At 32.7% G+C, this 144,179-nt stretch overlaps 4 protein-coding genes and 1 long non-coding RNA gene across 24 annotated transcripts in view; 2 read left to right on the forward strand and 3 right to left on the reverse strand.

The window, feature by feature from the left end:
• The first annotated feature begins 1,808 nt into the window (after nucleotides 1–1,808).
• LOC118186780 (uncharacterized) lies at nucleotides 1,809–60,403 on the forward strand. 5 transcript variants are annotated; one of them, XM_035356926.2, is made up of 3 exons: nucleotides 1,809–2,024; nucleotides 45,454–45,578; nucleotides 60,080–60,403. In XM_035356926.2, the coding sequence occupies exons 1-3, from the start codon at nucleotides 1,938–1,940 to the stop codon at nucleotides 60,231–60,233; spliced, it is 366 nt and encodes a 121-aa protein (XP_035212817.1). In that variant the 5' UTR covers nucleotides 1,809–1,937; the 3' UTR covers nucleotides 60,234–60,403. The 5 variants fall into 5 exon arrangements, with proteins under 5 accessions (XP_035212817.1, XP_035212823.1, XP_035212836.1 ...); XM_035356932.2 differs by having other exon boundaries at nucleotides 1,826–2,024; nucleotides 45,457–45,578; XM_035356945.1 differs by lacking the exon at nucleotides 1,809–2,024 and adding an exon at nucleotides 4,461–4,487.
• LOC118186803 (uncharacterized) lies at nucleotides 48,717–56,120 on the reverse strand. The gene is made up of 2 exons (XR_015042491.1): nucleotides 55,907–56,120; nucleotides 48,717–49,017 (listed from the first exon to the last, which is right to left on the reverse strand). It is a non-coding gene; the product is annotated as an uncharacterized LOC118186803 (long non-coding RNA).
• A 10,879-nt stretch (nucleotides 60,404–71,282) lies between the features above and the next one.
• Nucleotides 71,283–89,029, reverse strand: LOC118186769 (U11/U12 small nuclear ribonucleoprotein 25 kDa protein-like). The gene is made up of 2 exons (XM_035356917.2): nucleotides 88,523–89,029; nucleotides 71,283–71,457 (listed from the first exon to the last, which is right to left on the reverse strand). Exons 1-2 carry the CDS (start codon nucleotides 88,871–88,873, stop codon nucleotides 71,293–71,295), a joined length of 516 nt encoding a protein of 171 aa, XP_035212808.1. The 5' UTR covers nucleotides 88,874–89,029; the 3' UTR covers nucleotides 71,283–71,292.
• Nucleotides 89,030–89,287: 258 nt separating this feature from the next.
• Rabex-5 (Rabaptin-5-associated exchange factor for Rab5) lies at nucleotides 89,288–110,427 on the forward strand. 5 transcript variants are annotated; one of them, XM_035356888.2, is made up of 9 exons: nucleotides 89,305–89,438; nucleotides 90,315–90,363; nucleotides 90,784–90,982; nucleotides 92,670–92,806; nucleotides 93,271–93,504; nucleotides 96,980–97,207; nucleotides 101,408–101,664; nucleotides 102,094–102,333; nucleotides 106,079–110,427. In XM_035356888.2, the coding sequence occupies exons 3-9, from the start codon at nucleotides 90,798–90,800 to the stop codon at nucleotides 106,808–106,810; spliced, it is 2,013 nt and encodes a 670-aa protein (XP_035212779.1). In that variant the 5' UTR covers nucleotides 89,305–89,438; nucleotides 90,315–90,363; nucleotides 90,784–90,797; the 3' UTR covers nucleotides 106,811–110,427. The 5 variants fall into 5 exon arrangements, with proteins under 5 accessions (XP_035212772.1, XP_035212779.1, XP_085677738.1 ...); XM_085821612.1 differs by having other exon boundaries at nucleotides 90,315–90,361; nucleotides 90,781–90,982; XM_035356881.2 differs by lacking the exon at nucleotides 90,315–90,363 and having other exon boundaries at nucleotides 89,288–89,438.
• Nucleotides 110,428–133,487: 23,060 nt separating this feature from the next.
• LOC118186693 (homeodomain-interacting protein kinase 2-like) overlaps nucleotides 133,488–144,179 on the reverse strand; it is a 270,441-nt gene continuing 259,749 nt past the window's right edge. For all 12 annotated transcript variants that reach the window (XM_085821621.1, XM_085821618.1, XM_085821619.1 and 9 more), the window contains one exon: nucleotides 133,488–141,657. In XM_085821621.1, coding sequence (XP_085677747.1) covers nucleotides 141,234–141,657 — 424 coding nt within the window. In that variant the 3' untranslated portion in view covers nucleotides 133,488–141,233. The remainder of the gene's footprint in view (nucleotides 141,658–144,179) is intronic.

Raw genomic sequence — 144,179 nt, forward strand, 5'->3', positions numbered from 1 at the left:
TGGTTTTAAGTAAGTTATTTAGTAAGTAATTCAACATATTAAAATTATTTGAAATAAATTTAGCATATTTCTATGAATAGGTTTGAATTGCGAAGTGCAACCAAGAGAAATTTCTTGCAAGTAGAGAAAAATTAAGATTTCAGATGGAAAATAAAAATAAATTTGAATTTTTCTCTTCGTGTTATTATTGTTATCGTACACTATGTTTTGATAAATACCTGTAACGAAAAAAATCGAAAGAAGAATTTAACCAAAAGAAAGAATCTCATAATTTTAGCGAGAGAGAGAAGGACAAAATTATAATTTGAGAAATAAGATTTTAAGTACAGATAAAAACATTTTAGAAAATAGAAGCGAATATTATCGAAATAAATTTTCAACTAAACCATGTTACGCAAATTAAATTTAAAATCATAATTTCAAATGTATTATAAACTTACACGGAACACACCAGACATCCGTGTCACGAATAGCATCAGGTTAGAAACGGGTGATATCCATGAATTAAGGTATAAACGGCGCTATATATATATATATATATATATATATTAAATCAAAAATTTAAGCTAAAAGTATATTCAGCCTTGAATAAAGAGCTGGCAATAAATAAACCATTTTGCAAAATCACTAAACCAGCTTAAGAAAAAGGGTCCAGTTTTGAAATTCAAAGAGTGCAAAAATACAAAATATAGTTGTGTTAAAAATGAAAGATTAGAATCAAAAAAGAAATTCCATCGCTCGAAACATCACCTTCTTAGGAGTCGATGTATCGACAGATGTATATGGATCAGCCTTTTTCTTCAACTGATTATCGCCACCAATTATTGTAGCTTACAGCGCGTAGTTGGATATTAGCTTAGAACCTTTTCTTGTACTATTATTATTTATTATTATTTTTATTATATATATACAAACGCGCGCACACACCACGCATATATATATATATTCATTCTCATTTTATTCTTAAATTTCTGCTCGTTAGCTGCTTCTAGATCGTACAATCGGCCCGCATGCAACTAGAGTTTGAAACCACTGCCTTAGGGAGCACTGATGTTTTTGAGAAGGATTTTAGTTTTGCAACTTCTTTTGTGAAGGATTTAGGATTTTCCAAGAAAAACTCGTTCTTTTTTTACATTATACGTGAGGAAGTCATAAAAAATTCTGCTCAGCCTACCAACTTTTGAGAATCAACCGCAGGCTAAAACTGTCAGCTACTGATGCAACTACAGCCAACTCCAGATTTACCGCAAAATCACGTTTAACTCAAGTGCAGTTAAAAAAACACCATAAATAAGAATAACTCGTGATAAGAGGAACAGAAAATTAGCAGTTAACAATTAACTCATTTTTCCAAGCAGTTTACTCGGGAGAATTAATTCATTTGATTACGTAAGTTAAATGCGTTCAAAACCAAACGAACACTCCATATACAAAGCCAGATTAAAATGAAGAAATTAAATTATATATGATTATGGTTAATGCTAAACAAAGTAAAATCGTTACAGTTGTACACCTGATTTATTTTAAAATTCAGCTGTACTTTTAAATGATTTAATAATGCTTATGTGTTTCGGAACGTGAACAATTAAATTACGTACGGTTGTAGATAAAAACAATTCTCAAATAATAAGACATCATCTCCTATCACAGCTGTTGCTCCCTTCGTTCAACTCATCATCCGCGAAAGTGATTTACAGATTTTTTTCTGCCAGAAAACGGAGAAACTCTTTGGCGACGGATTGGCGAGAGAAAGGGCAATCCACGCGCAGTGTTCCGCGTCTTCCCGTTACCATGACATTGTACATCGACTCTACTCATTTGAAAAAAATAAACAAAATGCTGAGTATAAAAACTGGCGGTAACTTGCCATTGGAATAAACGAACATTCAGGAGTCGAGTGAAAAAAAAAGAATTGGTAGAATTTGTAAAGAACGAAAATGGGATCCGTAGAAATAGTAATTATTTTGGCGCTTGTTGCGTGTTTTCTAGTGCCTCCAGACGTTGAATCGAAGGCCATTATGAAGGTAAATAAACATTTCGTATATCTTATCGAAATTTTTGAGTGCCGCGATCTGTGTTTGTTTGTTTTACATTTTTGTTATGATGTATAAGATGCTATCATTGATCTGAGAAAATATTAGTACGAACTGAACAGCAAATATTTGAGTCTTTTCCTTCTGGAAGTACCGAATTTACGAAACTGAAAACCCAAAACGTTTCTTAAATATTTTCCAATATTTCTGTGTTTCGATGAATTGATTCTAGTCTAAATGACTCCGCAGAGTTTTCGGATTTTCCGTTACTCTAAAATTCGTAATGATCATTTATTATTCGATACCAGTATGAATACAGTATACTTTGCTGAAAATCTTACAAGAACATGTGTCTCATTTCTGAAGTCAAATATTTGGTGAAAGATTTCTAAGAATATGATGGTTGATTATTATAGCCCAAAGATTCTGCATAATTAATTTTCATCCATTTCAAATCCATTCAAATTTTCACTTCATTTGCAATAAATTGTTAAAATATGGTACTGGATAAAATTAATTACGCTTCTAGGTTGAGTCGCCTAATTTGTTAAAATTGGTAAATACTAAAATGGGCTTCTGAAAAATTTATACAGAGATGAAATGGTTTTGCATAAACCGGAAAAATAATAGAAATTATAATGCATACTCGTGTATAAACTGGAGTGTAATAAATGCTATTGATGTCTATACCCTTATATTTCTAGATATATTTTAATAATTTGATTCAATTTAAAATTAGTTACCATTATTTTACCTATTCTATGTACGTTTTCCGGTTGTTTCGACTGTAAACAAAATTAAGAAAGTGAAAATATTTAAACTTTTCCTTGAAATTTAATCGGAAACATCAAATGGTACATTTTACTTTAATTTCTGTTGCTAGGCGGCTGTTATAAGCTTCCAAATCATAGAACATTTCTCATCTACCGAAGCAGATCTTCTCAGTATAATAAAACCTTAACATTTCAAGCAACCAAACTGTAACTGTAATTAGCCGATTGACTAAAATATTAAAAATTAATGTAAGACTAGATCTGAATTTCTTGTATCCTAACTTCAGTTGTTTAGAAATCTTCTGAATTAATATTAAGGATTCATTTTTCAAGAAAAGGGTTTATTTTATTGGGAAGGTTTTGAGATACGATCTTGTTCCCAAATAATGAAACTGAATCTTAATTAAAATTAAATATGAAATGTAATAAGAAAGTTTATAAATTCAACTCTTAGCTTTCTAATCTGTAGTTTCTTTTTATTAAAGGCGGTGGTAATTTACATAGTTTCAGTTTTGTAATTTTTCTTTAATTTCTGTTTCCGAAGCTCAGTGAAATAACTTATAATAAATAACAGAACGAATGAAAAAAAAAAAAAAAACAATGTAGAGCAAGCGAGGCGGGGACAGGAACATTTGAATACAGAAATATTACTTGTTAAAAATCTTAGAGATTCAAAACATATTTTCTTTAGTATTGGAGGAAGAGTGCTCGGAAGATAAAGAAAAATTCCTTTCGACGCAACTGTTTACATCATATTCCTAGAAATGGTATAAATAATCAATTTTCTCGAATAATTCTCTAATCCCAAGAAGAAAAAGAAGAAGGGAAAAAATCTTTTACTTAATATTAAGGGGAAAACATGCTTCAGATCTGCACTTACCAAAAAACAATTTCAAGAATATAGCTTTTAAAAACACGCCTATATTTGTTAAGAAGCTACAGATGAAATTTACTAAATGAAGTATATAATTAAAACTCCTGAATATTAAGCTTGAAGCTTCTGAAGTTTTAACTGTGTACTTTATTTACTAATTTGATAATAATTTGGTAATAAACAATGTTTGAGGAACTGCCGAAATAATTTACGTGTTTAAATAATCATTTTAAACATAAGCTAGTCTAAAGAGGTCAAAAATATTCTAATAATTGACATTGGTGAATGCTAAACATGGAATGCTGAATTCTTGTCTAGAAGATTAAAAATGTGGCACTCGGCCACAGCGAAGTGATATTGGTAATTATAACATTCGCTTTTTGAATGCTTCTATTGGATCCAACGTTAATACTATCCAGTTAACGTTAATACTATCCAGTTGCGCATAGAAGGCCTATCAGGATGGCCCTCACCTTAGGGTAAATAACCCTAGCATACGTTGCCATAATTAAATAAAGTAAACCAAATTTCATATTTATGCCCAAATTAGTCTGTAAAGAATTATCGCCTTTACCCATGAGCGCTCTGGTGATGTTATTGGTTAGGACGATAAGCTAGCGATTGGAAGATCCGTAGTTGCAATCCCGGCGAAGGCACCATAGATAGTTCGCGTTTCTTGTTCCGATAAGTCTAATAGTCTCTATAGTGGCTTCTGAACTAAAATGTGGTGGACGATAAATCTTTCAACTTGTATGAAGTCAACTTGGTCTCGTACTTCTTCCCAGTCTCGCTTATATGGTAAATGAAGTAAGAAACTATTACATGCTACTTTCTCTACTATTATTATGGTGTAAATATCGAGCAGAGATAAGATGCTAACATCCGATCTGATAGAAGATTCATTGTTTGAATCCTGGCAAGGGCACAGTTGATTATTGACGCTTCCTCTCTTCCCGAAAAAACACCAATAATCACTACAAATCCATACAGCTCAAATAAAGTCTCTCATTATAGATTTCGCTACTAAAAGACAAAACGTTATTATAGACATGTCTGGTAAATTTTGAAGTAAGAAATGCAGCGTAAAATTTGTATCAGTCATTGTGATTGGTGATTACTCAGAAATAAAGTATCAACTCAGTTTCGTAAATATTTGTATTAAGGGCGAAAAAAGGAGCTTTAAGAAAGAATATAATTAATCCAGTGCTTAATTAGTTATGTATGCGTAAGAGACTTTTGAAATATTTACGTAGTTTAAAAATCAATTGCATATATGAGTATGGAAAGGAAACTTTATGCATGAAAATCGTGTCTCTAAAGTGATAATTTAATATAAGTCGAAGAATTCTGGTAATCCATGTACCAAACAACAAACATGCCATAGCATGAATATCTCTTATTCTTACATATCATGTATTCGCCTATAACTTAATTTAAACTAAACTACGGTTCTGTATACCTAAGCTATTTACATTTAGCGATGTGGTTTCTATCAGACGTTATTACTTACTCAACTTATTACGTCTGCCAAAAACTAGGTGGTTGTCCGGAACAAGGACGTCCTTGGGACCTCTTACTGTTCGCTGACCTACATCTTCTCCGCCATGACTCGCATGTTTAAATGCTTAAATCGATGATATTTTAAAACATATTTTTTCCCTTTAGTCTTTTTGCTGAAAGACTATAAATAAAATTATACAATCAACGAATAATTTATTTCTAGATTTTGATATAAAAATAGTGCTATGTATTATTATTTCGTAGTTAGGCGTTTTTACGCTTTTGATTTGTTCAGGTATAATATCTAATGTTTATTTACAATAAGAGAAAGTAAAAACATTTCCTTCCTGATAAAATTCATTTATTACTAAATTTAAAGTTATTTTATTTAAACTGTGCAAAATGTAGGTTAATAAATATACTTCATTTCTGTTGAGCCATTTTTAACTGAAACTGAACGCTTACTCACAAATTACATAAAGTTTATTAAAGACGAAAAAAATCCAAATGATGTTAATAAAAGTTACGATCATATAATGTTAATAAATGCTAAAACATATGTAGACGAATTTAAATATAGTCTTCATATTATCCTCTCTTATTATATCCACAGAAACAAGAGAAACCTACAACATTAATCTTGTTATATCACAGATTATTAGAAAATTGGATGCAATCATGAGAAACATACAGGTCAATTTATTTGATAACAAATCATATTATTAGAGATTCCAGAAAAACTGGACTCTGATACCGAGACTTCTTAAAAGACAAATATTTTAGTGTCTAAAGAATACAAGTGCAGTAGTACATCGGTATACGTCATTTATCCGTTCCAGATCTAGATCTTTGGACCAAACCGGACGTATGCTGAGTGAACATTTCCAATAAAAAATAAAGATAAAATAAATAATCTGTTCTTATAAAAAATCTTATCTAACAATTCTGACACTTGACATTATCGAATACAAATGTAGGAGATGAAATATATATTCTGTATATAAATGAAATTTTACAAATTTATTTCTTTTCTGCCTCTTTTCTTCTGTCAGATCCTTTGTTGGACCTGGTTAATGATCCACAGGTCTGATCCTTACTAAAAATCTATTAAAAGAACTTTGCTTTTGCCTTCTTCTTAGGCTGTTTTGGAAGTAACATTGTTTGGCCATTCTAGACATTGCTGTTACATAGTTGTTTGAACTTTATTGGAATGATACTTCTCTGCAAAATTTTGACATTCATTTATTTGGGATCAAATCTGGTATTAGAGTTTGTCTTATATATATTGACTTCATATATAACAACATTGTATTTAGCATTTAATCTAATTCTAAATTTTTATCTTTATTTATTGTATCTATTTATGTATTAATATATTTATTTTTTATATTTAATTTTTATTATGCAACTATCAAATTTCTAAAGTTTTGTTGTATTTTATATATAACAACACAGTTGGTAGGTGATTCCATCAGTTGAGCATAAAAGTTGAATGTCTTAAAGGCGGCGCAGCTGCTCATCTGATGGTAAATAAATAAATAAATATAATTACTATCACGTGTAGCAATGTTTCGAAAGAAGTAAGCAAGGATAAGGCACGTAATCGTGACTCATTGAACGTGAATTCAAAATAAACAAATGTCAAACAAGCGTTTCAAGCAAATGTCAAAAATTTTCCCGTCCAAACACAACGCATAGCAAGCTGAACTTAGTAGAAGTATACCGAGGTACCTCTGTTCTTCATTTTAGAAATAAGAATGATTTTTCAGGTAACTGTACAAAAAGTGTATTCTTGAGGGAATAGTATAACAAAAATGATGTGACTTTCCTAATAAAAACCTTCGCTTTATTAAAGTACAGGAAGAAATGCTTTCACGCTAACTAGATTGAAACCTTGTTTAGTTTCCAGAAAGTCGATATTGCCCAAAAAAGAAGCATTTAGATTTCATACTTCAGACGATCGGGCTAGCAGCATGAGCATTTTCATCGCTGTGCCCTATGTGTAACGTGAATAGGAGCCTAGTTTCCTTTGAAAACACTTCATGAAGGGATCTTTGACCTTAGATCAGTATGTCATATTCAGTTAAATAAACATGCTTTGCCATATTCAAATAAATAAAGAAAACAAAACCGTATTTCCGAATTTTCACAAATAGTGAATGAGTGTAAGTGGGAACTTGTATACGAGTATTTAGTTGCCATCGCAGTCTGACTTCTGATATAAACTGGATGTCCAAGTTCCTCTTACGTTCATTCACTAATATGAGTTTTTTTAACTTCTAAAAACAAACGTTATTGTTTTCAAAATGCAAAGAAAATCACGTTTTATCAAAATAGAAACGACCATAATATTTTTAGCTTTGTCCCGCCTGTACCCGAGTGGATGAATGCTGAGATTTCGACCTAAGTTTGATCCAGGGCAAACAATTTAGCTGTCTGGTTGGCTTTCCTGCTTTTCTCCATTGTCTAGCATGAATACGAGCCAGATTCCTTTAGAAATATCTCCAGGCTCCAAGAAGGCATCCCTTCCCCCATCCTTAGTGTCCATATAAACCCAACCTAAACTGGCTGATTCATTATCAACTAATACACAAAAGTAATCAACAAACTACGCACTATAATCATCAAATTCAAATGTCCCTTTCCGTCCGCTATTAGTTTCCATTTCATATTTATCATTTTTAGAGAAAGGGTTTTGAAATTCCATTCCATGAATTTTTCTAAATTCCGTGTACAGCTCTCTGATATTGATTTCGCAAATGTGGTAAAGGCCAAAAAGTGCTGGCGACGCATCATCAGACATTGAAGATAAGTTGCTTTAAAGGACCACTAAATAGAATCTAACTGGAATGTATAACTAGTCATGTATAAAAACCTATTCATCCAAAAATTCTTTTATTTGCATGTCATATTGCTTACATTTTAAAATGCCATTACGATTAAAATGCTTCTAGCATGAGCTTTTCTTCATTTGGTTAAATATTTCCAAGCAGTCGCTCGAATACAGAACAAAACATTCCTAATTAAAAAAAATACACAAAGACTACTAAGAACTGCTTTTCAGCTTTTAATGTACCTTTTCCTAACATTTCCGTCGTTTTTCAATAGAATTTGATATCTGTCTGAGTAAACTTACTTGAAACTTATATTTCAAATATTTAGCCGCCATTCAACATAATAGTCACGTTCGATGAATTTTATTTGGTAGTTTTTATAGAAGATTTTATGTGTCTGAAATAATATTTATACACAGTGTATCAGAAAGTTTAACACGACTGTATATTTCCTCAATGGTTGATCATAGAGCCATGATTCCAATCTAAAATGTATCAATTAAGCCAGACTTTAATCCATGACCTTATCAGTAAAAATGTGAATCTTAGGTTTTATAGGCCTATGAGAGAGAGACATAAATCAACGAAAAAAATATTTTTCACAGCCTAAATTTTCAAACAACAAATTTTCTGTCTTCATATGATGAAAATTACTCTAGGTCTTCATTAAATTTTGAGCACTGTATATAAATATACGGGAGAATGGTAAGGCTGTTACGTTTTGTAAAGTAAATTTCTAATCGACATGTATTTTATATCAAATAAGCATATCCATGTAGAAATATAAATTCCCAAATTGTAATTTAAAGAGGAGATAAAATTCGTATTTTTGTAACTCGCGAAGCTAAGCTTTTATATGACTTCTGAAATCGACATTTTCACTCCGAGGAGAATGAGGTTCAAATTATATAATTCTGATAATTTTTCAGGATCTATTTTGCACACTACAGAACCGACGTCTTTTCTTAAACAACTTTAGTGTAGGATTTTAAAGCTATAATGTTCCGTCTAAAACTCGGACGAAATTAGAAATGAATGAATTTATTTTTAAGATGTCAGTTAATGTTTTAAGATGTTAATTTTGTCACGGACCAAAATTGTCGTAGACCAATTTTGTCAAAGTTGTATGACCAAAACTGTTATTTGGCTCGTTTCTTAAACTGCAATTATAGATCAAATTCCTCTATCAGTTTAAGAAAGATTAATTTGTGCAATCTTCCTGAAATTTTTATAATAATGAGTAGTAAATATGATTTACGTACCCTTACAAGTTTTTTAGATTCCTTGAAATGCACAATAACTATTTCCAGTGGAAAAGCAAATTTTGCTAGTAATTTTAAGGCTATCAGGCTTTGTATAAGATAATTGCTTATCAGTTTTAATATTTCTAATTATCTTACTAAAAATTTCTACCGACGGAATGTAACTGAAATCATAACTCTTATTACTGATGTTATTTTTTCTGGTGAATAAAATAGTACCCACATTTAATTTTAACTTCCTGCAAACTTCTAAACCTTTCGATTTGCTTCTGTTGCTGCTGTTGAAAGAGAGGCTAAATTCTACAATCAGACTAAATTGTGACTAAATCATCCTAAGTTGTGCCCTTGCCAATATTCTAACTCGAATTTTCCATTTGGTAGCTGGATGCATTTATTATTTACGCCTCAAGATTGCGAAGGAGATTATGCGATAGTTCTTACAAAATTAATACAATTTCTGAAACATGAGAAGAAAGCGATCCGTCATCCAATCACTTATCAAGTTAAACTGAGTAATAAATCACTCATTTCTAATCTAATCCCAGAAGAAAATTGACTTCATTCCAAGCAACTACCGTTATCTCAAAGATGATAATGCAAACGTATCGTTGTACGAGCAAAAATGCATTCATTTATTGAAGTCACGAAATTCCGTCACAGCGCCATAGATTCTTAAACTTTCTTTTGAAGTTGCTGTATTTGTATAGAGTTTTGTTACCCAACTGGCGCAATTTTATTTACTTACTTTTTGGTTTTATAAACTTCGATTGTTGGAATGATTTTTGATTACTAAGAAATAAGTGAACGAAATGGTTTAATGAACTTTTAAATGCTTTTTTTTAAATAATACATACAAAGTAGCAACAAGTCCAAATTGATGAAAGCTGATATAACTTTAATGAAGGGTCATATTTTCGATATAACATTCTAAAGACGTTACGCCATTTTCAGTGCTTGTTATCGTATTATAAGTAATTAACACGTCAATTAGAAACTAAAAAATCCTCTCGAAAGCACATATTTCTCATGTTTTCCTCTGTCTGAAGCCTGTTAATACTTCCTACCTTTCTAATTTTTAAATTTAAGCTTCTGTGTTCTCTTTTAAAGCAGTGTATACTCTCAAATCATACCACATACTTCCATCTTGATTAAGGCAAATAGTATTATCTCATTTTCTCTAATTATGTTAAACTATTTTTTTTTTCAGTTTACAAAGCTAGCATTGTATTCCTTCTCATTCCTTATAATTGCAGAATGCATAATTAATTGCTACTGAAAATAAAGAGATTGATTTTAATATCTTTTAAAACCCATCGAGCATTTTCATATTTCATATTTTGTAACGAATTTCTGATTAACAAACTCAAGGATTTCAAAGCGAGCAATGGCAACGTTGTACAGAAAAAACATTTTTATCTCCAGCGCGTGAGACTGTATATCGGAAATTCTAAAGGTAGGCTCAATTTAAATTTATTTTGTGATATTGCTCTTAAACTGAATTTTATGGTTTAAGTGCCTTGCAAGTGCGACTGAGCAAGAGCTTTCGCACTGCAGAGAAATGATGGCGCAAAATGGTACAGTACACTTGAAGTAAGGATGAATTTAAATTAAAGGCTTTAAAGAGCTATTGTCAATTATGTTATAAATGTGTTTCAATTAAATTTAATTTGTTAATAATTTTCTTTCATAATTTTATATCTCACGCATATATGTGAAAAGATTCCAGAAAAAACCTTGAGATTTTTAAAAAGAAGTTTAAGTTCATTACTTTTTTCGAAATATATTAAGCCATTTTTCTTGAAATTAATGGGAAACTAACGTTAAATTTTGTTGAAATTATTTTTTAGAATTTAAAACTAGTTGCTTCTGTACAATTCTTCGTCGAATAATTCAAAAATGCTGTGGCTAGAATCAAGTACTACCCTTAACTTAAAAAGTAGTTTTAATACAGCGGGCGAATTTTAAAAGATTACGGACTAAAACTAAATAGCAAATAAAAAGGTCTGAATATATCAGCTATGGAAAAGACTTCATAATATCCGAAATAATCTTGACTCAGTCTCTGTATGTAGGAATTATGCTGTGGGAAGAGCGGAAGATAAGAGCGGAAGCCGAAGATGGAAGCGGCTCCGACTGCATCAGTTACAGCATGAGACTACTTTTGTACCGTTTATACGTGGGTTGGTTGTTTCTGCTTGCAAAGGCCACAGTTTCTTTTAAATAATATCCCGCAAATATAGTCCTCATAGCATTGTTATAACTAACTACTTATCTTCGTACCTATCTTCCACTTACTAGGATATCAAGCACAGTGCAATGATGAAGACATCGAGGAAATTTATTACAGTAAATCATCCGTGTTTAGGGTCGCCTTCATAAGGATGTCTCGTTATGAAGGTGCCCGCCCGCACCCTTATATTTCAAAAAGACAGAAATCTTTGTACAGCAGGCAGGGCATAAAGTGTGTGCACCCTTATGAAGATTCGGTTTCTAACTTGGGGGTGGGGAAAAGGCTTCCCTAAGGTTGCGGATGCTTTCATGCTGGGGCACTCTTATACAAGTCCGATTTTCATTTACTTTTTTTTATTAGTTATGTAAGTAGGGGAAGAAATAGAAATGTTTTTTTACAAAGAATATGAAGATGTATGTGGTGGTCATGCATAATTTTAATGAAGGTTGTTTTTTTTTTTTTTTTTTTTTTTTTGTTTTTTTTTTTTTTGAGTGTAATTGATCCTCATAAGGGTGCGCATACCTTTACGCTGGAGTACCCTTACGATGGTTTCTAATCTTCCGAAGAGCGGGCAATGTGCAAAAGATTTCCGGCACCTTTATAATATTAATAATTAAATCGTAAAAAGCATTAAACGTACTCTGTGTCTTAAGCTCGGATGCCTTCAAAGGTTCAGCCTACCTACACTTCATAAATCCGCCGTTGAAATCATTTGATAAATTGAAGTGAACTTTCATTTTTATTGGGTTTGTGACTGATATCGCCTGTCTGAAATCAGAGCAAGCCCTCGAAATTCATCGTAGCAAGGAGTCAAGATTGCGCTTGTCACTTCCAAGAGCTTTGGGCACCCTGCAGGTGACAATGAGACTTTGCTTAGTTCCACTCCCAATTTTCGAGGAGAGCACACCTGGGGGACGGGTCCGAGGGTTTCCCCCCTCTTTACGGAACTTTTATTTTCACTTTAAGGAATTTTTGCGGACTGCCATATCTGCTGTCGTGGGTAAACATGTCTGGAAAGTGAAAGATCTATGATTCGAATCTTGGGCACGATACCATTGATTTTTCATGCGTCCTGTTCTAAAAGTCCTTGTAGTTTCTATACTGGTACTTGAACGAAAAATTTGATAAACGATATCTGCTCTATCTCGGGACAGGCATGAGAGAAAATTAATACCTGTATAGTATTAATTTTCTCTCATGTCTGTCCCGAGTAACCCTTGAGTGGCGAAAAGTGCGAAGAATTACCACATGCACGCGTATTTGCTGTCGCATGTAAATTGTTAATACGTTTAGTTAGCAAAATGAGACATCTGTGGTCCAAATCCTGGCGAGATACAGTCTTCTATTACGAAAAACCTAATATTTTCTATATGATAACTGAACGTATATTGTTAGGGTTGAAGGCAGACTCGTGTAGATTATTAATTTATACATCGGATATTTTAACTACTGATAGGAGACTTTTAGAAATTATCAGACTGTGCTTCGGATATTTATAGGCAATTATAGAACTACTGATAACACATTTTTGTAGACTACTAAATTATACAATACAAATTAATAACTGCTGTTTCAGAGCTACTGATGGCGAACTTCAGTAACTTATTATGTATACTTCGGAAACTTATAGCTACTGGCCGGACCGTTAAAATGCTATTGTAATTTTTTAAACTGTATTCTGGAACTTTATAGCTACTAATAGCAGATTTTATAGATTATTAAATCAGATTTTGTAAAAATTAGATTATTAGAATACATTTTGGCTAATGTCAAAGCTATGATTGCCAAGTTCTTAAAAATTATTAAATTATAATTATACTCTAGAGATTTATAGCTGTGTACGGCCAGCTCTGATAGATTATTTATTTCTGAAATTTGTAGCTATAATACGCAGACATTCGTAAATTATTGAAATATGCTTAGGAAATCTACAGTTAACGAAAGAGCAGCTCATGATATATTTTCTAAACTTTTGCTTCTGAAATTTTTACACATTAATGGTAGACTTGGTTCAGAAATATATAGCCAGTGGCAGAGAATCTTTTGGCAGACCGCAACATTGTTAAATCATGCTACGGAAATTTTAGCTAATAGCAAAAAAATAATAATAATAACTGATTATAAACTCTTTTATAATATTAAAAATTATACTTTAGTGTGTTTCGAGGTAGAAATAAAAATTTCCCTTAAAATGGTATACAAACCATGCTTTAAAGGGAGGCGTAGGGATCTTTTTTAATTCTGAAATTTTTTCTAACAAAGAAAAGGTCCAGACTTTTTATTTTTATACAACTACCCTTACATAAATATGGTGGATAAATTAAAATATTTTATATATGCATGTAATTCACGAAATATACTGCTTACAAAAAACATTTAAAGGTATTTTAAATTTTTTAATCGTAGACGTGCATGGAAATTATTTCCCAATATTTTTATTACTCTTGAAAAATCAAAATAAACGAAAACTTTACTTCATTACAATGCAAAGAATTTTAAAATGTTGAAATAGTATCGCCTCAAAGCTAATAAACACGTGGAATTAGTTTAGTGATTTTTGTTATTAAAATTTGGGGACTTTTAGTAATAACATGTTTGAAAACTTCTGAATTGGGCGTGAGCTCGCCTTATGTATAGCTTCCGGATTTTTTTTTTATACTTCCGAAAACTAAGTTTAAGCTATTAGTACCAATTTTCTTGATAGATCTCTCTTATCGTCTTTTGTTTGATATAAATTTAGATCTGTATCTGTCGACGCAATTTGCACTATGTCCAGGGTTCAAGGAAAGTCGAGTCCACGCTCAAGCTGTCAAAATCTTCTTAAGTCCCCTTTTCCTAGTTCCTGATTAGTTGTTTACTTTTAGCCACTACGACGCAGACATTCTACTTATGACATTGCAAAAATCTTATCAATCACACAGCTTAAGCATTTCTCAGAATATGTGCAAGATATACAAAGTTAATGAGTATTTTTCCCAAGGTTTCAATGCTTGTATTGTGGATTAGTTTTGTTGCATAGAAGGGTTATATATTTTATCTGTTAAAACCTCTTTCCAGTATTTCTTTTATTGAAATGGAGCGTCCGTTTATAAATTTTTGGCTCTACACGGGTTGCTTGCTGCATCTGAAGTAAATTTACGAATATATTTATTACTTATCATTTTTAGAAAATATAAATGTATATCTAAGCATATTTAGGCATGTTTTTTCAAAACATATTTACTGTGTCTGAAAAGAAGTAAATTCTCTGGAAATAAAAAAAGCATCATAAATCATAATAATCAATCTTCCGTTAAATTTCTGCAACAAAATTTCGACCTGCTATTGGCAGGGGCCTGAATTCATACCTTTGGAGGCATTTAGTTTTGAATTTTCTTAAAGAGCATGCTGCTTCACATTAAGTTTTTTTTAAATTATGTTAATGAATGAAAGTTAGCATTATGTGTGCTCAAAATTTCATATAGTATTTGCGTATTAATACTATTAAATATTGAGCAGCATACAAAATAATGTAATGCAGATAATACAAAATTAAAATTCACTACTTTTTGGTCTAAATTCGAAATCATTTCAGTTAAGGTTCACAAATAATTTATACCGAGAGTCATTAATTAGTTATGCTTGGTTTATGCATTATAGTATTGTGTATAATCAATCAATTGCTAAGTTTTTTTAAAATCAAACTAAACATCTGTTGATTAGGTCTATAAAAAGCACATGTGTTTCATTTTCAGTCGTGCTTCCAATTTATAGAGAAGATATTCCATTTGATTTTAACAAATTATCATATGGAATTTTGACAGAAATCCAAAAGTAAGCCAGTCTTAATTAAATCTACAGTACATTGCTAACCTCGAAACAGAAAACTCGCTTTCCTCCTGTCTTGCCTACGCTAAATAATATTTTTTTCCTCACTTGAATTCAGAATTTGTGGCCATTGTATTGTGGAGGTACGTAATAGACGGCCACCGCTAACTCCTATGAAGGGACAGACAATTTTACATCCATGCGTTCTCCGGAATTCGAACTCGGGCATTTCGGTATCGCAGTCAGGCTTCTCGAACCACTATACCGTCTGGGCAGCTCTAAAATAATCATAAACCGCGCTCTTGTGCATGCGGCAAAACGGCCATATGCAGTTACCGAAATTCTCCCAATTTGGCACGTTGAGGGAGGAAAAAAAAGGAAAGAAGAAATCCTTTTTCCCGGGCAAAATATTTAAAAAAATCAATATTGTAATTAAAAAGCATCATGCAGAGTCTCTGGGCAGAAAGAAAGAAGGCACGATAGTACGCAGTTCGTATTGTTTTAAATTTCTGATTCTAAATTAAACCCATGATTCATTGCAAAGCTGTAGGTTTAAAATTATAAGGATTTTGCGATATGATTTAGTTTAAAAAAACTATAATTCTTTTTTCACAATTTACAATTTATAGGCATGCATCAATATTATACCCTTGTTTGATGATAAATTTGTAATAACATGTACTTTATACAAATTTCAACTGCCAAATGCAAATTCAACTTATAATTCTTTTTCTTAATTTCAGAGTTTCCCATAAATCTTGCACCATAGGAACTAACTTTTGGTTTCTAGATAGATACCGAGGGATTGGGGAGTGCTTCCACGCCTTAATTAATGCCTATACTCTCATATCTAAGGGCCGGGTTTTACGATCCTAGGTTTTAGGAGGCCTCAAATCATCCCATTGATCCTCATAATTATAATTTTCCCTAACCAAGAGAAGGAAAGGAAGCATTGTAGGGTTTCTGAAAGAACACTTTGCATATGGCGACAGACTGAATGGCTTGAATCTCTCTCATAAAATCCAGACCTTGGAGTTGTTTCTCCTACATGAGTATTGAAAAATTGTGATTTTTTACACTGAAAAGGTTATTGGTCTTCAGGCCTCAAATAAAACTGTGGAATAAAATCACAACATTTTTCGAAGCAGCGTGTTTTTAGAATTCCGGATAAAATATTCAATGTTACCACATATTTTTTTATATTTTTTATCTAACCTTTTCTCAGTTCATTATATCAGTGTTCAGTTTTCGTAACAAGATGACCTACACAGCACTTTTTTATCTTTTAACTTTATTATTAAATATTACTTTCTTTACACTTGTGCCACATAAAATTCAACAGCAAAATCACAACATTTTTAAAAGTAGGATTTGTTTAGAATTTCCGATGCAGTGTTAAGTGTTGCCAGTAAACATCACTTTTTGCAAACTTACGCTGTATAAAATTCAACAGCAGAATCATAAAATATTTTTAAAAACATATCTTTAGTTAGAATTCCCGATAGAGTGCTATGTGTTGCCTTTATATATTACTTCCTTAAACTTTTAAACTTAATTTATTACTTTTTTAAAAAATGCATGGCGAAAACATTTGGTAACAGCATCCTTTAATTTGTGTTGCCATACATTTTTTTCATATTGGCTATATTATTTCTTTATAAACAATAAGTGGCATAACATTTGGTGGCAGCATCCTTTTATTTGAAAAGGGATACGGATGCGTAGGAATTGGTCTTCCAAATGTGCACCCCGTGTTTGCACCCGGTGGTTAATAGCACCTCTGGTGCTAAAGAAAAGGACAATTGGCTATGAATAAACAAAACAAAATGTTCCCTTTGTTGAAAAAATTGCATTGCCATCTGCAAGATGATAAATTTGTCTTTTATAACATAGACTATAACAATATTTACAACGAGACTTGCCATCATAAAAAAAAACATATCAGCAAAACACAAAAGAACAAAATTTACAGTAAAGAATAAATTGCGTAGTATTAACAAACTCCACAATGTAAGACATTGTATTCACTAAAATATTATTTGTGCAGTAAAAGCATTTTTAAACGTTAACCACTTTTTAATGCACCAATAAAAATTAAGGAAGTGTTTTTTCCCACCAGTATTTATATTCTTTATTTTTGACTCAACCTTTTTTAACCTCTTTCTTTATATTTTAATTCAGAACTGTACCGTTTATAGTCTGTTCATATCTGGGGGAAAAAATTCTTGCACGTATTTACGAGTGCGAGAAAATAATTTTAGTTCGATTAATTTAGTTCGATGTACCGAGTTAACTCGGTTAATTGCGTTAAGAGGTTACCTCACCATTGTTTACGTATATAATAATATTATCCGAGTAACGAATTCCATTAATCTTCATATCGCAATACGAAACTCTGACAATTGGACATAATAATTTATTTTTGTATTTTACTGAAGAATTATCTTAATACCAAAGCAACTAGACATTCTCAAAAATGATATGATATAATATATGCTTCTTCATTCAGTTTTCCTAGATTAGCCTTTTCATTAATTTCATGTAAATCGTTTTTTCAGAGTGAATTTACATCGTACGTTCGAAACAATTTACAAATTATGGAAACTTTACCATTCCTGTTATGGCCTGAATCAAATACATATCTGATTACGAGATACTGATAAACAAGATTCAAAAAGATTTATTAACACGCTATGCACTTTCTTTCCTATATCTTGTACATTCGATTCGTCCTGCCTTTTTTCTTTAAATTCTTTTTCACCCGAAACTACATAAAGCATAAATAATAAATTTGACGAAATGAGTGTTGACAGTAAAACTAAATATAGATTAATATATGCAAATCAACAAGTGATGATTTTTCAAAAACATGCATATCCTGTACGTATCCTGAAAAATCCATATCCTGAAAAATGCATATCCTGTACGTCATTACAGCCTGCTTCGTTAAGTAAATTCTTTCAAACATTTGGCTGCTCGGGCAGTTTACTAAGCAGGACAGAAAGGCCAAATTAAGAAACTTTATTTTTATGTCTGAAAATTGAAGATAAATGTTATAATATCAAACAAAAAAGGGAAAAAAACGTTGCATATTACTTTAGAATCATAATAATATCTCATGTCAGTCATAATTCATTATTCGCACTAAAATGAAAAAAAAAAAAAAACCCTATGATCCTCTAATGCCCTGTTATGGCTGACCAAAATGAAAATTCATGAAAAGTCTTTCGATTCTGGTTAATGACTTCAGTTCTAAATTTTCTTTATCATCAACGTCTCAAAAATTTGTTTGTTATTTGCTTTGCGTTCACATTTCGATCAACAGATGGCGTTAGTGTCTTCGTTTCTCATCATTCAGTTAGCAGTTTCCCTAATTGGTCGTGTTCATGTAAGTTTTTCCCGTCTGCCATTTTCATTTCCGCTATTGAAAAGAGAGGTTCTATTTAACCTTCGAAACTGCAGCCTTGCAAATTTACAGATGTTATGTCAATTTTCGTGGCATGTTATTTTACCCTATACTTAATTTCCAACGCAGAGTCTCGCAATTCCTTTTCTTTACCAATAAACCAGAAGATATAACTTTCATACTGATTGATTTTATCTCCCATATAGACATAACAGCTACAAAGGTTCATGTCTTATCTCGAACTGGAACTCGAGTCCAGTAGGGAAGAGCTTCTCCACTAATCATCAGATTGACTGGGAGATAAATTATTTGATACCATAGAAAGAAAAAAAAGGGGGGCATAATCAGTATTTGATAAGAATGCGCTTTTTACCTGAAATGAAATAGTAGATATAGTCATGTATCCTGTAAAGCAGCTATTTATTTTACTGGTTAAAGCAACTAAAGTTTTAGATACTGTCTTTATTCCAGTGGCAAACAGTTGAAAAAGTTTTTCATCTGTATTCTTAGCATAAAAACCTAGAGATAATATTTTTTTCTGTATGTATATTTCATTTTCATGAGGTTCAAAGATAAATTTTGAATTGTTAAATATATTGTTGTTGAAACCGAAGACACCGAACACAGTTATTTTTTTTTCTTTAAAAACATACTTAAATGTTAATTATATGAGATAACGAGAATATAGAGCCGTGCCTAAGCATTTTACATCTGAGGAAAGAAGTAAATGCCCGCTTCTAAAGACAATCAAATTAAATGTATCTGTATCTATATATTCAACAAAAGTATCTATACGTAATCAAACCATAACTCTTATAATACTATTTTAATGATAACTTTATGTATTCAGGAAATTAATATATGTATAATCAGGAAATTCAGGAAAATTAATACGATAATATTAGGAAATTAATACATAGACAATAAGATTTATAATTTTTAACATTGAAATGTGCCTTTTGATAAACAGCAAATAACACTGAAATATTTAATAGAAAGAATAAATTGATATAAAAAGATTGATATTAATATTCAAGGTTTGTTTTTAATTTAATTTGTTTTTGTTTTATTGAAATAAAATGGACAATAAAATTAATCTATAAAATCAATTTAAATAAAATGTACAATTTGCAGAAATATACTAGTAAATACATAAAAGCTTTGCGATAAAAAAAAACAATATATTTTGACAAATATCAAAGTAATAAATAATATACACTCTTTGTGAAGTTTCATACTGTTACTTTGCAAAAATGTGTTAGTTAATATTGTTTAATTTCCGGCATTGTTCATCTTAGTTGCATATTACTGTTAATAATGGGTTGTTATTTTTCTGTTACTACTAACATTATTAGTTCTGTAATAATAAAAACAATAGTAAAAGAAAAAAGAAAGAAAGAAAATCTAAAAGGTTTCAGATTTTTAAATTACATCCAAAGGGGCGTTTTTTAACATTTTGTCTGTTACCTTTCTTTATTAAATATCACGTTCTTCGCACTTAAACCATAAAATTCAGTTCATGAGCAATATCGCAAAATAGTTTTAAACTGAGCATATCTTTAGAATTTCCGATACAGAGTCTCACGCGTTGGAGATAAAAATGTTTTTTCTGTACAACGTTGCCATTGTTCGCTTTGAAATTATTGAGTTTGTTAATAAAAAATTCGTTAAAGTTTTACAAAATATGAAATCATTAATGAAACAAATTCCAAATTTCAAATTTGGGCTTCCACATGCCCATATTCGCAGTAGGATTACGTCATTCAAAATTCGATGGCTTTATGTACCGTTGTTTTATCACAATGCGAGAAATATACATCACTTATGCAGAATTTTCATTATTTAATTTCTTTAAGTAAATAAAAGTCTTATTTAATACAGGACTCTAACATTTGATGGCAATAGTTTGAAAAGTGAAACGATAAATATATCGACTTGAACGCCGGAAAATACGATATCTATTCTACTACTATAGTAGAATTAATGTTAAATGTGAATTATTATGTTATTACTACCACTAACAGTATTAAATAGTGATAGAAATAATATAATTATTTCAGGTTATTTTTTATTTACGTTAAATAGTAATGGAACAGTTATTAATGTTAAATAGTTAAAAAGAGTATTAATATTTTTTACTATTCTTATTTACTTTAATATCTGCCGTTGGGCATTAAGTCTGATTATTAGCCAAGGTGACAACATTGTTCCAAGAAACTACCGATATAACAAAGTAATGTCAAGCACAACAAGCATAACAAGTAATGAAAGCAATAGTTCTTCAGGGACAAACTCCTTTGGACTAATAATAATAATTTCTGTCATTAATTATGTTTTTCTGGTATGAAGATTAAAACAGAGGTCAGATAGTGCGAGCTGTACTGTATTTAATAAAAAATGTTATTAATTAAGTAGATGCTTATTAAAATTTAAGAAAAATAAAATATATATATCTAATAGTATTACACATTACTTCAAAACTTTGTGAACACTCAGATATTTTAAATGTGAGTATAACAAGAAAACAGTATTTTTCAATAGATGTTCAAATAGTTTATAAGGTATTTTCTCCCCCCCCCTTCGCATTCCTTCGTGGTGTAATTGGAAGCACACTCAATGTGTCTTCGGAAAGTCTGCAGTTCAAATCCCGTCCGAGAGGATTGAAAATTTTTCTTGTCTCCAGCATCAAAAAAACCTAATGACTCTACAAGTTAATAGATTTTTTTATTCTACGCCTACTTCCAGGATGTGTGACTGTAAACTTCGAGATATGCTGCATCTGCTGCGTGTAAATCGACAATTAGAATTTAGCTAAATAATAACTAATTTTAGATGCATCCGACATATTCTTCCTTCAAAACAGAGAAGGTACTGTAAAATATTTTTTAAATGAAGTAGTATTTCAGTTGTTTGAATTAAGACGATAGTGATTGCTTGCGAAAAGCTGATGGTGCAAGTGAAGCACCTGTTAATTCAGGTAAAGAATGAGATCAATGTGATAGAATAGTAACAGTGACAATACAAGAGAAAGAAAATAAATCAACATTCAGTCTCATATGGTGATAGCTTAGTATAATTAATAGATGGAATTAATTTTAAAAAAAATTGATGTGTACACCACATGACTTCCTTGTACGGAATATTAAATTATACGCATTTTTTTCTTGAATTTCATTTAAATTGATTGGATAAATCTACTTCGTCGACAGCGCATAAACCACAATAGAATAAATGCACTCTTTAAAATTCATTATATTTGTTTACTATAACGACACTCTGGATGCACAAAATTTATATCATTTGAAGAATAATCGTTGCAACATGTTCTATTCAAATACTATAATAAAGCTAAAACGATGTATGAAAGAAATTAAGAAAACAAAACAGAAAAGAAACAGTTTTTCACAGACGATTTAGTATTTCTCATTCAATTAATTCAGTTCTCACTTCGCGACAAGGCAATAATACATAAAAACTCAAAATATTTGCATTAAAAATTACGAAGTAAATCTTAAACACTTATTTCCTCGAAAAAATTCCAGAAAGGATTAAGCATGATTTAATTCGCAATAATAAATGAAGGCGTTATTTTTGTGTTGCGAAGCTTAGTCTCTCTAGATTGGCAACAAATCTACAATTCTGCTGTTTCAAATGTAAACAAATATATCCGCCATGTTATTTAAAACTTAACCGCACTTAAACAGCTTTTAAATTGTTAATAATTGTACAAATATTGCTTCCAGAATTACGAAAGGCATAAAAACCTTAACCGGAAGATAAAAACAACATAATTCAATCATTTTTAAAGCAAAAAGTGTACAATTTACAAACATATAAGAGTAAAGAAACTGAGATCACTGAGCCGGTTAACAGAGTGGATATATATATAAATATATTTATATACGTTTGGTGCGGCCGATTGCAACCAAAATACGAGATGCACATCTACATGTTATAGCAGTCCTATGTACAAAATTTCAACGTTCTGAGGCTACTCGTTTTTGAGTTATGCGAGATACGTACGTACGTACATAGGTTCGTACAGACGCCATGAAAAATTCTCTTCAGAATTAATTTTAAAGCAGTTTTATATATATATATATATATATATATATATATATATATTTTTGAGGAAACGAGTCTTTTATTCTGTCCTTACGTACAGATATCACGCAAAAACATCGTTAAATTGCATTCGATAGCGGTCAAAATGGATTTTTTCGTTGAAATATGTTGCCTGAAACTTTTCGCGATTACAATACTTCCTTTTTACTTCGTACAAGGAAGTAAAAACAACGATTTTACTTGCAGAACCTTATTCTTAGCACGCTTTAGTAGTACATAAAAAATTACTGTTTTCTCCTTTCATAAAATTTACGTCGAATATTATATTTTGCATTTTTCTAAATAAAAATAGTTTTATTTATTTAATAGTTTATTTGGATTGATAAATGCATGTGTAATTACTCACTTTCGTAAAATATAATAATTAATTTCGTTAGTAAATGTGGATAGAAGTCATTATTACTTTTTATACCCTGAGTACAAGTGGATTAGACTTTCAGGAGGATTTTTTCTGGATAAATATATCGACTCGAAAGCCGGAAAATACGATATCTATTCTACTACCATAGTAGAATTAATGTTAAATGCGGAATTATTATGTTATTATTATCACCATCAGTATTAAATAGTGATAGAAATAATAAAATTATTTCAGGTTATTTTTTATTTACGTTAAATAGTAATGGAACAGTTATTAATGTTAAAATAGTTAAAAAGAGTATTAATAATTTTTACTATTTATATTTACTTTAATGTCTGCCGTTGGGCATTAAGTCTGATTATTAGCCAAGGTGACAACATTGTTCCAAGAAACTACCGATATAACAAAGTGATGTCAAGCAACTACCAGTACGTATTTTTAATCTCCAGAAAAAAAAAAAAATATTTCAATGCAGAGAGAGCAATAAACAAATCTTGTCCTACAGGGGGAGTAGTCATTAAACTTCATGGTTTCCATTAGCCTTGTTTGTGAGAATTCCAATCCAAAGGCCAATGTAGCGGAAACTTTTTCGCCACGTGGGTTAAATTCCCACGTGGCTCTAACACGGGGATGTGAAATATGCAGTCATGTGTGAAAAATGCAAGGCACTTCAATCTTCGATTCTTATGACCTTACCGCAGCAGTTCCTAACCTGCAGAAGGTCATCGGAATGCATATGTAAAGAGGAAGAAGTAAATGAACGACCGTAACTTTGTTCCCTTAGTCAATTTCATATGTTTTAGTTACAATTATTCATCGGTCAGCATTCGCAGATGAGGATAAAATATACAAAATTATTCGCACAATGAAGTTTTTATGCAATTTGTTGGAATGTCGTACCAAAAGCTTTTTTTTTTTTTTTTTTGGCTAAATCAAACTCCTCATTGTAGCAGAATCATTGCCTAATTTCCCAATATAAAAAACGTTATGGGTACATTCTTAGCTCGTTCTTTTTGTTCTTGCATATTATTACTCATCTTTCATCAGACTGTACAATAGCAAGGGATGCATTAAGTCTAAACTCTGAATCCAGAGAGGTTAATGGAACATCTAGACACGTGGATGGATTTTAGTCAAGTCTTAAGAATCCTGCAACACAACAAACTGATAAAAAAATATAAAATGAACCAAAATATTCATCGATATTTAAAAAACATTGAAGTTACAAACCAAGGAAAATAACAAAACTTAATTTCTACTGCTTGCGGACAGCAGGAGCTCGATATATAAAAATCAGTTTTTAAAGATTAAGAATCTAGTTCCTGTGCTAACGCTCTCGTCTATATAAGTATCAGTGACTAACTTACCAACAACTGATCAGCAAGTATTCCAGCAAACTGAATCAGAATTTAATGCAGGATTTACGTATAAGCTACACAAGCTGTAGCTTAGGACACCCACTTTCTTAGGGCCCCCCAAATTAAAAATATAGTATAACAAATTTATAATACCCTAAATATCTCAAATAGTTCAGGGCCTTAACAATCGGCTTTGATCAGAATCACCGCGTACCGGAGCTAACTTGGCAGAACTCTCTCTCTGAACTAGATTTTTCTTCCTTATTAAGCTTACTTCCTTTTGCATTTTCTGTGAAATAGCCGAAACCAGTAGGAATGAAGGAGAGATTCACTTCTTTTGCACTTTTAGGTGGAATAGACAAAACATTAGAAGTATAGAAAAGATTAAATATAAGAAAAACATATTAATTAAAACCAATCATATACTTTCACTGGTATAAACCTTTGGCAAAACAATGTAGTTTTTGCCCATCTGCGTTTGGCTTTTAAATGAATATACCTCTCATGATAGGAATCGAGGATCTCCAACTATACCTCTGTGTGATACTGAAGTGGCTTCCGAAAAGGCTTTTAAGTGCAGCACTATGCAGAGACATTTTTTAACGAAAACCAAAACTCAAATTTTTAAGCTTTGTATTTGTTTTAGAAATTTGTCGCGAACATACTATGGAATATTCTGTGTACAACTTAAATATTTTCTGTAGACCGAGTAAGCAATAATATAAAACGAGATTTTAATCTTCAAACTTTTAAGTTACACTTGTAAGGAAAACTTCTCCCTCCTTGCCGCGTGTCTGCGTCTTGTAATTGAAAGTAAGTCCACTAGTAATTGAAAGGTCCAAAGTTCTACACCAGTGAAGGCATCTCTGGTTGATCATGTTTCTGTCTTTCAAAGAATTTCAGATAGCTCTATAAGTGGCGTCCTAACTAGAGTGGTGGACGATAATTCATCACCAATTGGATTTGATGACTGGGCCTCCTTGTGCTTGGTCGCCTTTTAAGGAAGGGGCAAGTATAAAGAAAATTTCTCCCTCCTTAAAAAACTGCCTGCCTTCATGGTACAACTGGAACACATCCGACTAGCAATCAGAAGGTCTGGGGCGCAAATCATAGCATCGCTTAATGATCATAATTTTGAATGTGAGAAACCCACATTCAAAAGAATTTCATAACTCTGCACATATTAGAAAAATACTTTCTTCGTTTTTAATGACAATAGTTATTTAATTCTGCAATAAAATGATCTTTCTCTGGATTTGTATTCTGCTTCTTTCGGGAACAGAGGAATAGTGGCTAATTAGATTTTTTGCATTCTGTAATCTTTCAATTTTTATCAAAGCATTGATGTGCAAGAAAATAATTTGAGATGGATTATGAAATTTAATTTTAATGGTAATTAAACGTCTTGAGAACTTGGCTGTCCTCAAATCCTTATTTGTCTATACATTTACACACATGGGGTTTAGAAGCGGATTGGCTGAAGCAGTCTTCTTTCTTTTCTTCGAACTTCTTAGTTTCCAAAAGAGAACAGTTAATGTAAGGGAGTTCCACAACCAAGGGAGAAGAATGCTTTCTTGGCTACAAAACCTCCAAGCTGCCTCGGAAATTCTTTTATTTTATTTTAACGTTTTTAGTTAAATTTTAAGAAGCAAAATCAAGTATTTCCAAATAATGCCAGTAATTTCCAATAATATAATGCAAGAGTACAAAAGTAATAAATTAGGATTAATGTAAACTTCGCAGGAGAAATTCTCAATTCCAGATTGCGAAATTTCGTACTCTTTTTGTCATTTTTTTATAAATATTTCAAGAATAAAGTAATACCTGTTAAATTCCACAAAAACGTCGTGTAAAATTATTTTACTACTCTGCACTAATATCAAATTCTGCAACTAAATAAACGATTGTTGGCTGATGGCTCACTTAAACTAAAGCTTAACAATTATATTTACATGATTATTTTAGTAATATTAAATATATTGTTTGGATACCAAAAACCATTTTTGCAAAATTTCAAATTTGTTATAAATTTTCAGATAATCAATAGTATCTTTTAATCGATATGTTTACTTTTCTGTTCCCATGATACTGATTTAGGCTATTTGAAAACGCTGTAGAAGTCGAGTGAGACAACAAATGGAAAATTGCGTTTGCGATGAGAGAGAATTTTTCATCGTCAATTTTCATGGCCAGTGACTAGTAGCAAATATAAATCTGTCAAGTAAAATGTTAATGAAAAAAACAGTTTATACGAATTGCTGCTATCCGTTTAGAAATTTAAAACAGAGTCATTATATCAAGGAATTCGAATCAGAGTTGCGCTAATTGGATATAAAACATTTAATTAATTCAGTTCTATATAATTATGTGAGTAGTTCCAACATGTGTTCTTGGCGTGCTTTATCTCTCCGTTCCAAGACGTTAAAAAAAAGGTTCCAACTCATGTTGCTCTTATGATTAGTGAAATTAAATTAAAACTGTGTTCTGTTGTAGAGACATTAGGATTTTTTTTACCAGCAAGAGAGATTGAAAAATGAGCAACGCCCTCGCCGGGAATCGATCCACAGACGTCTGGAATATGCTCCCAGTGTGCAGACCTCCACACCACGAAGGCATGCTAAGAAGGCGGGAGCAATACTTTACATACTCCCTTTTTTAAAGGGCAACTTGGGTTTTTGGGGACCCACTCGCCAAATTCTGGGTGTGGAGAATCATCATCCACCACCCTTTTTAGTTCAGACGCCACTGTAAAGACATTAGGGCCTGGGGGTCGGATGCCCGGAACCGGCTGGAAACCACTGTAGGCGGCGTGAACCGTGCGCGGAAGATCGTCGTAGGCAGTGGCGGAAGGCAGGAGACCCGGCGTTTGATCGATGGGCAGGGACTGTGGGAATAACTTCAGGCTTGCCTGCTTGCGTCTCCCACAGCTCAGCGTCAGCCTCCTCCTAGCACCGTATGGAAACTATACGGTGCCTTGGTCCAGGCTCTGGCTCGTATAGGCTAATGACGCTGAGCAAACCAATCCCAGGTGATCGATTGGTGGGAATTTCCGGAACCGACCATTTATGGGAGGAGACCCGGAGTTCTCCCAGACCACTGGCTGGACTTGTTTCCTGACAGCTTCGATTTCTTGGGTATATAATCAGACTTCACAGGACTAGAACCATAGGTCCATCCTATGGTAGGCGTGGGCTTGGCAGGGACCGTACTGGTGCTGTCGTGTCCGTTGCCTTCGCTATGGGGACGCTCTCATGTAGATATTAAGCGCTGTGCCGGGGGGGCGGCTCCCCGCGCAGCCCTCAGTGTGATGGATTGTGGCGATGAACATGAGAAGTCCCTGCGGGCTGTTCGGTGGGTTGGCGCCCCGCCGGCACAGTCGTCCGAGGGAGGCTGGAGGCTGTGAATCATGTTAAGGCGCTCTAGAAGCTGCTAGGTAATGTAGCCCTACTTGGTGTTAATGTAAAGACATTGGGTAATTTTGAAAACAAGAGAGATTGAAAAATGAGCACCGCCTTTGCTGGGAATTGAACCACGGACCTCTGGAATACGCGCCCAGCGTGCAGACCACTACACCACGAAAGCGCGCTAAGAAAGCAGGAGAAATACCTTATACTATTACGGATAATAAAAATTTTAAATAACAAATGATGAGCATGTATGTATTTGAATTATAGTAGATGTAATAATTAAATTGGAGGAATTTAGTTCATTGTATGAAACATTTTTTATTGTTACTCTCACCGATGATGTGAAATTTATTGTAATGCAAGTGGTTTGTTTTATTGGACTTTGGATAAACGTTTGAGCACGGTCTTTTGACAATATCTCATGGGCTGGTACTAAAAATAAACTAAGATATTATAGAAAATGCAAAGCTCTTATTATATAATTTGATGCACGGACATTGCACATTTGTTTGAATATATCTTTATATTCTTTTATAATTAGCTGTCTGACCATATATCCGAAACATTACTCTTAAACGCCATTAACTTTTAAGATATAGGGTGGTTCTCAGGAGTTGCGCCATTCAAATGATTCTATGAAGGGCTCCGCAGATCGAGAAAAACTGGGAGCCACTGAATTATGGCAAATAACTATCGATCATTAAACAATGCGATGTTAAGTTTTTAGCATCAGAAGTGCTATTAGTCCAAAACTCACTTCTCTGTCCATTTCAAATCTTGCCACCAACTTTTACCGCCATGTATTATTTTTTAAAGAAATAATATAGCAAATATTTAAAAAAATGCACCCCAACACAAATAAAAGGATATTGCCACCAAATGTTTCACTATGAATTATTGTTAAAGAAATAATATAAAAATATAAAAAGTATGACAAAATTTTATCGGGAAATCTAAGGATATTCGATATAAAATACTTTCAACTCCCATGCATCAGTTCATTGCTATTCCGCGAAACTTAAGGTTCTTTTTTTTTTAATTTAACCTGATAGTTATTAACAAACTGAGCGATTTAAAAGCAATAAATATAGTTTTATTAATAATCAGCTATACCCGCGAAATTAAACTACCTGAACTGATTTAAAACTTTTTTATAGTAACTGCTGTTTTAAGCGGTTAGCCGTATCCACGGGTATTTGAAAATCGAAACGAACAACTAAAGTGATTTGACGCGAAAGTGAGGTTCGAGAATAACAGCCCTTCTGGACTAAAACAAAAGTATGGTATCAATTAACACTGTATCAGGAATTCTAAAGATATGCTCTTTTGCGCTGTAGCTGTTGAATTTTATGTGACGTAAGTGAAAAGAAAATCGTGTTTAATAATAAAGTTAAAAAGGCAAAAGAAGTTACGTCAGCAGGAGTGAGTTCAAGAGCAGATAAACTGCGGGCTCAACGAAAGCATAATAAACCTGAACAAAAATCTGAATCCTTTCAGATTTTTCTTTCTTTTTACCTTTTTTCCTCTCTTTTTAATTTTAAATTTATTTGATTGTATCTTATGTTTGAGCGAAGAAATTTGGAAGAAATTAATAAAGCACTGATTTAAAGTTTGCTTTACTGCACATCCATAATGATAACAACAAAGCCATATGTAAAGGCGCAGTGTTTTAAAAATCTTAGTTTTCATAAAACATTTTAGAATATCTTATTTACAATTTTATTATTTTTCAAGATTTAGTATTGAGGAACATAATTTTTATTGAAATGCTCTTCTGCTAAAACAGCGAAAATTAAAACACAAAACTGAACTCTATTAAAAAATTTTCCATTACAGTAAGTGGGTCTGAATAATGCCCAAATCTATTTTTTTAATTAAACTTTTTCTCTACGTGTATACTCACAGCATACTTTGGCATATAAATAGTTAATTTGCTATGTACACTATTTAATTAATTTCTTCTATGCTAAATATTTATAAGTATATCGCTTAATGGGGGAAACTCTTAATATAAAGATCTAAAGAATTTGGAGACTTCAGTTCTATTTCTTGAAACATCAAGACTTCAACAAACATGAAAATAATACCGTGAGTTAACCCTTTCCGGCACGCTACCTTTTAAAGTCGGAGTTTTGATAAAAAAAAAAGGGGTAGGCAGACTAATTAGACCTAGAGGAATACACAAGTAAAATTTTTTTAAGATAGCACTTATCGTTTTAATTCTGTGGGTGTGCCCAAAGTGGCACACTGATTGAATAGAGGTTCGAAAAGGGTGCTGAAACGAGCATTGTTGTCAATGAACTTACCGATGAGATGCAGAGAAACAAAGAATACAGAATCTCAGTTCTCCTAGATTATCGGTGAGCCCGGTCTGGGCACACCTAGGATTCGCCGTTTGATTTTAGGCAAGATTTCAAGGTAAAAATTTAAAACTAATATAGAATAAGGAGATTAGCATAAACCCAAAAACATAACATAGAAATTTCTTTTCAAACAATTCCTTTTATACCCTAAAAAAATCTGGAAGATTTCTTTGAAAAATGAGGGTCTTAAAAACCTAAACATGGCTAAAATATATGGACTGGTTTGTGTTGAGCTAAAGAAGGTTCATAGTAACCTATAAATCCTTTTTCATTCAATTTTTCTGTGCGTACAGAAGGAAATTTTTAGGTGTGTCCAGACTGGACACACTGTGCCGCAAAGGGTTAAAGAAAACTATCTGAAGAAAAGGTAAGGAATAACATCCTTATAGTATCGATTTGTCGATACTGATATATTGTTATTGATTCATGTATCCTTCATTTCTCCTGTTTCTACGTGTCTGAAATTCGTCACTCTCCAGAATGCGAATTTGAGTACAAGAGAGTAAGAAACAATGAATAAAAAAATCAAGAGGAGTTGAAAAGTCAATATATTTTTAAGCATTTGTATTTTAAATGCATTTATACCAAATGGTAATGCAGCTAGCACAGAAGTGCATTACCAGAGAGTGAAGAAACTAATACATCAATTTTTACTTGAATCAGATGGCATTGCAGATTACAGTTTTAATCACATGATTGTGCCTGTCAAAATTCTGCGTTTGACTTGTAACTTTTAGAATTCGAATATTACGCTTAAACTGTAGCAAAACAATATTGGTCCAAAGAAGGGAAAAAAGAATCGTATTTTGTGGTAATCGTGCAGGATTGAGCATTATTTGACGCCGCTTTTCTGTTTGTGCTGTCCATACATTTTTAGCTCGTAACGATCAATACCATATTCAGCATTTATTACGGTGTATTGTTTTTACTGTTCTTATAACATGTAGAAAAAGTAATTGTAATAAAAAATATATTAAATAAAATTTTTCAAGAAATGGGAGACACGATTTCATGCATTTAATTTTAGCTGCATTAATGTGTTGAAACCTCACGGAAACATAAGTTTTCTTAGCTACTTATTTGGATCACTCTGCATATGAAAGAGTAGCTGCGAGGTTGTTCATTATACCATTAGCTCAGCTGCATATTTCAAGATTTCGCTGCCTTGCTATGAACGCCTTTGAAGATTTAAAAATTTTAAGCATGAACATATTGGCTTTGAAACACTATCTGAATTTAACGGTAAGCTACATTTAACATGAGATGAGATAAAATATGTTTCCAGAAAAGGAAAATGGAAGGATCGTTCTTTGCGAATAATTACTACGTTATTATCTTTATCAATAATTGTGGCGCATTTGTTCGCAAGTGTGAAAAACTTTCAGTAGGTTTCATTTGAGTTTGTGTACTAGTTACATTTAAATTTAAGTTACGCTCTGCTAAGCATTAATTTGCATTAAGAGCGGTAAATATAGCTCGGACTACCATAGCGGGAGTAAAGCTAGATTTTATAAATTTATTTAACTATCACAAAACACTTGTAACGCCAGATAATGATATTTACATGGATTACAGAAATAAATTTTAGTTTGACCTTAGATTATATTACAATAATTTATTTCGTTAGATAATTACTCATTAAAAGATATTTATTTGTAGCAACAACCATCTTTGAATCACAGACGTTATCAGATTTTATTTCTGTCATTGCAAAATACCGTCAAATATTTTATTTTTATCCTCTCATGTGTTTAGCAAAGCATCAAGTCTTGCAACCGTTTTAATAGTAAATCGTACTCCCAGACCTTTCAGGCCAGTCTGGTGCCCTAGGAACAGTACACCGTTTAAAGTTTTGCAGCGATCCCTTTTGATTTTATTTTGTTTCTGTTGGGTATAATATTAACATAATATTGTAAAACTGGTTAAGCTGAAGAACAGTAAGACGTGACCGTTATTTGTGTTTTGCAATTGTCGAGCTGTTGGTAGTTAAACAGGTTACCGTATTTCAAGAGAGCTCATCCAGGACACCGTATGAAAGCTTAATTTTGTATTGATAAAATTTTAAGGTTGCAGTGTCTTAAGTTTGTAAGAAAGCACAGCTTGTGTGTATACTCAAACTAGCCCATTTTCGGGGCGTTTAAAGTAACGTAAATTGAATTTTCAATTTAAAAGTATCGTAGCTGCAGACTACACAATTTAGTCTAAAAAGCTGGCTCAGAAGTTTAATGACGAGTTTTAACGTCGACTAACAAATGGTTGTAAAGACATTAGGTATTTTGGAAACAGAAAAGATGAAAATTTAACAACTCCTTCGCTGGGAATAGAACCACAGACCTCTGGAATACCGGTCCAGCATGAAAAACCACTGCACCACGAAGGCATGCTAGGAAGGTGGGAGAAATACCTTATATACTCCCCTTTTTAAAGGGCGACTGGGGTTTTTAGGGGACCCAATCGCCAAATCCTGGGTGCGGTGAATCATCATCTAACAGCTTTTCAGTTCGGGCGCCAGTGTAGAGACATTAGGCTAATTGGAAAAGCCGGAGAGATGAAAAATTAGCAAACGCCTTCGCCGGGAATCGAACCACGGATCTCTAGAATACCGGCCCATCGTTCAAAACCACTACACCACGAAGATATGCTAGGAAGTCGAGAAAAATACCTTATATGGTAAAATCGGGAATGATAACTTACAGATTTGGACGATCGGAAGTAGAAATTCAAACACCCGCGTCTTTAAGTACTCTTTAACCGCATTTGCATCTTGTTGCGGGCTAACAGAAAACAAACGTTATAGCAAAAATATAGATAAAAAACATTGGTTAATAAACGGAATATACTTTACGAGGTTTTAAAGTTAACGCAACAAAAAGAAAAGTTAGTACGAAGAATGAAAGAAAGCACTCGATAACAAAACTCTCAGAATATTCAAAGTATGTATGTTCATTGTGCGGATTTATTGATGATGCGAAGGTCTACTGATAAAATTAACTAATAGGATCTCAAAGAGTACCTCATTTTATCTTAATTATTTTCTATTAATTAATAATTTCTTCATCAACGCTTATAAATATTCACTTAACCAGACTTTTTTTTTTACCAAACCAGAACACGTTCCCATACATATTATGAATCTAGAATCGTACAGGCCACAGTGGAATTCAACATTTATGGCAGTGCAACAGCATAAAAATACAAACGACTCTAATCACAGCATCAGCCTTTAGTTATATAAAAAGTAAAAAAATTTTTAAAAATTATAAATAAATAAATAAATAAAAATTAGATTTTTCTTCTTTTTTTTTAACCTACTTGAGGGTCCGACCCATAGTTTGAATACTGGTTCAGGCCTATCCTGGACGCCTGGTGACTCTATATCAGCGTATACCATTAGGTTTCAAGGCCTCTGACAGTTTTCAGAAATGTCACTATCATTCACACATATCTAAATATTCAATATTAAAAATATATCTGGATGTGCATTAAATTTTTTAATAATGTGAGCCAATTTTTAAAGCTTGTTCATCTTACATATGTTGTCCTGACTTAATTTGTCTTGAAAATGGTTTCGTCTCTCTTTTCGATTAAGTACCACGCCACATAGTAAACACTTGATTATCTAGGGCGCGGATTAATTGGGCCTTGTATACAAAAACAAAGAAAGTTTTTTTTTATAGCGAAGCGATGGAAAAATTACGATCAGCATTTTTCAGTGCAAAACAGAGCTGTCCACAGAAAATACAGAAAGAGAAAGAAAAATGCGGGGCAAGCATCACTGATAAAGGATGATGTCATAGGACTGAAATTTACTTTTCTCCACAACAATACATAATTTAATTGTGCATAAACCATTATTATGTGTTAAAAGGAATGAATATCTTAAAAGTAGCCATGCATTAAAATTTAATTGCTCAATCTTTAAAAAAAAGTTGAGTGTACAACCATTTCTTTTATAAGGTATTTCTCCCACCTTTTTGGCATGCCTTCGTAGTGTGGTGGTCTGCACGCTAGGCCGGTATTCCAGAGATCCATGGTTCGATTCTCGGCGAAGGCTTTTGCTCCTTTTTCATTCTTGCCTGCTTCCGAAAAATTCTAATGTCTCTACAGTGGCGCCCGAACTAAAAAGGTATTGGATGATGATTCTCCTCACCCAGGATTTGGCGATTGGGTCCCCTAAAAACCCCAGTCGCCCTTTAAAAGGGAGAGTATATAAGGTATTTCTCCCGTCTTTTTCGAATGCCTTCGTGGTGTGGTGGTCTGCACGGTGGGCCGATATTCCAGAGGTCCGTGATTCGATTCCTGGTGAAGGAGGTTGTTCATTTTCCATCTCTCCGGCTTTTCCAATCAACCTAATGTCTCTACACTTTTGTTACACATAAACGTAAAGTGAGGATGAACCATAGACAGCGTCACAACAACAACAACAAAAAAAAAAAAAAAAAAAAAGAGAAAAGAAAACTTTTAATACTGATTTAATTTACTTAACCAAATGGTTTAATTTTCCAGCCCACCAAAAACCAAGCGATAAAGATGATAAGCACTGATAGTTCGACCCGAGCTCATCCCCGGCAAACGAGCTGAGAGTATAAGAATTTTCCGAGTTTTTCTCATGTGTATTGTGAGCACGATCCTGTTTCCTTTAAAACGTCCTCCACGAAAACATCCCAACAAATATGCAGGTAGCCCTTGCGTGCTCTGTCATAATCGAATTAAATCAAACCAAATGAATTTATTCTTTAAATTAAATTGCTCATAAATATTGGCAAATTTTAAATAATAGTTTTTTGTTAATTACAATAGGAATTATTTTTATTTATTTTATTTTGACTGTCTTCAGACTAACCTTGATTTTGAATTAACCGTGAACTTCGTCTTCAATATTACCTCGGTTAATTGGGAGTTGGTTGCCGTGTTTATCTAATGTAAAAATATGCCAGTAACAGCAATCAAAGTTCAAAGCCACAGTCCAGTTCAAACATATTGATTTACAGTCTCTCTATGAATTCGGAAAGGTTGATCCGGAGAGCGTCGTTACGATGCGAAAAATGATGAATGCGTGAAGGCAAATTGGAAAGAAAGCAAGGTCACTACATGTCAGAATGCACGTCCTTCACCCGTTGAGGAATTTCAGACACGTGGAACTTGATTAGTCATGGGGGATGAAAGATTAGGCTGCGTGGGAAACAAAAACCTTTCGCATTCCTCAGCTATGAATCGAGTAAAATTATCGCTTACTATTTCCCTCTTACACCCCTCTTCGCGATAACGATATGTTGGAAAACAAGCACGCGAGTTAAAAGCCACAGAAGATAATTCCCGTGAAATTTGACTGTTCTGTTATCTATCTTAAAAAATCTACTTGTTTTCTTGTTGTTCTTTTTCTCCTCTCTTTTTTTTCCATTCTTTTTTTCTCTTAGAAATTCATTATCTGAAGAAATGTTGTAATGGAGATATATCAGAAAGCCTGTGCAAAACGTATCGACACTCAGGGTTTAGTTTCTAAAATTAGGAGTGAAGCCCCTTTTTCTGAAAGTTCTCGTGAGCCGCGAACAAAAATAGTTAAATTAAATAATAGTAAGTAAATAACAGGTGATCGATAATTAAAATAAAATATAATGTAAAAAAAGAAATACTTATAATTTAATATAAATTAATAACAGTTAGACGAATTATAAATTAAATTAACGCATTTTAAAAATGTGAATATAAAACATTGACGGTAGGCTCTCTCTCTTTTAGTTTGAAGAGCGGCTAGCGTTCAATGCATGGGACAGCTAATGGAAGTGCGAGGATGTTATAGAACAAATAAAACAAACAAAAAGATTTTACACATATATTTTATTTTACATTTATTCGTTCAAAATGAGTCTTATGTACAACTGGTCGATGATATGAGGAATAAGATACATAATTAAAGATGTCTGCGGTTATATTCCAGGTAAACGTTAAATCTATAAATGAATTGCCAAGTGTACTTGGATAGTTGTTTGGCACCATAGTGAGATTAAAATTATGTTTCATTAAATCAAATGGCTTTTCGTATAAAATACAGTAAACACCACACGAACACATTGACTGCCTTTCCACTCACCACTCGGTCGCGCATGAACATCAATCTTTGACGTCACCAAAATTTCGCTGTTTTTGACGCAATACTGTGCGTATACCTTTGTCCGATTTTTAACCTCCAGACCATAATGAAGCAAATAATGAACCAAAGAAATCCTGCATTAAAATAAATGTACAGTGACTAATCAGATGGAAAAGAAATACGTCGATGCAAAAATTAGGCAATTTTTTTTTTTTCTTTTTGAATCTGAAAGGTTTCAGATTTTAAATTACGCCCAAAGTGGCGTTTTTTTTTTTTTTTTAACGTTTTGTGTGTTACTTTATTTATTAAATATCATGTTCTGTGTACTCAAACTATAAAATTCAGTTCAACAGTAATATCTCAAATTAATTTTAAAATGAGCCTATCTTTAGAATTTCCGATACAGAGTCTCGCGCCGTTGAAGTTAAAAACGGGGTTTCTTTTCGTAGTGTTGCCATGGCTCGCTTTGAAATCGTTCAGTTTTTTTTAATCAAAAATTCGCTGAAGTGTTTCAAAATCTGAAATCGACAATAAAATTTCAAATTAAAATAAATTAGCGCTTCCACATGCCCATATTCTATGGAAGATGACGTTATTCAAATTTTGATGGTACTAGGTACCGTTGTTTTATCACAATGCGAGAAACATATATACATTCATGCAGATTCTTCATTATTTAATTTCTTTAAATATAAGACAGGGCGATAATATATGGCGGCAACCATTTTAAAAGTGATACAGCCTTTTAAAGCTTTCAACGCAAAATGCCAAAATGAAATTAATAGTCCTTCAGGGCAAATTGTCCCTTTGGAATAAGATATTGATGAAATTCCTATCGATAAAGCTTTTTGATAAAAACTATCGATTTTGATAAAATTCTCTTTCGCCCTGGAAATCGACAGAGTTTTAATCAAAATCAACCCTAATCTAATGCTGCTTTATTGCAGTGGTTCTTATTCTTATTTTATTTTTTATTTATTTATTTATTTTTTGTTGTTGTTGTCCCAGCCACCCCGTTCACCAATGATAGACGATCATTTCCCTTTCTTTTCCCAAATTCGATACATACGTACATATATGTAAAATATAAAATATGAAATAAAATTATTAAATATGATTGAAATCTTTAAATTCGTGAATTTTAATTAAACGCATCCCCTCTTTAAAGGTTCGCTTTGAACTATTTTATGTCACACTGTCGCATATATGTTAAGTCATTCTTCCCAGCGCATGCTAATCGCGGCAATAAATTGTAACTTGGAACGCATTGTTTTTTTCTCGCTTGCTGTTGCCTGAGTAATTTTATGTCTTCTTCTTCATTGTCTAAAATATTAAACTACGTATTACGTATCTCGAAATTGTGGGGGTTTAGCACTCGTCGTGTTGTACCAGTTTTAAGCAAAAATATATTTGCTGAATAAAAATTTAAAAAAATGATGTTTTAACCATTTTCGCCCCGGCATCTAAGCAACAGACTTCTCAAGCCATGACTCAAGCGTGATTTGGGTTTCATCTTCCGCCCCAAAACCACATTACACACACACACACACACATATATATATATATTTAAATAATAGATAATTTTGTAATGTGCTTTATAAGTTAAGCAAAGAAAAGTATAGAAAATGCTGATACATTCCAAAACTTATTTTTTATATTCATTAATAAAACTTAAATACTTAACTGGTAAAGAAACGGCTAAACTCATGTCCCTCGAAAGGATAAAAAATTCCCTCCCCAGTTCAGAACCCTTGCTGTATTGTATAATATGAAAGGTGACTAAATTAACGAAAATAAGGCATAGCACAGGGAATGTAAAGGTACTGAATAATATTCTTCGTGGACAAATAAAATTGCTTTAATTCAATCAAAGTCTTCTTGACAATTTGCGTAGAGCTCATAAATACCGTATTTACTCGCATAATTCTCCCCTTGTTGACTTTTTCTCATAGTTTTTCCACTGTATGATTTAAAAACTTCTGGTTTATGGTAACAGAATAAAATGTATAAAAAATAGGAAAGTATTTTCTATAAATAAAAAGACTATAATTGGAATTGATAATCCTTTGAAACACATAATGATAATGGTTTCTTTTATGTGTGTTTTTAATTGTGTGATATATATGAATTAGGCAGTTTCTTAATAGTTTACACCACGTATTTTCCCTTCCGTTTTTCAGGTGGTAAAATCTTTAGGAAAAAAGAAGGAAATAATAGAGCAAATATGTTACAACTTTTTTTGAAGATTTGAAAACGAAGACTTTTTTTTTCGTTGGGTGCTCAAGTTTTTCCATGTATCCTCTTCTGACGAAAAATGATACTTTAGCACTTTTACGATTTTTTTAGCACTGCCGCGATTACCATTAGCACTTTTACTAACTAATGAAAGTAATGTTTCATGAAAGTAAAAGAATTTTACGATTAGTTATATAGCAAATATTGGAATTACGGCGTAGCTCAAAAATTGAGAAATACCAGACAATACTTGAGAGTTCACTGTTAGTGTAGCTTGTATTCTTTCAAGTGCAACTAAAAACATGGCATTCCTAAGTAGTATTTACTGTACTTTTAGTTTCTCATACTGAGCTTCAGAAATACACAATAACAAAACGTTTCAGTCTCCCTCCCACATACATTACTTTTACTAAATTAGGGTGGTATGAAATGAGTTTTAATCATTTTGATTTTGTCAGATTCAAATATTTACAAATTTTATTTATTCATCATATTTTGTTCTACAAAATACAAACATAAAATAAGCAAATTATCTGTGATATAAATAAAGTAAATTGTCTGTGATAGCAAAGTAAAACGTAGAATCATCCTCTCGGACAATTAATCACTCAAAATATTTATAAAAACCATTTTCGGAGCAAAAAAACATAAAAAATACACTGTGCTGTTTCTTTAATTCGAGCCCCGGATCTTCCATTTGCTAGGTAAATGTGATAACCAATTGCCATTTTCAATACCGCACGAGAGCGCGCTTGGTAGAATGTGATAACCACATAAAAGGTGTTTTGGGGAGGGGCACAAAAACCAAACTATCCAATCCAAAATATCATCCATAACATTTTATTCATTATAGAGACAGGATTGCTAACTGCAGGAAACTTAAAAAACTCACCTGTGCCTTAAAAGCAACAGAATTTATCTATGCACTAAAAACAACAGAATTGCTGGGATGCAAAAAGAAATGAAGACTGATATGCATGCGATCGATACCTTCTATCAACATATCCCGACACATGAGGAGAAAAATAATGACCAGACTAGCAGAAGTGCCCCTTCATTCACTAAAGCAAAAATAAATGAACATATACAGTGAAAAATCAACTAGTAAACATTTGTGAGGATTCGAATCGCGGATCTCCACATGACTAATTTCTTACGCAATGACAAACGTGCACAGAGAAATGCCGTAATTCTTTAAAAGCTGAGGCATTGTGTATTCTTGCAATGCATCCAGATCTGTTAGGGCAAGGAAATAAGAAGCGGATACGTTTGCGCTATTTGATAAATAATGTCATATGAGCCAATGAGCTAATTTTGCTCATCATGCACAATGTGTGGATGCTTCTGATGCGAGAATACCAATCGCTTACCTGGTGGTAATTCGTTGTTTGTCATCTAGTGGTAATTTGTTCACTACTTGTCTAGATTCGTGGCACATTGCCTTACGTAAAAAATTAACTCGGTTACATATTGCCGATACCAATTGCTAGGCCTTCTGATTGGTACAGAGGTTAGCGGTACTGATTGCCAGATCATTACGGACCAGGTCCGAAAGTCGGTGAAGGCATAGATGTTTTTCTCGGTGGCTCCATGTTACAATGTCCTTGTATTATGAGGCCATCTGCGCATGCGTTGTACACTCATTTTCAATTATGTGAGCATATAACATAAACTGGTAAAATTGTTGTACTCGTTATATACATTACGATGCTCCAATTGTTTAAAAGTATTCTGCACGCTGTTTTGTATCTTACAGTATTGTGTCTTGACCTGTGCACATGCAATTAATTACCCTGTAAGACATTAGTTTCTCAATAACACCTAACTGAGCTGACATCTTGGTCCTTTGTCGGGGTTTGACAGTAATTAGTAGATTCTGTTGCTGAAGAGGTTCGTCTACTCTATGTTCAGATGCTGACGAGCTGCCCTGCTTGCGAAGTAAAAGGGATGCTTTTCATCCAAACTGGGACGGAACTGGGTGAATTCATGTTGTCATCTCTAAAGTGCTCAAAACCTTGGAAAGCAACAAACGCAACTCTTCGCCAGAATAAATTCGTAAAATTATCTTAATTATGTACAGATCAGGACGATAAGTTACAACAATAGCAGCAACACCAATAATCACCAATGTTTCGGAATTATTTCTTGCTGTCTTCTCAATTGCCTTCCCCAGTTGTAGCTTAGGGGTGGCCTAACTTCATGTCATTAAGAGCCGCAGCATAAACTGCAACTGAAATTTCAGCTGACATATATGGGCATCATGCATTAAAACAATTTATTATTAATATTTGCTCTGACATATTTTTTGAGAGTCTAATACGCGCGAATTCTGGATCAACCTGCATGAGTTTATACTAAAAGGAATGAAACGATGTTTTAAGTTATTTCCATGTTTTCCGTCTTCTATATTTTTGTATTTCTGATGTCTTTCCTGTCTACTAAACTAATTAATATCTTACTACGTCTTTTAATTAAAATTTATTTACTAAATTTAATGATATTATTTTACATATTTTATTTTTGTATAATTGATTTTAATCAAAATATCTCACTGCCTTTCATTACGGCTTCATTTTGCTTCATGATATTGGATTCTGTTTTAATAAATATAAAACCGTATTTATTTCCAGGGAAAGAAATCGTGCAAAAATATTTCATAGCTCGTGATCTAAAATAGAACAGATGATGCCTGCGAGAAATTATCAGTAGCTTTTAGAAGATAAGGAAGAAAAAAAAACAATTTTAATCTGATCCTGCTAATTTCAAATCAACATCTAAATGATACTAAAATCTGCAGTCTTTGCAGTTCGAAACGTAAATCATAAAACCGAAATCCAATTTTTTACTGAAATTGTGATGTAAAATATTTGCTCACAGATACCGGATTTTGCTGAAATAAAAGCCAGCAAAAAATCAGACAAATACTTCACTTTAACTTTCAAATAAAAGTAATATTTAATGCTGCCATCTAATAATACCATGTGTTGACCACTTAAATTAACATTTTTTAAGAGCAGCTAGAAGTTTTATACAGAATTTTTATTTTTTATTGCTCCAGAATTTCTTTATACTTTTGTAGTAAGTAATCGTGTTCAGAGTTTAAAAAATATTTTGTTATAGCGCTGCAAAATGCATGTCACTAGAGAATTTATTTTATTGATTAGCCTAACGTTTTTCGTTCTCACAGAACACTAGTATTAGTATTTTTGAACAATATAAAGTTGTTTTCCATATTTAGTTTTCGTATTTAAATGTGTAAGAATAAAACAAGTAACAGAGAGTTTGTTCGCGTTCAAGATACATCAAGGTCATAACTTCTTATAGTGTATTTTTTAAAAATTATTTTTGGTATAGTTGATAGTTTAATCATTCGAATATGAAAGCATCAAAACTGTCAGAGGGTTATTGCTACACCAAAACATCAAAGTATTGATAGAATTAACGTATTGGACTAATTCCTGTATTACTTTAAACTGTTAAATGAATGTCGCCTAAACTGCGATGATAAACAACAGTGATGTGTGGTAAACAACTAGGTTTTTCATTGTTTTTGTAGCCTTGCTATCGTTTATAAAATCATTATTGTTTCCTATATTTTAAATTGCATATAATTTAATTTACAGTTCTTTTTTATGTTAATTCAACTCGATGGAACTGAGTTGAGTTGAGAGCAGAATCTGGACACCCGTGCGGCTTACTAAGACTATTCGGGTCTAGTCCAGGTTCCGCAACTATCCCGGGCAACACCTCATGGGGCCTATAAGGGCATACATTGGTCCTGTATACATGCTTACATAGTTCATAACATATGCTTATAGTTACATAGTTCATAATATATGTTTATATAGTTACATAGTTCATAGTACATGCTTATATACAAGTAGTTCATAATACATAGATCTTTCATAATACTTGCTTACATAGTTCATACATATACATGTTTACATAGTACATAGTGGCTTACATAGTTCATACTTGCTTACATAGTTCATAATATATTGAGCCTGTTACATAATACATACATAGTTCATAATAATTTTCATTGGCCATAGTACATACATGTTTCATAATATATTGAGCCTGTTACATAATACATTCATATTTCATAATAATTTTCATTGGTCATAGTACATACATGTTTCATAATATACACAGTGGGCCGTAATACATACATGTTTATAATATATACAATAAAAATAAAAAAATAAATAAAATAATTTTTTTTTAATTTAAAAAAAGGGGGGATAGAAGAGAGAGAGAGATTGACAGGGAACTACTCCACACTGGACAAATCTGTTCCCAATTCCTCCAGTTTCTGCATTATCTTGCATATTTTGATGCGAAAAGCTGGCTGTTTGATCAGATAACGCTTATGAGAAGTTGCCTGTTCCGGAAGCTGCACATGCCACTGTGCGGTTAGAGGGCATTGGGTCAAGTAATGGTCTGGTTTACCAATGCCTCCACAGACACAACTTTCGGTATTTGCAATTCCTCTCTCATAGTAATAGGAGGGGAAAGGCCCGTGCCCCGTCACAAATCTCGTTATTTGTGGGGATGACTCGAGACGATCGAGCGAAACCTTATGGTAATATTCATAGGTCTTCCTGCTTTGTTCGGTAGAGTCCCATTAACATTGCCACTGGTGCTGAGCTGCTGTGCTTGTCACTTTTTTAAGGTGAGACCACGGGAGTTTGGTAATTACGCATTGGAGCTGCTTCTTTTGCTAGCCTGTCGGCTTCCTCATTACCCTGAATGCCGGCATGTGCCTTTATCCAAGATAGGATATTCACTGTCGACGAACGCTCCTTCAGCGTGTCCTGAATCTCCGCTATGATAGGAGAAGGATGTCTGGGATTTCGTAAGGCATATATGACCGAGAGGCTGTCTGTAAGAATATTAACAGTGGATCCTACTGGGGGGCTTGTTAACTCGATAGCTTTACGAATCGCAATTGCTTCATCCTGGAAAACTGAATTATTCTGTCCCATATGAGCTTTCCATGTTATCAGCGTTTCCTTGTTCTTAGTTACTATAAGGCCACAGCCTACTTGTCCGTCAACTTTTGAACCATCCGTATAAACATAATATTGATCTTTTATGTCAGAGTCATCGTTCCATGATGTGTGGGCCGAGATTCCTTTTCCGTAGTTAGACGAATGGATGACATTTACTGGCCTTATTTTTTCATGGAGGCTGTGCTGAAAGGTGGTGTGTGCTACAACCCCTTTTCCATGGTGTGAAGGATGGGTTGTATTTATGAGACGTTTTGTTTCATACTCCTCTGGATCATAGCATAGCGGTCCAAAAGTAGTGCAGAGATGTAATTGGAGAACATCGATGGAACTGAGTTGGGAGTTGTGTTATTTTTAAGGCATTAGATGTTGATTTTCTGAAAATTTGTACTTCGATTGAATTTTTTAAACCAGTGGCCGGATTTCAGCCGACTTTGGTTTGGCCACTACTAAGGCCAGAAGTAGTGGTCACTTTATTATGGAGGCGCCTAATAGGTGGGTCACCTTTGCCTCCTATGAAGGGATGTACAGTTACAACCATGCCTTCTCCAAGATTCGAACCAGGCCCCTTTGGTATCGCAGTCCCCCCCTGAACACTATACTGTCAGGGTGGCCCCTCGATTAAAATTATGTACATTTAAATAGACCGTTTCGTAGATTTCCGGAAATATAATGAAATGGGAGATTAAAACAAGTTTGAGAAGATATGAAAATCATGATATTCTGTAACTTAGTTAATTGCTAAAACTAATTCAAAGAAGAGACAAGTTTCTTTTAAGCAAGCAGTTAAAGAAATAAAATCGCGCTTAAAGTAAAGATGAATAAGGACGTAAATATTTTATGAATCTCCTGAAAACAAAATTATGAATTTACAGGAAGGTTTCTTGCAGTTGTTTTACAATTTTATTTTTTTAAATAGCTTTAATCGCAGCTAAAAAATTTCATGCATTTTAGTTTTGCTTTATTGCTAAATAATTTGAAATAAAAATTATGTATATTTCATAATTATTTTTATTTTACTGCTGTTTCATTTTATTTGGGACGATGTAAACTGACAGATTTTTATATAGGAAAGCTTTGTTATAGAAAGCTTATATAATTGCTTCCACGAAACATTAACTTATTCGTTACTAATAAAAAGCACTAGGTGATTAATAATAAATTTGACAAAAAACTATGTCACGGGTATGCTGAAGCGCGAATTTCAATTAATTAAAGGTACGTATTTTTTATAATTCAAAATCTTTTCAGAATAATTCTCAGAATTTTGAAAGCGAATCCGTATTCTCTCATTACTATAAAAATGTGGTTAAATTTATGTTATATTTATTTCAAAATGCGTCTTATGTTGGAGAAAACAATTAAGAGAAAGATATATTTTCTTCACTAATGATTACAGTCCTATTGCTTACATTTAAATTTGGAGAAAATTTTAGAATTAAAAACTGTGTCAATAGTATAAATAATCTAGAAATTAATCGCATATTGTTTTTTAAGTGGTTCGTTTTATTTACTGATAAGCAATATAACTTTCAGAATAAAAGAAATTTGTTGGCACGGGAAGGGATAACAGGTTCCTTTTATTTTAATTTATTAAAAGTAATGTTCTTCAATCGCTTATCTTTATTATTTATAAAATTTCAGTATTATATTTTGCCGACTGCTGAATAATTTTTTTCTGATTATCTTTTAAGTGATAAGTAATCACAATAATAATCATAAGTAATCATAAGTATACATATACAAACGAATAAAATTTAAAAAAAATTCTTTTCTGTCTAGCAGAGGAGTGGTGAAAATTTCTCGCAGATGACTGAAGAACCTTATTACTGTGCTAATTCTACACCTTGCGGATGGGAAGTCTACAGGAAATTTACACGGGAGATTATATACTTCGTAAAAAGCCCGTAAGTAGACACAACATTTAATTAATAATTTGTTTCTGCAAGCCTATCAAAAATCTACTCTGGAAACCTATCAAAAGTTGAAAGAAAGGAAGCAGTTCTTTAAAGGTCTTAAAATCTCCTCTATGTACTTATAGCCATTGATTTAAAATGTGCATTTAATTAGTTTCCTTATCTGCAGTCCATGGTCTCTAAAAAATTTTAATGTAGTTTAAAACGCAGTATAAAGCCTTCCTGTATTTTTCCTTTATTCCTGTGCTACGTAAATTGAATGGAGTGTAAGTTAAAGAATTTTAAAAATTACCAATGAGAATGCTTTATACTCCTCAAATTTCCGCTTTTCCTGTAAAACGAGCATTCGTACTTTGAAGCAATGTGACCTTCATCTCTTTACTATTCAAGGGCACTTTTGATAACTTAATTTTCCAAATGACTCAGAAAATCTTAAATTCAGTTAATCACTTATGATGAATGTCAGTATTTTTCTGTTAAGGGGATGCTACTTGGCGCCAAGCATAAACATTGGCGTGAAATTTTTAACTAGGAGGCGGCAACCTTGGTAATAAATGAAGCTTCATGAAAAACAAAATGAGTTCTTTATTAAATCCAAAATAAATATAAGAAATAATAAAGCAAATTTTTAAATCTGAAAGATTTCATATTTTAATGGTCACCCAAAAGGCTTGTTTAAGGCTTCTTAAGCTCTCGCTGAGCTCGCAGTCTACCAGTCTGCTGTTACATTCACTCCTACTAACCCATTGTTTTGGTGGGGGATCTTTTTAGATTTATTATTAAGCATCATTTTCTTGGCACTTAACGCCATATGCAATTCAACAACAAAATTACAAAAATTTAAAAGCAGCATAACAGCATACGATTAGAATTCCTGATGCAGCGTTAAGTGTTGCCATACATTTTTTTTCCAATATTCTCAGGAGCGAAACAATCTGCCAGCCACATATTCTCTTCGCTGATGGTGACATAAAGGTGCAGCACGGTGTATGGAATATGTAATAGTCTACTAAAATAAAATCCTATGTAGGGATGAAAGAGCATTCATATGATTTGTTAGTCGTCATTATTGTCATAGGCTGAAGGCGTAAAAGTCATTAAATCCGTTCACAATTTCGAAACGGTGTTAAAGCCGAATCCAGTCACAGAAGGTAAAGTTGCGCATGTGTAAATATGTAGCTGACTCGGTGAAATCGTCGACCGAATGTCAGTTCGTGATTGCTTCGGTGTAATTGGTCGATCCTTATACCAAACTGGCATGAAGTTGAAAAGTTAGAACATTTAGGCAAATTCTAAACCGTTTTTGTGACGTAGAAGGTCTAGTTGCCCACCAAAGAAGCTCGGCTCATACATTTTATGATCGGAAAAACCATGATAATAACATAGGAAATAACATAGCTGTCACCTGTCCTGGTAAAGTCTGGAGAATCCCGATTTCTCATCACATTTTCTCCCGTTAAAGCTTTGAATATCCGACTTTTTAATTTGTCTGAATTTAGATTGCTTCTTCTTTTAACTGTAACTCGAGAAGAAATGTTAAGTACCATGTTACAAAGAAAAGGCTAGGAAGAAATGTTTAATAACAAAACCTTAAAAAATTCCGAGGTAACTTTGTTGTCATCTTTCAGAGCAGCATAAACTGCGCAAATTCCATTCCCCCCTCTCTAGTGAATTTCTGAGAAATTTTTCTGGTTAATTATCGTTCGATCTTAAATTTTTAATATATTATAAATTTATAGAGACTTTTATGAAAACTTAGGGAAATAGTCGTATTTAATGTTGTTTTGAATTTGCAAATGACACATTATAATTTTTTTCCCACACGTTAGTATGCACATTAATTAATTTTTAATTTCATCGTATTTAAATGCATTTTGATAAATAGAAGTTTTCTTCTACTTAGATTTTCATTCAATATAAAATTTAATACAAAAACTATGAAATCAAATGAAATTATTACCAATAGATAAAATTAGTCGAAAACTGTGACTTAATATTTAATTTGTATTAATGTATTCTGCGTCAAAATCATATTATAACTGCCCCAACCAGGGTGGTTAAGACTGCTGAATACTGAAGTTCGACCTGTTTTCTATGCCAGACGAACGAGCTCTCTGCATAGTTGTTTTCGTGATTTTCTGTATATATAACGCGCACTAGTGGCCAAGCCGTAAAGTCTCTGAACACTGGTAGTTCGATTCCAAGCGAACGGGCTGGCTGCATGGCGCTTTAGTAGTTTTCTCCGTGTGTAATATTTCTTTTTGTTTCATGAACGCATCCCTTCCCTTAGGATAGGTAGTCCAAGCGTACTTTGCCATAATTATATAAACCAACCAATCATATATATGCCACCTAATGGGATAGTGGTTAGAGACTTACTGAACTACCGTACCAAAGGGCCCGGTTTGTTGCCATGGATGGCGGCTTTGTGGCTTGAGCGCACTATATTATGGCGAGTCGATACTCCTCTCGTGTGTGAATGCTAGGAGAAGAGCTGTGGGAGTCTCTTGGATCCGTCACCCGAGCCGCTGTCTCCCAAAATAGGGACGGAACTGAACAAAGTAGCACTATAAAAATTCGTGGCTTTGTTCTGATTAGGCCAGACAGGTGAAATAAACCACAACAACAGTCCTATGTATAACGCAATAACGAGTTACTTTACCTCAGAAAGTCCTCCATGAATGTATCCTTCCCTTTAGGCAGATAGCCCTCGAGTGCTTTGTCATAATGGAATAAAACCAAACTAAACCCTTTACTTTTCTATCGCCGCTCATTCATCTGAAAAGTGGGTAGTAAAATTATTTTCTGCTCCATTTTCATTTGATCTCTGACGTGGAAACTGCTATTCTTTGTTTTCTCAAGAAGTGAAGCGTGATGTCTACAGTGTATTATTTGACAGAATTAATTCATTAAAAATAATCAATGAAATTTTCTCCTGAGAAATTATGATGGGTTTGGGTTCTTTTTCCGGATACTTAATTTTATTCGACTTTTTTTTTATTTAAATACGTTGTTGCATTTCGTAAAAAAAAAAAAAAAAAAAAGAATCGAATCTGGCATTTTTTTATAATTTCACTTATAAAAAATTGTAATTGTTAATTAATATGATAAACAAATGTTTCAAGCATGTCGCATTTTCGTAACAAAGAATTTAATTACACAAAATGGTGTGTACAATAATATATTAATTAATGAAGTCATAAAATTTTCTTTCCACTCGTAATTCAGCATTTTATTGCAAAGAAAATGGTAAGTTTTCTTAATGCCCACCAGCAGCCGAGCGGTGAAAACCGCTGGATATTGGTAGTTCGGTACGGGGTTCGAATTCCGTCAAATCAGATGGCTGCATGTGCATTTTCGGGGTTTTCCCCAGGCATAAGATGGATACTAGCAAGTTTCCCTTAAAATGTCCTCCACGGGGCATCTCTCCCTGAAACGTAAATATTGGTCAGTTTATGTGGATAATTCTCCATGAAAAATTTCTCTCTTTACGCAAAGAACACAATCAAATAACCAACTAACTAGCCGTTAAAGAGGAGATCATGTAAACCTTTCCCTAAAATGCTTTTCTCTCTCTCATTTACATTATGAATATTATCAACCGTTAAAAAAGTGACAATGAAATTTTGTTAACTTTTCATAGAAACACTTTTTTACCCTTCCTTTTCTTATAAAAATTATAAGCAATAAGAAACCTAAAATAAAAAAATTGCACAGTATATCGTATAAAAATTCAGGGAAACATAGCACAGTTTTAGAAAAAATATCTTAATAGTTCATCCAGTTCCTTTCTGTTAGCTTTTCCCAAACATATTTCATCAGATGTCGATCGAACCGCTAATGGCAGTTAAAAATGCGTTCTGCCGAATGTCAGGTAAAGAAAACTTAAATGAATATAACATAAACCATTTTTTAACTCTAGAACATCTTTGGCATTCTTTTCAAAAATTGTGTATTGTTATCTTATAGGTTACTATATATTTATCGCCTACGCAATTTGGCAAGTTGCATGGATGATATATGCATGCACGAAATACAAAAACTTTATCTACCATTGGCATGACATACCAATGGTAGATAAAGTTTCCATACCATAGGCAGTTTCCGAAATATTTCCATTTGATATGAGATAAGATCTTTATCTTTTAAATTATAACTGCTTAACGAATTGAGTGATTAAAAAATATGGCTTAGAAAAGTTTCAGCATCAAGGAGAAAATATTCATTTGATAACCTCAGTGATCTTCCTTAGAACCCAAAGAATTTGAAAGAAAGATGAGAATTATGTTTTAAGAAACTCAAAGAGTTCCTTAGAACTCTAGAATGTATTTTGGAAGATTCAGTGTGTTTGAAACACAAAATAGCCAAATGAAATCTATAACAAATTATTGCGTATGCAAAACTCCTGATATAAATAAACCAATTTATTTTTTACCTTCATAGATGAATTCAGAGAAGATAATAATAAAGGGCCAATAAGTAATTTCTGTTTCTTTGATAAATTCAGTTCAAGAAATATTTAAATTTTTAAAACTCGAGTATTTATTTTTGGATAAAAATTATGTAAATTGTAAATCGCTAGATGTTACTAGAAAAAGTTCAAACAAAATTATTCAAACCGTAATTCCGTATCTTTAAAGTCTTCAGTCATAATCAGACATGTTTAATTAATATCAAATACTTTTTCCCATCTATAGCCCACTAGCGGCCGAACGGATGAGACTTAACTTCCATGGTCATATATTCCTCTTACCACGTAGACTCATACTCCTCCATACACTGGTAGTATTACTCGGTGTTAAATCCTGATGGTGAAAGAGATGACTTCAATTTATTTTAGTTGTTTTCCGTACGTGCAATATGAATACGGGCCAGCTTCTCTCAAAAAGCCTTTTATGGACCCATCCTTTTCCCTAGGGCAGATAGTTCAAGTGTGTATTATATAATAAATCGGATCCGTTTTCCTATTTGCGGTCATAAATTCTTTCTAGTTTCATAAATAATTTAAATTGCGTTTTGAAAAGGTGAAAGAGATGACTTTAATTTATTTTAGTTGTTTTCCGTACGTGCAATATGAATACGGGCCAGCTTCTCTCAAAAAGCCTTTTATGGACCCATCCTTTTCCCTAGGGCAGATAGTTCAAGTGTGTATTATATAATAAATCGGATCCGTTTTCCTATTTGCGGTCATAAATTCTTTCTAGTTTCATAAATAATTTAAATTGCGTTTTGAAAAGGTGAAAGAGATGACTTTAATTTATTTTAGTTGTTTTCCGTACGTGCAATATGAATACGGGCCAGCTTCTCTCAAAAAGCCTTTTATGGACCCATCCTTTTCCCTAGGGCAGATAGTTCAAGTGTGTATTATATAATAAATCGGATCCGTTTTCCTATTTGCGGTCATAAATTCTTTCTAGTTTCATAAATAATTTAAATTGCGTTTTGAAAAGGTGAAAGAGATGACTTTAATTTATTTTAGTTGTTTTCCGTACGTGCAATATGAATACGGGCCAGCTTCTCTCAAAAAGCCTTTTATGGACCCATCCTTTTCCCTAGGGCAGATAGTTCAAGTGTGTATTATATAATAAATCGGATCCGTTTTCCTATTTGCGGTCATAAATTCTTTCTAGTTTCATAAATAATTTAAATTGCGTTTTGAAAAGGTGAAAGAGATGACTTCAATTTATTTTAGTTGTTTTCCGTACGTGCAGTATGAATACGGGCCAGCTTCTCTCAAAAAGCCTTTTATGGACCCATCCTTTTCCCTAGGGCAGATAGTTCAAGTGTGTATTATATAATAAATCGGATCCGTTTTCCTATTTGCGGTCATAAATTCTTTCTAGTTTCATAAATAATTTAAATTGCGTTTTGAAAAGGTGAAAGAGATGACTTCAATTTATTATAGTTGTTTTCCGTGCGTGCAATATGAATACGGGCCAGCTTCTCTCAAAAAGCCTGTTATGGACCCATCCTTTTCCCTAGGGCAGATAGTTCAAGTGTGTATTATATAATAAATCGGATCCGTTTTCCTATTTGCGGTCATAAATTCTTTTTAGTTTCATAAATAATTTAAATTGCGTTTTGAAAAGGAGTTTTTGCGAGGTTTTCTAAATCTAAAATTATAGAAATATAAATTTCTTGGTTAAAACTATTGTTTGTAGAAGTTTCTTATTCTTACCTTCCAAAACCGACAACTCCGCCGCCATACATTCACACGCAAAGAAGAGACTACGGATATTTATTTTATGTTACATTTAATTTTATTTATTTACTTCTTCCTATTATAATTATTTTAGTTTTAAATGAAAAGAAATAAAATGTATTACAAATTTCCGCGCATCAGTATGCAAGAGATTAATAAACTGTAAGCGGAAAAAAAAAAAGTGGATTTTACCTGTATCATTGCCCCATCCTAAAATTGATAAATTTCATTGGGAAAAGAAAGCACATCAAACTGCTTGAAGTAAAGAAATATCTAGACTTTTGTAAGGTTAAATTCAATTAATTATTAAACCATATTTTTTAAACATTGTGTTTTATACGAATTCTGATCTTCGCACTTAAAAGTCTATAAAGCTCTTAAGAATATAAAACTTAAACTAAAAGGTTTATAAAAAGCTATATTTTGTAGTAAAATTAAAATTTAACAGAACTACCACGACTACCTGCAGAATCTTAGAAATACAAATATTTAAATGTACACAATGCAACAGTTAACTATCAGTTGCTCTCGAAATAGCAAGATCTCTCTCTTTTTATGCAATAAATTTATTTCCTATTTAAATTCAATTCTAATTTGCATTCTGGACGACGGAAGAAATAGAGGGTATGGAAAGCATTAGCATTAAAAAAATGTATTAGCGAAAATAAATCTTAAATAATATCAGTTCCTAATGAAGAGGTATACTCTTCTTTATCTTCCTTAAAGTAAAAAAATATATACATTTGAAAGATTTCAAATTTTAACTGTCGCCCAAAAGGGTTTGTTAAGGTTTTAACCCTCTCGCTGAGCTCACAGTCTACTAGTCCGCTGTTAACTCGCTCCTACTAACCTCCTTTTCTTACCTTTTTCTAATTTTTTAAGCATCATTTTCATTACGCCATATGCAATTCAACAGCAAATGTACAAAAATTTTAAATGCTGCATAGCAGTACGCGTTTAGAATTCCCGATGCACCGTTAATTGTTGACATTTTTTTCCAGTTTTTCCCCTCACATCATCATATCATGTTCAGTGGTGGTTTTTTTTTATATTATTAATTTATTTATATTTTTTTTGTCTTTATATTATTAACGTTTTGTGTGTGTATACTTTATTAAATATCACGTTCTTGGCGCTTACGCATATAAAACTTGATTCAACAACAAAATCACAGAATATTTAAAAACTAAAATATCTAAAGCAAAGCTTTTAGAATTTCCGGCAGACAGTCACTCGCGCTGGAGATAAAAATGTTTTATTCCGTACAGTGTTGCCACAGCTCGCTTTCAAATCGTTGAGTTTATTAGTCAAAAATTCAGTAAAGTTTTATAATGTATGAAATAAATAAATAATAATAAAACAAATTCGAAATTAAAAGTTCGGGCTTCCAGATGTCCGTGTTCGGAGGACTACGTTATTCAAAATTCGATGGCTCTAGGTACCGTTGTTTCTTCACAGTGCTAGAAACACATACATTAATGCGGATTCTTCATTATTTTAATTTCTTTAAATGTAACAGAGGGCGTGGTGGCAATAGTTTTCAAAGTAATTTTAAGTATTTCAAAGGAAAATTCCGTTTCCAAACTAATATCCCGTTCGGGACTAACGTTCTTTTTGGTCTAAAAACGAAAGCGAGAAAGAAGAAAAAGAGAATCAACCTGTTTCTTTTCTGATGTGTGATTCGGCCAAACGTATAGTTGCCAAAGAAATGTTGTAAGGGTTTTAATTTTCAAGGAAAACTGTACGTCTGTCAAGAATTCAAGCTTGTATTTCAGTTCTTATTAATGGCTGAGCTATAAACTCATTCAATGTCGTTTTAATAATAGATCTATAACTTGTTCAGTAAGTAAGATGGTATAAGCAGTTTTAAACTTTAAAAGCAACAATAAAAAAGATGTGTTTAAATTTGTTTCTCCTGGTCTTTTAACTGTTGTTTGACAGCAATTTAGAATTTTAATATTGCAGTCTTGCCGTTAGGCGAATGCTAAATTGATAAGAATATAGCATGATGCAGATAATCAGAAAATATCATCACTGTACTATGTTTTATTTCCGATAAACGCCTTCAGGCGAACGCTACGTTGATTAGCATATACAATGAAGAAAGCCAGAGAGTATAGTATATAATTTTTGCGTTTTTCTCGTAAAGTTCAAATATAATTTATTTTAAACTTTAAAAAGTATAAGCCGAGGAGGTGAGGACTTGTTTATTATTAAAGGTTAAAGAAGGTTGAAAGTATTAACTGGAGTATTTTCTATCTCGGTTTTCATATCAGTTTTGAGAAGAAGCATTTTCTAAAGTCAGTAGGCGAATAATTTCATAAAAAATATGTCACTTTCAAGGGGAAAAAAGAAGTAATTAAGATTATAAATAATTTTATCCTTAAAAATTATCTTAAAAGTCTGGTTAAATTTCTACTTATTATCCTAATAAAGTTATGGGCGTAATTCACTTATCTTGTTGCTTGTGAAAGTATGGCAAAAGAACAGCTGGTGAGATATCATACGGAAGGATGCCAGACCGTTTTGTAGAAAGTTACTGACTGTTTCAATGACGTCATATATCTGAGATCATCTTTTCATAGGATCCGTGATCGGACGATAGTCTGATTCGATATGGAACCCACATAAAACATTTCGATAGAAAAACCAGCTAATTCTGTCTCATTATGTCAGCAACAATGGCACGCAGTTTTTCATGACTTTCGTCTTTCTAATCAAATGGTCGTAAAAGCTCAAGTTCCATCCAATATTTCACCTATACTCAATTTTAGTAAATAAATATGAAAACAAATTTATCATAATTCATCAGAAATCAATAACGCGAACAAACACACAAACAGGTATTCTTCTTTATATGCATATATTTTGCAAAACATACAAATTTTTAATTAACAGACTCTACGATTTGAAAGCGAGCAGTAGCAACACTTTTCGAAATAAAGCACTTTTATCTCCAACGCGCGAGACTGTTGTCACTTGGAAAAATGAGTGCGAAAATTAGCGCTTTCAGAGTTTTTAATTAGTATTTCGGCTGATTAAATTCGTACGAAGATGGGAATAGTCAAAATGGCTTCCACGAATTTTTGGAATCGGGAATAATGTATTTAATGTTTGCCAATGCTATTTTTATTTTATCGTAAAACTTAGAAATCTTTTATTAACAAACTCTAAGATTTAAAAACCAGCAGTGGCAGCAACTTTCGGAATAAAGCAGATTTTCATCTCCAGCTTAAGAGACCGTTGCCATTTGGAAAAATTAGGACGAAATTTAACGTTTCAGTGTTTTTAATAATTTATATCTTGATTTTTGCTACTTTTTTTTGGAAAAAAATGGACGTCGACCTTTTCCAGGACCCAGAAAAGAATTGTAGAAAATTTTTTGACGATAGCTGAGTTATTAGAGGACAACCAAACACACAAACTTTCTTCTTTTATATACGTATATAGATAAACATTCTGAAGAAATATTTGCAATGGCATTCGTCATAATGTAACTAATAATAAATTGATATATAGATATTAGTATTTTTATAGATGCAAAAAAATTAAACTAAGAACGAAAAATGGTCGAATTTTGGTACTTAAATTTACATGTTTAAGTCATTAGTAATGAATAAAAATTAATTTAAAAAAATATATATATCTAAATAACATTAAGTAGTGATAAATAAAATTTCGACAGTTACTAAAGGTTTTCTTAAATATTTTCTACAAAGGATGCACAGATGTATAATTTACTTAATATTACAGACTTGTGCTTTTATTGTAGAAAAGTACCATGAATACGTTGTATGAAAACACTCTGAAATTCTAACAGTTTTTAATCAACTCAAATTATTGCAATTCAAATGCGCGTAATTATGACTCTGAAAACTTCAGTTATTTCCTTAAATCTATTGATGTTATAAAACTGAGTATTATATTTTACATTAGTTAATTTAGCTGGCAACTAAAGAATCTTCAGATTTTAAAAGACAGAATTTGGACACATTCTACAAAATTTTAAATGATCAAAATAAATAAATAAATAAATGTATGCGCCTACACATTTGAACAGAATTAATGATACACGATAATTCAAATAATTCCTATTAAAAAATAGTTTGAATAGTACCTTATATTTTACATCTCATAATATACAAACCGCATTTTATCTTCTGCTACATCTCCAGGGATAATATCACAATGAATTTGACTCCCATTTCAAAAATCATCAGCTGCGTTTTCTTTCATATTCTGTATGTGTTGAAGTTACAATTTCATATTCTGTATGTCTTGAAGTTACAATTAATGCAACTGCCACTGAAAAAAAAATCACCTTCATTCTACTTCTTATTCCGCTTCTCATAATAAAGTTACAGTTGGCGTCATTCGCATTGCAAAAAATTCGTCTGCATTTTAATTTTTAAATTTTCTTAAAAAAATTCAACCAGCAGAAAACACATTGCAAAAAATCGTCTGCATTCATTATATATTCCGCTTCATGCTTATTATAAAAATTGTGTATATTTAAATAATTTTAACTAAACGAAATATTTCGTTTCTCTTTATAACAGTGTTTGAATGAACTATAATTGAGTAGCAAAGGAGGAAAATGCTTTTGTAAAGTTGTAACCAAAATAATCTTTTCAAATAAGTGATTTAAGCATAAATTGAAAATAATGAAATAAATTAATATCTCCGACCCACCTATGAACGCACTTCATTTATTAAAAAATTAAATTGATTAGTAACCTATAATAAATATAAAATTAATAATCTATAATTAAAATGCTGATGTTAATTTAAAATATTCACAAAGGTCAGATAATCATGTTGCCCCTAAAAACATATTTTGCTTTACATTTTTTTTTAGGCTGACTCAGCATTATAAATCAAACTCTGCGAAAGCTGAAAAACAGAAAATAAACAAGTATGAAACTGGAACACCTGTTCTTCTCCAGATACGAACTTAGTGAAATCTGCCAAACATTCTTCGCTTACCTGTTAAACAGAGAGTAGTACATCACACACGCACGTCATAAAAGTGACCTTTATCTTAATGTAAATTTATTTATTAACTTTCAGCCATAAATCGTACTAACAGTGGAATTTTTAGAATCAGAAATGCCGTTCGTTAAAATTAAAAGTAATTTTCATATGATTATGTATGCTGGAAGTTCTTTTAATGTGAAATATTTTCAAATTTTTATTTACTCTTTCAAAACATTGACAAAATCTTCTTATGCTTTTAATCTGCACATTTTAAAATGGTTATTTATGCCGTATTCTTTTCAAATATATTTGGTATTTTGTAATAAAATAATTTTCTCTTACAATTTTTAATATGAAATTGACATCATTATTGAGCTAGTATATTTCATACTAGAAATTATATATTTATTTTAAATAAAATTTATTAAAAAGCACTATTTTATCCATCAATGCTGTTGAAACTGTTCAAATTCCTTTTGTAAGGAGACAACGTAACCGTTGCCAAATACTAATGTTTAATTGTATATTGTTTATGACGCGCTCTAAAACAGATACGTGTTCTTTAATTATAAATTCTAAAACACATAGAGTACTCTCTCGTTATAATGCAGTGGTATAGCTGCCAAATCTTTCGTTCTTATGCAAATACCATTCTTCCAGCTCTAAGATTTCTGGTATAATTTTTCTCAAGAAATTTTATTTAATCTAAATTATGTTAGATCTGACCTGATGTGAATTATGCTCATATTCACGTTACACGTGATTAAAACCAATCGTGCCACTAACATGTTTGCCAGAGTTCGAATTCTAGTTGAACTACCAGTATTTAACGGTTTTGACTACTTGGCCTCTAGTTGGGTTCAAAACAAGATGCTAGACGTAAGAAATAGTTTCGCGTCAATGGGGCCAAAAACAATCTGCTAATTAATAAAGCACATTATGAGGAACAAATTACCGCTTGAAGAGACATCAAACTATTCCAACAAAAGCTGTTAGCATTCTAATGAACTTTTATTTTCGCTTAATCATGTGAACGTATTCGACTGCACGCATTCTCAAACATTCCAATTCCTTTTAGAAATTTGAAGAAGCTCGCATTTGTTAACGCATCGACTCTTCACCTGTATTGAAACTATTCACTTGCTGTTGTTCATACACCACTTGCTAAGAATCGACTTAGTTTATGCAGAACTATTAAATTACAAATAGTCTGTTACCAAAATTGAGAGAAGTTTTCACATTTGGCTTATTATCGCCATAACTGATGTATAGATTTTAATGAAATTCAGTACGGACACAGGCGAATATAATAGGAAGATACAACAGTCATCGTGATATTCATACATGATCGTACGTAAGGCTTATCGGTGTAGAAAGCTATAAAAGCATAAGTTTCAAAATTAAACAAAAAAGAAGGCTAATAGGAGATTCAGGTCTTGTGGGGTTCAGAGTACGAAAAGACGAGTTACATTTAGTCTCCCAAGACTCAAACATATTCTATAAGGTCTGGAGATTAGCTAGCTAATCCAATAGGTTAACAGCTCCACTCTGTGGAAAATCACGCATCAGATTATCCCTATGTGGACGAATATTTGAAGATTTAGCTAGCTAATCCAACAGGTTAATAACCCCACTTTCTGGAAAATCATCCACCAGATTATCCCTATGTAGACGAATATCTGGAGATTTAGCTAGCTAATCCAATGGGTTAATAGCCCCATGGAAAATCATCTACCAGATTACTGCTATGTGGACGAATGTTGTCGTTCAGAAAAATGAACTGACAGCCAACTGCACCTCTGAAAAGGCGAACACGGGGACCTAAGATATCGCGTGTTTTGCAAAAATACTTGCTGTTTACATACCGCTTATTTCTGCACGCAAGAGAAACCGCTTAGCAGAAAGCCAAGAACGTCAGCTTCAGATCAAGCGTCAGGAAGGAACGATTCCCTTCACATATGAGTCCCAATTCAACGTAACCACTGACTATGGACTTACCTTCATCTGAAGAGAACCAGAAATCTGCTGTCGATCCTCCAACATCTGAGAAAATGACCACTATGGCAACCAAGGCGTGAGATGGTCTGGGCAGACCTTTATGTTGAAAGCACACACAGATTTTAAGTCTCTGAAAGAGGTTCTGGAATACTGTGAGGTAAAAATAAGAGATCTCAGCCCTATGCTCACCTTTCCAGAACTGCAACTTCATTTTTATGGACATTTCTCATTTACATAAGGCTAATATGGTGGACAATTTTCTGGAAAATGTTAATATTAACCGGAAGGATTGGCCAGCCAAATCTTCAACCTAAACCCTATAGAACACGCCTTGGACGCTCTTGTGGAAGCAACTCTCCATTCCTTTCCCCCAAACTCTGAAGGATCTAAAAACAAGCGTGCAAGAACTTGCTGCAGGAATAGTATCAGCTGTCACAAGGACTCCTGGCCCAGCCGGTATAGTGGTTATCGATGGGCCCGAGTTCGAATTCCGGAGAAGCCATGGATGTTGTAAGCCTACGGTTTATGTGTACGCTTAAGGTACTCAAAATAGGGGTAATAAAATAAAAATACTTGCGTAAATAAGGGGTGATAATACAAAATAGGAGTAATAAAATAAACTCTCTTAGCGGGCACTCAAAATCTACGGCAAGTCAAAAGCTCTCTCGAGAAGCTGGTAATAGAGAAAGGAGGGACCCTCGGACTGCCCCCTGGAGTATTCTCCCTCAAAATTGGAGCAGAACTGCATAATTAATGCGGAGGGATTATAGTTGTATGACCAGCGAAATTCTAGTGTCCCGCTCTTCTACTTGTACCTGTCATAAACTGTCTCATTTCCAAAATGATGTCATGTCGTTAAAGCTGTGCGACTATTAGAGGGAACATACTCCCAGTTGACCTTTTTTGGTTCGATGCTTCAATGTCTGTTTTAGATCTTTCTGTGCCGAAGATCTGAAGATTATTTACAATAAGTGAAAATTCTCTTTTTAACACCACTGCGTCAAATTATGGGAAATTATAAATTTTTGTCACTCCAACTACTGCATTTACTAAATTCAACTGCTAACCAATGTATAGCAATGTATTGTCTTGTGTTTAGAAATATGCATTTCATCATTCGCAAAATCGTACAACTTTAGTCTCATCGGAAAATTTTAAAATGAAGTGGCTTTTCCTTTTCGATTGTAAATAGCGAGGATTCACAGTTTGGCAATATTTGCTTACTGAAGTAAGGTTACTAACGGAAAAACATTGACATTGTTTCATGTTAGCGATGCATTTTTTTTTTCCCTTAATATACTGTGTTTTGTTTCAGATGCGAATGTAAAAATGGAACTAGATGTGTCCGTGCCAAGGACGACATTTCTATCTCAGCTTACGTCCACCACTGCCGGCTACTCGGAGAACGCGATGTTTACTGGCCTTCAGCAAGCTACAGTTTACAGCCGATTTCTGTCAGCCGGACCTAAGAAGGCCGTTGGCTAAACAAACACCGAAACTGTATTCTTCATTAAGGCATTCGCAGTTTTGATTCATTTTTTATTTTTATTATTTATTGCTATTTAATTGATTTGCATTTGTGACTGTTATGTAAATAAGTGGGTGTCACTTCATAATCATTAAATTCTTAATTGTTGTATGCTTGTGCTCATTTCAAATCATTTTTCTACCCTCATACAATTCAATACTAGTCACGAATATTAATGAGACACATCCAAGTTGAAGCCGAAGATTTTTCCAACATAAGAGATATATCTCTTATGTTAATTATTTCAACATACAAAGAACAAAATGGAATGACACACTTTAAAAAACTTTTATTTATACCTCCTTTAAAAACAAGAACAGTGCTGTAAAAGATAAGCACAAGACATTTAACAGTAGCTAAAAGACAAAGCGCATCTACCTTTCAGAAAAACGGTTTCATACATGCTGTCCTACATTGAAAAAGATTCCACATTTTCTAGTGCAGTGGAGCTTCGATAAGCTGAAACAGAATGCCCTGACAGAACAGAATGAAACAGAATTTTGGAGCAACTAAATAGTTGAGTTAACGGCATTCTCAGCAAAATGGAAAACAGTAAAAAAGAATCTACATACACAGCATAAGTGCTGCATTTAGTGTCACAAAATCGTATGATTCTGATGGAGAATTAGACGGCATAATTTTACTTGAAACTAATAATTACATCTCACAAAATGCTAGTAATATTCTTTTTCTACATGTTGCTTCATCATTAACGTTATGTTTTAAATAAAGATTAACATTTCTTCTTTTAATATACCGTTATTAAGTACAATTTACAGAAATATATTAACGTTATATTTAGAAACTAACATTTTCTAAATGGCAGCCATTGCTAAGTCTCCACTTGACGTTCTCCAGACATTTCTCCATTAACCCTTTGCGGTACAATGTGTCCGGTCTGGACACACCTAAAAATTTCCTTCTGTACGCACAGAAAAATTGAATGAAAAGGGATTTATAGGTTACTCTGAACCTTCTTTATTTATAGTAGATGGCAGCTCAACACAAACCAGTCCATATATTTTAGCCATGTTGAGTTTTTTAAGACCTCATTTTTCAAAGAAATCTTCCAGATTTTTTTTAGGGTATAAAAGGAATTGTTAGAAAAGAAATTTCTATGTTATTTTTTTGGCTGTATACTAATTTCCATATTCTATATTAGTTTTAAACTTTTACCTTGAAATCTTGCCTAAAAGCAACCCTAGGTGTGCCCAGACCGGGCTCACCAATAATCTAGGGGTGTCTGCCGATAACATCGCGGACGAAAACGTCGCGGACGAAAACGTCGCGGAGAAAACAACGCAAGGCGAAAACGTCGTGCTACAAAACATCGTGGAAGAAAACATCGCAAAGAGAAAACATCGTGGTACAAAACATCGTCGTCGAAAATAAGCGGTCCAAAAACTTCGCAGTTTAAAAACATCGCCGTCGAAAACATCGTGATAAAAAATAAAGTATCTACAAATCATCGCATGACGATAATATCGCAGACATGGTTTTTTCAGGCTTTAATAACTGTAAATGGATATTCCCATAATGATTTGTGAGCGCAAGATGTAAAGAAGGATAATTTTTACTTTCATATTCTTTATTAAATATCAAATTTTTGCTGAGAAAATATAAAGAAAACTTAAGATAGAAAATTAATGCAACTTATAGCACTTAATAGAATTTTAAATCGACATAGTTAACTAACAAAGACCATTAATAAATCATTTTTATAAAGATTTTACAGGTAATTTTTCATAAAAAGTATAATCTATTAAGTTGCATTTAATTTTCTATGCTTAAGTTTCCTTCTTATTTTTTCAGCAAAAATTTATTAGTTAATAAAAAAATGTGAAAGTAAAAATTATCCTTCCTTACATCACTTGCGCTCACAAATCATTATGGGAATATCCATTTACAGTTATTAAAGCCTGAAAAAAGCATGTCTGCGATGTTATCGTCATGCGATGATTTGTAGATATTTTATTTTTTACCACGATATTTTCGACGGCGATGTTTTTAAACTGCGAAGTTTTTGAACCGCTTTATTTTCGACGACGATGTTTTCTACCGCGATGTTTTAGAACTGCGATGTTTTCTCCCACGATGTTTTGTAGCACGACGTTTTCGCCTTGCGTTGTTTTCTCCGCGACGATTTCGTCCGCGATGTTTTCGGCTGTAACCAATCTAGGACAACTGAGAGTATGTATTCTTTGTTTCTCCGCATCTCATCGGTCAGTTCATTGACAAAAATCCTCGTTTCAGCACTCTTTTCGAAGCTCTATTCAATCAGTGTGCCCTATTCGGGCACACCCACAGAAATAAACGATAAGTGCTATCTTCACAAAATTTTACTTGTGTACTTCTCTAGGCCTAAGTAGACTGCCTACCCTTTTTTTTCCCCTTTACTTTTTTTTTCTTTTTCTTTCTTTCTTTTTTTTTTTTTTTTTTTTTAATCAAAGTTCCGACTTTAAAAGGTAGTGTGCCAGAAAGGGTTAACTCTCATTAGACTTCCAGCTCCAACTTTTGACTCGTTTGTAAAATATTAGCTTTAAGCTTTACGTGGTTAGCAGCTTATTTGCATGCACTTTTCTTTTTTAGGTAGCACCAGAGAAAAAAAAAAAAAAAAGGCTGTGTGGCCATTCAATCTGGTAATGAAATGGCCAACTGAAATTCAAAAGTCGAGAAAAATTGCCAAAAACTTCCCTTAGCAAAATCATTATTGAATATTGAAAATATTGAACCAATTGCTACTTATTAAAGCACTGGGTGTTACAGATTTTGACGTCTCACCATGAATTCTAATAAGGGTCTGTGTAAAGACGCTAGGACAGACTGTTATAAAATTCGAACACTGGGGAATCTTATACGTACTATTTTTATAGATATGTAAATAATAGTTCAATTAAATCGTATAAATCCATTTTTGACTCATTTACTGGTTCGGAGTTCTCAATTAGTGCCAGAGTTTGTGAAGTACTAGCATTTGGTTAAACACAGAAGAAGCAGTTCCGACATATCCGGTCATCCCTAATGCCTCGGTTAAGAACCCTTTAGAATGATTGTATCGCAAGAGATTTCTTTATTAGATGCCTTCAGAACATTGAAGAGCCGTCCAAAAGGTATAGTTTTTATTGAAGCCGACTGCGATACCAGAGGGCTCAGGTTCAAATTCCGGAAAAGGCATATGGTTGTAACTGTCCGACCCTTCATAGGAGGCAACGGTGGCCGTATGCCTTCACAATAAAATGCCCATTTTTGGGCTTAAGGAGTGGCCATTGTCGAATACGCAAGTACCCGCCATTAGATTTGGGGGAAAAAAATACTGAGGTTGCGGTACTCCCGTTCTGTCAAAGTAATTGATTTTTCGAAGTAAAATTGAACAACTTTCGTTCTTTGCTTGATGGTGAACCTTCCTATCATAAAATATTAAGTATTGGTTATGTACCCCTAAATATGTAGAGAACCTGGCATATGCAAATACACTTTAATCAATATTTGACACCACCGTGAATTTTCTTATCGCTATAAAAAATGTTTAAAAATTACCAAACAATAATCGCGGCAGAACTGAATTTTTTAAGAGCGAAACAATACTCCATTCGCTGATGACGACATACCTTTAAAGGAACAGCTCGGTGTCTAGAAGATGTGACAGTCTATTAAAGTAAAATCCTATATAGGGAATGAAAGAGCATTCATATGATTTCTTTGTCGTCATTATTTTTATAAGCTTAAGGTGTAAAAGTCATTAAATCCGTTCGTAACAGCGAAACAGGGTTACAATCAGAAAAGGTAAAGTTGCGCATGCGTAAATATGCAGCTTGTTGACCGAATGTCAATACGCGTTTGCCTCGCTGTGACTGATCAGTTCTTGTACCAGACTGGAATAAATGTTAAAGGTTAGATCATTTAGGCAAAATCCTTATACCAGTATCTGTGACATAGCAAGGTCTGGTTGCCTAGCAGTAAAGCTCTGCTTCTGCCACGTATAACCACAGAAACAATTAAGCCTTCATTCAATGATCCCTAAGATAAAACCTGCGAAGTTCCATTCCAGTAATTCTTAGCGTATCATTCACGCCACATGTAGTCTCACAAGAAACGAACAGTGCCGTGCCACACGTACATATCAGTAAGATACTCTTTTGCTAACAGTATGCTTTGGCGGTGGTGTTGCTAATGCATGCCGGAAGAAGCTTTTAAAGGATTATACCATGTGAATCCTACCATAAACAGCTTTTCACGTTACGCAGGTGGATCTAAGGCCTACGCGTTTGATTCTTCTAAGTTTACGTGGTCTTCTCGTTAATGCAAAGAAACCATTCGTAAGCTCTTTGACAATCCAATCAAACTAACCTTTGGTGTAATGATAAGACAACAGAGGAACTGAGGCATCCGCAAATCGATTATAGGTGGATAATTTGTGACACTACAGCAACTAGCTTCCTAAATTATTCGTGAGCTATTTGTCAATCAACGTAGTATTATATACTCCTAAGGCCTATGCAAACTCATGTACAGTTACATCTGCAACTGCTGAGATATACAGCCGAATACTGCCCTAAATAAGAGATTTTCGAGGTCGAAATTGCTATTACGGACGCTTTGAGCCAATAACCCATACTGCATTCCCTCAATATAGCTTGTCTAAATAATCAGATATGAAATTACAAAGCACACAGGCAGGAACGAAAGCTAGTTTAAAATCACAGCAAAGATCAAGTTTAAAGAATAAATTAACGCTTTGTGTTGACTTTCAGATATTTTGAGAAAATGTCACAAAGTTCTGGTAAAGGCTTCTCAGCAACCTAATATACTAATCTAGTTTCCAATTAATTTAACTGACACATAATTTCTGAATTGTACATTTCATTATTAAAAACGAAAAATATCAGAGATGTTAAATTTTCCATTTACATTCTATCCTATATGAATTATACGAATGTGATGTCATCAAAACTTTCTTTCTTATTAATTTATTTCTACTATGGCAAAACCAAAGAGAAATTTAGTAAAACGCAACACTATTTCGAGATAAATATTATTATAAACTGTACACTATTTAATGGAAAAATTTTCAAGAGAAGCATGACAACCTGATTTTTGTATTGATTAAAATTTGACAGTAAGTTTCATTGTTTTTGTTCAAAACTGACTTTTTTGTACCTGAATGACCAGCGTCAAATCATTTTTTTACAAAAACCACCTTTATATATTTTGGATTCTCTTGAAATACGCAATAAAGTTTTCTAAAATCAATGCTCGTCTAAAAAAAAAAAATTTGCTTAATTTTTTGCATTAAGTCATATGATTTAGAAAAAGTAAACTTTTCAATTTCTTGATTGCTGAACAAAAAATTTTAGAAATTTGCACTCGAATTCATACTGATTTATTGCTTCTATATATGAAAATCAAAAATTAAATATTAAATCATAATAGTTTCATAAGATACATACAAGGAAAATTTATTTTGCCGGTACATTATTCATTACAAAATTTAATTCTTATGCCGAATATTTACGCCAGAGCTAGCCTTATATTATTTAAACAATCAGTTAATTTTTGTACATCCTTAATTTAAAACATCCCAGCAAATCCAAATAGTAATCTTCAGAAGAAATTCAGTAACGGAATTTACTGTTGCAAATACAGACAACTATTCAGATCCTTTCATATTGTTATATGCTACGGGTTCGTTGAAATCCCCTTAAATAATATAGGCCAGACGAAGAACGGAAACAAACTTTATTTCAATTTGAGGTCGTAAGAATTTCTACAGGTATTTAAAACAGCTAAATATAGCCCAAGAAAATTACTGTAACAAGCTGAAATTCTCTTTAAAGTAAAATAAATCTCACAGCTTACAAAATCGCTTAAAAAACAAAGACTAAATCGTTTGATACTAAATGAGTCTAAAACACATCATAACTCTCAACTGATTCACAGGTTCTGCAAGTCTCTTGTTTCTACTATTACTACAGAGGGAGGGATAAAACTACACGAATCTTCAAGAAAAATCAATTCTTGGGTGTCAAAAATATGTTTTCGTGTGATTTTACGTATGTCGCCAAACAGGCAAGAAACTGCTTAATATCGCCAAGGTCCGATACACCATTGGTTCAATCCCTGGTTCTCTAAGATAATTTCAGAATTCCAACACACACACACAAAAAAAAAAAAAAAAAAAAAAAAAACTCGGAATTAAAAAGATGTATAATAATATATGAATTAATACAATAATACAAACATAATAGTAGCCATAAGTCAAACATTGTACAAAATTATACAATAAACACATATGAAGTTGCGAAAAATAAATAAAAACTATAACATAAAAATAAATAAAAAATAATAAAAATATACATAAATTAATAAAAACAATAAAATAATACACAAAAACGAAAATAACAAACAAATAGCACAAATTCACCGCTGGACATTAAAATTGCAACACCATAAAGGAAAGCAAATACGAAAAAGATATTGACTGTACGTAAACAGTATAGCATGAAGACAAAATGATTAAATTTGTAATCAGTTTTTGGGTTTACAGGAGTGAAAAATCAGCAGAAACAGCTACCACCCCTGTTAGCAGATTGGATTATTCAATCGTGGCAAAGCACACGAGGGCTATCTGCCTAAAGGGAGAGATGCCTTCGTGGAGGACTTTCAAACCACCCCTGGTAGCGAACCCGGTTAGGCATGGAGTTGAACTGGGCTTCGATGACAGAAACGGGCAACGCATTACATGCTGCTTCAAGTCTATGCCGCACTTCATCAACCGTATTAACTGGAGAGGGATGGCTGGCCACTCTCCCAGCAACCCATGACCAGATGTTTTCAAGGGGGGATAGATCTGGAGACCGTGCAGGCCAGGGCAGCAATCAAACACTCTGTATATCGAGGGGCCCACCAGCGGCCGAGCGGTAAAGTCGCTGAACACTGGTAGTTCGGTCCGAGGTTCGAATCCCGCAAACCGACTGGCTGCATGGGCGTTTTCGTGGTTTTCCCCATGTGTAGCGTGTATAAGAGCCAGTTTCCCTTAGAAAGTCCTCCACGAAGGCATCCCTCCCCTTAGGCAGATAGCCCTCGAGGTTTTGCCATACTCACACATACACACACAATACTGTATATCGAGGAAGGTCAGAACACGACGTACAGCATGTGATCTTGCATTATCTTGTTGGAAGATGGCGTTTGGCAGGCCTCGGAGACAGGGCATAACTACTGAGCGTAAGATTTCAGAAATGTACCGATCTGCGTTCAAATTACCGTCGATCCGAACTAGAGATGCGCGTATCGTGTACCCAACGCTGCCCAAACCATCAGGTGCAGGGTCCCTATGCTGAAATTTCCAAAATGGGAAAGAGGAAAACCGTCAATCATTACTTCTGCATGCGAAGACGACTCCATACGAACACCCGAAAAAGGTACGTACTGTTTCTAAAGTAAAGTCGTTGGTAGCAAGAAATAATCCGCTAATGCAGAAATCAATTGTAGTCTTTAAATACATCTGTAGCAACACTAAATAAAATAATAAATCATGATTTGCAACTTAAAAAAGCTAAAAAACATAATGTTCACCAGCTTTAGCCGACGCACATGCCTTAACCGAGAACAATGCATAGAATCCTCTATGTAAACTATTTAGGAGATAAATGAAAATACATTGCGGCCGTTGATGAAGCACAAGTTTACATAAATGACTACAATAAAAAAAAGGTCTATTTATTATCGAAAACAGAGACAAAAATGCACAGATCTGCTTCGGTCAACGCAAAGAAAATTTCAGTAAGGTTTATGATTGTCGCAGACTTCTCTTACAATGGGAAATTAAAAATAAGAACATAGGGGGTAAAAATCAATTCAACGCACTATCAAGAAAACGTTTTACGTCCAATATTTACAGCAGACATTCCATTTCTTGACCCCAGTGACTTTAAACTGCTTCAAGACAAAGCAACAAGTCATACTTCGAAAAGTACTACAGAATTGCTTGAAAAAATGAAGACTGGTATAGATATTGCATAAAGACGTTTTCAACTATTCCTGCGACGTTCCCTGATATTTTATGTATGGACGGTCTAATGTGCTTTCGGTCTCTTGACAAGAGCTCTTTCTAAGTGTAAAACCAGCACGATTGATAAAATTTAGAAAGGTACCCGTCAAAATAGCCCACGACTAAACAGCGAAACCTAAATGGCGCCGACAAGATAATCTCGACAAAATAGCCCAAAAGTAAAAGCTAAGCCTAGTTATACAGGGTGATTCAGAATTCATCATCAATATTTGGTGGGGAGTTGGGGAATAGGAAAAGAAGAAGATAGCATGGGCGCAGACGAACGCATGGTGGTGTAGAGGGTTCTGTGTGTACACAACTTTCATACATAAGCACAGCTGTTTGACGCGTGCAGTCAGTCGTCATTCTCCTATTTGACTTTGCAGAAGTAACATGAACTGGTATACATGGAACGATTTTGCAGATATGCATGTAACTTACGGTGCGGCAGGAGGAAAATATCTTCGAGCCAGCCAATTGTATGCAGCGCGCTTCCCAACCGCTGTGTGCCACAGCATCATATGTTTTCACTTATTCATCGACAAATGTGTGAAACAGTTGCTGCTAGTAATGTTAATCGAGGAACGCACCGATCGGCATGGGCATTAGCAGTAGAGGAAGCTGTCCTACAGGAAATCGACGAACAGCCTGATGCTAGCACACGAGGTAAGGCTAGGCTAGTTTGAAATTTCGCAAGCACGATATTACACGATGAAGGGTTACATCCGTTTAATTTGCAAAGAATGCAATTACTGGCAGTAGACGACCATCCCAAGCGTGTTATTTTTTGTCAGTGGTTCATACAGAGAACAGCCATTGATCCCAATTTCCCAACCTTTGTTCTTTTCACCGATAAAGCGTTTTTCGCTCGAGAGGGTGTCTTCAATACACACAGTTTGCATATGTGGGCTCATCAGAACCCACACGGTACAAGACGCGGAGCTGCGCAACAACGTTTTGCTGTCAATGTATGGACTGAGATTGTCGATGACTGATTATTGGGCCCGTATTTACTACCATCCCGTTTGGACGTTTCTTTTGAAGACGTTAGGTACCTGTCAATGTATGGACTGAGATTGTCGGTGACTGATTGTTGGCCCCGTATTTACTACCGTCTCGTTTGGACGTTTCTTTTGAAGACGTAAGTACCTGACATTTCTTCAGACTATGTAACCGGATCTTCTGAACGAGGTTCCTGATGGTATTATTCGGCGAATGTGGTTCCAGCATGACGGCGCTCCTGCACATTTCGCAAATGCTGTGCGTGCTTACCTAAGCAGAAAGTTTGGAAGTTAATAGATTGGTCGCGGTGGATCGGTTTCTTGGCCACCATGGCGCTCAAATATTCCACACATGTATTGTAAATCGTGGTTTTGCTCGACGGTTGCATCTTACTCGTCGTATATACGTATCTTCCCAGTAATTGATAATGGGGTCTAGTTCGTTTGGGCAATTTTCAAATAATTCTTCAAATACTCTGATAACATCATGTCCTGAAACAAAACTCAACGTTAACAACAATTTTATATAAACACGCACATTTTCATTACTTACATAAGCTTCCGCATAATTCAGTTCTTGCGCTTTTCGCCATAAGCACTGTCCAGCATGAAAAAAAACACGTGAAATGTAATTTTGGTAAAGAATATGGTAAGGAATAGAAACCTTAAAAGCTTGCACAAGAATTCCCAAACCATATTTAGAATTTTATTAATATGTCCATATACAATTTTTAAAATGCGTTTTTAATAAATATTTTCAACTATCAAAATTCAATATGAAATATGAAAATACTCATTGTACTTGCACGGGATTTGTAATATTAATGTTTCAGCTATTACACATAATATCAAGAACTCCGCTAAATATGTCAGAGGACGGGAAATACATTACTTCATTTTCAACAAAATATTCATTCAAAATTTACAGAAAAAAATCACAAAAAAACTTACTGAAAGGGGGGAAGAGTAAAACAAGTTATGTATTTCTCAGATAAATTATTCACAATAGAAAATTAAACGCACTACAAATGTCCTTTATGACCTTTTTGTCTTTAATATAAAAGTATTGACAGACTTTGGATATCAAAATAAACACTCACTTTTTATATTTTGACAAAATCCAGTGTAGAAACGAAGAAAGATCAAAATAATAATATTTCAGTTTTCTTAATTTACATTACTTTAAAGAACAAAATAAATGTAGTTCCTTGAATGAAACAAATTGTGCTTTCGAAATGGATAAATACAGAGATAAATTATGCTACATTTCAAAGAATATTTTCTACATTTTCATATATAAATAATGAATTACGAAATTCTTTAGTTTCTTTGGATTGAGCAGTGAAACTGCTTTTCTGTTATAAACAACTTTACGGCAGATATCAGGCAGAGCTTGAGTCAAGTATTCTGCTGCTATACGACCTTTATATACTATAAATGTTATGGCTGAACTTTAATATATTTCTCGGCATTACAGTAAATTTTTAATATAAAAATTTTGGGGGTTTCGTACTAGTTATTGTAAATTTTTTGTTTACAGTAAAATTTAGAAGTTTCTGATAATTAGTTCCACTGCTATGTTTTTAATATAAAAGTGGAATGGCAGTTACTTTCACTTTTATGTTAGGTCATAAAAGTGGAAATACGTTTTCTGCTGCACCAGTTTTAATCACTCAGGTCGAAACTTACAAGCTCTGTTTTGAAGAAAAAGGAAGTAAATATAGCTTCATGTTATAAGCAAGAGAGAAATATGGTCTTAATACCTCCTTGGATGGTAAAACTAAGACTTGAACATAAAATTTAAGAGTTCAATAATAAATTGCCTTAATAAATACATTTTCTAATATATTTAATTTTTAAAGAAAAACCATCTTACACTCAGATCGATGCAATATAATTACCAACAACACGTAAAAGTAACAAACAAGTGGCAAACAAATATGTAAAAATTATTTATTTCTTAATCTTTTTACAAATGATAATTCGGAATTATTCTTAATCTGATAGTCTTTGAGTGGTTTGTCATCTTGAGTCAGTTTTTCACCTTCATGGTAAAGCCAATAGGTTTTCCAGACATACCTCCAACTTAAGGTCCTTCCACAACCTTCTCGTTTCTGAAAATTTTAATTATGAAAAAAATTTTTAAATCATCATAGATTTCTTCATCATCTATGACTAGTTAGTAACAAGCATATATTTACAAATATGAATTTATACAGTGTGTCCCATAAAAGAATGTCCAAGTTCCAATGTTATATTATAACAGTTTAATTTAAACTATTTACTATACACCAAACATATCATACACCAATCTGAAGGTAAAGAAATCATAATCATACACCAAACTGAAGGTAAAGAAAGTAACCTAGTTTTTTTTTACAAATGTCTAATACGTGTACCTTTAGTTATACGGCATACTTCCATCCTTTAGTCCAATTCTTCCCACGCTTTGGTTGATAAGTCTGGAATGATGCAAACAAAAGCCTCTTCATTATTCTTTATTTCAACTCTGGCAATTCATTAGGTTGCGACAGAACGTAGGCACGATGTTTCATAAAGCCCCAAAGGAAAAAATTGCATGGCATTAGGTCAGGAGAACGAGAAAGAAAATCTAACGGTCAGGGATTTCGACGTTCAACCATTCTCGTACAAAGAGATTCCTATGGAAAGAGGTTCCATCTTGTTGCCAAATAAAGTTTACAGATTCACCCTCAATTAATCGGGGAAAGTGTCATTCTTGTAATATAAGCAGATAAGCCACCCCTTTTACGGTAGCTTCAGCTAAACAAAATGGTCCGTACACTTGTGACTTCCGGACACAGCGAAGAAAAGGTTTAATTTGGGGGAATCTCTTTGGTGTTCTACAAGTTCATGACAACACTCTGCTCCCCCCCCCCAAACACACCAGATATAAACATTATGGATACTTTCCCTCTCACTCAGGTGAAAAATATTTATTATTATTTCAGTGACTCATCACTGAACACATGATCAAGAAAGTTGTCTTCCCGCTCAAACACTTCACTCGCAAAGTTAAAACGTACAGATAACTCATCTGGCTTTAAATTGTATACCAATTGTAAGCGGTATGGATGTATGTGTAAACGTTCTCTTAAAACCTTCCAAACTGTCATCTTTGGCAACTGAAGTTTAAGACTTGATTTTCGAACAGATTTCTTAGGACTACGAAGATAAGATGCTCTGACATGCTGAACCTTCTCTACAAACACGTTTGGTCGTCCTGTGCTTTCTCCTTTACCAGCACATCCGGTCGTTTCGAATTGCCTGCACCATCAGCGGATGTTTTTGCCACATGGGAGATTTAAATTAAACTTTCAATGAAACGCATGTTTAACAGAAATTACATTTTGACTTTTAGCAAATTACATAACACAAAACGCTTTACGCTCAGGAGTAGCCGTTTGCTTACGCTGTGCTGTAAAGCGAGAAAACAACAAAATAAATAAATAAATAAATAATACTTGCACATGCTCTCATCTAAAAATGTTTGAGCTCTCTTTAATTGTGACCTTGAACCAACACTTTACAATGCTTACAGCTGATACTATTCAAATTCATAACTGGGATATTCCTTTATGCACATACTGTATAATAAAAGATAGGGCTGCTCAAATTTTCATGAACACCAGTTACTTTGTTTTTATGAACAATATGTCAATCTAATGCATGAAAAAATATAAAAGAACAATTTTACAATGACATAGCTGCTAGGTTTTCGCGCTCAACAGCAACGCTATTTTAAAAATTTTCCAAACTAGCTTAAATTAAATGAGGCATGATTTAGGGCACTATTTATAATCTGATTCTGATGTAAAATACATTCATATTTAGTTAAATTCTTTAAATGGTATACTTTTTCTCTGATTTCACTTTGTAATTTTCTTTCACATTTAATCTGAGACGAGTGGGAAGAAGTGGAAGAAGAGTGGACATCTTTTAATCTGAGTGGGACATGAAAGTTTTTATTAATCAAAGCACTTTTAAGACATTGAAAATAAAAATTCATAATTAACGTACTTACTATTGTGTGGATAAACTTTGTACCATATATCAGTGTAAAACAAAATTAAGTACGAATATTAACAGACCAAACATTGCCTTAATCTTCATACAAAATTCTACAAATATCTAAAATAAATTAAGGCAATTCAAATTAACATTTAATGAGAAAAATTATATTAAAAATCATTAAGGGTGGGAACGGAATTAGTACATTTTAAGTTTCAATAAATTTCATTTGCTGCTGGGAAACATTTTCCTCCGTAAAGGTTAAAAATTGAGACTTGGTGAACTACCCAGAAATGCAATGAAAAACTGAGCCTTCCAAACCGAAAGAGTTGACAGCTATGTAATCTATTAGGGAATGGCAAATTTGTAAAAGTGTATAGCAATTGATAGGTTAGCCATCCTCAATATATATAATCTCGATGATGACTTAACAATATATTAGAAAAATGAAGCAAGGAAAATTAAGAAATATTTATTAATGTACATACAGAAGCATATGAAAATTAAATCTAATATTAGTATTCAGCTTACAAATTATTCAGCTAATAAAACTAAAAAAAGCACTTTCAAACAGTAGTATTAGATTTCACAAACTAATTATAGACATACAATAAAATTGTTTTGAAATCAAATATTCATCATAAATACTTAAATTACTTAAAATGTTAAAAACCAGTGCTGAAATAGCAGTTTGACATGCTAACGAATTCAACAGATTTGTTCTTTTGACCTTTATGGATGTATATTAAATATATATCGGTAATATATTAGCTTTATTATTCAAATCATCTAGTTTTACACAGGTTTTTAAGTTTCTATGATTTTTATGGATAATGAAATTTACATAAATTGGATAAATCTGGCTATATTATGAATGACTAAAATTTCTGTTATTTGGCAATTTCACAATTCAAACACATATGAATCAGTAAATCAACAGAAGGAGTAAAAATTGCTAGAGAAACCAAATTTTTGTAATTTAACACTTAATTTTTTAGCATCAAATTTAAAATTTTGCAGAGCAACAGATTTCAATCTCCTAATTTTTAATAAAAAATAACGAACAGTAAAAATAAAAAACTATGTTTAAATATAGCATATTTTATATCACTTACTAGCTAATAATGAGGAAAAAACTACAGAATTTCTATAAGAAAAAAGATATTAATTTATTAAATGCCTTTCTCATAACTGGCTCTTACCATTAACTGGGTGTAAAATGATTTCATAATGCTGAACCAGAAAATGTAATAAATTATCACATATGGCAATTCCGCCAAACTAAGGATGCCCCATTTAGTCAGTACAACTTCTGAACCCATGGAACTTCATTAATGATTGAAGTACTGGAGTCAAGCTGTTTCTAATTACATTGTGCAGATATTCAGAAATCTGAATGTAATATAAATCTGTCATTTGAACAACGAGGTGCTTGAGAAAGAAAGAACTAGCAAATTTCTTGGCAGATAACATTTAATATCTCCTACTGAATGAATTTTGACCCACCTCAATGACCAAATTTAGACCCCCTTTTTACACCTCAAACAAATAATATTTTTAGGTAACAATAAAACTCTGTTCACTGCAAATAAAAGATCAGAAATATGAAAGCATGCTGATGATAATCAATAAAGCACGTTATCTTTATTTACTTTCATTATCAGAAAAAGGCAATTATCATTTTTTTTAATTTAATCATTTTATTTTTTATTTCTTACTAACATTTTAGAATAAGTGTTATTTTATCCCAACTGAGTTCTACTGAAGGGGTTGACTACATGGATGTTCCTTTTTCTAATGTAAATCTGAGCCAGAAAAAATCCTTTACAAAGACTTTTTTTTAGTAGGTAGCTCTCATATACATGTCAGATTCAAATACAACAAATTATTAAAAAAATCCTTTACAAAGACTTTTCTTTTTTTGGTAGGTAGCTCTCATATACTTGTTGGATTCAAATAAAACAAAGTATTACACGACATCTACACTTTCACCTCTACAATTAAGAGTTAACAAAACTACTTGAAAAGAATTATTTCCCTATACTTCAAACACTGTACAACAAGTCCATCACAATAAATGTGGGTTCATCTAACGACCTTGTAGCATAGCTGCAGTCCAAATGTTAACGCTTTTAAAAAATGCAATGCGTCATGTATGATGGCTTGAATAAAAAAAGCATTGGTCTTGTTTATAAGTGTCCACTGTCATTTAGTGAGAGATATGCACAATTATTAAGACAGCTGGAATAAGCTATGAGAAGCTTAACAATGCTACATTGAGGTAGGTTGGTGTTGGTGTATTTAATTATGGCAAAGCACATGAGGGCTATCTGCCTAAGGGGAGGGATGCCTTTCGTGGAGGACTTTCTAAGGGAAACTGGCTCGTATACACGTTACACATGGGGAAAACCACGAAAACGCCCATGCAGCCAGCCCGTTCGCGGGATTCGAACCTCGGACCGAACTACCAGTGTTCAGCGATTTTACCGCTCGGCCGCTGGTGGGCCCACATTGAGGTAGGAACATGTGTGAGTGAGGAGACAATGCAGGATATGAAAGGCCAATTACTGACATTACCATGTAAATCATATCAACAACACTCTCAAGTAACAAATCTTCCATATTCAACATGTCACTCAGAAGTAACCAAAGCAAATTTACACATTTAAAATTATGAACAATACAGATTTTGAATAAAATGCTATAAATTTTTATGGTAATTAGTCATAAATTCATCTTCAGAAGAAAATAATTTTGACAATGTTGAATAAGACTTGTAATATTACGAGAAGAATATTACAAGTTGGATGTATGCTGAATATTGTCAATACTGAAACCTAGCAGCGTTTTCTAGAACATAAATTATGTAAATAACATCTCCATTTTGAAAAGATTTATGTTCATAAATACACTTCAAAATATACAAATGCTTGTCAATCTCTTAACATCATATTTTTTTCCTAAACTGGTATTTTATTGTTAGTTAGGTAAAATTGCACTCTTCAATTCGTGTACAGCTCCTAAATTTAATCCACAAATATAGTACCAAATACCTCAATCAATTTTTGTCCTGCAGAAGTCAAACAATTTGTATTTTATTTTTTAAGTACATATGAATTATCCTGTCAGCTATGAAAGCTGGATACCATCATACCATAAAAGTTAGCATAGATCTCGCCAAACTACCCCCAGTTCTTCCTGCAAAATTATCTTTATTTAATAAACAATCAGTATTCAACCTTTTCATTTTTGCACTTTGTAAAAAAAGCTTTTATCAATTTCTACTATTTTGTTAAATCCTCTCATTTTACTGGAAGCTCTGTTTAGAATGTACAGTACCAACTTTCTGCAAGGAATTGTTCTAATCTATTACTGTTTCATCAGCCATATTCAGCTGAATGTATCATGTTGATTAATAGACACTTTTTTCATAGTACGATCCCATACCTTTGAAAATAGCCCACTGCTTGTTATTCTGTAGAAGGTATGTTCCAAATTTCAATCACTTCATTCTCAAAAAATGTAACAGCAATAGCAGTTACTGTAATTTCTGGAAGAAATGCCACAGTGTTTACGTGTCTTAACTTTCAATTGATGTGGCATTTCTACTGATGCCGCACTTATATACACTTTAAAAAAAAAAAAAAAAAAAAAAAAAAAAATTGTGAAAGATCCTTATCATAAATGGCTTAAATTACCTTGTTGCTACCTCACAAAGAAGACTACCCAGTTGCTTTCTGTGAATTTTAATTCTGTTTATAATCTTTCACTTCAATGGTCCTATGTACTTTATTCAGCTTAAACAAAATTACCTCCTTCCCTCATTCAAATCAGCATTCACATCAGTGTCCCTTGATAAATCTTTTAGGGTCCATCATCTCCCTTTCCCTCTCCTTCCTATTCTAAATATACTGTGGTTCATTTTAAACGAGGACATGACTCCACCTACATTGCAAGAACAAACTCCAACATATTTCTCCTTTCTCCCCCTTCAGCACAAATTGATTCTTTAGGACATTTTACCAGCTACAGATCCCATCAACTTCAGTATAAATACTTATGGGATAGTTATTAAGTAAGAAGGATATGTTTTTTTTTTTTTTCTTTTAATTGGCACTTAAATACCATAGAAGTCATACAGCTAGTTTCAAGCTCTGGACAATTTCCCTTGCTGAATAAATTAGAAACAGAAGTAGAGAAAAGAGTAAAAGAAGTAGTACTATAAGATCCTCAAATCTAGAGAAGATCTTGCAAAGTGGATTAAGGAGCAACGAGGAAAGGGAATAGCAATTTCAACTAAAAATATTACGTTTAAATGTATGGCACAGCAAATGAACATAAATTACTTCAAAGGAAGGCCATGCTAATGCAGCAGATTTATACAAAGAAAAAGAAAAAAAAATTCTATGCATACCAAAACAACAGTCCGGCAACAATTACTAATGGACAGGCAGGATTAAAAGCATCTCTTCTAAAATATGTGACAGATATTATTCATAAAAAAAAATCTTCTATCGCAGAAAATAAATATTGGATAAAATACCATTAGCTTCTGTTGATGAAACTGGAGCAAAAATTGCATCCGTGCAGGCCCAGATCGAATAGGTGCGGGGCCTTCTCCATATATATTAAATATTTAAATAAAATTCAAATTCAGTATATATATATACACGAGGCATATTCAGAAACTAAGTACCGTTTTGAAAAAAAAAAAAAAAAAGTAAAACAATTTTTTCAAATCCATTTTTATTTTTACATGAAAATACATGTATTAAACTATTTTTCAACATAGTTTCCACCAATGATCAAATACTTGTCATAGCAGGTGACCAGTTTTTGTATATCATCGTCAAAGAAACTTCCCGCCAGTTTTGATAACCACGACTCCACAGCATTTTTCGTGTCATCGTCAGATCCAAAGCGCTTGTCACCAAGCTCGCGCTTCATGTGCAGGAACAAGTGATAGTCGGACGGCGTCAAGTCTGGGCTGTACGACGGGTGATCAAACTGCTCCCAATGAAACTGTCGAATTAACGATTGAGTGACACCAGCAGTATGGGGCCAAGCATTATCATGGAGCAACACAATTCGTTTACTGAGCATTCCTCTTCGTCTGTTTTGAATGGCACGCCTTAGTTTTGTTAAAGTCTCACAATATCGTGCCGCATTAATGGCTTCACCTCTGGGAAGAAATTCAGTAAGCAAAATGCCTTTCCTATCCCAGAAGACAGTGCACATGATTTTTTGTGATGACATTGTCACTTTGAACCTTTGTTTTTTCGGAAAATGAGTGTGTCTCCACCCCATCGATTGTTGTTTCGATTCTGGTGTGAAATGACACACCCAAGTTTCATCATCTGTCACAATTTGGTTTAAAAAGTTTTCTCCCTCATCACTGTACCGCGTGAGAAATGTCAGGGCACTACCAAGTCGCTTTGTTTTGTGAACATCAGTGAGCATTTTTGGAACCCATCGGGAACACAGTTTGCGATAATTCAAGCGGTCAGACACAATTTCGAATACAAAACAGTACGTGAAATTTGTGGAAATGCCTCTGAAAGAGTTGTCATTGTGAAGCGTCTGTTCTCATGAATTGCTTCATCAACTTTCCTTACCAAATCATCGGTGACAACAGAAGGCCGACCACTCCGAGCCTCGGCGTGGACATTTGTTCGACCTGCATTAAACATTCTTACCCACTTTCTCACCATTCCATTCACCGTAAACTTCTGTCATTTGACGATAAATTTCGGCCGGTTTAACATTCCTTGCGTTCAAAAATTTAATCACGGCAAGAATCTCACAGTCAGCGGGAGAACTAATTGTCTTAAACATTTTGAATGTGCACAGCAAACTGAAAACACAACATAGAGCAACCAAAAGGGCGACAATTGAAAGTCAGTGAACAAGAAAGACTAGTGCGCATGCGCAAAACGCCTACCACAGCACTGCGACAGTGCTAGAATGAAACGGTACTTAGTTTCCGAATACTATATGTATCAAATGTCATGGATCATCAGACAGGTAAACTTCTACATAAATTAAAAAATAAAAATGTTCAAAATACAAAATCATTTATTGAATATAAATTTACATCACCGAATATGAATACATGAATTTACATATTTCTAAGTTTTTGTTCTGTAAATTCTTCTAAAATTGTTTGAAAATCTAATTTCCTTGCGTCTTCACTTTCAATCAACATAACTGCTAAACTATTTAATCTATTCTGATTCATTGTCGATCTCAGATAGTTTTTTTATTAATTTTAGCCTGGAAAATGATCTCTCTCCAGAAGCAACGCTTACTGGAATTCTTAAGAATATTCGGAGAGCAATAAACAAGTTTGGAAATGGTAATGGTAATTTATCCATTATCGTCAAAAGCAATTTGCTTTAAATTTTGAAATTTGTTTTGTTCATTTTGATGGTAATGCGGGGCCCGATTGGGCCCAATTGCTTCAATCGCTTTTTTATGACAGGGCATGAAAGAACATTTACATATGTGTTAACTTGTGCCACAGAAACAAGCTAAAGCCAATGATAATTTTTAAAAGGAAAACTATTCCAAAGGGAGATTTTCCTGATAATATAATTATTTTGTGCAAATGAGAATGGATGGATGTGTGGAACAGCATGAATGGTACAAAACGTTTGGCAGTGTCATAAGGGACCTTTAATCCAACCAAAAGGAGTGTTGATAATGGATTCCATGCATTCTCATTTACTTGATTCAGTGAACACCAGAAATAATAATAAGTTATCAAAAACAGCAATAATTCTTGTTTGCTTGATAAAAATTTTACAATCATTAGATTTGTTAGTTAATAAATCCTGAAAGTTCAAAAGTGTGAGCATGATAGATGCATAAAGGATTGCACACATATAGCAAAAGCAGCAAAATGTATATAGCAGGTTATGAAGTTGCAAAATGGGTCTTTATACATTAATGTAACCGCCTTGACATAATTTGGTGATTTTTTACAGACGAAAGGATAAAAGTCACTTATTGAGTGCAAATAGGTGGTTTTTGTGCCTCTTTTTAGAAAGATTCCCAAGCTATTGATATTTATTTTAAGTTGGTAAACAATATCAACATATGAAAAGAAAACATACTTTTGCAATTTAATGCACAAATTCTAATTATTAAAGAAGGATTATATGATAGATTAAGAAAATTAACATTCTTCATATATTTCTGTAATTTTTTTTCCACTATTCTTTTCATAAAGCCCACATTGATTTGTTTTACTTCAAAAAGAAAGGGGAAGAAAAAAAAAAAAAATGTTCCTTTTAGAAACGTTTCAGCAAAATTCTGTATTCCTTCATAAATTTCATTGCAGTTTCTTCCATTGCTGGCAAATTCCACAAACTCGTATTTTAAAACTTAAAACAGTTATAGATAAAAAAATATCATAATTTGTTCATAAAAACCAGTGGAATTTGGAATACAACAAAAAAGAATGCATACAAAAATGATGGCATATCTTGACTGAAGGACTGAGTACGATTTGTGGAAAAATGGTTATATGCATGGCTGCCAGAGTTTGACAATACTGAAAATTTAGCGATTTCTACTAAGGTGGTTACATTAATGTATAATTACCCAAAATGGCTAGGTAGTGCATGGAAACTGATAAAAATATCATAAATAATATCAGGATTTAGAGAAGCTAAAATTGTACATCAGATAAAGAGACTCTAAAACGAGAGGATGAATGTGACGATCTGGCACACATGAACTGTTTAGATCAGGATTTGCTAAACCTCTTTAACCTTCTGATCAGCATGGGGTTTCGCTAAGAAAGTCCAAATTTTCCAAAACTGACATGAAAAAGAGCTATTTTCTTTATTTTAATGAAAAAAATGCCCCTGGTATCTTATACATGGATTTATGTGCTTTTAATGTATTGCTTTAATTTCTTGGCCATACATCCATTGTTCAAAAAATTCCAGGACAAAGGTTGTAAAAAATAGAAAACTGCATTTACCAAGTAATGATCAATGCTGCTATCAAAGTAGCCCTCTTGACTATCTATCCACGACTGCCAATGTTTCGGGAGGTCTTGCACACAAGCAGGAAAGTTTTCAACTGCGATGCTTGCAAGCTCATTTCAAAGCCCATTGGATGTCTGCAATAATCTTGATGAAGCTTTCCTTTCAATCACCTTTTCACTTACAGAAGCAAGAAAAAAATCACAATAATCTTTGACACAAATGTGGAATTAGGTTTGGCTCTATCCAATATATCAGCAGAAATTCTTCATCTTTCCTCTCTGTTTATCTGTTAGTGAATGAGGAACAGTTCTTGCATTAAGTTTCTGTTTCCCTAAATCTTTGTATAAAATCTTATTACACACAATTCAAATTCAGTTCTTCTGATATCATACACACAGTTACACAACGGTTTTTTTTTTTTTTTTTTTTTTTTTTTGCAATAACTGCCTTACATGCTCCACGTTTGCATCGGTATGTACTATAGACAAGCAACCAGCTCTGGGATCGTCTTGCACTGAATCACTGCCTTCACGAAACCTTTTGTGCCACTCGAAAACACGACTTCTTGAAAGTACCTTGCCTGCACAATTATGTTCCATGTTTCACTAGCGGTTTTCCCAACCTTAACACAGAATTTAATGTTCACTCTTTGCTCACATTCAGCATCCATTCTGTCACCATAACAAATGCGACAATCCGAACAATGTGATGCTAAGCACAGCCCTGCCAGCTAGTAAGTTTGCGTGGAAGCATGGCCAAGGTGTCAAGTAAGAATGGCTCTGCTCTTATATGCGCCCTAATATCACCAAATGTGGCGATATTTGTTCTGTGTGGGTTTTTAGCATGATTGTGTGTTGTATGGCAACCCTGTTGATGTTGAAAAATCTTTTGCTAGAGTGGTTTAATTGCTCGTTGGTTCGTGTCATGCATGTTTTGAAATGGCCTATATTGCAATGATAGACATGGTGGGAAGATTTCAATCGTGCATTTTAGATTGTGTGGAAAGTAAATTTAGTATTAAAAGGTACCTTGCCTGCACAATCATGTTCCATGTTTCACTAGCGGTTTTCCCAAGCTTAACACAGAATTTAATGTTCACTCTTTGCTCACATTCAGCATCTATTCTGTCACCATAACAAATGCGACAATCTGAACAATGTGATGCTAAGCACAGCCCTGCCAGCTAGTAAGTTTGTGTGGAAGCATGGCCAAGGTGTCAAGTAAGAATGGCTCTGCTCTTATATGCGCCCTAATATCACCAAATGTGGCGATATTTGTTCTGTGTGGGTTTTTAGCATGATTGTGTGTTGTATGGCAACCCTGTTGATGTTGAAAAATCTTTTGCTAGAGTGGTTTAATTGCTCGTTGGTTCGTGTCATGCATGTTTTGAAATGGCCTATATTGCAATGATAGACATGGTGGGAAGATTTCAATCGTGCATTTTAGATTGTGTGGAAAGTAAATTTAGTATTAAAAGGTACGATGTTGGAGTTGTTAACGAGTCTTTTGTTCACAGGTGTGATTATGAAGATTGAAGAGTATTTTTGAAATTTCTGTGGGATTTTTAAAACAGAATCCAAAATGCGGAGCTGCTATGAGAACTCAGACAAAGAAGGGTGTTTCTGATAGTTCTTGTGTGGATTTGCAGTCAAATAGTTGCTGGTAAAGTATGTGGCTGTCAGTGGAGCTTAAGATTTGGATTTTGGTTTTCGTGTAGTATGTTAACTTTGGAGGAAGTTTTATTGCTATTTTCGAAATTTTGAATCTCAGAAAGACATGCGATATAGCAAAATCATGTTATATATATCTATAGCAAAATCATGTTATATATAAATATCTGAACATGATTTTGCGATATAGCAAATTCATGTTCAGAGACATTGTGTGACTGGCGAAATTTTATTCAGGAATGTATTATGGTAAGTGCATTTTATTTTACTGTTTTTATTTTGTATAATGTTATGGTCATTTTTTTTTTACTATAAATTTCTGTTGTTATTGTTTTTTTTTTTTTTTTTTTTTTTTTTTGAATTGTTTGTAATTTAGTTTATTTGGTTGATTTGTACGCAATGTCTAGATTGTGCAATTCATAGATTTTTTTTTTTAAAGTTTAAACAGAATGCTGTGTATATGGTATTCTTTGAAATTTATTGTTGTTATGTTAATTTTTTGAAGCGAGGTGTGCGTAGTTCGTAGATTCCTTCACTGCCTAGAATGTGCAATTCATAAATGTTTTTTGAAGTTAAAATGTATCTCTGTGTACATGGATTCTTGTCAAATATTTTTGGTTAGAAACTTTGCGTTTTGCTATCTAAATTTTTTGTTTCGTATTTTTAGCTTAAATTGTGTCTTCAAAACGTGGTTTTTGCATGTGTGAAAACCATGTTTTTGGAGACATTTTAGGCTTAAAATTCGAAATGTAGACAAAAAATTTAGGTAGTAATATGACGGCGTGGAGTTTCTCACCAAAAATGTTTGCTGAGAAATTTGGCAACCTGAGGGCGCATATAAGAGTAGTTCCGTAAGAATACATATCAGGTTAACATAAAAACAACATTTAATCCCTTTTAGTACTGCAAACTCAGAAATAAAAACAATGTCCATTTAATCCCTTTTAGTACTGCAAACTCAGAAATAAAAACAATGTCCATTTAATCCCTTTTAGTACTGCAAACTCAGAAATAAAAACAATGTCCTGGAACTTTCTGACAAAGGACGTATATGGCCTTACCAGTCAGAAGGTATTTCAGAAGTGAAGGATCAGATTTTGATGGCTTCACGTGATGAACAGTTTGCTGTAATTATTTTTTTAAGCAAAAGTAAAATTTAAAGTTTTCTTGTGTCATTCTTTAATATCTTGTTGTTGCAATATTTTTATAAGATAGTATGAGTATTGTGTATATGGACTTCTTTAATGGATACATTTAATGCATTTTCATTTTTAAACTTGCTTCAATACTCTAGTTTTCTTCATCAGTTGTTCACTGAACACTAGAAATATTTTCCTATAGTGATTAAAATTTACCATCAGTTATTTTCTTTACAGGTGGATTTAATACCCATTTTGTTTATTTTTCCTAGCTGTTTTTCACTTTATATTTAAAATAAGCCTTTGTTTAAAAGCAAATCATCTGCATTATGCACATATCTATTAACTTTTCCAATGCCACTACTAATAATTCCAAGGTCATCAAAAAATGGAGTCCTAGGTTGTCTGCTGTATCTCAATGTTACAATTTGATGATTTTTTTAATATGTAGAGAGCATAAAAAATAACATTTCTGTTTAAGAAAGGAATGGCAGGAAGATTAACTGAATAAATCTTGGCAAAATATATTAAACAGCATATGAAGTTTTAAGGTAGCATTAAGAAAGTGAGAAGCTGTAGGTTGACCAAAGTAAAAGTTTAATACAAAGACTAGGATGGAAAGAGGATATTTTTTTCAGATAATACTTAATTTAAATGGATTAGGCCCTGCTCCCCCCCCCGAAAAAAAAAAAACAAAAGATAGAATTATTGAAAGGTACTTTAAAAATCATGTGCAAAGAAACAAAACAAGATAGATAAAATAAAAGACTATGTACCCCATAGCAAGTGTTGTTAAAATCATTGCTTGGGTAGAAAGTCACTCACCCCAAAAAACTGAACTGTGTCATTTCACTGTGAAATTTGCACTGTGTTGTAAATCACATTGTATTATTTCATTGTGCTGATCAGTGATTAAGTTTATTCCTGCCTCTCAACTGCTACAGCAACCTTCTACTTTAGTTCTGGACGCCATTTTGTTTTCACGAAGTAAAGGCATGTTTTTTTTTTTTTAACTCATCATTTTTTCCAACAATCTGCTAGAACTTTTATGGAACAAAAATGCTTAATCATGACGAAGATTAGGTGTGAAATTGGGAGAAAGTGCAGAATCGCAAACTGCTTGCCACGTTTTTAAGAATTCCACATACATGGTATCCATGTACACGTCGACCTATTTTCACTTAAAAAAAATTCCAGAATTGCACAAAAATGGCATTGCGCACACTCTTGACTTTATCTATATACACATTGACCTACCTATTTTCACTTAAAAAGTCAAATAAAATTGACAAAAATTTAATTCTTCTTATTCTTGTAAAAAGCCCCAAACAAATAAGTGGGCGATTCTGCACTTTAGCAGTGAAATTGTTTCTAAGTGCTTATTAGCTAAAATCACGATCGGAGTTTTCCGGAAAATGTCACATTACATGTGTCATAATCTCTCATTTCTCTGAGACAAAATAATCTGTGATTCAAACTGTGTACTTCTCAGATTATTGCTAAAGTCCTAGCTAGTAACCTTTATCGCCTTACCAAAATGTCGTCAAACTACATGTTACCATATTCTAAAGATTAGCCGAATTAATTTTTTAATAAGATTCTATACCTTTTTCTTTCTTAAAATTCTCTTACAATTGAACTTTTCAACTAAAACATGCTAATAAAAACATTAAGGGAGCTTTAATTAATATAATCAAAAATTTATATTTGGTGGAGAATGTACTGGTACCAGTTGCATTAGACATGACTCCAGTAACAGCTGATACGCTTCTGTTTATCATAATTCGATAGAAAAGAAAGACTGTCATTCTCATAAAATAATATCAAGTCAACTTTACATTTGAAGGCAACAAAAATTTTGAAATACAACATAAGGTCAGGAAATTTCAGACATGAAGAAAATATGTAAAGAACCACACAAAAAATATATCCTATAAAAGGCAGAAATAAAATATAGGATAACACAGAGCACTAGTCTGAATTTCATAAAATACATAGGAAATTAACAGGTTAACTTTTAAGTATTGCATTTCTAATAGAAAATGAGGTTGATCTTTACATTATGGTAACTTGGTGATTTTTTGGCGAAAATTTGGCAACCAACTCTCTACAGCAACCCTCTATTTTTTTTCCCCGCCGCCATTTTGTCTTCACGGAGTAAAGACATGTTTCTTTTCTTCTTATCTACTGAACACTTCTTCCAACAATCTACTAGCCGAATTACACTTATGCTAGAAATTTTATCAAACAAAACTGCTTAATCATGACAAATATTCACTGCAAAATTGGGAAAAAGTGCACAATACCATACACCTTACGCGTTTTTCAAAATAACACATACACATAAACCATGTACACGCCGACTTATTTTTACTTAAAAAAACATCCCAGAATTGCACAAAAATGGCATTGCGCACACTCTTCACTATATCCATGTACACTGCTTTTTTTTCATAAATTAGAAAAATTTCACGAAAATACATGACAATTTTCTCAATCTTTAAACCCGGTAAAAAGAACATATATGAAACTACCTGATCGCGAAAAAGTATTTAGCCTTTACAAATATGAACATTTCCACATATAAAATAAATAAAATATACAAAAACTTTTACCTCTAAATCATCTATTACATTATACACGTCACCAACGAATTCATACCGCAAGTATTACAAATACTTAGTATCAAATATTTAAATTATTTCCATGCACGTTTATTTCAACTTAAACGTATACCAAATACCTACACACATAAAATTCACAAAATAACTATCATTTAATTAAAATATCACTAAACCATGTACACGTCGACTTATTTTTACTTAAAAAAACATCCCAGAATTGCACAAAAATGGCATTGCACACACTCTTCACTATATCCATGTACACTGCTTTTTTCTCATAAATTAGAAAAATTTCACGAAAATACATGACAATTTTCTCAATCTTTAAACCCGGTAAAAAGAACATATATGAAATTACCTGATCGTGAAAAAATATTTACCCTTTACAAATATGAACATTTCCACATATAAAATAAATAAAATATCCAAAAACTTTTACCTCTAAATCATCTATTACATTATACAAGTCACTAACGAATTCATACCGCAAGTATTACAAATACTTAGTATCAAATATTTAAATTATTTCCATGCACGTTTATTTCAACTTAAACGTATACCAAATTCCTACAAACATAAAATTCACAAAATAACTATCATTTCATTAAAATATAATTAAATTCAAAAACACTACTTAAAATATAAATGAGCACATACATTAAATTAATAAAAATTACCTTACAATCCTAATTACTTTAAACTAAATCATTGCTAATAACAATTTTCCCAATAATACCAAATTCCTTTCCACCTTACATTTAGAACAATGCATAAAAATAATATCCTCAAATAATTAAAAATACTAACTTACCTAATCTTCTTCAGAATCTTGATTACGTGGCGGATACACTTTTCTAATTCATTCAATAAAATTATTCAAAGATTTTTTCTGCGAATTTTTCCTCCAGACTTCCTCCGCTAAATAAAAAGCAAACTTCTCTTTATCACAATGCCTAAATACCCATTTCGAATCACTTTAGTTAGGGCCATGGGATCCAAAAATTACACAACACTGTTTCACACAACACAGAATAAAGCTAAATACAAAATTTCCACATTTTTTCCCGATTTCCCCCCTTTTCCGATTAAAGAACCGTAATTCGTCCATTAATATCACATGACATATCCCATGATCTCTCATTTCCCTCATGCAAAATAATGCGTAATCGGAACTGAGTACTGCTCACATTATTACCAAAGTCCCAGGTAGTAACCTTTATCGCCTCCAAAATGTCGCCAAACTACCAGTTACCATATTGTAAAGATCAACCGAAAATGAAAACTGTTTTAATGAAAACTTTATCTCTCTCTTCTAAAGTATTGTGTGTGTGTGATAGACAATTCAAATAAACCTCTTAAAATGCATGAAATTCAATATTTTGAGATTTAAAAAAAACTATCTTGTGGGTAAAGTGCAGAATCGCCCACTTATTTGTTTGGCGCTTTTCACAAGGATAAGAATTGGATTTTTGTCAATTTTCTTTTACTTTTTAAGTGAAAGTAGGTCAATGTGTACATAGATAAAGTCAAGGGAGTACATAATGCCATTTTTGTGCAATTCTGGGATTTTTTTTCAAGTTAAAATAGGTCGATGTGTACATGGATACCGAGTATGTGCAATTCTTAGAAACGCACCAACCAGTGGGTGATTCTGCACTTTCCCCTTAGCTTGGTTGTCAAACTCAAAGACAGTAAAATTATCAAATTACCAATTACTTACCAATTTCAATTCAACATGCCTTTGTATTGCTTTTTTCAAGTCCATCACCGTAGCCTTTTGTTCAACAACAACAGAATAAGACTGCCCATCTGCCCTGTGAACTATTACAGTCATTGCTCGACCATGCTCCAGAGCTAACATGGAATTAAGTTCTTCTAAAGTAGCGGACGATGGCAAATATTTAAGCAATGGATCTGTTTTTATTATATCCGCCATTCCCTCTGCAACAAATTCTAGTGCTTCTTGGTGAGACATAGCAGCTGGCTTATTCTCATTAATATTTTCTTTGTGATTATCAACCGTATCAGTAATTTTTTCAGTTTTAATATCCGGTTCAAAACTTTCATTCATGGTGTAACAAAGTTTAAAGATTATATGCAATAAAAAAATTTATGAACAAATAAAAAAATCAACATTAAAAACATTTACATAAGCTGTTTAATAAAAAGTACAAAACTATTGAACTTATACATTTCTATCATTCTCTAAAGTTTACAAAATAGACAAACACTATATGCACTCACTAAGTCTTTTTGCTCGGAGGACAAAAATAACTTTTATTGAAAATTAATAAATCAAATATTTTCATTGAAACCAAGAAAGATAAATTTATATTTTTTAAAATACTTAAAAATGCTTCTATTAAAATCTGCAAGCTTTTATATGTGTCTATGAGCTATAATATAGCTGTAATTATTCCATGTATTTAAATATTTTAAGGCAACTATTCCATTCTATTGCGAATATGGCAATGACAGTCGATTTCATTGTTTTGTTTACTGGATGAATGCAGTTACTCATTGTTTGAATAAGACCCAAGTATTTATCTTTTCTGGGAACGATCGCAGAAGCATGTGATTGTCAGATGTATCGTCCGTCTTTATGAAAGTTTTTCTAAAATACGTGTAACATACCAGTAAGTGTATTTATATACGAAATGTCGTGGCTTTCGTTTTGCTTGTTATTATGTTATCCAATACTTTAAATTCATCACAAAATCCGTACTTTCCACTAGCATTATTTTTGTCAGTACATTTTGTATGAAAGTTAGTTATATATTCATAAATAATGTCCATATTTATTGTACTGTTCAAAAGAGAGAATTCTGTAGAAAGTAAGTTAAAATAATCTATTATAATAAAATTACTTTTACGTAATATTATTGGTATCATAATATAAAATGTATTTTTATATTATTCAATCTTGAATTAGTTTGGATCATTTTTTATTTTATTTTGAAAAAGTAAAATTTCGTGTTGCCAAGAAGTTATTAATGAGCGGTTATTTAAAAATTCTTGCTCTTATGAATCGATGAATTATCTTTTTTTAAATTCTTCAGTGTGATCACTTCTATAGTTTATAATATAAGCATGTTTTCTGTAACATTTTTTTTTTTTTTTTTTTTTTTTTTTTTTTTTTTTTTTTTTGTAAACTCGTATACGTCTTGTTTAAGTTTTTTAAAGTAAGCAGAAATTTAAGAAGTTGGTTCTTGAGAAAATAATTATTGTTAATTTAAATTGAGATCTGAGTGAAATTTGGTCGCCATTTAAGTATATTGTAAAATTTTAACAGACTTTGTTAGGAAATTGACCTGTGTTTTAAGTGTAAATAAACAGTAATTTTGAACTGCCAGGATTTCATAATGCTGATGTTCTCATAAAACAGTATAGAAAAGAAATACTTAATTCATATATTGTGTTTTTATTTATAATGCGTTATTTCTTCAAATTTGCACATAGTTATCATTATAGTCCTTTGATTATTATTATAGTCCTTTCATTATGAATTTCAGGGGACCGTGTGTATATATAATATATTTTATACGGGTCTTTGGCAGTGCAGTTAAGTAGTTTTCTTTTTTTAAAAATAGATTTGGATAGTTTTTATTATTATTATTATTTTGAATTTTTCTGTAAAATTGAACTTTCAATCTTAGATAATTGTACTAGTTTAATTTCATTCTGCCATTTCTAGTTGGAAGCATTGCCTCAATGTATTCACAATTTCCACAATGTGTTACTTTGAAGACATAAGTTTTTGCTATGTCATTTTTCTGTTCTTGTATGTCCTTATTCTCAGTTTCACTGATTAGATTACAAAATTTCGTTAGCATATATTTGTTTCTTGACAGTGGTTTTCTTTAATCTGGAATTGTATCCTGAAAATAGGCATTATAATGGTATAATTATTTGTTATTAATGAAATGTGTCATTATATATTAGTTTTCCAAATAAATAAATAAAAACTTGTTATGTTTACAGGTAAAAATACTAAAATGTCTCTTAGTACATCTTGTAAAATTAAGTATAAGGCTGCTGGTCTGCATGGACATGAGCTGAAATGTAAAAATAAATGTGGATATTATGGAAATCCAGAATGGCAAGGCTATTGTTCCAAATGTTATCGGGAGCTCAATCAGAAAATTAAACCAGACAGAGATATTAAAGGATTATCAAAAAAGTAAGTTTTAAAAAATTGTAATATTTTGTAATCGATTGTAGGAAAACTTTTTCTTTAATTTTTGATTATGTAGTGGTTTTTATATTATAAATCGATGGGCTTATGTAAGTGGAATTCACATGTATAATACCGTGAAACAGCTTTCTTGCTGCTGTGGCATCTGTTTAAATATTTACAAAGATTTAATTTTAAAAAAGATGATTTTACACTGGTCTTAAGTTATAATTGTTACTTTTCATCACTTTAGTGTTAAAGTAACCATTCATATTGAAATACAATGCACATTTTCAACAGTACTGCATATTTTTAATCTTAGACATTTCTTGGCTATATCAAACTAATAAAAGCAGACATGATATACATAGCCAAATTTTAAAACTTGAATAGTTGAAATATTTATATCAGCCCCAACACTTTTAGTAAGATGCTGCAATGTTTCACCATTCCGTACTCCATGCAGCACATGTAGCATGCCCATCAATATAGTTTGAATGTTCACTGAACTGTCATTTTGGATTTTATTCTCGAAAGTGGGAGAGAGAAAATTTTCAAGATGTTAAATCTGGCTGATGAGGGCATAACAGATCACTGAAAGTTTCATTTCTGTCAAAAAAAGGGGGGTTATATTTTCAGAATATTGAAGCAACTAGAGCCGATGCAGTTTTAAGACTTTCAGTATTAAAAAACAGTTATCTAATAAACTGTTTAGTAAAACATTATAGAAATATTTATCTCAAATAGAATCTATTTGAGATAAACAGGAAAGAACAAAATAATAATAATAATGAAAATGCTTTGAAGATAATGTGTGCTGTGAAATTAAAATGTTTGGATGTATTTATAAAAATCATGTGAGAAATTAGGTAAAAGATTGTTATTGTTATGAAAAATTGTGAGAATTATGAACTGTAATATTTCAAAAGCTGAAGTTTACTCTTTATCCTACTTATCGAGGATAACAGGTTAACATTTATTTTGTTATGAGACAATTCCTGAACATATCTTTCAGAATAAAAATTCAATAAATCCATGTGCAAGAAATTTACAGTTGATTAGCATTAGTATAAACATTTAATTCTTATAATATAGGTTGCAGAAGTATGTCGTAGTTTAATTTTAATTGCATAGAAGTAAGTTCTTTATTTGTTTTAAAATGATTTTTAATTATTGTTTAATTTTAGTATAGAAAAATTAAATTAAAATTATGTATATGGCTCACATAAATAAAAACTAATTTGCTTTATTTTAATTGAAATGAGTTGTATATTTTGGCCAATAAAAATTTATTTTATTGCTTAATTTTACCAAAAAGAAAAGTGTATCTTCTGTTTAAGTATTCCTTGTGTAATTTTATTTTTTGGTTTTGTCTGAAAATTTTAAATTTGGCAATAATTAAATTACTTTTCAACTGTATCATCTTTGATAACATCAAATAAAAAAATCTCTCATTTGCATGACTATGAACTCATACTTAGCTTATGGATAAAAGCAGTGTATGTGTTTATCTAGATTTTGTTTCATATTCATATAAACTATGGTCCTAGTTGCCAGATGTTTAACATTTGTATTGTAGTGGAAATTTTAATATACTCTCTGCATTACTTGCAAGTTTCTACAAATTTTTACCATTTTAAATTCTCATATTAATGTAATGTCATGACTGATATTAATTTTATGACTTCTGTAGAATCACTCGCAGTTTTAGTGATGCTCAAGATAGTTCTCTTGTTGGATTTTCCAAATTTGAGGAAAAGAAAAAGCAGCAATCAGAAAAACGAAGTAAAACAATAAAAAGTATTATAAAGAGAGGACAAACTATGAAAGGTAAAATATATATTAAAAATTCATGTTGTGTTTATTTGAAAATCTGAATTTATTTTTCTCATTTAAAGTTATCTGTGATACTTATTCTGACTTCTGTACACGTTAACTTTTTTATTATTATTATTTTTTTTTTAATTATGAAAGAGTGGAATTTGTAAGACTGAAGATCAAACTATTGTTCTCTTTAGTAAACATATATATAGATATAGTATAGATAGTATACATACATATATAGTATAGATAGGTTTTGTAAATTTACCGCTTTGTCTATATATTTTACTTATGATTCATCTATAAAATGCTTTTTATTGTTATTATTATTTATTTGGCTAAAGAAAAATGGTAGGTGCTTATGTTTCTAGTGCAGATAATAACTTTTCTGTTTTTTAAATGTGGTTTGTAACTTTGTTTTATATGTGGTGTAATAGTTAATATTATATTTACATGATGATAATATATTTTAGAGAGTACTACTCACTCACCTTCCCGTGATGTGCTTTTGATTGGAGAAGTCTTACAGCTAAGCAAAGATCTTCAGTTAAAAGAGCCAGTCTCAAAAGATGTCATCAAACAAATTCAGAGGCAACTAGAGATAATAAGTAGATGTTTTGATAAGTCTATAGATGAGCAGTCTGAGATTATGCAAGATTTTTACAACTTTATGGCTAATAGGTGTGAGACTCATCCTTATTACCAAGGTATGTATGTAATACATATTTAATTTTTAAATGAAAAGGCTTTTCTTTTCTTCTTTTTTTTTTTTTAATTAACATTATTAGTTTTTTTGTTCTATCAGAATCTTTAATGTGTAGACAAGTGTGTTGGTTGATGAAAAGATTTTTGTTTAATAACTTTGCAGTCTACACTGTTGTCTAAAGTAAACTAGTATAATGACTGTTTTAGCATTTAGGCATTTTAATCTTTCAGAATGTATACTACAAAAGTCTGTGCATATCTGTCTGTCTGCTTGTGTCTTGTCTTGCACGCTGGAGGTAAAAATCTGCTTTATTTTTGGAAAAGTGTTGCCACTGCTCGCTTTCAAATTGTAAAACTTGTTAATCAAAAATTTGTAAGCTTTACAAATCATGAAATAAAAAGAGCATATTAATATATTCATCTAAATTCCAACAAAGATTCATGTGAAGTCATTTCGACTATTCTCATCTTTGAGTCGAGATATTAATTAAAAACTCTGAAAGCATTAATTTTCGCACTCATTTTTCTGAGTGGCAACAGACTCTCACGTTGGAGATAAAAATCTGTTTTATTTTGAAAAGTTTTGCTGCTGTGTACCTTCAGATTGTAGAGTTTGTTAATAAAACATTTGGAAGTTTTACAAAATATGAAATAAAAATAACATTTTCAAACATTAAACATATTAACATATTATTATGTAAGGTCATATTCTGATGTTGAAGAAAGCGCACAAATGCATCTGACGTCATTGTATGCCAAAAAATTTTTTCTTTTATGTGAGCATTTAAAATAAATAGCTGCTGTTGGCTACTTTTTGTTTCAGGTTAATATAATTGATACAATATGTTATTGTGACATTAATTCTTTTATAATTGATTGAGAAAATATTGTTATATTGAGAAAATATTGTTATATTACTTTAAATAATGACATCATATGTATTAACCTGAAGTGTCAAAAAGTTTTCATTTGGCAACAAAAAATCATTTATGAATTGGTTATTGCTTGGAAAAAATGAACTGATTTCTTCAGAAGTACATAGAACTTATAAATTTAGAGTTAGTTTGAGATTAAGGAACCAGTTCGAGATTTGGATATTGGATTATGATGAAATATTGTATGATGATGCTGAAATAAATGTTCTTGTTTTGCATATCTATTACAATTTTAATATCACTCTGTAGTGGTTTCTGTCTCTTTAAGATGTATGGTGAATTTTCTAAATGAATGCATGGTGCATTAAGGATTTAAACTGAGTTAATGAGCCAAAAAACTTACTTATTCCTGATTAAGCATTGTAAGATATTTTGGGTTATCATATTGATTTCCACACCATGGTATATGATTTCATCTAGCCTGCTGCTTTTCTTATTGAAAACTATTCATTCCTTGCTTTCGTGACGTCACTGATTTACCAAAATGGTAGCAGAATATATATTAAAGGCATGTATATTACAGTTGGACAATGATATGCATCAGAACCATTGCATAACTGCCATTCATGGCTCAGTGTTTTTCCTGTAACTGCTGTATAGTATTTGTATATTTGTTAAATTTATTTGTATTAATTTCTTATACATTGAATTATGTATAATTTATTGTTTCTTAGTTTGAAATGCTTATTAATGATTATCCATTAATTTTTTCACTTGTAAAACTTATGCACATTTAATATTTATAGTTATGGATATCATAAAAATTAAAATAGCATAAGAAAATACATTAGATAGTTATTAAAATAGATAAGGGGAGATTATACTTCCTTCTCCTTCAAGTTGAATTTGTCAGGTATCAGGCACTTAAGCTAAATAGCATTTTGTACCAAACTCACCAAACCCAGTACTTCCTAGTTCCATTTGTTTAGGTCACCCGCTTTGTTTATAAAGTCTAACAGCCACTACTTAATAGAGCTCAGGTGTAAATGGTTCGTATTGAGAATACCTAAAGTAGTCAGTATTATCAGAAGTTCAAGGTCAGTAGCCTGTACCTCCGATAAACGTTTTTCAGGATGTCCCTCAATGAGTACAGCCATCTTGACCATCATAACGGCATTGCTGAAGGTATAATCTTCAGGTCTGTCTCTTTTGGCAGTCTTCATGGCTGTATTCTGCTCCATCCTTTGAGATTGCCTTTTTTCACCTTTCATCTTGGGTTTTTCAACCCAAGTATCTTGGGCAATTTTCAATTCTCAACCGCATATCCCCCCCTTTTTTTGTGTGTGTGTTATCCAGAATGTCTTTTTATCTAGAGAGGCAGTCATGCTTTTAATAGCCTCCTGCCCTTCTCCAGATGTTGATTCACTTGAGTAGAAGTCATTTCTGCCTCATTCGTGAAGGATTCATTTCTGCTCCTTCAGTTGATTTCCTCTGGGTTTCCTTAGTTTGGGAAGAAAGGTCTATCTCGGTTTTGCCTGCAAAAGCAGAATTTCTAGTTAAATTCTCATTTTCAGCCATATATAAATTAAAAAAGAAAGTGCAGGATAAAAAAGTATTGAAAATTTACATTCCTACATCTGTGACTGTGCTGAGCAGAAAAGGTGAACTATGTAATTTTGCAGAACAATCCTTCTGACAGAGAAAAAGGGCTGTGTGTCTTCCCGGTTCTGGTGATTCTGAATACTAACCTTCGTGCTGTATCTATCCGAGGTGTTTGTCAACGTGACCAGTAGCTGTGAGTCTCTCGAGCGTGGTGCAGTAATGTGATCCATAGAGCCCTAACATGGAACAATGCACTAGAAGACTACATAGTAATAGGAATCTACCCAAGCATTCTGGATAATCTTTCTACATCTTCAAGTACCTGTTTTTCTGAATGAACTGTTAATAAGCAGGCTCAAATCATGTTGTACCAATCAAGTACATTCACATGTTATCCATCGTAAAATTTCACTGTGTCATGGTCTGACACGATATGTTCATCTAGTTTGTTAAACTGAAAGTCACTGATTAAATTTAGGTTTTCACTTAGTGCAAGTTGTGCTTCTGCAGCAGAGAACCTCGTTTCTACACGTACTACTGCATTTAACTCTCAATGTTCTTCAAAGAACAAAAAATTTCAAAAATAACAAAAAGGTCTGCTGTTGACTGTCATTGGTAAGACAAAATACTCTAGAAGTTGCCAGGTATTCTAGAGTCTCCGCTAAGACACTATAACTGCAGTGGCATTTATCCTAGGTACTGGTTGCATAACACCAGGGTTATGCATCTTTACACTTAACTGTTATGCAAATACAAATACATATTTGGTGCAAAGTTTTTTTCGTGTGTGTGTTTGTGTTCATATATTTTCCTAGTTGTTTATTGTTAAATACCTAAATAATTTTCTGAATTTAAACATGTTTAAGTACAAAATATTTTGTTTCATTTTTATAAAATTCAGTTATTGCCCTGAAATTTTCGGATCTGGGATCTCATTTAATAGAGTAATTTTATGCTTAACATAACTTCGTAATTTTTTAATTGTGATGTATACTTTTAGATATGACCCCAGAACAAATAGATCTGCTGATGGATAAAATTGAGGAAGTACTGATGGAGAATTTGCATAGGACTATGTTTCAGAATATTTCATCTGAATATGAAGAGAAAGACCTTGCTTTACAAAAGCGCATCAGGAGTTTAAATTGGATAATGCCTCATCATTTATTTCTAGACATCAAAGAGAATAGTCCTGAAGTTAGTGACCTGATAGATAAAGCTATCACAGGTTAGTTTATAAAACTAATTTAATTATTTTAATATGCATTTTATCATAATATATAAGTACAATATTTGAAATTATTAAGTTATAATATGAAAGATACTCAGAGCCAGATTTAGACTTGATAAGACCCTAAGCTATTTGAGATATGGAGCTCTTTATAAGTCTGTTAAAATATATTTTAATACTATTAATACTATATTTTAATTTTAGGGGGGGCCTAAGCTTATACGTAAATGTAATATAAGCCCTAAGCTTGTGTAGCTGATACGTAAATCCGGCCCTATGTATAAGCTACGTAATATACATATCAGCTACACAAGCTTGCGTGTATTACAAGCCGTAAGCTTGTGTAGCTTATACGTACATCCGGCCCTGAAAATACTTTTAAGTCTTCAAGTACAAAGGTCTAGTCGTCTTAAATTTTCCCCTTTTGATTTAATTAACCCTCATTTGCAAAAAATGACGTCTCACTTACCTTTTTTTAATTTACTTGATATCTAAATAATTATTAATGTGACTGATTGACATTTTCATATGGCAAAATTTGAACAAATAATCATTCTCTTAATTTACCAAAAACTGTATGTAAATTATAGATATGTTTAAAAAATGTTTCTAGAAGTAAAAGGAGTAAAAAAAAAATATGTTTAATAAGACTGATTTATTGATTTACTACTGGTATTATTACTTGATAATCTTTGGGCTGTGTTTTTCGTTTTTATTGTTTATGTGTCTTAAATGTATTTCGAATACATTTTTGTAAGTCTTGATTATAAGAAATATTTGTTTCTCATACTTTATTTACATCTATAATAAATTCTTTTGCAAGAAAGTTAATTTTCATCATACCGTTTATCTTCACTTTATACTTTGAAAACTAGGTATTTTTCCATTTTTCTGGCGCTGGCGATAAAGTCGCCAGTAATGGTACAACCGAAGCCAAATGGAATATCCTTGCTGGTAACCTTTTACGCCTCATTTTCAAAACAAGTCGCAGCCATTTCTTATCAGATTGATTGTTTCTTTCAATGCAGGCATACAATTACCGTAATTTCCGGAAGAAACGCCGCAGCGTTTACGTGTTTAAAACTTAAATTTTCAGCGGGTGCGGCGTTTAGGTGCACTAAAAATAAAATATTTCCTATGATGGTCATTGTACATAGTTTGGATGGCCTTGTCATTGTGCATAGACTGGTGCTGTTCCCACACAAAAGACCACTCAGTTGCTTTTTGAGAACGTTATTTTGTTTACATTCTTTCCCTTGAATGGACCTACATGCCTTATTCACCCTAAACGAGATCTCAGAACAATAACATTCTTCCCCCTTTCAAATCAACATTCTCATCAGTTCGAATAGTCTCTCTCCTCTGCCATTCGATGAATCTTCCAGGACCCATCCTCTCCCCACCCCTGCCTTTTCTGCAATTTTTTTCAAAGGCGGACACGACTCCATCTGCCTCGCAATAACGAACTCTGACGTATTTCCCCTTCAGCATGAATGGATTTTTCTTGACATTCTGCCAGATACAGATCCCATTAGTTTGGGTACAAGTACTTGTTGGATAGTTTTTAAGTAAGAAGGGAGCGGAAAATTTTTGAAAATGTCCCTAAATGGCACAGAAGCTATACTGCTGGTTTTAAGCTTAATGTAATTTCACGTGCTGAACAAATTGGAAATCGAGCAGCAGCTCGAGAGTTTGAAGTGGACGACAGATGTATTCGACGTTGGAGAACTGAAAAAGAACTTCTTAAAAATATGCCACAACAGAAACGAGCCAAAAGAAGTGGTACTGTAAGGTGGCCAAATCTAGAGGACGACCTTGCAAACTGGATAAAGGAGCAGCGAGGAAAGGGAATGGCAATTTCGACTGTAAAAATTCGCTTACAAGCAAAATTTATAGCAAAACTAATGAACATAAATGATTTCAAAGGAGGTGTAGCAGATTTATGAAAAGAAAAAATATTTCTGTGCGTACTAGAACAACAGTCGGGCAACAATTACCAATGGACTGGCAGGATAAAAAGTCATCTTTTCTAAAATATGTGGCAGCTATTATTGACAAAAAAAAACTTCTTTGGTCGCAGATAATAAATATGGATGAAACGCCGTTAGCTTTCGACTCTCCTGCAAACAGAACTGTTGATGAAACTGGTGCAAAAACTGTATCTGTGTTTATGACGGGGCATGAAAGAACGTCATTTACATGTGTGTTAGCTTGTGCCGCAAACAGTGACAAGCTAAAGCCGATGATCATTTTTAAACGAAAGACTATTCCGAAGGGAGATTTTCCTAATGACGTAATTATTTGTGCAAACGAGAACGGCTAGATGTGCGAAACAATCGTGCATGAGTGGCTACAAAAAGTTTGGCAGTGTCGTATGGGATCTTTTTTCCAACCAAAGGGGTTATAGATAATGGATTCCATGCGTGCTCATTTCTTTGAGTCAGCGAAAACCAGATGTCAAAAATTGTCTACAACCAAAGCAGTAATTTCTGGTGGTTTGACAAAAAACTTACAACCGTTAGATTTGTCAGGTAATAAAATCCTTCAAAGCTGAAGTCCGAAAGCGGTGGGAGTGTTGGATGAGTGAAGGATTGCATACGTAAACCAAAAGCGGTAAAATGCGTAGAGCATCTTATGAAGAAATTGCAAAGTGGGCAGAAAGTGCGTGGAAATCGGTAGAAACATTGTTAATAATAGCAGGGTTCAAAGAAGCTGAAATTATATCCTTAGATAAAGAGACTGTAAACCAAGAGGATGAATGTGAGGATCTGGAAGACTTAGATCAGGATTTACTAAATCTTTTTAATTCAGATAGTGAAGAATCAGATTTTAATGGCTTCATATGATGTATAGTTTGCTGTAATTCGTAAGTAAAATTTCCTTTTGTCATCCAAATTTAATATTTTGTTGTTGCAACATTTTTTATAATATAGCCTGAGTATTACAAATATGGACTTCTTTATAAGTGTGTACGTGAAGGTAAATATATTTTCCACATTTATTACTTTTAATTCATTTTTGAGTTATGGTTTCATTTCATGCATTTTTCTTAACTGGTATGTCATATATCAGGACTTAGGTTGAGTTTTTGCATCTATACGGCCCCCGACGATGTCATGCGCAATTTAATCTATTGCGGCGTTTCTGTGTAATTTTAATTTTTTTCCCGCCATTTTTCTCGAGTGCGGCATTTACGCTGATGTGGCCTTTCTTCCGGAAATTACGGTAGATAGAATTTTTACCATATAGTTCAATTTTATGCCCTAAGGCAGTTTGCGGAAATTAAGTCAATCAGAATGGAATCACACTGCTCACCTATAAGGCAAAAATATAGAAAAAGCAAAGTCAAGGGTTAAATTCGTGAATTCTAATGAGAATGCACTAGCAAAGTAAAGCACTGCGGTTTTAGATAATTTCTGAGTAAGCTATTCGTATGAATTGAAATAATTCTTGAATTTAAACTTGTGTTCCAAATTAAGATTTAACTTGTAATTAATGTAGAAAATTACTGAGAGAATTAGATTTTTGTAGTGTAGTTTACGTGAGATGAGATCATTTGAGTCGTGTGATATGAACCGGCAAGTCAGGATGTTGAACTATGAAAGCATAGTAAATTTTTAAATGAATGTCTTTTTACAAAATTTTAAATGATATTAAAATATTTATGCCTTCAAAATAAAGAATTCGTAGAATTAACATTTGTTAACATTTTTTATGTGTATACTGTATGTTGTCACCAATAAAGTCTGCTTGACGAGATTTGCGCCGGCGAAACGGAAAAGTACCGAAAACTGTAATTATAACAAGAATTTAAAAACATTTCTATGTTTAGCATTAGGAACAATTAACATCCAAGTATTATAGCATCATCTGCTTTAACTGCTGTTATTTCAGATATTCTTCTTTTCCTCTTTTGTAATTTTTTCACTCTGATTGTTTGTTATTGTAATTTTCTCAGCATTACATTATAAACAAGCATAATCTTTTTCTGTAGGGCACAGTTAATCTAGAATATACTGTAATGATAAAAGTTGTGTTTTAAACATAGTTTGTTTAGTGTTAGAGGAATAACGTGTAGAAATTTATTTTAGTATGAAGTATAAGGAAATATTTTTTGTTTTCAAAACAATTGCAGCTGGTGTTTCTTTAATGATCAAATTAAAATATATTTCATATAATAATGTAATTTTTTTCCAGATGTCATTGAAATGGATTCAAAAATAGCTCCACAAGAGAAAATACAGTCTATTGTGAAATGCAGTAAGAATATAGTCAATATAATAAATATTTCTCAAGGAGTAGTTGCTAGTGCTGATGAATTTTTACCTGTTATGGTATATATAGTTTTGAAGGCAAACCCACCACTGTTACAGTCTAATATCAAGTATATTACTAGCTACAGTATACCAGCCAGACTAAGAAGTGGAGAAGGAGCATACTATTTTACTAATCTGGTAATGCTTTATAATTAAGCTTTCAAACATATAATAAAAGCTAATTTAAAAAAAGAAAAAAAAGTAGTTGAAATTGTTCTGTGTGGAAATTTTGATGCAATAATTAATTTGTGCTGCCGGCTGTTTTTCAGAATTTTATTTCAAAATGTTGTTTCTTTTTACTGCTAAGCTTTAATCCACAAAAGCAGTGATACTAAAATAGTAACAAAGAAAACTAGTGATTTTTATATTTGAGCATAGTTTTAATGTAGACATCAAACAACAAAAATTTGCAAATATAATGCTGATTTTGGTTTGACCTCTAAATAAATACTTGTTTGGCGTGTTATTTTATCTTAATTGTGCATAGTTATTGTAAAGAAGCATGATGTTATTTTTATTGACCTAAGGTAGTTATTATATTATAGTATGTACTTTAATTTATTTCAGTGTTGTGCAGTCACATTCATTGAAAATCTTACAGCCGAATCTTTGAATTTAAGTAATGATGAATTTGAACGCTATTTGGCTGGTGAAGTCCCTATTGGTTTCACAGAACAAAATCCTTCAGATTGTGAAGGTCTTCGTCTCATGTCACAGAATTTAGCTTCCCTAAATGAAATCAGAGAGAAAAGTAATCAAGTTTTGAATGAAATGCGTACTTTTCAGGAAGAAATGGTGAGATTTAAGGTATTTTTAAGTTTATTATAATTTTTGTATAGCATACAAAGAAATATCATATACACCTTAATTACTAGAAATACTAAGAAATTATGGCAAAAATAAGTTTACTGTTCTTTGCACTTATATACTGAAAAAAACAGCATGCTACATAATTTTTGCATTCTTTGCATCTTTCATATTCCTCTTTGCATATGAAATGCAACTGCAGATAACATCAATAGAGCTAGGTTTCAATAGTTTATGGAAAAAAAAAAAAAAAAAAAAAATGCAAGCATGCCCTGCCACTAAATATGAGTATAGGCCAAGGATGGATAAATAAAAAAATATGAGGCTTGGAGCACAAGTTAATGCTCTTAATAAGTAAATTACATTAATTTTATGTTAAAATTTTTTTAATAGAAAACATAGTGCTTTTTTTTTAGTTGTCTGCATAAATTACCTATAATAAATTATATATAATTTAGGATTAAATAATGTATAATTTAGGATGAATGAGGTTCTACCTTATAGTTCTAAGGACAGCTGCTCTAGAGTAAAAAAGTGGGATTGTATAATTTGTATATACTTCAGATGTAGCAGTTTAACTGTGTAATTTATTAGTTTTTTATTTATTTATTAAAATGAAAACACTTTTCTCTAATTTTCTTAAGTATCGATTTATAAATGTAATTTATTAAATGAATGGTTTTAAATTATTTATGTTAATCATAATTTTGCCAAATTGAGTAGCATGGTTCATTTATGTCGTTTTTATAATATAGGAAAATAGAAAGCTCTGTAGTTGATACACAGTAGAATACATTTCAGAAATACGTGGTTAAGAAATTTTCTTGATTGATATAATTTATTTTTCTTATCATCACATTCCTAACTAAAAGAATTAAAGCTGTATTCATTTCTAAAGTATTTTAACTTCTTAAAAAAATCGGATTAACTTATGAATAGTTATTTTGAAAATAACATATGAATAGTTATTTTGAAAATAACATATGAATAGTTATTTTGAAAAAAGACATAATTTTGCTTCTGAAAATTTAAAAATAACATACATGAGATAATGCCATATTTAATAATGATTTATAAAAAAAAAAGCTAAAATAGTTCAATTTCAAAATTTTGTTTTTAAAATTTTGACTAAAAATATGAAGAAATTTAATAAAACTTATCGTTAGGTGGTGCACAAATGATTATTATGCACCAAGATCTTAAATATAGCTTTAGAACTTAATTATTAATGATGATAATAGTGTCAATATTCATAAAAATTATTGATTAAATAAAAAGTGTTGCATGCGTGCAGGTTCGTAATATATTGAATGCACACATGTGCGCTGATAGGTTAATAAAAATTTATTTTATCAAAATAAACACTTCAAAGTTCTGGAATTTTCTGCAGAAAAACTTGTATAAGTGTCAGTGCAATCAGTAGTTATGCATCAAACTACTAAAAAAACGTTTAACACAATTTAATGCAAAGCGCATCTGAAGAGAAGGCTAACTTGGATATCTCAGTTCATGCAGAACTAAACAACTTGCAACTAACTGACTGACTAAACAACTGAATTCAGATGCTATCTCTCTGTGGCCTTTTATAGTTTTCAACTGGCTGTGAGATATTTCTAGTACTTTCTGCTTCTCATAATTACTGGAAAGCAATAAGAGTGTGGAATTACCGTTATGACAAACATAGTGGTCAATTACATTTATTCAGTTTCAATACATATAATAGTGATACAGGAAGAAGATTCAAATGTTGCCAAATTTGGCGACTTTTTGGAATTTCTTGCCAAAACCATTGTCAGCTTGGCGGTATCCCGCCAAATTACTGAGATGCCCATTTACTCAATGTTAAATGCACTTTACCCTGTATTCTTTTTTTTCTGGCATTGCTTTCTGTTAAAATTTGTCTTGCGCTACATTACACAGAAAAATACAACAATTTCACATATAATTCTGTCAAAATTATCTATTTAAGGTCAAAATTCATAACAGCATTAAAAAATAAAAGATATAAATTAATAGAAGCTCATATATTGCTTTTAAATCGTTCTTTAAGTAATGTGTTGTTTTAATTTGAATCATAATGAGTCATCCAGAAAGTGCTTTTTTTTTTTTTTTTTTTTTTTTTTTTTAAATTAAAGCATGTCTTCTTCTAATTATTTTGTTACTGCTGGTAAGGAGTGGCCTCTCCAAACCGTTTTTTAAGTGCTGTCTTTTCTGCTTATGTTGGGTGATTCTTGCATATGTTGTGGCATAATTTTTGTTACCGGTTTAGTACTAAGAATGGAAAATCCCAAAGTTCAGTTTTGTCATGGTATGCTCTTTTAAATTAAAAAATGAGAAATTGTTAGTTAGATTGCTTAGCTTCAAAAACACTTAAGGACTAAAACTGCTCCTAAGTTTTTTATTATATGTGAGCAAAGTGCTGTTTCTGATGACACAGTTTAAAGGTGATTTAAGAAGTTTAGGCATGAAAATTTCACCTTCGTAGGTAGATCATGCCCACTCTGAGTGACTATTCTATGTAAGCAAAGGCCTATTAGTTTTTGAAGCTGCTGATCAAAATCCATATCATAAAATTCAGGAACTGTTGGGCATATTAAAGATTAATAAAAGTACAGTACTTGATCATTTGAAGAAGACTGGGTATGTTAGCTGCTATACTATGTGTATACCCCATACTTTGATAGAGCTGAATATGCTTGCTTGGAGTTTTGGCATGTGATTCTTTGCTGAAAAGAAATTACGCAGTTTCTTTTTTGAAATATTTCATTACTCAGTGGATACTATATAATAATGTTCAAGAAAAAGATCGTAGCATAAGTCAAAAGAACCTTTTTAGTAACATCAAGGGAGGCTGCATACAAAAAGAGTAATACTTTGTATGGTAGGACTATATAAAGCAGTTGTATACTATAAATTTAAGAATCCAAATATAAATTTTTAAAAAATGCTTTTCCCAAGTGGCAGTTTTAAAGCATAAATCCAAACAAAGCACTCAAAACTGACCAATTGTTGCGATGTTGTCTTCCATCATGATGATACTTGGCCCCGTATTTCGATGAATGTCAGACAACGATGTATTATCCCCTCCCATACTTTCCAGACTTTGCCTCCCCCTTCAGATTTTCATATCTTCAGGCCACTTACTCACACATATTTGGAGACTGCCAAATTCTCACATATTTGGAGACTGCCAAACACTTCAGTAACTTCTTTACAAGTAAACCTAATGACTTTTTTAAGAGAAATATTCTTCCAGCTGCTGGAGAGATCACAAGAAGTTGTAGAACAGAATGGTGCTTATGTGATTCAATGAAGTTTATTATGTCCTGTAGTTTATTATGTCATTTGAATTCATCTTCTAAAAAAAAACCACCCCACAGAACATTTTAAATGATTCATTACATTACCACACTACATAGATGATAAATGTATTCATAGCTTAACATAATGTAATGGTAATAATGGACAAAAGTATATAAAAGTTATAGATGTTTTTAATGCCAGTAAATAATTTAATTAAAGGAATATATAAAATATATTTTAAATCACTATGATTTTAGGTTTTCTGAATAATTGTGTATAATACTCATGTTCTTGCTTGCTCAAAATAATTTCAGCTCTTAACAGTTAGTTTGTGGTTATTCCATATAATTGTTTAAAATTAAGGTAGTTTTCAGTTTTTTATTATTATTATTATTATTACACACTGGTGTATAACTAACTATATTTTATATATTCTTTTTAGGAAAATCTTCTGAAGTATAAACCTCTTTCACCTCTCGTGCTTAGTGAAACACCTTATACCATCCCAGCGGATACAGACATGAGTCTGATACCAGAAATACTTCGAAATCGTGTTCTTCGGGAGGGTCCAAGAGAAGATATTCTTGTTGATTTGGAATGCAAAACTCTTCAGTCACCAGTCACTAAACTTCAGACTGATAAAACTATTAATTCTTCAGATCCTGTTCCACAGAATAAATTTAGTGATAGCTTTGCATTACCAGATTTTCACAGTGTCTCTTTGGAGAGTGAATCCAAGCCTATATCATCAGATATTCCAGTAAATAATATCACTGCCATTCAGTCATTGCAAGTTGCTCCCCCTGTGCAGGCAAAATCCATTACCCTTAGCTGTGATACATTTACTTCTTCCTCTGATGTGATGCCACAAAACAGTTCATATGTTTCAACTGTTCAGACTAGCAGTCAGCCTATTCCAAATATTAAAGATTTGGATTATCCCACTGAATTATTCCCTGATGTAAAAACTGATGACAATGTTTTAGAATCATTTGATCAGAAAGAAACTGATGTGATGAGTAATGGAAGTGATGGAGATGCAAATGCAAAGTGTTTTTTGCATCCACTTTCACCAGAATCTGAATTCATGGAAGAAAACTTACATCTTCCACCTCCACTGCAACCACTTGTAGTCCAAAGTATTAATCCAGAATCAAATGATAGAAAGACATAAACTAATTTTATTTATGTTTAGAGGTATTTAATTTATTTTTTTCAGTAAAGATCACATATGTTATGCATATGTGTCAATATTCAAAGACATGATATTAATGAAACTGTGTTTGAATCATTGTTTTACTGAAGGTAGTAAAAACCTTTTTCATGTAAGGTAAAAGGTATTTCTAGTTTTTTATCTTCAATGTTCACTGAAGTGTAAGAGTTAAACTAAGTCATGTAAAAGTAGAATGCAAAACTAACTGTGCTGGTGCAATTACTTAAAGATTTTTACTATCTTCAAGTTGTTATTTTAAGCATTTATTTGCTTTTTTTTTTAATCTTGTAAAAATTTGTTTATTAAATTAGTCATAAATTAAGTGGAAATTTATATTATTTAAAGTTTTGCTTATATTAGAGCAACTCTTGTTTTTTTTTTTTTTTTTTTTTTAATTTTAAATGAAATATAAGAATAACAAGAACAATAGCAGGTACACAATATTTTGAAGATATTTTGTGACCAAATATGTCTTGAATCAGAGACCCATGCTCAGTTTAAGAAATACGTCAAATGAGATAAACGAGCACTCGGCAATAATTTTGCCATATGACACATTTTAATGAAAGTATGCAGAATTTAAATTTTTATATGGGCTGTGCAAGGGAGGAAGTGCATATGAGAAAGTATTTTCTTTTACTAATTAGTTAAATAAAATGTATCCTCCTCATGTATTAAATATTTCCCAATATATGACTAATTAAAATTTTGGATGGATCTATAAATGCTGCTAGAGAAAATATTTCTAAGAGATACTTTTTATAACAGTGAAAGAAATATTAAAGAGTAGTGATTTTAGATATTTAGAAAATTTAGATATTGTATTATTTTCTTGAAGATTCTAAAGTTATATGAACAAAATTATCTGGAAACTTAACATGATTCCATTCTTAAACTAACTATGGGTCTAAAATCAACTGTCCAGGTAATAATTAATCATAATACTTTTTTTAATATTCTGGATTATAGCATAAAATAATAACTAATAGTAATTAAATACTCAAAATTGTTTCCATGTTCAACATCAGAAAAATAAATTTTTTATAATTTTAGCATGATTAACAACTAACTAATATTTGAACTTAGTGGTTAACATTTTATCTTGTGCAAAGTTTCAAGTATATAGTGTGTTTTTTTTTACCTGTTTTTAAATTACATATTTTTATGTGTGCTATATTTGCTGTAGTTCTTATTTTATATATTTACCAAATTGATAACTGATGTTGATAGTCTTAAGACTGAAAATTACTTTGTAACAATAACTTTGTAATCAATTGTCAATAATAGTAGTCCTCTTACTACTATTAGTCAAACATGTGGGTACATTTTCACCACTTTATTAATGTTTGTTATTTAACAAAACTGTATTTTCTCTTAATTATACGATCACAGTTGTAATTTTTATTATGAATTGAAGCAAGTACCAGTATTACTGATGTTTATTATTCAGCTGACTAAAATATGTTTGCTTTATTATCTTTATTATATTAAGTTGATTGAACTAAAATTATTGTCTACAATCAAATTATGCTGGAATGATTTTAATACATAAATTAGAATTTTTGTAATAAAATTATTTAGGAATTTGTGCAAAATTTTTTGGAGAAGTACATATTGAATTTTTTTTTTTTTTTTTTTTTTTTTTTACTTATTTAACTACTACCTAAAATTTCGTGGAACAGTTTTTTAATTATTATAAAGGAGGAGAGATATTGCCCCCCCCCCAATATTGCCTTGACTGAAGGGGAATTTGTTTGAAATCTCTTGCCCCCCCCCCTTTTTTTTTTAATGCTAAGATATAAAATTTTTGCAGCTTTTTGTGAGACAAGTATCATTAATTTTAGTCTAGATACTTGAAATGAATTTTTGTTGTCTTCAGTATAGTTAATGTACGTTAAAGTATTTAGTTAACATGCATTTGTTATTGTGAATGTCTTTATTTTAGTAACATATGTTAAAATAATTATTTAAACTAAAATGTTGATAAATTTTAAGTTTCACACCTCTCATGTTGGTTAATGTTCTCACTCAGCTGTATCGGTATTTTAAATTTAGCAGAGTACATGTGGACAGTTATTTAATAATGACAAAATGCTCGAATGCTGTCTGTTAGTGAGGTATTCTTTTTCAAAGGATAATGTCTCATTTTGTGCTCGGAGAAAATCTCATAAAGACACCTTGATCAGTTGCCAGGAGCCATACCTGTGATGGCCTAACTACCAGTGGTATGTAGATTTAATAACTTAGCCACTGGTGGCTACCATGCATTTGAATTATTTACTATTTATATTAATACATTAGATGAAGTAAACTGTTATGCATCATGTATTTGGCTTTAAACATTTGTTACAAACTTATTTGGCTTTATTTTGGATTATACATGATGTTTATAAAGTCCCGGACCCATTTTAATGTTTAATAACTCATAAATAATAAAGATAGATTAAAATTAATAACATAAATGGTTAGATAGACTTAAAAAGTTTTATGACCCTTGTCAATAAACTTCCATATGTGCCCCCTTCGTCGCACAGAGAATATCAAGTCGATATTCAATTTCACGCCAGATACCGGCAAGCATGTCAGCATCCACAGAGGCTATTGCGGTTGTGATTCTAGCTTTTAGGTAATCAGTGTTCGACACTCTCCTCCTGTAAACGTTGTCCTTCACAAATCCCCAAAGGAAAAGTCCATAACATTGGAATAGTTGCCAAAAGCAAAAGAGAGAAAAATGTAATTAATAAGCAGACGATATTTAGAAAAGTACAGATATTTAGACTAGAAAATGAAATTATCTGAAATTAACCACACGCGCAGACAATATTTACAAAAGTAAAGATATTCAAACCTGAAAAGGAAAATATATAAGTTATTCCATCAATAAATGCCATAAGTTTGTTTATATCTTCATTATTTTATGAGTTATTAAACATCAAAATGGGTCCGGGACTTAATAAACACCCTGTATTTGAAACATTAATCTTTTAATCAAATATTTTATCAAAATTTATAATTTAAATTAAAAAAAATCAAACTTCATGCATACAGAATTTAAATTTCATTTTTTATTAAAATTGTTATAGCTGCTTATATTTCAGAAACAGAAAGATTTTTAATTAGTTGCAAAGAATGTAACAATTTTAATCTCTGACTGAAGGGGAATTTTCCTTTTTTCATATTTTGTTTTCACATTTCATTTTGTAGAATGTATGTTAAGTTTATTATACTATTAAATTTTATTCAATGCATTAAACTTGTTTTAAAATAGTATTTCTATTGTTTTTTTTGTAATTTTTGTGGTGCATTATGAGTGTTGGTACATTGTGATATCTAATTTCTGCTGCATTATGGCATTATTATGAGTGCAATAAAAATCCCATCAGTTATTTTCAGTCATTTACAGATGGCCATGCATTGAATGTTAAGGAAAGTTACATTTGCAACAAATGTTAAGAGGATGCAAGTCAGCCAACATCAGAAACATAAAGCAATCTTATATTAAAAAACTGGTATTGTGAAAATAATGTTTGCAATTAATGATATATTGTATTTAATTATTAAAAATTTTTGAGAAAGTATTTGATGTTATTGTGCAAAACTGATTTCTAACAGCAATAACATAGAAGTTTTTTAAATTACTATACAAGGTCCTCCCCCTGTTTTTTTCTTTTTCTCCCCCCCCCCCCTTTTTAACAATTCCTATTGTATTATATTAAGGAGAGATTCCTAATGTATAATGAAACTTCCTGACCTTCTTGAAAAAGGCTTACTGTAGAGATTCATATTAACCCTCTGAGCGGCGCGGGTTTTTGGATCTGTCTTGAAGACCTGTTACCTTTTCGTAAACTTACATTTATTAAGATGATATTTATATTATTAAAGAAAGTAAAAAAGCAAAATATCATAAATTATAAGCTAATATATAACAAATAACAAAAAATCTCATGACCGGATAAAGCCGGCCATAACGCTCAGAGGGTTAAATACAGACCAGTCAAATTTTTTTTTCTTATAACTTTTTTATTATTGCAATATCTAACTTGAATTTCATTCCTGTTTTATTTCCTCTTGTCTATGCTGACTATGTAAGTTTTAATTATGAAGAATTTCAAATTAAATTAACCCTTAACCAGAAATATAAAATTTTTTTACATTAATAATGACCTTAGGTCCCCAAATTCCTTCTCAAAATCAATAAATAAGTTTATAATAAAATTATCTATTCATATGGAAACTTAATTTAAACCAAACACAGAATAATTTTAACATGATTTTATCAGTTACTTAAACAATTAAATAAAATGACATTGTTATTAAAGAAAAAAAATTATATTTTTTGTCTGAGGCAGATTAATTCATGAAAATTTTTTAAAAATACACAGAATAAATTTTGATGATTCCGTGCTGCAAATATGAGTAACAAAAATAATTTAATACTGCTAAGTACAAAAGTACCAATTAAAAAAATTAAGTCATCTTCATTATTACCAGCAATTTATATATTTTGTTGTGTTCTGGAGGCATACTGTTTGCCTACATTTGAAGCATGTATAGGATGACTTTCTTTTAATTCATAAAAATGTGTTTAATTCATTCTAAGACGTAAATGAGAGTATTTTCAAGTCTTCTTTTGAGATATCTTAGTGTGTGAATAATATTAATTTTTATGTTATGAAAAAATTTTCTAATCTTTTGCATATGTGACTGAATTAATGATGATAGAGTGCTGAATATTTTGCTAAAAGGTAACAAATGTTAAATTTGGATATTAATATTGTTGTGTGCACATGGGTTCATAAAGATAGAATGCACACAGAACCAATGATAGCATAAAACTTATTTTACCAAAAGAAGCACTTCACAGTTCTGGAACTTTCCACAAAAACAGTCGTACAACTCTTCACAGTATCACAGAGTACAATCAGTAGTTACACTGGAAACTACTAAGAGTTGTAAACGCAACACAATATGAAGAGCAAAGCTAACTCGGAGATATTTGAGTAATCCAAACTCACGCTGAACTAACAACTGGAGCAGATCTTCTCTCTGGCCTTGTATAGTTGGCCACCAAAATATTTCTAGTACTTTCTGCTTCTTGAAATAACTGGAAGACATATGAGGGTCTAATTACAATTACAGCTACATAGAGCATCAATTACAATATCCAGTACAGTCATACAAGGACTGGATCAAAAGGTTGGCGATTTTTCGCCAGTTTAGTGAGATACCATTCTACTCAGTGTTAAATAAAGTTGCTTCCATATTCTTTCTTTTACATCAAGCTTCGCTCCTCTAGATTTTCATGTTACATTGTACAGAAAAATACAATTTCATGTATAATTGCACAAAAATTATCTATCTATCTAAAAAATCTATAATAATATTCATACACAATTGTGAATGTCAGACAAAATTGTGTGCAAAGACTTGACACATCCCCCCCTCCTCTATCAAAATAGGGTATCAAGAAAATACTGCTATAGTTTTTTTATCTTTAAAATATTCTGCATTGCTAAATAACTGTTCACTTTTAGAGTCCAATCACTCATATTACATACATCATGTTCTGATTTTATACAATTATTTCCTTCATTCAGTCAAGTTAACAACTAAAATGTTTTAATGAATCTTTTTTTAAAAAAACTCTTTTACTTATTAGGTTTCAGAATTCTTATACTTTGTACGATGCCCAAGTGTGTGAGACTCGGAAAGCTCCGAATTGCATTCATGATAAAAACTAATTTCTATGGCTGATAGTAGTATTCTTGAAGCCAGGAAACTTCTGAAAAATATAGCATATAAAAATTGTTTTAGCAAGAATGACAAATGGCAATGCAGCATGTATCAGACTGTGTTTAAATAACAGAAGGTTAAACTATGTAAAATACAGAAAGACAACCAAAATCTGAATTATGCAAATCAAAGAAAATTTAAACTTCCGCTGAACATTTGCAAATATGCATAATGCAAAAATTACCAGAGTAACTATTAAATTTATTTGCAAATTTAACCATTTTCTTTGTTAGTGGATTTCTGTTCTTAAAAAACGGATTAATTAAGATTCAGTGACTAAATTTTAGCTTCAAAGTTGATAGTTCACTCATGAGAATTTAATCCAAGAAGAGATAGTTGCAAAGTATCAGAAGTTGTGCTACTAGTGTTAAGGAAGATTCCAAAAGAATCCTGTATTTTTACTTCCTTGTACAAAGTGAAGAAATTATTGTAATCACGAAGAATTCCAGGTATCATATTTCAACGAAAATATCTATTTTGACCGCTATCAAATGCAATTTAACGATGTTTTTGCTGTACGTAAGGACAGAATAAAAGACGAAACGAATGATAAAACTGATTTATAATGGATTCAGAAGAGATTTTTTTCATCATGTCTGTACGTGCATATGTATGTATCTCGCATGACTCAAAAACGAGTAGCCTCACGTTGAAATTTTGTATATAGGACTGCTATAATATGCAGTTGTGAAACTTTTTGATTGCAATCAGTTGCACCAAAAGTATATATATATATACCTACTCTGTTACTCGGCTCTGTAAATTCACTTTTTCTTTATTCTTATACTAGAAAGCCCGGCGGTCATACGAAATGACCGCTGTTCTAGATATTATAAATTGTAATTAAAATTATTTGTGCAAAGGGTGTCTGCTAATTCAAAATGAATAACCCAGGGCAGGCGGCGAGGACGCCCCTTTGCTTACTGCCCACGGGTTATCCTACTTCGACTTGCTTAATTGCTTAGAGTGCAATGAAGGAAACCACTGGCAGTACATTTCTAAAAGAGCCCACCACTAGCTCAATAAATAAAGGTGATTTAAATAATGAAATGTTACTTCACATGTCAAAGACCTCTTTGTACACAACATTTCTTGTGTTGATCTTTCCATCATTTTTAAGCTGACCTTGCAGAAGACCATCAATTATTTTTAACTTTACGTCTGTTCTTTCACGAACTCCTGAACAGGCAACATAAAGTTGACCATGTACAAATGCAGTCTCAGGTAAAAAAATGCCAACATGCTTAAGCGTTTGGCCCTGAGACTTATTGATGGTCCTAACAAAGGCAAGTTTTTCAGGAAATTGTCTACGTTTCAATTGAAACGACAACCCTGTGCTGTGGCAACTTCACCCCATTGGCTAGTACAGTTACGCAAGCAAACAATAAACTATCGGCGAGAAACAGACACTTAAGCCGCATATATATATATATATGGGATGAAGTAACATCATCTCCTCCTTTGTCATTTCTGTGAATTGTCTTGGATCCATTCAGATTTTCTTCATCTTGTCAAATTCCGTTCACCTGCCAGATGCCTTTGGCCTTGTTCCTCCTTTTGATACTCCTCTCACTTTTCCTTTCTCCGTTTTCTCTTCAGAGATGTCTTCCATTTCCAGAATTCATTACGTCATTAGCACTTGGGCTTAATTTAAAGAACCGGCAACGTTACGCCTGCAATTGCTCGGTAATATAGATGTGTCTAAATCATCTCCTCCGAAACGGCTGGCTCCCGGGCTTAGCGAAGCACACCGTTGGATTCCGCAAATCCGTGGCACGCCATTGTGAACATTCGCGTCTTCGTAGGACTTTAATTAGCCGAGATATTAATTAAAAACTAATTTTTCCCTACATTTTCCACTTTCTTTCTTGGGTTTTTCCTATTAGAGGGATTTGACTATGTGCCAAATTTTTTTTCTCGAATATCTACTGAACGGCGCCGAGTTGAAATTCGAGACGCGTATCCTCGGATTCCAAAAAATTCTCCGAATCCATCGATACCATTCTCATCTGCGTACGACTTTAATCGATTGAGATATTAATTAAAAACTGCGGAAACGTTTATTTCCGCGCTCATTTTTCCGAGTGGCAACAATAAACTATCGGCGACACACACTTTAGCCGCTTATATATATAAAGATATTGGTAATTTGCGCATTTTTTTGCTTTTAAAAATGATTGAATTATGTTGTTCTTATCTTCGGTTAAGGTTTTTTATGGCTTTAGTTAATCTGCATACAATAATTGTAGAATTATCAACAATTTGAAAGTTGTTTAAATGCGGCTAAGACTAATTTTTCTTACCATAGCAGACATAGTTGTTCAGGTAGAATAGTGAATTAAGTCAGTTTGTCACCAACTTCAGTGTCTTTTTGCCGAGTGAGACCGAAAGGAAACTTTTAGTTTTCTGCACCAAAAACAATTGCCTCCTTGCCTGCTGGCTGAATTGCATGGTTTTGCGCAGAAACTCTAATCTTAATTGTAAAAATTGTTTTAACTGTATTTGGTGTTTTTTATTTTTAAATTTTTAATAAAAGTATTTTGAGGATTTATGTATGCCGCGAAGTGAGAACTGAATTAATTGAATGAGAAATCTATCTCTAATGAAATTCGAAGTAAGAAATGAAATGCAGGAAAATGCATATAATTTAATATTCCATACAAAGCTGTCGTGTGGTGATCAGATTTTTTCTTTAAATATTACAGCATGGCCAAAACTGGCCAGGAAAATGTGTATGATTCTGACTCTAAATTTACTCTTTTTAATGAAAAGGAGAACTGCCTTTCACTACAGAGCCTGTGTTGTGCCATTTTATCACCAAGGTTTTTCATTGCATATATTTACTGGATTGTGCAAACTACTTAATTGATAGCAAATTTTATTGTTTTACTTATCAAGTTTGACATCTATGTGATAACCTGTAACACTATACATGAGTACCAGGATATCAGTCGCACCATCTTTAATAGGACTGCGAAGATCCTGGAGTAAGGCGTAAAAAAATTAGCTTTTACTAAACTCCAGAATAAAAAGCTCCACGGGAAGACTGAGCGACACCACATGAAAGCATCATCTTCTTGATATGTGCAGCTTATTCATTATTGTGGTAAATTTTGATTGAGATATTTTCAACGGTGGTATCTGTTATAGTGTGTCGAACAAAAGGAAAGGAGCAATTATTACTGTTTATATTCGACTGTGGCACCAGTCATTTTTCTAATATAACGAAGTAAATCTCTCAGTGATACATAGATGTTCTCTGTACCAACGAAAATGAACATATTATATACTTGCGAAACATAAAAAATATTTATCATTACCTTTAGCACAATAAAATTTCAATCAGTTCCTAATTGATTTGTTAGGAATTTTTTAAATGTTTGTTTGGAATTCTGAATAACTCTGTATATCACGAACAGTTAACTTTAGTAGAATCGTGTTGAAGATGCGAATGAGTGATCAAATGTTATAGAGTCAAATTTTTATGTATCTCTTCTTTATTTTAATATAAATTAATTGATAAATAACAATAGTGTTACGAATTTGGTATTTAAAAAGCTAATGTTAGTTCAATTAGAAATTAAATGGTTTTATTTCTCGCGCAGTGCAGCGCGTGACGAATATTAAAAGAAAGCTAAGCCGGAAAATTGAAAATACAAGAGCGCGTGCATTAAATAAATAAATATTTCTTTTTGATTTCGAGAAAATACTGGAAAATTCTAGCGCGTGATTTTAAAATCTTATAAAAGGAGGAAAACATCTCAGTTTGTAGTAGCTGCTTAGTTTCTTGTTGTTTAGAAAACTACTGTTGTTGATTGTAGCGAATTCGCGGATTAGCGTTCTTTAGCTGTTTTGAATTACGTTCTATTGACATTTGAGTAGTTAAAAGAAAACTACTGTGAGATATTGTAATACTGCATGATAATTTGAGAAAATTTAAGCATTTTTGTTGTGATAATAATAAATTTTTGTTCATTTTTCATCGGACTTGTGCATTCATTTCATAACGAACCCGTACGCACGCAACAATTTTTGGTGTCAGGAGTGGGGTTTGAATGCCAATAACAAGAGCGATGGAAGAACAATTGAGACAGCTCATTAGTGCTTTTGCTGCATTCCAAGAAAAGATGGAAGCTGGCCAAGCATCATTTAAGGAAGAAATGAAATTGGGCCAGGAATCCGTTAAGGAAGAAATGAAATTGGGCGAGGAATCCGTTAAGGACGAAATGAAAGCCGTTCAAGCTGGTCAAGAAGAAATGAAAAGAGAAATTACTTGCATAATAGAAAATAAATTTGAAGCTATGGAAGGCAGAATTGACGCAGTTGAAAATAAAGTTGGACATATTGAAGAAAGAGTTTCTTCGGTGAAAGAAGAAATAGAAGAAAGAGTTTCTTCTGTAAAAGAACAAATTGATGAGAGAGTTTCTGCAGTTGCCAAAGAAATGGATACTTTAAAGAAATTCGTAGCGTCGGCAGGGAGCAGGAGTGATGATTTTAAATTCTTACCAATGCCTGCTCGTCCACCTCTGAAGCTATCCACATATGATGGGAAGACCTCCTGGCAGGTGTATAAGACACAATTTTCTATCGTGGCGGATGCGAATGGATGGGATTCCCAAGCTAAGGCCTGTCATCTCGCCGCTTCTCTAAGAGCCGACGCAGCGGATATCCTTCAGACTCTTCCCGAAAACAAAAGGTTAGATTTCGAAGCTCTGTCCGGCGCCTTGGAGTTGCGCTTTGGGGAGAAGTGTTTAAAAGACTACAGCAGGCTCCAATTAAAATCTCGTCAACAGAAGCCTACCGAAACACTTCAGGAGCTCGCCGCGGATGTTGAAAGGCTGTCCCATCTCGCCTTTTCGGAATGCCCGACAGAAACAAGGGAAATCCTGTCCTTGCAATACTTTATCGACGGCATCCGAGATACTGAAATACAGAAAGCTCTACGAATGGCGGATGTAAAAGATTTAAAAAGTGCTCTAGTGTACGCCATGAAATTTGAGGCAGCCCAGCAAGCCACTCGTCGAGACCGCCACCCAGTCAGAGCTGCTCAAGTCCAGGAGCCAGGGGATCAAGTCACCGCTCGACTTGACGATTTAACTAGACAACTGAACGCCTTGAGACGGAATATTGGTGAGAAGAAACCGACCGTTAAGTGCTGGAACTGCGGTGCTGAAGGACACATACGACGAAACTTCAAAACACCCCAGGGTACTGATGTTAAGACCGCTTCTAAAAAGCAGCAGGGAAACTAATTAGTGGCCATCTCGCGGGGCGGAGGTTGCCAGATAATGAAAAGCCCCCGTTTAAAGCGCTTCAGATTTCTGCAGTGAGAGGCGGCAGTAATGGACTTTTCATAATAGGACATATTAATGGAGTTCCGTGCAGTATGACTATAGATACAGGAGCCAACGTCACCATCATCCGAAAAGATTTGGCTCAACAACTAGGAAACAAACTTATCTGGACGCCGCCCTGCGTTACCCTCCAGACTGTGTCCGGTGAGAAGATCGACATCGACGGAAAAGTAAATGTTAACATCACGTTTGGAAGTGCCGCTTACCATCACACGGCATATGTAGCAGAAATCACTGATTCTTGCATACTCGGATTGGACTTTCTAAGGAAATACAATTTTTCCTTGGATTTTAAAAATAACGAATTGCATTCTACATCTGAGGACATAGCGTTATTTCTCGTTAATGATGAAGAAGTTAAATCTGTCCATAAAATCATAGCACAAGACTATATTACAATACCGGCAAGAACAGAAATTTTACTTCCTGGATCCATAGCCGAAAATAGAAATTTCCGCTACGGCATCATAGAATATCCCAATAACTGTAATATCCCAAAAGGATTATTAGTAGCCTCAACACTCGTCGACCTATCCAGAACGGTTATCCCGGTGAGAGTCGCCAATGTAACTGAAAAGTCGAGAGTTATTAAGAAAGGTGAAGTGGTTGCAACATGTACTCCAGTAACCAGCGTTGAAAAAAAGAGTAACATCCCAGAATCCGTGTCCTCAGAGAGCATTACATCGGAGTTATTGCAGAATGCACAATTAAACGATAAAGAGAAAAATGCTGCCGATCGCGTCATTAAAGATCTTCAAGTTGTTTTCTCCCGCTCGTCTTCTGACGTGGGTCGAACTAGTTTGACACAACATAGAATAGATACCGGCGATCATCCCCCGATCAAGCAACATCCAAGACGTCTACCGTTTGCTAAACAGGAAGAGGTGCGAACACTGTTAAAAGATATGGAAGAAGGCGATGTCATCGAGCCTTCAGCGAGTCCATGGGCATCTCCCATCGTTCTCGTCAGAAAGAAAGACGGCTCAACAAGATTTTGCGTTGACTATCGCCGGTTGAATGAGGTTACGAAGAAAGACAGTTACCCTCTTCCTAGAATTGATGACATTCTAGACACTCTTTCTGGAAGCAAGTGGTTCTCAACACTTGATTTAAAGAGTGGGTATTGGCAGGTAGAAATCCATCCTGATGACCGAGAAAAGACGGCATTTACTACGGGACAAGGACTTTGGCAGTTCAAAGTGATGCCGTTTGGACTGTGTAATGCGCCGGCAACATTCGAACGTCTTATGGAGACTGTTTTGAAAGGCCTTTCTTACGAAGCCTGTCTGATATACCTGGACGATATCATCATCGTCGGAAAGAGTTTTGAAGAGCATCTAGAAAATCTTAGAAAGGTGCTTCAGAAACTGAAAGAGGCCAATCTGAAGCTGACTCCCGCTAAATGCAAATTGTTTCGAAAGGAAGTGACTTACCTGGGACATGTCATCTCTGCAGAAGGTGTGCGCACGGATCCTGAAAAGGTATCAGCGGTTAAATCCTGGACGCGTCCCGAAAATGTCCATCAGCTGAGAAGCTTCCTAGGGCTTTGCACCTACTATAGGAGATTCGTGAAGAACTTTTCTTCCATCGCAAGACCACTTCACAAGCTGACAGAGAGCAAGCAAAGATTCTTGTGGACAAAGGAATGCGAGGATGCATTTAACAACTTAAAGGAAGCTTTAACATCTGCTCCAATCCTGACGTATCCTCAGCTCGACAGACCATTTATTCTCGACACCGACGCGAGCAATGAAAGTGTCGGTGCTGTTTTGTCCCAAGAAATAGACGGCCAAGAACGTGTAGTAGCTTACTGGAGCAAGTGCCTGTCTAAACCGGAGAGGAATTACTGTGTCACAAGGAAAGAGTTGCTCGGCATAGTCAAAGCTGTAGAACATTTCCATCATTATCTATACGGGAGAAAATTCCTCCTCCGCACGGACCATGCCTCATTGGCGTGGCTTTTAAATTTCAAAAATCCTGAGGTTCAAATAGCCAAGTGGATACAGAGACTCCAAGAATATGACATCACTATCCGTCATCGTAAGGGATCATCACACGGAAACGCCGACGCCCTGTCTAGAAGACCTTGCCAAGAAAACTGCCGATATTGTTCCAGGGTGGAAGCGAAATACGAACTGCTCACTCCGGTCGCAAGACAAATTACAACATCAACATCGGCTGCTCGAGACCCGTGGAGTGATGATGAAGTCAGGAAAGACCAGCTGGAAGACCGCGACATTAAACCCATACTTGATTTAATAGAGTCATCAAACAGAAAACCTACATGGCAGGACATTTCTATCTGTAGTCCTACAACAAAACAATACTGGGCACTCTGGGATTCACTTCACATTCGAAACGGCGTCTTATACCGGAAATTCGAGTCGGATGATGGGAAGACGTTCCGATGGCAACTGATACTTCCGAGATCCCGGATTCCTGATGTCCTCAAAGAACTACATAACAGCCCTACAGGAGGTCACTTTGGAATTATGAGGACCTTACAGAGAGTTCGTGAGCGCTTTTACTGGAATAATGCAAAGAATGACGTGCAAAAGTGGTGCCGATCTTGCGATGCCTGTGCAGGTCGGAAAGGACCGAGGAAACGCAGCCGAGGCAGACTGCAACGTTATAACGTAGGTGCGCCTTTTGAACGTATCGCCTTTAACATCCTGGGACCTCTGCCACGAACTGCTGATGGCAACAAATACATACTCGTTGTCATTGATTACTTCACCAAGTGGCCTGAAGCTTATCCTATTCCTGATCAAGAGGCAGTCACAGTAGCTGAGGTAATGATACAGCACTGGATTTCCAGGTTCGGAGTGCCTCTTCAGTTACATTCCGATCAGGGAAGGAATTTTGCCTCGGCAGTAATCAAAGAACTATGCAAACTACTTGGCATTGACAAAACTCAAACGACGCCATTGCATCCCCAGTCGGACGGCATGGTATAGAGGTTCAATCGAACCATCCTTAATAACCTCTCATTAGTGGTTTCCAGAAACCAACAGGACTGGGACAAGAAATTACCACTCTTTTTACTGGCTTACCGCAGTGCTGTCCACGAGACTACCGGCTATTCTCCATCACAGATGCTCTTCGGTCTTGACCTTCGTCTGCCTTGTGATCTATTGTTTGGCCGCCCTCCGGATGATCCTTCATCGTCTGAGGAATATATTCAAGATCTCCAGGCCCGGTTTGAAGTGATGCACAATTTTGCACGAGAGCGAGTCAACTTGGCGACGGAGAAGATGAAGACCCGATACGACACAAGAGCTACTGAACATCAATTCCACGAAGGAGACAAGGTGTGGTTGTGGAATCCGACTCGACGGAAAGGACTTTGTCCGAAATTACAGTCACCTTGGGATGGGCCGTACACAGTCCTAAACAGGCTGAATGACGTCGTGGTTCGGATTCGTAAGTCTTCGAACTCTAAACCTAAAGTCGTTCATTACGACAGGTTAGCTCATTACTATGGCCATAGTACATAATGTAAATAATTGTAAATAGTATAAGACCATGGTCCATTTTTGTTTTTAAATGTGTATTTGATTTGTATTTGATAGCATTTGATTTGTTTTATGTATTGCATTTATTGTTCATGTTGTTTATTATTGTAATGTAATGCTTATTAATGCATTTATGCCACAGTTGTAAGTTTTGCTTTCTGTCCAGGGATTGTACTGCCCGGGACGTGCAGTCCTTGGGAAGGGGGCAGTGTTACGAATTTGGTATTTAAAAAGCTAATGTTAGTTCAATTAGAAATTAAATGGTTTTATTTCTCGCGCAGTGCAGCGCGTGACGAATATTAAAAGAAAGCTAAGCCGGAAAATTGAAAATACAAGAGCGCGTGCATTAAATAAATAAATATCTCTTTTTGATTTCGAGAAAATACTGGAAAATTCTAGCGCGTGATTTTAAAATCTTATAAAAGGAGGAAAACATCTCAGTTTGTAGTAGTTGCTTAGTTTGTTGTTGTTTAGAAAACTACTGTTGTTGATTGTAGCGAATTCGCGGATTAGCGTTCTTTAGCTGTTTTGAATTACGTTCTATTGACATTTGAGTAGTTAAAAGAAAACTACTGTGAGATATTGTAATACTGCATGATAATTTGAGAAAATTTAAGCATTTTTGTTGTGATAATAATAAATTTTTGTTCATTTTTCATCGGACTTGTGCATTCATTTCATAACGAACCCGTACGCACGCAACAATATATAATTCATGCAAAAGATATAGAGAATGTTCACATGAAGCTTACGACTTTGGCTGATGAATGTTAGACATTTATTCACATGAAGAGAGAAAATTTTAAAATTTATGAAGAAATCAAGATACAGATTACCCAGGATGCATAATAGAGAAAACCAAATGATACTCTGAGAAAGGAAAACACCCCGGAGGATGGATCCCGAGGTCTCCTACCAAGCCTCTCAAGAAGATTTTTGGCTCGCCAGTATTTTAAATGCCTTTCATGCTGCATAAATAATATAGACTTATAAACATCTAAGCCTTCTTGTGGATTCAAGCTTGAGCCCACTAATATATCAGCCAGCATCGCTAAGTACTATAATGATCAGGGTAGCTATTTGTTACCTATAATGCAGAATTTTCAGGATGGCCAAATCCTAGTGAATGATTAAAACATTAGAAATAACTTCCAAATAGCATGCCCACTCTTTTCTAGCACAAATAATTTGCATGTATCGAAACTGATGCATGCAAATGGCTGAACGTTTACCAGACAGCTCGCAAGCCAGGCCTTAATAGACTTATCTACTACTCTGCTTTATACAGGGCATATCAGTAGAGCGGTAACAAACTTTCTGGTACCTAGAGTACACCTAGACGATGAGAAATCACACAGCAATGCATGGTTGAAACGCTTTCCTGGCGTGGTAGTGAAGACGCAAAAAAAGGAAGGACGCAAAACAGTAAGACAAAACGTGTTTATTATGTTTAGTACAGCAGAAACCAACAAAAATGACCATCATTAAAGAAGGTGTTCGAAATTACGCCCCCGGACCGTGATGCAGGCCTCACTTCTCCGGCGCATAGAAGATCTGCGTCACGAATGGAAGATGCATGACGCACAGTTTCTGCATCACTGTCCAGATAGTAATTTCAAACACCTTCTTTGATGACGATCGTCGATTTTTGTTCTTATTCCTAGGTTTCATCTGCACTAAGCATAATAAACATCATACTCACCCTGTTCGTGTCCTTGCTTTCTTGTGTTTTGTGTCGTCACCACAGCGATAGGAAAGCGTTTCCGACCATGAATTGCTATGTGATTTCTCATCGTCTAGGCGTATTCTATCTCTCCTGAAAGCTCGTCAAAACTGTACTGATAAACCCTGTATATTAGTTACAGATTAATGTTGTTCTGTCTGGGTTGAGAATGTTTTGCAAAGAAGCATTACAGTTTTTAGAATATTGAAAGTATGGAACTCGTGAGCATTCATCTGGTTATGGCCAAGATGTAATGGCCTAGTGAGTTGCTGTGTTGTACTTGCGGAAGTAATGTATAGTCAGAAAGTATGTAGATAATCAACCAGCTCATACAGCACATTCTGGTAGCATTTAGGGTTTCCTTGCAATATATGAGACCTAATCTGTCTCACGAAAATTCCACTCATAGCTTCATAAAACCTACTCCGGTGGATAAGAGTATGGTTTCATGTTGTTAATATTGTACCCTCCTATCAATTCACTGCAATTATCAGGGCTACTATTTTTCCTTATCTGCTTTGCGAACGTGTGTGTCCTGACTAGAACAGTGAGCTTACTGTAAATTATGTTCTGTTAAACTGTAGAAAAGATAACAAAGATGAGAAGGATTTAATTACTCTTTATTCTCTACGAATTACAGGTGTTCTCGCTCTTCGAGATACAAAGACCAACCACTTTTGTGGTCTGAGCATAAGAAAATAAGAACTACTAACTAACTAAATTTAAATAAGAGCTAAACTCGAATACTTAACACAGACGAATAACACTAAGGTTAGCCTTTTAGATTTTTTCGTATGTAGTACGCAAACTGCGAAAAACTACAATACGTCTTCGATACCAAGAGGACTAAACCTCTGGCCTTAAAGGCGGACAGCAACTGATTGAAAGAACTCGTGAAATACAGTGGCGAGAAGGTTCACTCTCTCAACTTGGCAAAAAGCCACAACTTTGTAGAGACATTAAATTATTTGGAAAAGCCAGAGAGATGAAAAATTAGCAAACACCTTCGCCGGGAATCCAACCTGGAATACCGGCTCAGCGTGCAGAACCATAACTACACCACGACGGCACGTTAGGAAAGTGGGAGAAATACCTTATAACTTAAATACTTAAGAGTTTGCAAGCAAAATTTGCATAACCAAACTAACGCGTTTATTCTGGCTGGAAGTGGAGAATAAGAGAGGACAGTAATGTTTTAAAATAAAATAAACGTTAGTAAAACTTAAGATTCTTATGTAGTAAGTAGGGGAATTCATTTTATCATATAGTTGGCTTCAGGTTTAATATTTTATGCAGCAAACAAGGCACAATGTCAGATGACACACAATAAAGAGTAAAATGCATCTTTATCATAGATTCTTCAATACGTTTCAAAGTGACTAATATTTGCACATCCAGTGATGGTGCATCTTAATGATCTGTAGTAAGCCTGGGTTACAGAACCTTGCATTTTTATCACTTCAATAGTAAGATAACCATACATCTCTTGCCTCAATAAAAAATTTACAATTATCAACAATTCAAAATTATCATATTTACCAGTTATTTCAGTTGCGACACTTTCAGGAAGCCTATAAAATTGATTTAGGGCTTCGGACACAAAATTATGGAAGTTGCCTAAGGCTTTTAACAATTAACAACGTCAAATTCAGAAATCAAACTGTGTTTTTACTGATGACTCATATTTGCATTTGAATGACCAAGAAACTGCTGATGTACTTAAAAAGCATTACGGTCGAGACAGCGAGCTTGATTTTTATGAAGGAGAACAAAACCGTAGCCGTCGCCCGTCAGGGCTAGAAATATAGCTCATCGTTGTCGCAATGTTAGGTCAAAGAATCCGCTGTTTAGTGACCCTTTTGATCTTGAAGAACTAGAAACAGCTTTTAAACAACTTGACTCTAAGCGGCCTCCTGGTCTTGACTGATTGCACGGACTGATGATTACACGTATTGGTTCCTGTGGTAAACAAGAATTACTTAATATATTTAACCAATCATAGAATAATGGTAGATTACTAAGGAACTGGAAAAAAGCCCCATGGTTCCTAGTAAGAAAGTCTATAAATCCGCTGGTACTCCGGACAGCTACAGACCTGTTACCTTAACAAAATTTACCTGCGAGATTTTTGAGAATTTTTATTGAATCGCCTCAGCTATCACTTAATAATCTTCTACCGATGGAACAGTATGGTTTTAGAAAAGGACATAGTGTTGATTTGATGAATAAGCGAAATTGAAACTAATCAGCCAGAGCATTTCATCAGTGAAATAAATGCTTATTTTGGTCTTAAAAGAAACTGCATATTTATTTTTACAATTTCCATTCTTGTTTGCAACATGTTACTTATTTTTTACATAAAAATATAACAAACTTTTCAAGAAATAAAGCTTACGCAACGCTTATCAAGGAATACTTCAAATAGCAACGTTTTTAGCTCGACTCGTTGTTGCCACACGGCGAATCTTAATAACAATTCAAAACATTACATAATGTTGCCACTTAGGAAGTTTTAATAATTATGTATAAACATTAAATTATGTTCCACTACAATAGTACTCAAGACCAGATACTATATTTTTTACTCAACATTGTGAGAGACACTCATAATAAAAATCCGACTAATCAATGCCTTTGTGGCTCTTCTAGATCTGAACAAGATTTTCGATAGAGTGTGAAGGAATAGATTAATAAATAAGTTATATAAAAATTTTGCTACCGATGGGAGAGTTCTTTTATTCATATACGATTTTCTCAGAAATCGAATTTTCAATACAATCGCGCGCTCTCTGATAGATACCGATCAAAACAAGGAAAACCACTGGACTCTGAATTGAGTCACATCCTCTTTGCATTATACATCTCAGGAATGGAATCTTATCACTCATGACTGCAAAATTGGTTTATTTGCTAACGACATTATACTTTGGTGAAGTGGTTCAAACATACACAGTCTCGAATCCAATAAAACAATTCAATTCGGGAAATTCAGAACTTTGCTGGGGATCACAAACTTAGTTTTAATCCTCTTAAATCTATAATTGGGTTCTTTACTACAAACAGACAGCTATACAGTTACAGTCCGAAAAGTTTCTTTAAATGGTCACCTCGTAAATTGCGAGAGGAATCCCAAATATCTTGATTTTGTCATTGACTCTGAAATCACGTATAATAAGCACATCAAGTATCTTGGTATCTTGGACTAGAAAGAGACTGAATATTTTGAAATTTATTTCTGGCTGCTATTAGGGCGCTGACGGCAGGACCCTAAGAATAACTTATATCTGTTTTATAATACCGATTCTGCAATATGGTTTTCAAATCTATCATGTCCTCTCGGATACATAATCTTCAAAATCTGAAAAGGGTACACTTGAGTACAGCTCGCTGTATTACAGGACTCCAGCTGAAATCTTTCTTTACGAGGCTGATTTGCAACCTTTGCGGCTGAGAAGTATCCCTAATCTTACTAAATACTTCAGCAAACTCTTTATGTTTTCCTGATCAACATCGTACTGTTAAACTTTTTGAATGGTTGGCAAAATATCCAATGATTAAAAAGGAATAGTCTCCTGAGTCATGCTGTTGAATTTAATTCTTTAAAACACGTCGCATTCTCTATGGACTCATTGTCTGGTGTGTTTTTTCATATAGAACTACTGACTGTTACTAATAAATCCTCTCAATATCCTGAATACTTAAGATGGGATCCTCTGGAATTGATTAATAGGATACCTGTGGAGACAGTTTTCATGGTATATATAGACGGCAGTAAAAATGAACATGGACATATTGATAGTGAGGTTTTTGTTAAATTTGGAGTGGAAGAACTATCTCTGAAGAGCAGAAATACCGATTTCTGTTCTGTTTTCAGTTCTGAATTGATTGCTATTGACATGGCTTCGGATTATGTTCTAGAACAAAGTTTATTCGGGGAAATCTGAATAAGGATTCAGCCGGACAGCCGAAGTGTAATCCAATACCTAGATAACTGGAGAAATATTAGAGACTTGAGAGGAATTATTGTTTAAAATTATTGTTTAAAATTAAAGTTATTGTCAAGACCTTGTCCCATTCTTCTATCCTCCATCTACAATGGATACCATCTCATGTAAATCTAAAATGTAACATTATAGCTGATAGACTATCAAAGGAATGTACTTCCATGCCTCAGGTTTATGCTGAACCTTTGACCTACCTTGAACTATACTCGAGGATAAAGGCTTTAATTAACAGTTCTTGGAGACAGCTACAGACACAATTCCTGGTACCGGTACAATTCCTGGTACTGCCATTCCTTTCAAGGGTGACAGGCGCTGGCTCGGTTGACTTCAGGACATTTAAAGGACCCTCAGATATTCCCGTGGTACTAAAACTTTCCCCACTTGCGTCGAATGTAAAAACTATGAAGCTGCTGCACAACATCTACTTAGATATGTTACCTTGGTGCGTGAAGTTCCGCTGATGAGACCTAATTTTGTGTTGTAAGTTAGGAAGGCAAATGAATTTATAAGTTCATATGATATGATCTGATTCGGATCAGAGGAATTAGTAAGAAAAAGAAGAGATATTGGCTGCTTTAAATTTGAGTTTGATTTGCATATGTTCATTTCTGCTCAGAAATTGCCAGTATACACTTAAAGCAAATGCTGTTTCAAATATTTTGGTCATACTTAAAGAAATTTTCTTCAACTTCAGTATTGTAACAAGGGAGATTTAGGTCACATTTGTTAAGCAGTTAGAAATGCTATATCTAATTAAGCTTTGAAGTTTAAAATTTGGGGAAAATATCCTCGAAATGAAATTTTTTTTGTATAGTTGAGTTTTTACTTTGAATAATACATTTTCTGTCTAAGCAAAGTGATTATTGAGTTTTAATACCTTTGAATTTACCATTTCAATTTATATTTCATTAGCCCATTTTTATAACTTTTTCACTCATGCTAGAATAATGTAATATTTAATGTTACATATGATATATTTAATGACAATTATTAAAAAATTATCAACAGTTTTGTTACACTATGTATAACAAATTATTTTATAGTTTTCAACATTTTGTATTTTTGAATAAGAAAATTACATTTCCAATGTGCACCAATTCCAATGTGTATGAAATATATTTTAAATTTGAAATAGAAAAATAAGATTAAGAATGGTTATATAAGCTTTAAGAATATATCTTCTCAAAATAAAAGCCATTACCATGTCAGTAAGTGCTAAGAGCTTTGCACACTGCGGGGAGGGGAAAAAAAAGAGGGGACAGTGCTGTATCTCCCGTTCTACTGTGCCAATTCACGAAATTCAACTTGCATTTTTCATGTCTCGAAAGCGCGACTTAGGATATGGTGTTGGTGTATTTAGTTATGGCAAAGCACACAAGGGCTATCTGCCTAAAGGGAGGGATGCCTTCGTGGAGGACTTTCTAAGGGAAACTGGCTCGTATACACGTTACATATGGCTAAACCACGAAAACACCGACGCAGCCAGCCCGTTCGCGGGATTCGAACCTCGGACCGAACTACCGGTGTTCAGCGACTTTACCGCTCGGCTGCTGGTGGGCCCCCGACTTAGGATATGTATTAGATTTATATATAACATTATTCTAATATAGGTATTTTGACACGAAATCGGATTTTTCTGAAATAACATACCAATTTTTTTTTTTTTTTTTTTTTTTTTGTGTGTGTGTGTGTGTGTATTTCGATTCTGCCACTTAAATTACTCTAAACTACCAAAAATCGCACGAGTAGTTTTTTTTTAAAAAAAAAATAGCTCTCAAAATTTTAGCTCCTCAATGTTAATTTTGAGTTTGGTATATATTATTTAATCTCTCTTTTTTAATTAAGCTTGATTCTTCCTTTCACATTTCGAAATTCAGGTTCTTTCCAAATAAAATTTACCCATTTTTTATGATTTATTTTTTAAATTTGTATTTTTAAATAATTTTTATAAATTTTTCAAAAAAATTTGAACTTATAAAATTTTTATCATCATCTTAAAGAAGGCGTATTTTTAAGAATACCTGCAAAAAATTACAATTTTTTATTCAAAATTTTCGAAGATATACGTGAATTTATATATTGGCGCGTTTTGAAATTTGACATATTTGTTGAAAGCGATAAAACATCAGATGTGGTTTAAACACTTTGCTAAAATTATTTTTTTTCCCGCTCATACACAATGTAAAAAGGTAGCAAAGAGGTACCTTGTTTTCCGGTTCAACATAGGAAGGGAAAGGAAAATTGGTTGCCATATATTAAGAAGTTCGCCAAGTGAATTATTCTTCGCCAAACTGAAAAAATTTCGCCAATATAAATTTTTGAATTTTTCCGTAAACTTAGCGCTAAATTTTTCAAAATTAAATATCTAGGCATAATTTGAGTCATAGAATCGAAATATGGAAAAAAATTGGTATGTTATTTCAGAAAAAGTCCGATTTTGTGTCAAAATACCTATGTTAGAACAATGCTATATATAAATCTAATAATATATTTTTTAAGTCACGCTTTCGAGACATGAAAAACGCACTTTGAATTTTATCAATCGGCCCAGTAAAACGGGAGATATATAACTGTCTTATCTCACTCAAAAATCTTCATAACAGAAAAGTGTAATTAAGAAATGAGTGAAATCTAATGTTTGTCATTCAGTGTGATAAGAAACACATGAAAAAATCTCTTATATTTTGGTATGTAGTGTAAACATAATAATAAAAACAATTAGATTTAATTACTGAATATAGAACATTTATTCAACTCTTTTGGAATAATTTTTACATAGCCTTAAAAAATGTGACTTTTTACAGATTCTTGAAATTATTCTTCTGTTATATAGTTTTTACTAACTCACTTTTATATGTTTGGTAAACATTTTTGCTAATGTATTGGTAATATCCTAATTTCAACTAAAGTATAATTTTTTCAGCAATGAAATTATTTTCTTATATACACAGGAAATAAAGTACAACTAGTAAAATGTACATCATTCTTTAATAAATGTAACGTTCAATACATATATATTCAAACTTTGCAGATATAATAGTAATTAAACCTCCAGCAGTTGCAAGATTAAGCAATTCTTTCTTTCCAAATACGCCTGTTGCAATGTGAGCTATGTTCATTTGTGCCCACTGTGACATGTAACTGGAATGCGAGCTGGGCTCCTGGATGATTATCAAAAGGTTAATAATTTCAAAGAGACAGTGATACTTTTATTCAATACAAATCCATTAAACACCAAATAAGCTGTTTAAATTTCTCCCTGTTAAATGTGATCTAAATTAGTAAACTCTTTTTCAAATGTCTCTGGCCCACCAGCGGCAGAGCGATAAAATCGCTGAACACTGGCAGTTCGGTCCGAGGTTCGAATGCCGCGAACAGGCTTGCTGCATGGGCGTTTTCCCCATGTGCAACGTGTATACGAGCCAGTTCCCCTTGGAAAGTCCTCCACGAAGGCATCCCTCCCCTTAGGCATATAGCCATAGTGTGCTTTGCCATAATTAAATAAACCAAACCAATCAAATGTCTCTGTGAAGTTTGCACAATTTTTAATTCATTTCATATAGAAAAACATAACGAACATTTCATCAATTGTTCCTCTAGAACTACATTTAAGTATATAAAGATTTTATATTTATAAAGCCCTTCCACTTCCAGTGTTGAAATCATTTTTATAAAATTCTTTACCTTATTTTGCAATTGGAAGTATATGTTTTGAAATTAATATTTATGATAATGAAGTCTGTATTCATCTTTTTAGAATACTTTCCATTAAATATAGAATAGTAGTAGCATGTTATAGTATGAAATGTAGTTATGTAGATAGATCCAAAATTTTCTGGCCTCATATACTTCGAAAAGAAAGGAAGAAAATTTTAATATGCTCACTTCCAAAAGTTAAGCATGAAGATGTAAAATGTAAAAAAATCAACAAATACTGCTTTGATTGACACAAAATTCGGCAGGAAAGTAGCACATATATTTATGCATAAAACAAAATCAATAATTATACACAAAAATGAAAACAATATTAAATTTTTTCAAGTTATCAGATAATGACATACTGGAGACTTAAACAGAATTATGTATAAAGTGAAAATAAACAGCATAAAATGAAAAAAAAAAAAGGACCTTAATAGGGTATGTGATACCCCCCTCATCTGTATACAAATTTTACACCTTGTGACCATGATTTCAATTAGGTTTCAACCAATGCAGAATTAAGCACTCGCCATTCTTCTTATAGAGTAGTTTCCAGCTCAATAAAAGTGGCTGGAGGTGGGAAACGTGAAGATACAGCACGGCCGAGAGCATCTCAAAGATTTTCAATGGGATTAAGGTCAGGCGAATATGCTGGCCACGCCATATGCGCAATCCCTTCACTCTCCAGTCAGTCATTGACAATGTCAGCTCTATGGGGTCGTGCATTAAAACAAAAGTAGGGCCAACTGCTGCAGTGGGTTCTAGGATTTCATCTCGATACCGGACAGCCGTCAAAGAACCCCTTTTAAAGATGTGGGGGTCGGTGCGGTAACGTAATGAAATCCCTGCCCACACTATAATGCTTTCGCCTCGGAATGCGTGATGTTTTGGGACTGATTGCGTGTTTGTTTTTCACGCCATATCCTTATACGCTTGTCATCTGGCTCCAGGGCAAATCTTGACTCACCAGTAAACATGACATTGCCCCAGTCAGACACATTCCAATTGACATGTTCCCGGCACCACTGTAATTGTGCCCCTCTTGATTGGACGGATAGAGGAACACAAACTCAAGGTACCTTGGGCGTACAGTCCACTCATATGTAATCTTTGGCGTACAATAGCTACAGCTATCGCATTATCAATGGACGCTGTAACCATAGATGTCACATGTGTAGAAGTCGCTCTGCGATTCCACTTGGCTACAATAGGAATACATCGATCTTCCATGGGGATTGTAACCCATGGGCGACCGGCTACGAGCCTTCGAACAACTGTCTGTGTGGTTTGGAATTGTTTCCATAACCGTGAAATTACAGAATGATGAATGCCGAAGAAAAGAGCAACATCTGTGATCCTCCTTCAATGCGCCCCACAGCATGCCAGCGCTCAGAATCTTCCATTCGTCTTCTAGAAGTCATAGAAACGCGTATGTCTTGAAGACAAATTGTACGAAAGTTTTAAACATTTTCTATCAGCACTTACAATCAACTTCTGTAACCCTTCATAAAGCTGGCTTCTTATAAGACTGCCTTTTTTGCATATTTCTTGACATGAAAGCAAGATTGGTTGTTACCTAACATATTTGCATACTTCCATCTACCTCTGCAGTGAATTGCATCCTTTTCAATTCTGAATGACTTCCAGAAATTAGGATTTTCCTCTCCGTGCTTAACATTTGGAAGTGAGTGTAGTTTAGTTTCCAACATCGATATCCTTTACACATTGTTTAATGAGAAACTATATGTCCTTGCTCAAGAAATCTGAAGATTTGTCTTCTAACTGCTCTTTTCATGCCAGCATCATCATCATCAAATCTCGTTCCACACAAGTAAATTTCAGTTTGAAGAACACATAATAATCACTTGGAGTTAAATATGGTCTTTATGAGGGTGGTTAAGCTCCTTAAACCCACAGCACTGTTCTTGAATTGCAGATATATTATTATTTTTAAACAGAAATAGGGGTATCCATTTTGAAGTGACTTTGTTCATGTAGAATGTGTAAAACAGCTATATAATATAGACCCAATCTTGCAGCTATAATTTTTATCTCCTATCACTCAATAGTCCCTCTTGAACATGAGCAGTATTTTAATGCCAATGTCTCCAATAGTTGACCTTCACAAGAATCATCATTTGCAGATTCTTGGTCCATGTGCAAAACTGTTTAGCACATTCTTTCCTGCAGAATAGAAAGGAGACAAACTAGCATACACAATTTATTTTTCTGGAACTAAGATTGCCTTTAGTCACTTTGAATTACAGAACTATATACCATTTTACATATTTCAGAACAAAGTAGCACTTTGCTTTATTCAGTAAACAGGCAAAAATGAATGTATACATTATCTTTAATGAAGGTTCCAGATTGTTCATTTAGTATTGACACTGCATGTTTGCATGAGAATTTGTTGCTTAACAAAATTTTATCGGTGAGGCCAGGAACTTTTGAATTTACCTACATGTGTCATAATAATGTGGATAGTAGATGTGTGCTATAATATGCAAGACAATAGTAATGTGCTAAAATTAGGACAAAAACAGTACAGATGTTTTTATGAATTTATTTAACAATTTTGCCTAAATTTTTTTCCATTGTTGTTTTACAAAATTTACACTAATTAAGAACAGTATAGGATTAGGTACACAGTTCAATTTGTTAATTTCTTCTGTAATTCGCATATCACTATTAACTATAAAAAGTGCACAACATTTGAAGCATATATCTGCAAATTATCAATAAGCAGAGAAAAATGTGTGAGAAAGTACATTAGAATCCTAACATTTTCACATTTCCACCACCACGAAAGATGTTTACAGCATCAGTTAAATACAACAGCAAGAGTTTTAAAAAAGTTATATAATAAAGCAACAATTTTTTTAGTTATTTTCTCTTTTACATTTTCTTACAAATATTCCAATAATCCTTAACTGTAACCCATAACAATTAAAAATTAGTTAAGATACAGTATTTGCATAAAATACATTCCTGCAATAGCACAAAAATAAGTATACATATTCAACATTTATGAGGGCATTGCGGAAATGGTTACTTCAATCAAATACTCATACTTTAATACTGGAAAAACCACAAATGCAAAAAACTTTTCCCAATTTTATTTAGTACTGTTTAAAGCTATAAAGAAGGAACACAAATAATTACAGCAGCTATAATACAAACAGGCACATATGTTCCATTTGCATAACTACTTTGGAAATACACTCATTTCATAAGGCATGTGATATTTCAAAGGTACAAAAAAGCATGTCACATGCTATACTCCTATACTATATATAATTTTTGGCACACTAAAAAGATAGCACAATAATTTATTTAATAGGAAACACACAATGGAATGATATTTGTTTACATTTAAATACACTATAACTAAAGCAAAGAACAGAAATAATGTTCCTGTGACAGAGTTTTCAATTCACTTCAATCTCCCCATTAGTAAAATAAAATAATCCATGAAAAGTAATAAAAAAAATTAAATCAAGGCCTAAAATTTTAAATTTAAAAAAAATCACATTTCAGAAAAAATATAATTTTTCTCATATTACAAGTCTTCAACATTTCAGTAATTAATTATACTAAAACTAATAAAAATATCATCACTTTTAATATGTATACATGATAAATTTCAAGGATTACCAGTTTAACACATTTCAAAAGCTGTTCAGTGGGAGACAATTTTTTTTTTTTTTTTGCAAATTTTTTGTAAAGAGGTCTGTTTACAAGATTAAATTGCATGCACTTGCCAAATGCTAGGATAATTTATCATTAACTTATCTTATTGAAATATTAACTTGAAATTTTTTCCAGAATAATGCTTCACAGTCATTCATACAATACATAGCTGCCAACACTGAAATTTGAAAAACCATGAAATTTTTGCAGGTTTTTATGAATTTCAACGCCATTTCAAAGGAACTCCAAAGTGATTTAAAATTACTTTATAATGCACGATTCAGGTTAATAAACTATTTTGAGGGAATATATTAGCATTTTCCTTAACGTTCTTTGGGTAGTTACATTTTTTAAATTTAATTTAGATTAATTAAAATTTTAATACTCTAAATTAAATTTTAATTATTCTAATTAAATTTTAATACTCTAAAGTATATACTATAACTTAATTTCTTTTTAGAGTGCTTTTACATATAATGAGAATAAAATGAATTATTAATGTATATAGTACCTGTGTGGCTACACCTAGTAACATATATTATACTGAAGTAAATTTAATATATATATTAATAGATTAAACATTGCTTGAATCTTCATATAAAAATCTAAAAATTCTACAGAATTTAAAGACAGCTCAAATTAAATAAAATTTAACAAAAACATAATAAAATGTAATAAAAAACACAATTCAGAGGAACTAAAATTTAATAAAACTTACTTTGAAAATCCCAAAGGGGGAGAGAGAATGGAATTTGCACAATCTATTAAAAATTAAAAAGTGGAAGATTCAGTGATCTACTAGGAGACCAGGAGATTTGATGAAACCAGGAAAGCTGGCAGCTACGACACAATTATTGATATCAATTTATTAATCGATAAATTAAAAACACATTTCCTCTTGCTCAATATTTCAATTAATATAAGTATCCACCAATAGCTGAGAGGATAAAACTATTGAACATTTGTAGTGTGTCCTGTGTTCAATTCCTGGCAAACAAGTTTACTAGATGGAGTTCTTGTTCTTTCCCATATGTGAAAATGAATAATTTTCCCTTGGACATTCCTCTACAAATGTATCCTCCCTATAGTGTTTGATAATAATTGATTGATTATGGGGAGGACTATAAAAATAGTCCTCTTCATAATCAATCAATTAAATATCAATCTTCCTATAATCAATTAATGAACTAACCATTAAATTTTACAGGCTTATAATTAGCTCAATGTGTGTGAGTAAACTTGATTTTTTTTCATAAAAAGTAAAGTATGTCACAGTGTAGAATATAAATTACATATTATTATTCTGTCTTATAATTCTATTAATATTTATTCCACATTGTAAATAATTATATTTATCAATAGAGAAATAAATTATACCTAAAAAGTTCTCAATGTTCAAAACCAATCACTTTAATCACTATTATATCTGCTAGAAAGCAAAAACTGAAACATTTTCATAATTTATTATCCACAGATTCTCATATATGTCTTAGCCTTAAATAAAAATCAGGAATAAATGAATAAACATTAAAGGATAATTAAACTTAAGTTTAATGCAAAAATAAATTAAAAAGGTTGCAGCATTATCTGTTTCCACGCGGGACAAGATTAAATATTTTCTGCAGTTGCATTAACATTATTAAATGTAGAGCTGCTTCTCTTAAAACTGTAATAAACAAAGAAGGTCTAATAAGAAAACTATTTGATGGCATACACTAGAAGAATTTTTATTGGAAATCCTATTAGGATTTGTTTTCTATGTTTTAATAAGAAATATAAATATGAAAAGTATATGTATCTATTAAGCATAACAATGGTTAACTTTATTCATGTACAAGCTACTTTGAAATTTAAGCAAATAAAATTAATTCCTTAATTTTATATTCTTGAAACCCAATAAAACTATTAATTAAATTCTATTCCTTACTTTTATGCTTTGGATTATGCATAATAGTTTTAGTATATATGTTAATATAGTTAAGTAACACACATTAAGTTTCAACTCGCTTTTGAAATTTTAACACTAGTTGAACACACTTAATATAACAATAAAATAAAGCATTCCTAGATACACATTAATTTTTTCATATTTATGAACAGATTCATTTGTTAACAGGTAGGCTTTACATCTAAACTAGAATAACTATTTATAGCAGGTTTCACATAAAACCTAATACTAGAATAACTATTTATAGCAGGTTTCACATAAATAAACAATTACTTTCAAATTTAAACACCTAATTTTTCCAAAGTATATTTGTGACACTTAAATTCAGGAAGAAATTTTTCTGAAAAAACCATGTTTTAAAATGCACACATCTGACAGCTGAAGACTTGTAATTAATGAGCATTAAAATTGTATTCTCTCCATATACATTTTGGCATTTATAAAACACTTGATACAGACATACACATTAATATGTGTAATAACAATAAAAAGACTTAGAGGTATGTTAAAATACTTAGCAAACAGGAGGTTTATCATTATGTTGAGACTAGCTTAATTACAATTTGTTGCTAAGGTATTTCTTAACTTGAAAATAAAAACATTCTGGTCATATAATTTACAATTTAAATTAAATAAAGCCACAGAATTAAATTAACAGCGACAATGAAAAACAATCACAAAATTATCTTGGGACACTTTACAACACATTCTGTTCATAGCAGTTAAAAACAAACACACAATTATAATTTAATAGATAAAAATTAGCAAACAGTTGTGGATACATCATTAGTTGCATCACCAAGCTAAATAGTGAGTACCTGCATACATATTTTCTAGTGCCGTGCAATTGCCATATTTTCCAAAATAGTGCAATGGCAAAATCACTATATATAAATAAAATAATAAACTTCCCATAAATAAAATTACACTTATAACTCTTCTACAATGTATTATAATTACAAAAAAACAATCTGGTGAAAACAATGCAGTCATTTTTAAATGCTTATAACATGAAGGAAAATATAATGCAATCTTATGAATTATGATATATTAATATAGTCTCACTATAATGTATAATTCAAATTATATTAATTAGTAAACAGTGAATTTCACCTGTACGGGCAGATAGTACATCAAATTTCGTACGGCAAAAATTACTTACTGACCTGGGGAAATACAGTGCAGTGTCATGTATCTTTGAAATCTTCAAATCACTCTCAGAGAAATGCAACATACATACATATATGTATATATATTAGGAATAATATTAATTTTTTTCTGCATTTTATGTATATCTTAACTTTTTAGTCACCATATAAAAAATGGGCATATGCATTTTATATTTATGAAAAAAAAATCCTTTACAAAATTTTATTCTAATAACAACTGTGGTTTCAAAACAAAATATATTACAATATGCAGCTATAAAAATTGGATATTTTTATGTCACTACAAAATAAAAGTTGGATTTACATATTGTAATATTAATGAAAATTAAATTACACAGAAGTAAATTCTCCAGGCCTAGTAAGTATTTCAATCAAAGGAAAGCCAGTAGACACACACACACTTAAAAAAAAAAAAAAAAAAAAAAAAAAGATTAGGTAGCACAGCAAAATTTATAACATACTGAAGTAAACTGACTACCCAACATGGAATTTAAAATATATGATTGTGGGGAAATTCAATCTGTTAAATCCTCATTTTTGTTTATTTAAATTAACAAAAGAATTTTAATGAGGAAGAATTTTACTGAATTTTATTATAAAGGAAAAATGAAGTTTAATTGAAATCAAATCATAGAAGCCCAATCATGCTAACACACCATCAATAGCACAATTATTCTCAGTCACTATGACATCTCATTTATAGTAGGAAATGTCACTGAAAATCACATCATGAAATTTAAATTAGTTAGCATACTAATATATATCACAGTATCTAACATAGAATTCAGAAACATCAAATAGTTTTAGAATTCCTTTTTTCTTATTAGGGAAAATTAAAATTGGTTTATTGCTTTTAAATTGCAACGAAATACTTTAGCTTACAATATTAAGCTCATCCATATTTGCATAGTATGATTTTTTACATTGGCACGCTATATGCGAATAGGTTCTTCTAAAAACAAAACTATCAAACACAATTCATGCAAAAATAATTGTAATACCTATCACTCTGATGAACAAACCGTAAGAAAACCATAGGACACTTGTTTGATAAATTGTGACAATGCAAACACTGCATATCTTTTTTGCATAGATAAATATATAATATAGGCAAAGCTACACTTATTGGAACATCTTGTACACATCTTACTAGAAAATTCTTTAAAATAAAATAATAATAATAATTTTAAAAAAATTTAAAACATTTGATTTTTCGGTATTTATTCAAAAACCTTATTTTGTTCAATTATTAGCTCTCTAGATCATGGTAATTGACCAAAATACTATGTTTGAAATAGTGGTTCATAATTGTATCATCATAAACCAGGCATAAGTTAAGAGGTTAGTGCATACAAGATATTGTATTTTGCTATGTTTTATGAATTTATCATACAGTGGCAATAAATTTACACTACACCTACAAATTGTAGCTTGATCTGAGCATTAGCAACATCATCTATTAAATTTACAGTGCATAAATTAATATTGCTTTAAAAATAACAAATGTAGAAAACAATTTTAATGTAGTTCAAGAAAAATTTTACCTTAAGGTAGCATTATAAATTAAATATGAAATAAATTAATTTTTTTAGTTTTACATTAGAAGCTATTCTTTAGATAAAAATATTCCAGTCATATAATTTACAATTTTTTAAAAATAAATCCAATGGTACAAGCTGTCAGACAATGACATACAATAATAATAAAAAAATTCATTACATATTCTTCCAGTGTACTTGTAAGTATTTCAGTAAAAAATACACTTTTTAGAAAACTTCTAGGACAGTAATTCATAAACATCAAAACAGTAATGCATAAATATATAACACTCACTATTTTTGTTTTGTAATACTATATATTGGATATGCATAGTTATAAAGTTAATATCATAATATAGTTCTCCTCTTTAAAGCATACACCACAAATTTATATATTTATATTATACCAATATTTCTGAAGTTATTAAAACTTAATTATTTATACTACTAATAATTTTAATGCTTAACATGCACTTTATATTCATAAACATATAAATGCTCTTAAATATATTAAAATGATTCACTAAGGTTTTTAATGCGGGAAATAAATACATGAAAATACATGCCATTCAGAAACATTAAAATTAAACTCCATTCAATATAACTTAAATGGAATCGACTTTTTTTGCAGTACTAATTAGCTAAAAAAGATTGCATAATACATCATTTTCATCTGAAAATGTATCATTGTATGTTTTAACATATCCAATAACTTAACATAGTAATCAGTCTCACTCTCTCTATATATATTGGATAATTTCTCATAAAATATTATAGTTGCATATTTATGCCCATTATATATGAGTATATGAGAGGAAAATATTATTGCTGATTAAAAGAAAAAAAACAATTACATATATTACAACAGTGCTCCTCAATTAACATACACCTCTATTAAATTCTGTTAACTTAGTATACCTGATTTACAATAAAGCTAACTGCATCTGAAAATATATGTGGAATATTAGCATCAGATAATATGGCAATTTTTGATGCTCCACAGTTATCTTTCTTTTTTTAAGCATCTGAAGAAATACCATAAATTTAAATTTATGCATAGTATACATGAAGTGTAATCACCATAACTTTTTATCAGCAAGAAATATAAATTCAAAATTTGAAATTACTTTTATCATAATCTGGAATGAGCACCGAATAAATAATGATTTCTTTATGATAGTTAAAAAATTTACTTGCTTCACATTTTGATTTATAGTGTAATTTTATATCAATTTCCTAAGACAAGTAAACTTCAAGCTTGTATTATTATTTGCTTTTAAAAAGGACTTATTCATACATGAAGCTTATTCTAATTGTTAATAGATTAAAATTCACGATTTCAGACCACAGTTAATACTTACAAGACTATTCTTTTATGTTTGCATTAATCTTACATACAAGTTGACTATTCCAAAACACACATATTGTACTATACATATTTTCTACTTGCAATGCAATAATCGAAACATGAAATAAACAACATATTATTAAAAATAATATATTCTATATTGCATACTCCTCATTTTAAAACATGGGGGAGAGGAAAAAATTACTGCAGCTCAGGTGACATATCTAATAAATAATATGTGCCAAAAATCTGCTCACTTAACATTTCAGAATATGCAATACGGACTCGTTTTTATTTTAGCCCACTTTTTAGCGAAATTAGTCATAGGAAGGTCTTCCTGAGATTACGACTAGCATCTCCTTTGCGAATATTTTAAGCTGCATCCAAACAGTTTAAAAAATTGTCATTTCAAGATATAAAATTATTTGTTTTGCAGTCTATAATATATAAATCATATAACAGTCTCACTTTTTAAAAATGTTCACTGATAATAAATGAAAAAAACTCCCAAACTTTAGTCCTGAAGTTTAACAACTGCTAGTTTCACACACTTTTCTCTGGATTTTGCTTCACAGCATGCAAGGCCAAAATATCAAAACATTATTCTGGATAATTTCTGCGAGGTTCCTCATTAAACATTTGGCAAAACTGCTGGTACTTGGACTTTATAGAGTTCACATTATAAGTATACAAGGCTGAGGCAGAAGCTGGAGCTGAACTAGATGGAAAAGAAACAAGAGGAACAGCTGTCGTAGGAAGTATAGTTGTGGAAGCTCCGACTGTGGCAGGCTGCATATGGGCAGGCAGAGGATGACTGCTGGATCCAGAGTAAGGTATTGACGTTGTTATGGCCGTGCGGCTTGTATGGTGATGGGCAGGAGGTGGTACAGGTAACTGAGTCGATGCAAAGGAAGTAGAACTTGAAGGTTCTACACTACTCAAGATGTACTTATGGGACTGGCTTGAGTCATAAACTGGTTTCAGAAGATTTGAGGAAACATGAACAGTCTGCTTACAGTAATCCCTGTAGAAAATCAAAAAGATAAAAAAATTTAAGAAGATTAAGATGGAATTTTTATATGATTCAAAATTAAAATCTAAAATGGCAAAATTACAGCTATATTATGTAACAGCAAGTTTTTAAGTCTTTCCTTCTTATATAAGACAAATACATAATGTAAACAGATATGATCTTCAAATTAGTTACCATATATATAGTACCTTTTGTCCAGTTTTAGATCAGAACTATCAAATCAAAAAATTTATCTTTCATTATACTATTCATGATCAAACTAATTAATTTTTTTATTTTTAAATTACATTTTGGGCTCTTGCCAGAGTAACATTTTTCAATACCCCATTCTCTTTACTTATAGTTTTGTCTGAAAACTTTTGAAAGTTAAATTTGATATTGCACATATTTCATATACTAAGCTGCAAGTGCTTGATATACATTTCTCATGATTTTGATAAATTTAAATATTTATTAGTCCAGAAGGGCTATTAATTTCATTTTGGCATTTTGCATTGAAAACTTTAAAAGGCTGTATCACTTTTCCAATTGTTGCCACCAAAAATTATCACATTGTATTATATTTAAAGGAATTTAAAATGAAGATTCTGCACAAACGTATGTATGTATATGTTTCTCGCACTGTGATAAAACAACGGTATCTAGAGCCATCAAATTTTGAATAATGTAATCATCCTGCGAACATGGCCATCTGGAAGCCCAAATTTGAAATTTCTTTTATTACCGATAATATATCGGGGGTGGGGATTTTTTCTCCGGCAAGTAAGACTGTGAGTCGGATTTGCTGAAGATGTGCTCTTTAAAATAAAAATTATTTTGTAATATTGCTGTTGAAATGAATTTTATGGTTTAAGTGTGAAGAACATGATATTTAATAAATAAAGGTAACACACAAACGTTAAAAAAAGCTCTTTTGGGCTTAATATAAAATCTGATTTTTAAAAAAATGTTTGTCTGTCTGTTAAAATAGTTACATTTACACATGTATTTAAAGAAAAATATAAAGGAAGCAAATTGAGGTATAAAATTAAAAACAATTTTCTTAGATCTTAAAATTCTAGCTATTTAGAATTATTTAAAACTGAAGGCAGATTATTTTCCCTTGGATATAACCTAAAGATGGTTCTGGACTCCATGCATATTATATATTGCTTTTAGATTCTACCATACCTGCCAACCTCTAAAGATAAAAATTCAGAAGATTTCTCCCCCAAATTCAGAAGAACACGAAGAATTAATATCATGCTTTGATATTAAAAAAAAAAAAAAAAAAAAAAAAAAAAAAAACAATTTATACGAATAGAAAAAAGAAAATTGTACTTACATTAGTAAATCTCAATTAAGTAGTAACTAAAAAATTTATTAGGAAACATAAAACAAGAACTTAATGTTACACAAAAAAATTATTGCAATGAATTTAGAGAGCATTTTTTGGCTTTAGCCAAAAATTCTTTGGAAACAATTAGTTTCCTCATAACATTTAGCAATTAAAATGTTTTCTAGAGTTTTTGGTGAAACTGAAGAACGAAACATAGTTTTGCTTTCCTTCACAACACTGAAGACTCTCTCGCACTCAGCATTACTGTGTGGAATTACGAGAATAGCACATAAAGCTCTTGCTAGTGTATCATATTTTGGTGTTCCATCAGCTCTTTTTATTCTTTTTAAGGTACCAACGAGGACATCAAGTCTATATTCTCCAGAACTGGCAAAGTCTTCAAACTGTGCAGCAGAAAATTGGTTCTGTAGTTCATCTAAAGCATCATTATGGCATTCATTTTCTTTAATTGTTAACAAAAATGGAAATTTATCAATAAAAAAACGAATCTTTTCAAACGATGAATTTTCAATTTGTTTCAAATTTGCCACTTCAGCATTTAAAAGAACTTCATTTTGCTAAGGAAACTTCCTTACAATGTAATCACAGGCTGAGGAAAAGTACTTTCTGACACATTGAAAAAATTATTTTTTCTCATGATCTTTCAAAGAATTTACAAGTTCCCTGGTTTGATATTTCTGAACAATCTTGGAGTCGGGAAACATCCATCTGAAAAGTTGACCAGCGCAGCGCTTAGTGGCACGTTGTGTTCGATGAGGAATGCAGTAAACAAATACTCTGCCAAAATGACATCGGCATCCGAATTTGTAGCCAAATTTGAAAAAAAAATCATCCACTTTCTTTGACGTTGTCGAAGTCGAAGCCGAAGCATTAACTTCATGCTTTTTACACTTAACATGCTTCACAATGTCGCTTCTTCCACCGTGACTTATTATGAAGTCACACACGCACACGTTGCAAAATGCAGTTATTTCCTTTGAAGGATTCTTTAATTGTTGGAAATTCGGCTTTGTAGGCAGCCGAAAATATTGAAAATACGTTTTTTTTTTTAAACTCATTTCGTAACAACGATGTATTAAGAAAATTTGTAGCACGTGCAAAAAACAGAAAAAAACAGAATGCGACAATCCACGCTCGCTGAATCCGAGCTGAGTAATTCCACAAGTTCAGCGCA

This window comes from Stegodyphus dumicola, chromosome 8, assembly GCF_044657685.1.
Source record: "Stegodyphus dumicola isolate Sdum_Otavi_A_Nest chromosome 8, ASM4465768v1".
NCBI lineage: Eukaryota > Metazoa > Arthropoda > Arachnida > Araneae > Eresidae > Stegodyphus > Stegodyphus dumicola.

Coding starts and splice junctions, on each gene's coding strand:
- LOC118186769 (XM_035356917.2), bottom strand. CDS start 88,873: ATGAATGAAAGTTTTGAACCGGATATTAAAACTGAAAAAATTACTGAT. Junction 71,458..88,522: donor GGCATGTTGAATTGAAATTG/GTAAGTAATTGG, acceptor TAAAATTTTCAG/AAACGAGAAGGTTGTGGAAG.
- LOC118186780 (XM_035356926.2), top strand. CDS start 1,938: ATGGGATCCGTAGAAATAGTAATTATTTTGGCGCTTGTTGCGTGTTTT. Junction 2,025..45,453: donor AATCGAAGGCCATTATGAAG/GTAAATAAACAT, acceptor TTTTCTGTCTAG/CAGAGGAGTGGTGAAAATTT. Junction 45,579..60,079: donor ATATACTTCGTAAAAAGCCC/GTAAGTAGACAC, acceptor GTTTTGTTTCAG/ATGCGAATGTAAAAATGGAA.
- Rabex-5 (XM_035356873.2), top strand. CDS start 89,591: ATGTCCATATTTATTGTACTGTTCAAAAGAGAGAATTCTGTAGAAA. Junction 93,505..96,979: donor GACTCATCCTTATTACCAAG/GTATGTATGTAA, acceptor GTATACTTTTAG/ATATGACCCCAGAACAAATA. Junction 102,334..106,078: donor AAGAAATGGTGAGATTTAAG/GTATTTTTAAGT, acceptor TATTCTTTTTAG/GAAAATCTTCTGAAGTATAA.